Here is a 129,663-nt window from a genome sequence, read left to right as displayed (position 1 = left end):
CACTCTTCAGTGTTGGTGCTGATAAGTGGACTTTGTTGGGCCTTGGGCAGTGTGGGGTTGGCCCACTAGCGTGGGAGGATTTTTTTCCCTTCCACGTCAATTGTATTCACCCGTCTCCATCCTTTTACGTGTGCGCATACATATTTGTGGCTACCCAACTTAATTTGAGCAAACTCCTTTATTAAAGAGTCGTCAAACTTGGTCGGTTTGAGTCTTTGGCATTTCTTGAGAAAATTCAAGAAAAAATATTCTTAAAAAAACATTTATTTACTATCAATTATTAATTTATTTGTAACGAGAATAATTATTTAGAAAATAAATTTATTCTAACTTATTATAAATAGTCCTTTTTATTATCAATTTTTATTTTCTGTGGGCTAACAGGTTTATAAATAATTTGTCTTTTTGAATTGATTTTTCTGACTGTCCATCCTTATTATTGATCTTCGGAAGGATTAGTCTGTGTCTTTATTATTTTATTATTATTTTTTATTATTATTAAATATTTTATCATTTTTTTTATATTTTATTATTATTATTTATATATCATTTATCATCATCCCACTATCCAAACGTAGCGAAAATGCGCGGTAATTGTGTGAAATTAATATGTTAACATTGTTAAGTTAGAGAACGCATCTACCATTATTAATTTATTTCTAACAAAAATGCTTAGTACACGGGTCCGACAGGTGAGAGTCCCTATAGACCAAAGCTTTACGTGAAATCATTGCCGGAGCTTACTGTACATTTTTAGTCTAACATAAAAAATTAAAGAAATGTGAAATGTTACGGTCATAAAAGAGAGATATTGATGACCTGTTTGGAATTGTAACAAGAGTCTTAAAAAAGTGTTTAAATAATTTTAAAATTTCTTTAATGAAAAATATAAGTTGTTTGATTTTTACATATTAAAGTACTTTTAATCTCAACTAACCTAAAAGGTAAGTTTGAGAAAAAGTATCATTTTTTATGTTTTTTTCTCAAACGTGTTTTCTCAAATAATACAAAATATAATTTGAATTTTATAAAGATTATCAATAGATAAAAATATTCATATAACTTTAAGATAATTACAACTTTTAAACTTTTAATGATACGGTCATAATTTTTAAAAATTCAAATAATTATCGTTTCTATATCAAAAATTACTTTTTTAATTTGTTTCTAAATAAATGTACCCTATTTGAAAATACTTTAAACATGGTTATCAAATAATAAATAACTTTTTAATAGTATAAATTTTTTCTTAAATTATAAATAATAAATCTTAAAACTATAAGGTATATTTTTCATTACAATTCCTAATATGCATTAAGAGTGCTATAGTCTCTAGAGATTTTATTGAACGCTTCACCTTCCAACACTTGCAAAACAAATGGACCCAACAGGATAAAGAGTGGCCTCGACTAAGCCCATGGGCCCACTCGAACAACAAGATCCGAGAATAAAAGGGATTCGTCAATTTATGAGATTTGGGTGCGCATCTAGGATTTTTTTTAATAATTTTGTTATGTATAAATAAGTTTGAGTACTAATCTGCATATTAATATTGTTACTTTCATATTTTAAATTTAAATTAGCATTGTTTTCAATAAAATTTACTTTCTAACCAATCATATTGAATAGGTGCGCGTATTAGTGTGCAAAATCTCTTACAATTAAATTTTTTCTTATTTGAATTTACCACCCTGACTCTACTTAACAGTAGGGCGAACAACGCGAGATGGTAACATATGTTGGGAAGTATTCATCTCATAGAGGAGCACCTTAAGGGGAACTTAAATGCTGATGGCCACGTACGAAGTGCTATAGAGGATTACCAGATTAAGATTATGATCATACCGACCAAGGTAAGCACCTAAAAGATTAAAGCTAATGCACCATTGGAGGTACTAAATTCATAACAACGGGGTACATTATATTATGATAAATACAAGTTCCTCTACAATTTTATAACTCAAACATTTTTTACAATTTAGATAAAGATGCGCACAATCTATAATCTCCACAACATTAAGGGTCTATTTGAGATTGCGTTATAAGTCTTAAAAAATATTTAAATAAATTTAAAGGCTCTTAAATGAAAAATTAGATTGTTTATATCTATAAAAAATCAAATGATCGTCCTTTATATCTTAGATATTATTTTTCTTAATTTGTTTCCAAACAAATATAATATATATATTTTTTTTAGGAATAACAAATATAATATGTTTGAAAGTGTTTTAAACATATGATTACTAAACATGAGAACTTATTACTTAATCTATAATTTATAAGTCTTAAAATTATAAGTTATATTTCTCACTACAATTTCAAACATTTACTAAATATTATTTGTAGACAATATAGACTCTAACATGATGTTTACGTAATCCATGACATTCAAATAATGAGAAATGTTATAAGGAAGCATTACACCACATACTTTTATCCAATTAACGGGTGATTTATTATTTTTTTATTCTATTTAAATATATATATTTAAATATTAAGATAGAATGACAAAAATAAAAAATTATATATTGATTAAGTAGAGTGTGTAGTATAGAATTTCTCTAAAATAAATATAAAAAAATACTACCGACTCTAAAAATATGGTACAAGGTGATAAGTTGGACAGGTGAAATAATTAAGTTAGTGTATTATTTTCACCTAACTTTGTAGCGACTGCATAATATACTCCGAATGCTGCAGGTTTATTAGCGGGCTTTTGAAAGAGAGAGTAGATATTCCTAACTTCCAAGAGGAAAGAAAACTGGGCCTCTCTTGTTGTATTAAGACAGAGATTCACTGTACAATTTGTAGTGGACAGGGGCAGTTGGGCTTATTAAGACAACCGACGTCATCTTGCCGTGCTTACTGGCCATGTCATTTTACGCATCGTACGTATGGTATGATTTAGGAATCGTTTAAATGATGTAATGAGTTGAATAAAATATTATTAAAATATTATATTAAACAATATCTTATCTTATGTCATACTCCAATTTGTAGGTCAATGAGTTTATTTATAGAGGGTCAAATGATGTGAATAATTTTCTGTAATATGTTCCGAAATGGTAAATATTTATACCTATTATCAAATGACACAATTGTTTGACTGGGGTCTAACGGTCATGTTGCTTCTTTTTCAAAGAGACTGCACGATTTCGATCTTAATTCTACAATTTTTTCACTTTATTTTCTAACGACAGTTCTTGCGCGCCATATACCTTCGGCCGGCCGGTTGGCTGCACACCCCAGGCCCGTGTGGCGGCACTGGAGGGCCATCCCTCAATAAAGGAGTTTTTAGTATGGGTTTTACCAATCCGATTTGGTTCAGTTTTGGACAAAAATTAGAACCGATCTGATATACACCAGTTTTGCATTTTCAAGAATCGATTTCGCACCGCTTAACCTCATAAATCGGTACTTTCAATTTTACCCGTTTAGGTTCAGTTCGGTTCGGTTTTTCGGTTTTAATATATTATATTATATATTATATAATATATATAATAGTATATTATAGTATATAATACTATAGTGATAATATATTGTAATATATTATAATATATATTATAATTGTATTATAGACTATAGTGATTATAAGATTTTAAAATTTAAAATTATATTAATTAGTAATTTATCATCTAATATAAAATTATTTTATATATAATTATATATTATATATAAAAAATTATATACAATATAAAAAATTATAATATATATATGAACTGGTCCGGTTTGGTTCAATCCGATTTTAGAAAAAGAAAAACAGGAACTATACCGATTTTGAGCAGTTTTAAGAAAAATAAAATCGATACCGGACTAAACCAAACTCGATATCAGACCAAACGTACCGGTTCAGTCTGGTTTGGTCTGATTTGATTCATCGGTTTTTTTTACACTCCTAATTTTGAGGGTGTGATTGGAACTCCTACCACCATTCAATACCACTCGACCTAAATTATTATAAACATTCCTTAATTTATCTCTAATATTAATAATATATCTATTATTTTGAAAAGATTTCCAACACAAAAATTCGTACAACGGGGTACATTATATTATGACAAATACAAGTTCCTCTACAATTTTATAACTCAACATTTTTTACAATTTAGATAAAGATGCGAATAATCTATGATGTCCACGACATTAAAGGTATGTTTAATATTTAAATAATTTAAAAGACTCTTTAATAAAAAAATTAAGTTGTTTGAGTATTTTTCATTTTAAAATATTTTTTAATCTCAAGTAAGATACGTTTGAGGAAAAGTATCATATCGATGTGTTTTCTTAAACATACTTTTTCAGATAATTTGAAATATAGTTCAAATTTTAAAAAAATTATCAATTGGTAAAAATACTCATACAACTTTTAAATTTTTAAAGATATGATCATAATCTATAAAAAATCAAATTATCTTTATTTCTATCTTAGAAATCATTTTTTTAATTTGTTTCTAACCAAATATAATATTTTTTTTAGGAATAACAAATATAATATATTTAAAAGTGTTTTAAATATATAATTACTAAACATTAGAACTTATTATTTAAGCTATAATTTATAAGCGTTAAAGCTATAAGCTATATTCTTAATTGCAATTTTAAACACACATATTTAAGTATTAAGATAGAATGATAAAAATAAAAAATTATATGTTGATCAGATAGAAATGTGTAGTATAAAATTTCTCTAAAATAAATATAAAAAAATACTACCGACTCTAAAAATATGGTACAAGGTGATAAGTTGGACAGGTGAAATAATTAAGTTAGTGTATTATTTTCACCTAACTTTGTACCAACTGCATAATATACTCTTAAGGCTGCAGGTTTATTAGCGGGCTTTTGAAAGAGAGCGTAGATATTCCTAACTTCCAAGAGGAAAGAAAATAAAACTGGGCCTCTCTTGTTGTTTTAGGACAGAGCAATTTGTACTGGACAGGGGGCAGTTGGCCTTATTAAGACAACCGACGTCGTCTTGCCCTGCTTACTGGCCATTTCGTAACTCATCGTACATATGGTATGATTTAAATGCGTGTAAACTGTATGATTTGTTGCGCCAGAGCTTTCTTATAATAAACTAATTTGTAAATAATAGTGTAAAGATTTGAGTTAAAATATTTTATAAAATTTTGAAAAAAGAGAGAGAAAAAAATTAAATAATATTATTTTTATTTGAAAATTTTGATTTTTTTAATTTTGAAAAATTATTAATTAGATAATTATTAGATAAAAAAATTGAATATTTAAAATTAAAAGTGTTTAAATTTATAATATTTAAATATTAAAATAAAATGAGATGAAATACGAGATCTTATAATTTCTCGAATCATATTAAGTTACCATGTTACAATAAGACAAAAAATATTTACTTTTTTTAATGTAAAACTTTACAGCTGTAAGAACGGTAGATAGAGAGTATTTATTCGGTAAGATGATAAAATTAATGGACGCCACATGGCATGTAAGGGAGGTTCATAACTGGGTCTGAATTCTTAACCATCATGACTTTGCCTACCACTCTAGTATTTTGTATTTTTTTTGAAAAATTTTATACATCACACTACTATCTTATTTTTATTTTATTATATATAATATAATATATTTATTATTATTAAATAATTATTTATTAAATAATTCTTTATCATTATAATAAAAATATCACATCTTATATAGTAGAATAAAAATAAAATTATGATATAATGTATATTATTACTCATAATTTTTTATTTAAAATTATGGTATAGTATGATGCGATATATTTATCGCTATTAAATAATTATTTATTATATATTTTTTTATCATTTAATAATAATAAATATATCATATATTATTTAATATAATTAAAATATGATGAAAATATAATATATATCATTCATCATTTTACTATTAATCCTTAAATTCGGGAGTGGATTCTAGAGAGGGTGGGTGGGGACTGCATTTAGATGTGGTTGCTGGGCTTGAATCGCATGGATTGAGTTCAAACATAAAGGCTTTGGTCCATCAATCAGTCATTGTCTGGGAAACCCCATAATTTCCGCAATAAATTAAAAAATGACAAACCCTTAATTAATGATAAGGTACTCGTGCACTTACCCCATCCGCCAATTAAGGTAGGCCATTTATTTTATTTGGAAAATGATAAAAGTTACAATTAAATAACAACGTGTATAAGCTATGTAATAAAGTATTATTATTTTAAATTTGATTTTGACTTTTATTTTAAATTTGATGTGTTTAAATATAATAAAAATATTATTATATTTAAAATTATCTATAAATTATGAATGATTTGTTAGCCTATTCTATTTATTTTAGAGTAATATTATATATAATTATGAGTTGTATAAATTTTATATATTTTTTTAAAAAATGAATTTTATTATTAAAAAATGAATTTTTTATATTAAATTTTTTTTTTTAAATATACGACTTTTATGCCATCTATAACTATAAATTAACATTTATGAGAAATGATATATATATATATGAGAAATAATAATTTATTATATTTTATATAAAAAAATGTAATAATTATCCGAAATAGTTACACTTTCAATCAATGATCAATCGTACTGCCATAGATATTACTACCTGTGCTATTAGAACAAAGAAAAGAACAAAAATGCATGGAAGGTTTACAAGTCTTGTCACAATAGTTGAAACTTTCAATCAATGATCAATCGTACTGCCATGTATTAGAGCAGCACTTTATCTATAGAAAGAAGAAATATATTTATTATTTTTATTTTTATCATCTCCTCATTATTTTATAATATAATATTAAATAATATATTTTAAATGAATGTCTCGTAAAGCAAATTTTATTTTATTTTATTTATTTATTTTTATATATTTTTTAATCATCATAAATATTTTTAAAAAATAACAAAATTTATATTATTATTAAAAAATAATTTTTTAATCACTAAATAATAAAAAAAATATTCAGGATACTTTTCAATCTCGAATTGGAGACTCAAAACATTTCTATTACTACCTTTGCTATTTAAAAAATAAATAAATAAAGTTTTTTTTGACTTTTGACGAGTCGCTGGCATATGCGTGGTAGATAAATGATAAAAAACTTCTAATTGTATAACTTTTAGTTATAGCGTTTTATTAAAAAAATTGTTATAAAAAACTTGTCTGTTGTTTGGTCAATAAGGCAAGTTTGAAGTAGGAAAATTCTATTTACAATTTTTAAATAGAGATTGTATGTGTAAATTTTTTATTAAATATAAAAAAATACTATTTTGATAAGAATATTATTGTAATTTTAAAAAAATTCAAAAATAAAATTAACTAGATTTGTACATGCAATCTTCAGGTAAAGACTGTATGTAGCATAACTCTTTGGAGGTATGGGATGAGACATAAAATTTTATCTAATCTTATTTTATCTTATTCTATTTTATTCTCAAACACAATTTAAATATAAAATTTTTAAATTAATTATTACAATTCTAATTTTTTCAAATTTCAAATTTCAAACAATATTATAAAAATATATTCTTATAATATTTTTTATTCAACTTTTTCTTTTTCTTTTTCTTTTTTCAAAATTTAAAAAAACATTAATTTAAATTATTTCACTATTATTCATAAAATATTTTATTATTATTTATAAAACTATCATCTTATCTACTTTCCAAACATGCCCTAAATGTTTACAACGTTTTTAAAGTTAATATATTTCTAATATTTTTATCTCTACCATGAGTCATAATTAAATTAAGTTAGAAGTCAAATGTGTTGAAATGGACGGACAAAGGAGACAACACGTGGGAGTAAAAGCTGGATGGATTGAATTAGGTTTATACCATTTTTAGACTGTGAGAGTGATACATCTTATTTTATTATTATAATTTTTTAAAATTTATTTATAAAATATGATAAATAATTTAATATTTTAAAATAATAATAATATTAAAAAAAATATTTTAATAATATTTTATTTATTTTTTATTTTTTATTTAAAATCATCTCATTTTATCTCATCATTTAAATTGAATCTTAAGAAAGTTAGAAAAAAGAAAAGAAAAAAAAAAAGGGATTAAGTTCATAATAATAGAGGGAGGAGGAAGGGTTTTTCTTCCCCTCTTGAAAGCGACATGAACCTTGAAAATAGAAAAATCTAAGAAAAACAAAATTGAAAAGAACTAAGTTATAGTATCAAAAGCCTATTTCCTATGCCAATTCAGAGAGTGATGGATATTTGAAAAGTTATATTATGAAGTAGACAAGTGTAATTCACATCATTTAAATATTAAGATTTGATTTATAAATATAAATTTAAAATTCATCTTATAACGAATAATTTTTTTATACCTTTTAAAAGTGGAGTGTACTTTTTTATAAGGATTTGTATGAAATTATCTATTTGAGATTTGTATAAATTATTTCTTTTTACTAAAAGATGTATGGCATAAAAAAAAAAAAGGGTAAGCTTTTCACATTTGTCAGTGTGATCAGTTTTTTTGCAAAAGATAAATTTGTATATTTTAAACTTGTAGATAATTATCATCAAAATGAGTGGCACTACAGTTACCGTTGGAAGCTATCGTTAGTAGTTTTGAGATTTTTATTTTTATTTTATTTTTTTCACGTATTTTTTAACATATTTAAATATTTAAAAAAAATTAAAAAATTCATAATATTATTAAAAAATACTTACTTAATTATTAAATAAAAAATAATAATAAAAAAATAAAAAAAGCACAACGGTAAAAACCATTAGGTTTCGTTTGGTTCATAAAGTCATCTCAACTCATTATTATAATTTTTTTAAATTTTAACATAAAATATAACAAATAATTTAACTTTTTTAAATCTTAAAATAATAATAATAATATTAAAAATAATATTTTATAATTTTAACTCATATTTAAACACAATCTAAATAGAAATCATTAGTAAGAGTGGTCTTACTCCATCAAAATATTTATTACTTTTGAATTGAAAACTACAGTAAAGCCGGAAAAAGTTACAGTAGCTGGTAGCTAAAAATGGGAAGATAGACAATGTGGTGGAAACCGTCCTTGGCGGTGGCTCGTGGCGCCAACGCCGACAAGCATAGCTGTTTCTTCACAAGGGTGAGCGCCGAAACTCACCAATCTTCATAGGATGGAAGACCAAACTATAATATTTAAAGCCAAAACTGGGACCCTCCATCAATCAATGCCGTTGTTTCTAACTTTCTACCCCTCCCATGACTGTTCGACACGTAACAAACAGTGACTACGATCATCTCTCTCTGTGGAACTATGTGCCCAACTGAGCGAACGAAGGACTGCCTTTGCACATTACATGTGCCATCTCCGTAGTCCCTTCCTATAAGTAGGTTTCTACTTTCCTGGTCTTCGCACCATCCACTTCAAACCCGTACCCTTCATCGCTTTCTACTGCACTGCGGATATACTCGGAATCTCTCTCTCTCGCTTCTGGCACGTTTGTATTGTCCGTTTGAGTTTGCGGAGGAAGAAAACGAATTTGAACGCGGGCAATGTCGGAGGAGGGATCTAGTGAACTTACTGGCCCTGTTCGTCGAGTTCTTCTCATCTCTGCTGGTGCTAGTCACTCCATCGCGCTTCTCTGTAAGCTCCTAATTTCTCCCCTTTCCACGATTCTGGGTCTTCTTGTTTCCAAGTCATTGGCTTTAGTGGTCCAGTGATCGTTGTTCCTGTTTCTTACGTCCTGATTAATCTGAAGATAGTTCCCGCCTTAGTGGCGAAAATGGAATGCAATCTAGAGTTTTACATGGGTTGAGTGCAAGTTATTGTTTCTTGGACTTTTAAGTGACGAAAAATCTATAGTTCTAGTAGATAATTCTCCAAACGGGTATTATTCCTTGTAACCACTGGGCATATCTTTCTGTGTATCATTTTGCTTTTTATGTTCTCGATTTGTACAACATTGTGAAACTCATTTTCTAAGTTCTTTATATTTGTACTTGAAATGTCATTCTGGAAACAACGTTCAAAACGTTTGTGCACACATATGTATGTACGTACGTAAATATGTATGTATGTATGTATGTATGTATTCTAGATCTTGTTCACGAGTCTCCTGATTAACTATTATTCTCTTTCTTGTTCATTTTTTCCCTCAATTTGGATGTAATTATTCGTTATTACTTTTTACCTTGAAGAGAGGGTCCCTAGAGATCGTTGTCTAAAGACACTGAACATGCATGGGTTTGGCCCTATTTTTAATCGCTTTGTACAGCATTATATTCAATTAGTCAATAGATTGATTAATACTTGGTTTGGTTATGAAATTGGAATTAGTTTTGTGTGTGCTATTTTCATTTGGTATCCCAACTTCATTACTTATTTATTTTGGTAAATAGTGGTCTCTCCTTATTATTTTCTTGGCTTTTGCCATGATTGGGTTTACTTCTAGCGTGATCATATGAATTTTCTCTTGACATTGCCTTTAACTCCTAACACAAGCGCCAAATGTGAAGTCTGTCATCTAGAATTTTGGTTTCTTTTCTAGCATGAGTTTCTTCATTTCGCTCTCGGGGCTCTTATTGCTGATCTGTGGCTACATGGGACCATCTACAATTCTACTCATACACAAAAATATCATTTTTGTTTCCAGCAACTATTTTCTCAATTATATGCATCAGTGTGCGCCAATCAAATAACACCCAACTGATATAGCGTAGGTTTGGTTGTCCCTTGAAACTGAAGGACTCGGGTGTATTCCGCTTATCAGTCAAGGATTTAAACTATATAACTAGAGCTATAATCACTGCTGTTTTCTATTTGATAATCTAGGATTTTAAGAGACTTACCTGTCCCAACTGTTCTACTGATTGTACCATTGGCTATCATTTCTGTGAAACCCTGTTAGAGGGATGAATTTCTACACAGAAACACGACAAATTAATTCCTTTCCGATTTCCCAAGTCAGCCCTGGCGTTGGTTCCATTTCACCTTGACACCATACTCTTGAGCTATCCTTAATCTTTGAGTATAATATCAGATTGGTGTCAATTGCCTTTTCTAAAGAGATATAATAAGGCTAGCTAAGCTTAGGAGATTAACAGAAGAAAAGTAATTATACTAATGAAACACATTAAATCATGGGAGAACAAATCCACCTTTTAGGACCTATACTAACCAAATTTGCTTTCCAAGTTCATATGAACTATATGTGGTTTTCTTGAAGGGGAAAAATTGTATTACTGAGTTTTCTCTTCTGATGATAGACAATGGAAGAGCAGTTGCTTCAATTTGCTTATTTACTGAATAACAAAGTTCTTTTGAGAAAAAGATTTGGCTTGGTTTACCTTAAAACTTGTTTTGGGTGTTTTTCCATTGAATGACTTCTATGCCCATTATGCCACTATGACTATCCTCCTTTATTCTTATGTTAATGGATGGCTTTTTGGTTGCCTCAGCTGGCTGTTTATATTCAGTTGGTAGTTGGCCTTTGAAAACATCTTCAGCTTCATTCTCTTTCCTACATTCTAACGTAAGTGAATTGGTTTTGTGGGGCTTTTGTTGATGCATTACAGCTGGAAGCATTGTTTGTTCTTGGGGACGAGGAGAAGATGGACAGTTAGGTCATGGGGATGCTGAAGATAGATTTTCGCCTACTCAATTGAGTGCATTGGATGACCGTGAAATAGAATCTGTTACTTGTGGAGCTGATCATACAATTGCATATTCTCTGTCACATCTGGAAGTTTATAGTTGGGGATGGTCTGTAGATCATCCTTTAATTTTGTCTTTTGAAAGTTCTTTCTAGGTTTATTTATTTCTTAAATTTTATTAGAGATGTGCATTTTGCAGTATTGCTGCATTGATTTCAGTTTAAAAACTCAACTTGATATAGAAGTTGACTAAGACAAATAATTTAGCCTGCATGAAAGGAAAAAAAAAATAAGGAGAAATTGTTGGCCTCAAGAAATGGAGAAGATATTCTCCATCAGATGAGGGAACTTCAATGAATCGAGATATAGGTTCTCATCTTCGATAATATGTAATCCCCTCCCTTCCCCTCCTAAAGGAGAGTTTTATTGCCCGTCATACTGTCTCACTGCTGGAAGCTTTTCTTTTCCAGAACGGTTTCCATTTCACTTCAATTATTTTGCATTTCATCCTTCTGTTTTACTTTAAAGCTTTGAGAAGCACATTGGCAACCACTTAGTCTTTGAAGAAGCATGTGAACATCGGGCTTGAAAAACATTTAGTATGCATGCATATGTATATTTACCTTTTTGCTTAGAAAAATATTTAGTATTTAATAATTTCGTGCTTATTTTACTTTCCTGCTGACTGCCATATATGATCAGTTCTGTAAGCAGCATGGCATTTAATCCCATGTGCAGAAATTATTTATTAATTTTCTGTTCTAGGTGGGTCTGCATGATATATGTCTTATCCGTATGTGGTAAAATATTAAAATCAAGATTTATTGATTTTTGGAGGATTTGTCTAGGTTTCATGTAGCTTGTAAATACCTTGTGCTCTTACCTATTTTCTCAGGGGTGACTTTGGGAGGTTGGGCCATGGAAACTCCAGTGACTTGTTCACTCCTCAGCCAATCAAAGCATTAAATGGTATAAAAATAAAGCAAATCGCTTGTGGTGACAGCCATTGCTTGGCAGTGACTATGGAAGGCGAGGTGCAGAGGTTGGCAGTCTTTTCTAATCTCTCCCTTTCTCTCTCCGTTTTATAACTGATGAATGATTCAAATTTAATTTTTTTCATTATTGCTAGAGGAATGGCCCAACCAAAGGTGGTATCTTTTCCTCTTTGGCCACCCTCCCTTCTTCCCCTCACATGTGAATGAAAAAAATCAAGTGCAGAAGAAAAATACAGAGAAAATTGTAACTGAAAATGTTTGTGGTAAAAAAGTACATCTTGAACCCTGAGCCGTATAAATTGGACATTTTGGGTTCGAAACTCCGCATTCACACTTTTTGGGGCCATCAAACAGGGGAAATTTTCTCTTGAATTGCCTGAAATGCACTTGTAGGAAACTCTTTGTAGATGGCATATGCATCCCCGGGATTAGTCAGGACTTTGTTTTTGGATGTCTGGAGCCAATAAAAAAAGAGTAATGCTATATATAGTCATGAGTTGTGCAAGCGCCATGCAATCATTTTGAAAAATAGTGGGGTCCACTATTAAAAAATTAATTTTTTCATGTGAATCCCATATTTACTTTTTTTTTTTTTTTCAAAAGGAGTGCGTGACGCTTGTGCACTATATGACTGCAAATATCATATCTCATAAAAAAAAGTGCATCATGACACACAAGGTACTTTTGTATAGTAGTCACAATGCCCATGCAAGCATCCACCTGCAGTCCCTGTTTACAGGGAGAAGATTGGGTACTTCACTTGACCTTAGTAAAAATGGTACGATCCAATAACAAAATGGGATCAAGTTTCCACTCTATAAATGTCATGTTTGTGCTCCTGGATCCCTCTAGGAAGGTAAAATCATGAAGATTTTGGAATCATTCTTCCAAACACTCTGAACAGTTGTTTAATAGCATGCTCCTTTATACCAAGCTTTATATTTGGTTGTATGTTTCTGCACCGAATTAATGCTGATTGCAACTATCTTGAGCATACTTATGTTGATATACCAATGCATCTATTTCCAGTTTCTAAGTCATTGCTTGTTTTGTTTGCATTGTTGACTTCTGTTGTGAGTTACTGCTTGTGCATATCTGCGCTAACTCTTGGGAAAATGCTTTACTGTTTCACTGAAGTTGGGGACGGAACCAAAATGGTCAACTTGGTCTAGGCACCACAGAAGACTCTCTTGTCCCGCAGAAAATTCAAGCATTCCAGGTACAGAGTAATTTAGTTATTTACGATAGACATATATTGGATGCTCTATATCACCTACATCACTTTTGATTCACAATATTCAAAGTTAAGGATGGTAGGTACAGCTAGCTGTGAATCCTCGTAAGAAAATAAAAAACCAATAGATAGGATTTTTATGGAACGGAAATCTCACCACCAAGTGTCAGGTCCATACATGGATATATTCTTTTATGCTTGTTGCTGTATTATAAATGAACCATGGGCACTACCATGCTACCAACTATTTGGCCAACACCATCTATGTGATAATTAGTGATTTCATCAAGAAAAAGGAAAGATGGAAGCTAATGAATTTATCAACATAAAGGCTTATCCAACAATATTGTTGCGATTATCACATTCTGGTATCAAGCAACAATGGAACTTGTGAAATATACTGACACAATTTTCAATCAGGTTCTCATACATACTCTTTTATGAAACAATTCACGTGTCTAATTTTCTTTTTTATTTTGTTAGGGAGTCTCAATCAAAATGGTTGCTGCTGGTGCTGAACATACTGCAGCTGTTACAGAAGCTGGAGAGCTATATGGATGGGGCTGGGGCCGATATGGAAACTTGGGCTTAGGTGATAGAAATGATCGCTTGGTTCCTGAGAAAGCTTCTGCGGTTGATGTATGTCCCAAATATATTATGATTTATTTCTTTTTAGAAGATAACAATTCAAATGATCATCTAAGTTTTAGGAGTCTTTCAAAATTATGTTGGGCATCTTCAAAGTTGTAGGTTTGTGTCAGTTGTGGGGATCAAGAAGATGGGTTGTGGTCCTGTGGATTCCTTTGCATAACTCCTGTTCCTTAGAAGGTGGACTTTAAATAAATATATATATTTTTGGGCTTCACCAATATTGCTTGATATGAGTGACCGTAGAGGATGATATGGCATGCAGGTGAATGATCCCACAATATGGCTTTAGTGTTAATCCCTTTTCAGTTCTTGTACTGTATATGAGAAGCTTTTATTTGACGAAATTTATTTTATTTATGAAAGCAAGACCATAATGGGTCCAAATCATTTATCAGAATTTTAAACTTCAGAACAAGGAGCATATAAAGTTATATTAAGTTAGAGGGTCTGACCAAACCTCCGGTAATGTTCCACAGTTCATTGTCTTCAAATGAAAATTAGTCCAGTTACCAGATTGAGGCATTAGTGATATTGTTGCTGACTTGCCTCAGTTGTGTTATAGGCATGTTGTGAGGCTTGAATATTTCCTGCTTAAAGTCTCGGCCATTACAGCCAATTTACAAATTCATGGCAGAATAAATCATGTGGTATGTTGTTCAGTTTTTCTGGATCCTGCTAGAAAACAAAAACTGCACCCTAATTACTTGTGAGCGGTTCTGTGACCAAGATGATTATGTCAAGTGACTTTGGTGCACCATGTTTCATGCTCATATCTGGAACCACACTTTGAATGGAAGGTCTGTTCGGGAGAGCTATATCAAATTGTATGTACACGTGATATGGTATGTCTTTCATGGCAGTATAAATCATGTGGTATGTCGTTCACTTTTTCTGGATCCTGCTAGAAACCAAAAACTGCACCCTAATTACTTGTGAGTGGTTTTGTGACGAAGATGATTATGTTAAGTGACTATGGTGCACCATGTTTCATGCTCATATCTGAAACCGCACTTTGAATGGAAGATCTGTACAGGAGAGCTATGTCAAATTGTATGTACAAGTGAACTAAACTGCAGACGTCTATATGATTGGAGTCTTCTAATTCAGTCACTGTTCTTCACAGTCTATGATAAGATATAATGGAAGTATGCATGTGGTGTTTTCATGTTATCTCCTTGTATGTTAAACCTGAAAGGAAAGAAAGATAATTTTTGTATAAAATTAAATTACAGGGTGAGAAGATGGTTATGGTAGCTTGTGGATGGCGGCATACAATATCTGTTTCCTCATTGGGTAAATTATACACTTATGGCTGGAGCAAATATGGTCAACTAGGACATGGGATTATGAAGATCATCTTGTTCCTCACAAGCTAGAAGCCTTGCGCGATACTTATATTTCTCAGGTGATCTTTTATTCCCATTGTGCTGGTATGGTTCTTAATTGTGTGTAGAAATGATTTTTTATCCTACAACTTTCTGCGTTTGGAATGCTACTTTTGAGATTCAAGCTGTTTAGCACCCTCCATGTAACTGAATTTGCGATTGGCATGAGATTGATCATGTTTATCAAATTGTTTCTGGTTAATGGAGCATTATCTCTTCTCAGAAAAATTTATTACAGTAGCTTGGGAGTACTTCACTTTTTATTTGGATCGTAAAGTTGCGTCCCTTTGTTTTCTTCTTGAATGTGCAGAGGATGTAAGCTTAATATTATGAAAGGCTAACATTTAACCCTGTTGTCTGTTCAAGAATTAACTTAGATCAAATTTTAATCCTTACTGAATGTGTGTTTTGTGTGTGAGAGAGAGAGAGAGCAGCAGTAGCAGCTGCTATTGGTAGGTCATGGAGGGAGCAGTGTAGTACAGCAGAGTAGGCCTACGTGGTCTTAAATGCGGTCTGTGGAAGTAGGCTCTGGATTAAGTCATTCCTCAATGTCTTGGAGACTATAAACTATAGATGCATTGGGTTGTGGAAATTTCTGCTGTAGAATACGAGCTTTGCTTGAAAACTCGCTAGTAGTTTGGAGAAATTAGTGCTTTTAATCCATTTTGTCTGTACTTTTCTTGTATTGGTGCTTTTTAGGTATCGGGTGGTTGGAGGCATTCTATGGCACTTGCATCTGATGGAAAACTTTACGGCTGGGGTTGGAATAAGGTTAGCAATCTACATCTTTAGTTTTCAGATTGAAAATATTTTGTTGTGTTCTCTTGTTCATGAATATTTAATAGATGAGAAGAATGTTGGCTCAAGAAATATATGGATAGACGGAATAATTACTAGTTTTCACTTATTATAAGTTGATCCTCTGTGTGTGTGAACACAATGCCCGAGAGTCTAGATGCTTCTAACTTACTAATATTTCTACCATCTTTAGAGTTTCATTAGCATATCCTTACTCTTAAATTTTACATCACTTGAACCTGATATATATGTACTTCATCTGCATTAGCTTATTTATTGTCTTATGCCTTTTTTCTTTTCTTTTCTTTTTTTATACAGTTTGGACAGGTTGGAGTTGGTGACAATGTTGATCATTTCTCTCCTGTGCAAGTAAAATTTCCCCATGAACAGGCACATTCTTATCCCAAGATTGGTTAAGATAGGCCGTGGCATTGATGTTCAGTTCCATGGAGATTTCTTCTGAATTTTCTTCTTTCCAAAAAATTATTAGCCTATTTCTTAGTTTTATTTGGCACTTGGCAGAGAGTAATTCAAATCTCTTGTGGATGGAGGCATACACTTGCTCTTACTGAAAGGCAAAATGTATTTTCTTGGGGAAGAGGTACCAATGGACAGCTTGGGCACCAGGAATCTGTTGACCGGTAAAGGCATTTAAATCTAAAATTAATACCTGGATGTCCATGCATACATTAATATCATCAGTCTATTTGCTCTGAACAAAACTGGTCAATGATCCCTGTCAAATATATTTTTAGAATCCAGGTGGGGTGTGGGGAGTAAAGGGAAGTGAAACGAATTGCTGGTTCTGACCAAAACTGGTTCTGACCCATCAAATATCTATGGTATATAGTGCTAGGTTTATCTTACTGTTAGGATTTAGTCTTGATGAGCTTAAGAAGAATGCTAGTCCATTAAAAACTTGCTTTCTTTATTGGGTTGTACTTGATTACATGCTATTGAGTCCACTGTGTTAGCAGAGCTGTTTTGTGCCGGATTGTTGTGGCAGACACCTAAGGCCAATTTCTTTAAAACTAATAGCATTGGCTATACCCATCGTTTGATAACTGTTATGCATAATTGAAAAGTATACTTAATGCTATATCTGATAAGGAAATACTTAAAACTCAAACTTTTAACCAAGAGATAATTTTGTGAAGGTGGATATCCCACAAATTCTAATCCTAGAAATATATCCATTATTGAAATAAGATATACCAGCTATGATCTGGTGCATCTCACCCAATAAGTATACTCTATCACAGCCCCTCAAACATTGGTAATTTGCCAAAATCATCATGTGTTTGCTTAACAAAAGATATGGTGTCTGTGAGTATTTGTTGTACAATTTCTAGGACAATAAAATTTGGTAGTTTGAATACTAATGCTACAATGCCACTGACATTGAGGAAGATCTGCCACTTTAGATGGTGCATGAGGATCTGATATTTTATATGATAAAAGATGTGACATGTCTTCTTGAGAGCCACCCTGGTTCATCCGTTCACTGGATACCCAGGAGACCATTAAGCCATGCACGTAGAATTGCTAAATGGGCTGCAACTGAACATTTTTGGATGTATTTGTGGGACTCAACTTCCCTCCCATGTTAATTGGGATGACTGATGAGATCTTAGATCCCCCATGAACGTGATAATTAGTGAATGATGGCATTTGCTTAGGGAAAAAAGATCAAAGCTAAACCTAGGGATAATTGTGGACATGTTTTCTCATCAATCCTTATCAAATCCTTGAGATATTATCCTGCTAACTAAATCTCTGTTGATTGAAATGTGATGAATATATATAGGATCTGGTGCTTATCACCTTACACCACAACCTACATTGAAAAGATTGTATACTTAATAAGAATTGATGGCATTGATCTAATAGTGTAAACCTTTGTTAGTTGTGACCCGATAATTATGAAAATTTGGGTGCTTTTTGGTTGTTCCTTGCTTGTGAATATTGAATCCTGCCAAGACCAGTTAGAATCTCACACCATAAAAAGCGTATCATAAAAGTGAGCGGCTTTGGCGAGTTGGGTTTTTTGAGCTTGATTAATTATTTTTCCTTAGTACTTTCTCTCTTTTCTGGTTGTGGAACTGAAAAACTAACTAGTTAAAGCTTCTTGAGATCTCTATATTATATGCTCAAACTCATGGCTTTGTCTCATGTAATCCATAGGAACCTTCCAAAGATCGTAGAGGCTTTAAGTGTTGATGGATCTAGTGGACAACATATAGAATCCTCCAAAGCTGATCCATCATCAGGTGCTATATTCACCCAAATAATTCTTTTTGGCTCATAACTCAACAATCATGCTTTTACTGATTTTTTAATATGTTCAAATGTTTCTTTGGATAGGCAAAACATGGATCTCCCCATCAGTAAGATATGCAGTTGTTCCTGGTGAAACTGTAAGATTTTGTTTCATAGATGTTGACATGAAGAACACAAAACCAAAAATATAAATCTCATGACTTGAAAAAACTCAATTGAAAACCAAACCAATTTCAGTGCATTTCCTTAATTTCTCTTTGAGCCAACTCAATCGGTCAATCCATATCGATTTTCGTTGATTTCAAACCAATTTGAGCTAATTCAAAACTGTATCTTTTTTGAATTGTGTTGGAGAAATGAAATCTTTTTTTTTTTTTTTCTTGTACGAAAATATGATAGTATCAAATATATTTACTTTTTCATCCTTGTGTTCAATAAGAAGGGTGGTAGAAAAATTAAAGATAAAACATAGATCTCTTTATTTTGATTAGTTGGCAAGAACAAATTAGGAGAAAAATGAGTATTTTGTATTAAATTTATAATCATATATAAAGCACTACTATTGCCTTGGCTTTATAACAAAGGATTTATTTTCTTTGTAGACGAGAATATTTGAAGCAAAAAAAAGGACCCTTGAGTTCAAATATATGAATTGTATTCTTTCCTGCCTATTTACTGGGAATGAAATTTCTTATTACCTATAAATATATATATGAATTGTATTATTATTGAAACTATTTAGATTCTTATTGGAGCTAGTCAATGATTTCATTTTCTAAAACTCTTTTATACATGATTTTAAATGTTTTGAGTTGCAATATATATTATCTATACTTTTTATTAGCGCTAAAATACAGGATTCAAAATTGTCATGAATTATCGATTCAACAAATTGAATTCTCAATTCATTAAATCAGTCCTTCCCCAATTCTGGCCTAGTTTGGGTATTGAGAATTCAGAATATCTCATTGTTATTCATTATTTTATTATTACTTTTTACTTACTATTCACTATTATTTAATATTTTATTATTATTTTTTATTATTATTCACGCAGTACTTGAGAATACCTCATTATTCAAACGCAACTGGGCAACTGGCCTGTGGTAGTTTTTAAAATATTTTGGTACCCTTAACTCTTCTCCAGAATTTCCATTTTTTTTTTTTTTTATGAGTTTTAAAGGATGCTTTCACTGCCATACTAGATGCCCTTTGCTTCCGAGGAAGATAGAAATAGGCATCCTCTGTGTCTCTGGCTGGTATATGAGTCTTTTATATTGTGGAAACTCCTTATCCTTTGCTTCTGCAGGTCCAAATGGAAACAGCCGTTCCAGTCCGGGGTAATGGGAGTGATGCAAATGTTCCTGAAAAACTGATGTGAAACGGAAATTCACCATATTGTGCACGAGACCATGTGTTATGCACGAGACAAGAAATCCTAGTCTTTAGGGATGTCTGAAGATGAAGTGCTGGGTCAGCAGATAATGGGCCTTGCAGTTGTTTAGTTTGTTATTTCAGTCAAGTTTGTTTAGTGTAGTGGGCCACGTCCAGTGTAGTATTAGTTGTTATGGGTCATGCACGTTTATTATGGTTGGTTATTAAAATAGAGTCCTGTAATCCGTTGAGTCTGTGGGTCATTGTTGACCAAGTCTATCCGTAGTGTTTATAAATGCTTTGCAGTTATCAGTAATGAAATTAATTCAGTTTCTATAATCAAAGTGTTACAAGTTGGAGGTCCAGGCCCCTCGAAGTGCCTATAAAATTTACGTTGTATTTTCAGCTTCTATAATAGTGGTATCACAGCTGTGTTCCTGCGCCATGACTGAGGGTACATGCTACGCGCAACTGGCAGAAGCAGTTTCCATATTGAAAGGTTAAATCGTGCACCTGCGAGAAGAACAAGACAAGCACAAACACATGCTGGAAGCCGTATTGTAACAGCTCAACAATTTAGCAACTAGTTATGAACAATTGGTAGTAAAAGGTAATAATCAACCAATGGGAAAATGATATTCTAATACAATAGGTCAGTTTAACCATAATCCTTTGTTTGAGGGGAATGAGGGGATTCATGCTAGAGACACTTAGATTAAATTTTCTCAAGTTTGACGGGATAAAACCCATGAAATGGATTCTTAAGGCTCAACAGTTTTTTACTTACTTTAAGACACCTAAGGACGAAAAATTACAAATTGCTTTCTTTCACATGGAAGGCAAGGCATTGTCTTGGTATTGTTGGTTAATGGAATCAGGGTCTATTGGTGGATGGGATGAATTCATTTCAGCACTTAAGGTACATTTTGGACCCAATGTCCCCTCTACATTCCAAGAGTTGATGAATGAAGTGTTTTAACCTTATTTGAGAATGTTTATTTTGGTTTTCTTTGACAATATATTGATTTATAGCAAGTCAGTAGAGCATCATTTATAGCATTGGCAAATTGTTCAGGAAACATTAAAGTCTCATCAGTTGTTTGCAAAACAGTCTAAGTGTGTATTTGGTTGTAGTGAGGTGGAGTATCTAGGCCACATAATTTCAAAAAATGGTGTTAAAGCTGACCCCCGCAAGATTACAGCTATGCAAAGTTGGCCCACTGCCCAAAAATTTGAAGGCCTTAAGGGGTTTTCTAGGTCTCATTGGATATTACCGAAAGTTTGTGCAAGGTTACGGTGCTATAGCAGCACCCTTAATAGCTCTACTTAGGAAAAATGCTTTTGTGTGGTTTGATAAGGCTTAGGCAACCTTTGACAGATTAAAAGAAGTCATGGAAGGCAGACTTATTGCCTATCTAAGTCAGAGGCTGAAGGGTAGAAGTCTCAGCTCTCTATTTATGAGAAGGAACTGTTTGCCTTGGTGATAGCCATAAGGAAATGGAGACATTATTTGGCAGGACAACATTTCAAGGTCCGCACTGATCAACATGCCTTGAAATACCTATTGGAGCAAAGGGTCGGTACCCCTGCCCAACAAAAATGGGTATCCAAACTGTTAGGTTATGATTTATTGGTAGACTATAAAAGTAGAAGAACCAACAAAGTGGCAGGTGCCCTATCTAGACTACCTTATATAGAAAAACCAAAACCAACAGCCAACCCAAACACCATATCAAAATCCAACCCTTCCACCCATATAGAACACAAACAACCCATCCTTCACACAAATCAAACCATCCATTCACAATTAGAAGCCATTAGTATCATTCAAACCCAATGGACAAAAGAGTTAAGAAAGACTTACCCCCAAGATTCCCAGTTGCAGAAGCTATTGAGCAACTACCATAAGGGAATCTTAGACCAAACTCAATACCAAGTCCGCAATGACCTCCTCTTTTATAAGGGCAGGCTACATCTTGGGAAATTTGTGCCATTCCAACAAGAGATCTTGCAGCAGTTCTATAGCAGTCCATTAGAGGGCCACACAAGAGTATACAAAACATATGCTCGAATAAAAAAAGAGATTTACTAGCCTAGTATGAGGAAGGATGCTTGAGCCTTCATCAGAGCTTGTGACACATGCTAAAGAAACAAGATGTAAACAATTCAGCCTACAGGCCTGCCCATGCCTTTGCCAATTCCCACAAAAAATTGGCAAGACATAAGCATGAATTTTATTGAGGGGTTACACCCTTAAGAGGGCGTACAGTGATCATGGTAGTAATAGACAGATTGAGCAAATATGCTCATTTCATGTCTCTTACTCACCCATACACAACAGTAACAGTGGCACGAGTATTTCTTGATAATGTGTTTAAATTACATGATTTTTCACTAACCATTGTCAGTGATAGGGATCCAATATTTACTAGCCAGTTCTAGAAGGAACTGTTTAGAATCAGTGGCATAGAGCTATTACTTAGCTCAGCATACCACCCACAAACTGACAGCCAAACAGAGGCAATGAATAAAGGACTAGAAGGTTACCTACGGTGCTTCTCGTGAGACAGGCCACGAGGCTGGGCAAAGTGTTAACTCTAGCTAAGTATGCTAACAACACATTGGAGCATACCTCAACTAGGGTTTTCACCATATGAGGTAGTATATGGACAACCACCCCCAAGGATGCTGCCATATGAACCATGTTCCGCAAGGGTGCAACTAGTGAAGGAGGAACTCAGAAGCAGAGAACTAATTTACAAATTGGTTCAAGAAAATTTGAAAGATGCACATGAAATGATGAAGATGTATGCCGATTGTAAGCAAACTGAAAGGGAGTTCCAAGTAGGGGTCAGAGTTTACCTACGCCTTTGATTTTATCGACAGATGTTTGTCATGATGAGGAGAAACCTTAAGCTATCACCGAGGCATTATGGTTCCTCCAAGACTGTGTTTCAAAAAAATAAAGCATTCGTAGTTAGAAAATGTGTATGTGTCTATATATATATAGAGAGAGAGAGAGCTTTCCTTTTTTTTTTTTAAAGAAAAAAAAAACTAAAGTGAGACGGTGGATGAGTTAATTGATATAAAATAAAGGATCAAGATTTACTTATATTAATATTTATTGCTTTAACCAACTAAGGTCTCGTTTGGTTAAGTAGAAGAGATGAAAGTTAAAAAATTGAATAAAATATTAGTAAAATATAATTTTTTAATATAATTTTTATTTTAAAATTTTAAAAAGTTGAATTATTTTTTATATTTTATTTGAGAGTTTAAAAAATTATAATAATAAAATGGGATGGTTAATAATCAGGCTTAAATCTTTCAAAAATGATAGGCATGGATATGGTAAAAGTTCTAATAACATAAATCGGAGAAAAGTACACTTTCTATCATCCAACTACTGGTAATTTTATACTTTGCACCCCAAAAGTTGGAACTATCAAAATTGACACATTGTTCATTTATGAAAATATATTTGCAAGTTCATTTATGAATTATTTTCCACCTTGCCGATGTAAAAATATTTCATACAAGCTAGTATAAATAGAATATTAATGTTTCAACTTTTTCCGATTTGAGTTTTGTTATACATTAGTCACTATTTATTTCTATATTTTAAATCTGACATTTATTTTTTATAATGAAGTATTTTTTATAGAGTATGAGGTGTAGAGTAGTGAATAGTAACTGATAAAAATAATTATTCTTACAATTTTTATGGTCTTACAATTAGTGGTATATTTACACACTAATTTGTAAGCAGTAGAACTTCATTAAAGATATATATACACGTGTAAAATAGTATAGACAACACATTAGTTTGTGAATTGTGTGACATTTGTTTTATGTCACTGTTATTTGAGAAATAGAGTTTAGGCCACATTTGGTATTGCTATTTTTTCACAAAAGAGTTAAAAAAAAAAAAAAAATTCAATTTCAATCCATACATCTTTAAATCTCAAAAAATGTTTTTTTTTTTTTTCCTTAAAACAGAATTTTATCAAGTCATTGCCAAGATTTTCTTGAAAACAAAAAATACAAAAACAAAAACAACTTCCTTAAAATTCAACACTACAACTTTCACAAAAGTTATATCTAGACAACTCATTATAAAAAAAAAAAAAAAAAACTCTAATACAAAACATATATATATATATAAAATAATTTAAATAAATATTTTTCCACCTACTTTTATAAAACCCTATAAAATACATATCAAATTTTCTTTGTAAGGAAATATAATTTTTTTTTCTTTAAACCCCAAAAGAAAAGGAAATAAGACATGTCTAGAGAAGAGGAAATAAGACATCTGTAGCATCCTCTTCTCTCCCTTGGACATTTATCGTTGCCACGAAAGGAAGGCCGGGCAAGGTCAGGGAAGTAGCATACAAGAAAGACCCAAAGAAAAAAAAGAAAAAGGAAAAAGAAAAACGAAAAAGAAAAATAAAGAATGGGAGAAAAGAGAGCCAATTCTTGAACAGAAGAAAACAATGGAGTTGGAGTTCTGATTCTCCTACACCATCTCCACCGTACCAATCCTCTCTCTCATTTTTTTCTCTACCGCATGCCCCAACTGATCCTCGCTGCCCTTTAATTTTTATCCTCTGATCTTGTTTCCTGTTTCTGTTTTTTTCCACTTCCGAATTCGGCAGTTTTCCGATATGAACGACTTCGAGGACCTCTTACCCACTGATTTGGGCTTCAAATCACAGGGCCAATCCGCCCCAATGGCCTCCTCCAAACCCTCTTCCTCCTTCTCATCTAATTTTGGATCGTCGCGCCCTCGCTCCTCCTCCTCTTCCAATTCTTTTGACGATCGTGATTCGGTGTTTACATCCACCGGCCCACCACACAGATCCCAAAACTTCGGCTCCGGATACGGCGATCTCTTCGGTTCCTCACGGTACCCCACCAAATCGGAGAGCGCCGCGGCCACCACGTCGTTCAATTTCGAAACCTTTCGCGATCCCGGTGCCACGAAGGCTTCGACGCCGCCGGTATATGATAAGCCGGTGTATGACGACGACATTTTCGACGGTGTGCCTGGGCTGAAGAGCTCGTCGTCGAGGTCGAAGTATGATGACGTTTTTGCCTCAGGTTCCGCGTCGTCACCGAAGGGGAGTGATGCGCTTGATGATCTTCTAGCAGGGTTTGGGAAGGCGGAGCGTGAGTCAAAGGGTTCAGGCGTCAAGGGATCAGAAAGAGAGGAGAAGGGTGTGCCGGTGGGTTTCGATGATTTGATACCCGGTTTTGGTGTTACTAGTGTCCCTAGTGAAAGGTAACTATTATCGTTGGTGATCGCATCCGTTGCCTAATTAAGTTTAGTGAGCTTAACTTTTAAGCAATTCGCGTATCGAATTTTTGTGTTGGATTCACTACCCATTTAGCCGTCTTGTGGGTAAAATACGTTTTAAAGCTCGTTTTGATATGTAATTGGATTAACTTTTTGTGGTAGTGATCATTTCGGTTTTAGCAGATTGGCTGATTTTATTGCATACTTAAGTCTGGTGAACTTTGTTACGAGCTTTTCAGGTTCTGACTTCTGATCTTTTCGTTTAAGAAATGCTATTTGCATCCTATTATCTGTTTGTTGTTAAAATTCAGGCTAGCTAAGTTTATTGCATTATAAGTTTTGGTGAATTTTAAATTTCTAAAGATAAATCCTGATTAGTTGGGACTTTGTTCTCGGACTGTCGAACACCCGGGGTGCCAATAAAAAAAAAAAAAAATCTATTTTATAGTTTACAGTCGAGATGAATTTTTATATTGATTTCATGTACAATTGGATTGACATTTTATGCCAATAGTTATTTGGCTTCAGGTTCTTAGATTATAAGCAGCTTCTGATTTGGCTTTTGAATTGTGGGTGGATGTTGGATTTGCTTTTGTGCACAGGAAATCTTGGAACACAAATACTTAAGCAGTAAGAGTAAGAAGTGACGTAGTACCTTTATTTTATTGAAAATGAAGTATGTAAATAGGAAACAAATTGATCCTAAATCATGAAATTATTACATGAACTAAGAGGGAAGAAATCTGGGCATGTGCACATAAGAAAAAGTTCATTGTCTAAAATTTTCAGCTGATGTGCTTGCTTGTATTGGTAAACTGAAGAAACATTGTGTCTTTCTCTTTATCTTTCATAAATTCATTGGGGGTCTTAGAAATGGGTTTGGGATTTTCCTTCTTTCATCAGTCAATAATGCTAAGTGTCTCAATTAATTGTGATGCTAAAACTATGAAAGAAATGAATGCATTTCATTTGCAAAACACAACTATACATTCGGTTCATGGCATTTTGTTGCTTTTGGTTATAAAGTATAAATTCTTTGCAAAGGAAGTGTCTTGTATATGTCATCCCATGAAAAATATTTATGAGTTGACTTTATACATGGACTGACCTTATCTTTGACCTTAACCTGCCACTTGCGTGCCTCATCTCTGCAGTCCTGGAAATATTGAAAATGAAAAAAAGCTGAGATTGTCTAGAATATATACAGTAACATTCATCAATCTTGTTCCAATTGCCGTTATTAAATATTTATAAACTAAAGAAAGAAAAATTTGTTGAGTCAACTGTATTATGTTTTGTAACTTTTGCTCTATTGGTTTCGTCAGTCATGTTACGTCTTGTGTGACTATGCCAAATACTCATTTTTATATTCAGTCTAATATGCTGGTTAAAATTATGTATCAGAACCATATTGCTTTATTTTTTTGTACAGGCCAACTTCAGAGGCCAAATGGTCCTCTGAACCAACTGTAAACCCAGCTAGATCAGCCTCCAATGTGATGGAAGACCCCTTTAAAATATTAGAATCAACTTCGCGTCCTGTGGTTTCATCTCCTGAGCATTTTGCTGACCCATTGGAAGAAATCAGTAAGTTCAGCAATTCACAAAGCATAAAAAATGAGGGGACATCTGCTGCTAATAGTGGGGAAGTTTATGATGATATGGATCCCTTTAATGGCCTTGGGAATCTACCGGCTTTTTCATCAGAGAGGAATAACAGGGTGAAAGAGAAGAGCCCTTTTATGACAGATATGAACACGGGTTGGAATAGAACTTCCAATAGTAAAAACCCAATTGAGAAAAATTCTGTGAGAAGTCCTCAAAGCCACTTGCAGAAGAATATGCCAGTTGAAAGTGATCAGGAGTCTCATCAGACCATGTTTGACATGCCAACATTTTCAACAGATTCTCATAAATCTTTTGGTCAAACAATTTCCCCCCCTTCCTATTCTAGTACCAATGAGGCAAATGCTCAGGTGGATATGTCTCCTAGAGCTGAAGAGAAATTGGAATCATTTGATGATGTATGGCTGACTGTGTTGGAGATTCCTCTTTTCACACAACCCACAAGTGCTCCACCACCTTCGAGACCCCCTCCTCCAAGACCCGTACAGGTTTCAAATTCAAGAAAGAAGATGAATGAGCACACTTCGTTCCCAACTTCAGCACAGTACACTCAAGGTCCCAAGTCAGCTCCTGCTACAGCGAAGGACTCAGTTAAATCTTCCTTCGATGAGCTTGAAGATTTTGCCATGGCCAGGAGTCAAGATAATGTTGATGAACATGCAAATGGTCTTTTCAACGAAGAATTGGGGATGAACTCGGCTGCTGCTGCCATGAAGGAGGCTATGGATAGAGCTGAGGCTAAATTCAAGCATGCAAGGGAAGTTAGGGAGAGAGAGAGTACAAAAGCTGCCAGAAGTAAAGATGGTGTGCAGCTGGAAAAAGATGAGAGAACTGCACAAGATGAGCGAGCAGTAAGAGAAAAACAAGAGAGGTTAGACCGTGATTGGTTTCAGGGGGATAGGGAAGAGGAAGAAAGGGAACAAAGAAGAATTGAGAAAGAGAGGGAGAGAGCTAGGGAAATTGAGAGGGAAGAGGAGGAGAAGGAAAAAGAACAGAGGAGACTTGAGAAGGAAAGGAGAGAGCGAGGGAGATTGAGAGGGAAAGGGAAAAGGCAAGACAAGCTGTGGAAAGGGCTACAAGAGAAGCACGCGAAAGAGCAGCTGCTGGAGCTCGCCTAAGAGCTGAAAAAGCTGCTGTGGAGAAGGCAAATGCCGAAGCTCGAGAACGTGCTGGAAGGGCTGCCGTCCAGAGAGTCCAAGCTGAAGCTCGTGAAAGGGCAGCAGCAGAGGCAAAGGAAAGAGCTGAAAAGGCTGCTGCAGAAGCCAGGGAAAGGGCTAATACAGAAGTCCGGGACAGAGCTGCAGTAGCAAGGGCTGAGGCTGAAGCACGACTGAGAGCAGAACGAGCTGCTGTAGAAAGGGCTGCCACAGAGGCTCGAGAAAGAGCTGCAGCTGCTGCAAGGATGAACCAACAGAAGAACGAAAATGATCTTGAATCCTTCTTTAGCATGGGCCGAGCTAGCAGTGCACCAAGGCCTAGGGCTAACTCTTCGGTGAGCTCCTGTAATTGAAACATATTTTTACTCTCTTTTGTGATTTTGGGTTGTTGATTTCATGATTGTATATTTCAGGACCCGTTGTTTGATACCCAGTCTCAGAACAGGCAAGATCCTGAAGTGGCGAGGAGAGCTGCCACGACTTCCTCTAATATTAGGAAAGCAAATTCGACAACAAATATTGTTGATGATCTTTCTTCAATTTTTGGAGGTAGTTTGAATGCAGCATTATTAATAACACAGTAATAGTCTTTTGTGGCACTCTATCTCATGTTGTGGCTGGATTATTGAATATTAATTATGCTTTTTTTTGGGGGTGAAAGCTGCTCCGTCATCAGGAGAGTTCCAGGAAGTTGAAGGGGAAAGTGAAGAAAGACGAAGAGCTAGGTTGGAACGCCACCAGAGGACCCATGAGCGTGCGGTATGTGCTCTATCAATGAACTAATCTATTCTCTGTTCCCTTGAAGGAAGAGTGGGGTTAAATGCATATCCCCCTTGGACCGTATGGTCTGTTTATCAACAATGCAGTTTGTTTCTCTGAAGTTTGTATTGTTGAATTTTGTATTAGGCAAAAGCATTGGCTGAGAAGAATCAGAGGGACCTTCAAACTCAGAGGGAACAAGCTGAGAGACATGTAAGCACTTGTAGTTTCCATCAAATGTACTAGTGTTCTCATCTGTTTATATTTGGTCTCCTCTTCCAACCGACTAAGTGGTTTGGACATCAACTGAGGTAGTGATTAAGTTTTGTTTAGTTCAGGTTGACACTCGTATAGAATTAGACGGATCTAAGTTGGTCATGATTTTTACCATTATTGTACATTGCTCAAGTAGCACCAGTTCTATTCCCCCTTTCCGTCTGATTGGAATTTAGTTAGAGAGGTTGGTCCTCTTCAAAATAAATGAATAAAATGAATGAAAAGAAAGAAAAAGTTGATGACTTTCATGCCTAGAGGCATAATTTCCTCTGAGGCTAGATTTGGATAGTGAGTTAAGTTGAGATGAGATGAAAGTTGAATAAAATATTGTTAGAATATTAATTTTGGTTTGGGATTTAAAAAAGTTGAATTGTTTATTGTATTTTGTTTGGAAATTTGGGAAAGTTGTAAAGATGAGATGAGTTGAGATGGTTTCACTATCCAAACCAGGCTTGAGTCTATTAATGGACAGGTCTAGTTATGTGAGACTTGAACTTGGGTTCATAATTTATTTTCTACCTATAAAAAATTCATTTTGTTATTTTTTGATTGGTAACAAGATTAGAAGATAACTATATATTGTTTTTACATGTAAGTGGCTTAACAGGCAGACCTGCACTAAAAAATGGGACAGGCTAGTTTAGCTTAAAATTGTTGTAGAGATTGATGTGTTACGTTATCTTTGTTTAACGGATTTTGTGTGCGTTAGATTTTTATATATAATATTTTGTTCTTTTGCATGTCTTAGATTCTATGATATGCTGAAATTCTCATGAAATTACTGGAGTAATTATTAACTGTGTGATCCTGATGTGCACTGATTTCAGAGGATTGCTGAAACCCTGGATGTTGAGATCAAGCGATGGGCTGCAGGGAAAGAGGGCAATTTGCGTGCTTTACTCTCAACTCTGCAATATGTATGCTTTCGTAGTCGAAATCTTGCGTATTCTTTTATGCTTCTCATTTAACCTCATTTTGAGGCCTAAAGGTATTTTATCCTGCATTCACTTTGCACATTATAATGTGTATATGTTTGGGGGTGTACGGTGTTGCACTTTTTTGTCTTTTTAAAATCTCTTTACCATGTTCTAGCCAATGAGCTCCAGTTGAAGAAGCTTGTCCTCCTTCTGTAGGAATGGGATGAAGGTGGGCTCTTGGGTTCAAGAACCACTACGTCATTGTATTATTTCCATTGAAATGATCAAGTTTGATCATTTTTTTTATCGGTATTTGGTTTGAGTATGCAAAATTGCGATTGGTTTTCGTTGTGTTGTGTTGGGGAATCGGAGACACTGATATCATTAACAGCTTGTTGCGGCTTTTATATGTAACAGAGTACTTACTAGCAGCCTATAGTAGTCACCAGTCACCCTTACATAATTTTAGGTTTTTATTGGCTCTGAAAGTTTTGTTCTTGATTACTTGCAATGACCTGCCCATGGCATTCAATAGTTGTTGTATCAATGAGACTGATATTAGGCCTGCTGGGCGGGCCCCCATATCTGGCTTGCCAGGCCCATCTGTCTGCACCCGGCTGGTACCAAGCAGGCAATCCGATTGGTATTATTGGGCTGACGGGTGGACAATTATATTAAAAAAAGTGGGGGGGGGGGTTGTGTAGGGTACCCGCCCACCCGGTAGTAGTATATAAACAAAAAACCCTAAGTTCTTCAGCCATCTCTTTTCCTCTTCTTCTTTTCTTCTTCATCCCTTCTTCATCTCTTCCTCTGATTTTTTTTTTTTAATTCTCCATGACCCACAACCACGCTACTCAGAAACCCATGACCATGCCTAGCATCCGGATGGGGCCATCTGCATATGCTAGACAGGTGGGAAAAGGGGACCCCCACCCAGGTGGGGGTGGGATGCCTGGCTGCCCCATAGGGCAGGTAGCATGCCTAACTGATATTGAAATGGAGATGGAATTTACAAGGAGATTTAGTCCTTGTGAATGGTTATGCTCGTCTCCTTTGGTAGTTCCAACTCTTTGATAGGGGATCTTCTTCTTCTTTTACTTCTTGTGACTGGGAGATTCAATCCTAATGAATGATGTCTCTCTCTCTCTCTCTCTCTCTCTCTCATTACATTGTTCTGTTGTATAGTGCAGAAACTTGAATTCTTTGACAAGAAGGTAGTTGAGAGCTAGTTATTTTTTAGTTCTTGTACGCTCAGGCGATGCTCTTGTATATGTCCCGTATCCTTGGGCTTATGCTTATTTTTACGATTAATAAAATTTTGTTAACGGATAAAAAAAAATTATTTAGTTCTTAGCCAAAGCCATTGTGAATATGTGATACCCTATATGATATGGATAAGGGTGAGTGGTGTATGGGGTCCCACATTGCTTGGGAAGGAAAAATTTTTGCTCTTTATAAGGTTCCAATGAGGCTCCAATTGTATCATTGACTAGTCCTTTTGAAGTATACGCTATGTGGTTTGGGCCTTCTATTGGGGCGTTACAAATGGTATCAGAGCCTATCTCAACCAGAAATGTGGGACTTGAGCCATGCCACCTACAATGGACATGCCCGACGAGGATTTCGGGAATTTAAGGGTTAGATTGTGATATTCCATATGATATGGATAAGGGTGGGTGGTATGTAATCCCACATTGCTTAGGAAAGAAAATTCTTGCTCTTTATAAGATTTTAATAGGGCTCCAGTTGTATCATTGACTAGTCATTTTGGAGTATAGGCCATGAGGTTTGGGCCTTCCATTGGGGTGTTGCAACCATTGATATACTTGGGTTGCATCTAGAGCAACTTGATATTCAAGTATTGTTTATTTATTTCAAGTTCTGTTGGTCTAAATATCTGTTTACGAAAGCATGAGTTGGTATTGGTTGCAGTGGTTCTAGGTTTTTGGGAGATTGCTGATACATTGTGTTGTAAGGTTGGCTCTCTCAAACAACTTTTGTGGGCTTCCCTTTGGGCTTTATTATGAATCTATTTCAATTTAAAATTTTGAGGTTAGAGGATGGATAGAAGATTGGTAGGCTGAACCAAAATCTACTATTGATTGTAAGTTTTTACATTACCTAAACCTACTTGCCTACTTGTTTCTTGGAGTTTTTGTTACCATGCCTTAAATCCTCCACATGAACTTGTATACTGTAGAGGACTTTTTTTTGGAGGCTTTAGTAATGATTTCAACCATCAATTGGTTGGATTTGGCATTGTTTATTTTCCTATCAGGTAGGAGGTTTAGGAGTCAGGAAGGTTAGTACCCTGTAACAACCTAAGGAAAAGTCTAGCCAGATATATGCCTGTCCTCCAAAAGATCCTAGATCTGTCTTGGACTTTCCTTTGGTCATTACAAATGAAATCAAAGCTGACTGGTGACACCATGTGGCATTGGATACTCAATGTGACATAGACCCACATTGGTAACAACAAGGGTTTGAGAGAGGAAATCGTGATGCCATACTAAGTCCCACATTGGGTGAGAGAAATATGGTAGAAGTGAATAAGAAGGATAAAAGTGCACTAAGTGTCAAGATTACAATTGAAGCTCGTTGGAATCATTATAAAGCCCAGTTCAACCAAATAAGGAACCAATGTGGGAATTCACACTCAATGCATCTTTGTCATACTCATTCATCTTTATCATAGCATCAAATACTCTTAAATCTAACATATTTTGGAGAAATCATTACGATTATTATTTGAAGTCAAGGGTGGTTGATATTCTACTGCAGAAGCTCAATGCCATCCTTTTTATTAATCTCTCAGGCTTTTTGGAAAATAGAACTTCCAAATGTAGTTTTCCTCTCCTTTTTTAGGTAATTCATCAACTTGAGTAAATGGGTGGAGCATATCACACTCTTCAATAAAATTTTCGGAAATGGGCAAGTTGTTTATGACCTACTAATAGGATGTTGCCTCCAGAAGGAAATGCCAAATATTCTTAAAGATAATTTTAGTCCTAAGAACTAAGAGCCATTATCCAAAAATCTCTCTATGCCTGGATGTCAACTCATAATAGTTCTAGCTTTGCCAATTATTTACAACTTATTTTTTATTGCTTTACTTTTCCCTAAGTTTGTGTTTTTCCTGCATTCCTCCTGTGTAAATTGGGTTGCCTCCCTTTGCCACTTGATAAAATTGCTATTTCCAGTTATGTGCTTATAGTTGGAAGAATTATCTCAAAAATTAAGAAGGGGGAATAGCAAGAATAAGAACTGTATAAGGTCCAGTTGCTAATAGGAAGCACAGTGCGGATATTTGCTGAAATAATTGCAGACTTGGTTTTTTTTCAAGAGCCCTTAATGAGGAGATGCTTCATTTGGCCCTTGGGGAAGAGGGGGAATGAAAGAAAGAAAGGGTGCCATCGACTACAGCTATTATCTTTGACAAGATAATTTATGCCAAAAGACCTACACTGTTATATTATTATTTTTTTATGAGCACCTATAATGTTGTATCAGCTACTTGCACTATATCTCCTTACACCTGAATGTCTTTCCAAGTTGAACATCCCTCCCATATCCTTGTCTTCACATAAACTCAATTCTAAATTTGTACTAGCAGCACTTACAAGGTACTGCTGCTCAGTTCTCCATGAAAATTAGGCTTGATGGAGTTTACAAATTTACGTTGCATGTGAAATATGTCTTTTCTTTATGTCAGTAACTTGTAAGATTCGATAGTTGTTTCTTGTGCTCCATAGCATAAGGAAGTGATAATTTGCTGTTTATGAGTTCTTGCTATCCTAGTGGATGACTTTTACGAGGTAAGTTATGAGTTTAACGTAATTGTCCCTTGATGGTGTTGACAATGGTAAGGTGAAATTCTTTGTGGAAGTTGTGTCGACAGAAGGCGAGAAGGTGCTTTCAGGAGACCTTTGATGAGGATACCTCCAGGGTTTTGTGTACTCTGGTGGTCGATGATTATATATGGAGGGAGAACCAGAGGAGGTTCCTGATTTGCAGTTGGTTTGCAAGGAAAGGGATGGCATTGTCTGTTCTAAGAACAGACTAGAGGAGTCTAGGGATGAGTCGAGTCCTATTTATTCGCTACCTCTGGTTTCAAACTGGGCAGGTCTCCATTCGGATTGGGTTTTACAGAAGGTGGATGAAATTCGTGATTGCGTGGGGGGTTTCATGTGAAGGTTTTGAAGATCAATTTAAAACCCTTCTTATTGCTATTGAGGCAGGTCAGCCTCTTCTGGCCAGATCTTCTACCAAAAGAGAAAGGAAACTAAAACGATTTTCTTGTTCTATCAATTATGATGTTAAGAGAAGGAAGCACAAGTAGGGGACAATATAAGGATAGGGTGATTAATTGTGATTTATGAAGCCTAAGATTCTTTCATGGAATGTTCGGGGGCTGAATGATCCGTGTAAGCGCCTCCGTGTTAATAATATGCTTCGGAAGTGGAAGGTTGATATTGTTTGTTTTCAAGAAACTAAGCTGAAGTTTGTAGATCGAAATATAATTAGAAGCTTGTGGGATGTTCTTATGTGGGATGGGTTTCTATGGCATCTAAGGGGGCATTGGGAGATATTATTGTGATGTAGAATAAAAGAGTATTGAGTTTGGTGGAGGAGTATGTTGGGGAGTTTTGGTGGCTTGTTCCTTTAAGGATGTGGAAGATGGTTTTGGTTGGGCGTTCACAGGTGTGTATGGGCCTAATACGGATAGTAAAAGATGTTATCTTTGGGATGAGATTGCCGGTTTGTGTAGTTGGTGGGATGGTCCTTGGTGTATTGGAGGGGATTTTAATATCACTCGGTTTTCGAGTGAAAGTTCAGGGGATTCTCGTATTGGTACTACCATGGCGGATTTTTCAGATCATATTTCTGATATGGATTTGGTTGATTTACCTTTAGTAGGGGCGAATTCATATGGTCAAATGGGAGGGTATGGTCTAGGTTGGACATCTTTCTTGTATCTCCCTCTTGGGAGGTCCATTTTCCTAATGTTTGCCAAAAAAGACTTCCATGGTTATGCTCGGACCATTTCCTCATTTTGTTGGATTGTGGGGGTCTTCAATGGGTGCAGAGGTATTTTAAATTTGAGAATATGTGGTTAAAAGTTGATGGCTTTGGGATAAGGTGAGATTGTGGTGGTCCTCACATTAGTTTTCTGGTACTCCTGGTTTTGTTTTGGCTGGGAAACTTAAAGCACTGAAATCTGATTTGAAAAAATGGAATGAGGAACAATTAGGGAATACTGATGACTAGAGGAAGTCTCTCTTTGATGAGCTTCTAAGTTTTGATGAAAAGGAGGTTTCAGGGCTTCTTTCTATTGAGGAGAAGGAAATAAAAAGTTGTGTTGCAGCTGATCTGGAAAAAATCACACTCATGGAAGAGATTTCTTAGAGACAAAAATGTCGGGCTCTATGGTTGAAGGAAGGGGATAAGTGTACCAGGTTTTTTCACAATGGCTAATTCTCATCGAAGAAATAATGCCATTGAGGTGCTTCATTCCGAAGTTAGTGTTATTTTGGACCATTCTGAAATTAAGGATCATATTGTTCAATTTTATGATAAGTGAGTTTAAATTCCACTTGGTGAAATGGGCCACAATTTGCTCTCCCATTAAAGAAGGAGGTTTGGGAATTTGGAATTTGAAATCTTTTAACAAAGCTTTGCTTGGCAAATGGTTATGGAGCTATCACTATGAACAGAGGGCCTTGTGGCGAACCGTCATTGCTTTGAAGCACGGGGAATCATGGGGGAGGATGGTGTTCTAATAAGGTGAGTGAGTCTCATGGAGTGGGGCTATGGAAACATATAAGAAGAGGTTGGGACACATATGCAACAAATACTTGCTTCAATGTGGAAAACGGATTGAAGGTAAAATTTTGGCATGATGTATGGTGCGACGATCAGGCACTCAAGGAAGTTTTTCCACAAGTTTATGGTTTAGCAAGGAGGAAAAAAGCCTCAATTGTGGATCTATTTATCATCTCCAATGGCCTTCCCCAATGGAATATTACTTTTCTTAGAGATGCACAAGATTGGGAAATTGTTTTTTCACCGTTCTTTGACCTTGTGTACTCCACACATATCTGTTCCCATGGAAGAGATTTGGAAGACAGAAACCTCTAAAAGCAACATTTTTTGTATGGACAGCTTTTTTGGGGAAGATTCTCACTATAGGCAGCTTGAGGAAACGTTGTATTATAGTCATGGACTCGTGCTATATGTGCAAGAAGAGCGGAGAGTCTGTTGGCCACCTACTACTACATTGTGAGATTGCCATGATCTTGTGGAATGAAGCTTTTGCTCGGTTGGGGTTATAGCTTGGGTGATGCCAAGAAGGGTACATGACCTCCTAGCTTCTTGGAGAGGCCTTCGAGGCAACTCTCAAATTGCATCTATATGGAAGATGATACCTCTATGTCTATGGTGTTGCATTTGGAGGGAGTGGAATGCAAGAAGCTTTGAAGACCAAGAGCGATCGATGGATGAGCTTAGAATTTTTTTTTCAATACTTTACTCCATTGGTCAATTGTAATTGATTTTCACGGCATGACATTTCATGAATTCTTTGTATCACTAAATTAGTATGCCTAGATGTCGCTTTTGTATATGTCCTGTATACTTGGACTTTGCCTACTCTGTGATCAATAAAAACTTGTTTACCGATCAAAAATTTTTTTTTATGATAAGCTGCTAATGGAGCAATACTCTTGGAGACCTAAGGTAGATGGGTTGGCTTTTGATTTAATTGATCAGTTGAGTGCTGTTTGGTTGGAGAGAATGTTTGAAGAGGATGAGGTGCTCAATGTAATAAGAGGGATGGACAAAGACAAAGCTCCAGGTTTATATGACTTTTCAATGGATTTTTTAGGCATGCTGGGACATTGTTAGGGAGGATGTCATGAAAGTTTTTCTTGAATTTCACAAGTTTATGAAATTTGAGAAAAGTCTTAATGTGTCGTTCATAGCACTTATCCCTAAGAGGGCTGGGTCAATGGAGGTGAAAGATTTTCATTCTATCAATCTTGTGAGTGGTGTATACACGATCATTTCAAAGGTTCTTGCCAATCGAATGAGTGTGGTAATGAAAAAGATCATTTCAAATGCACAAAAGGCTTTTGTCAAGGGGAGATAAATTATTGATTCGGTACTTATTGCTAATGAATGGTTGGAAAGTAAAATCAGAGTTAGAGCTCCAAGTATTCTTTGTAAGCTGGACATGGAAAAGGCTTATGATTATGTTAATTGGGATTTTTTGTGTATATTCTCGGTAGGTATGGTTTTGGGGAGGCTTTGGACTTGGTGGTATGCTCCCTCCAGGTCTAAGGTTCGAATCTCACTGGGTGCACACAATCTCTAGGGGCCATTGGATTGGAAAATTTTTTCCTTGAATTACCCAAAGTGCACTTGCAGGAAACTCCTTGTTAATGACTTGTGCATCCCTGGGATTAGTTAGGACGATGATCTTGGACACCTGGTGCCAATAAAAAAAAATGTATGGCTTTGAGGAAAGGTGGTGTAAATGGATGAAGCATTGTATGACCATTATAGATTTTTCGGTTTTGGTTAATGGTACTCCTGTGTGCTTTTTTAATAGTTGTGGTTTGAGACAAGGGAATTCTCTTATCTCGTTTTCTTTTAAGAAATACTACAAGGAAGCCTTACACCACATACCTCTACCTAACCAACATGGGATTTGTCATTTTTGCCTTTCTATTTAAACGCACACATATTTAAGGATTAAGATAGAAGGGTAAAAATAAAGAATCACATGTTGATTAGGTGAATGTGTGTGATGTAAGACTTCTATGTAGAACTTCTCTTTCCTATTTGTGCTTATAATGGATGTGCTGAGCAGAATGTTGGAAGCGGCAGTGGGTGGGTGCTTTCTTTCTGGTTTCTCGGTGGGTGGATCTTCGAATGGTAGTGTAAATGTCTCACATCTACTCCTTGTTGATGACGCCGCTAATTTTTTGTGAGCCAGATCTTGATCAGATTCGTTCATTACGGGCCTTCTTGCTTTGTTTTGAAGCTGTTCAGGCCAAGGTGAATTTGTTGAAGTTTGAAATGGTACCTGTTGGTTTGGTACATAATATAGGGGAATTGGCTGATATTTTGGGTTGTAATGTGCCGTCTTTGCCAATGAAGTACCTTGATTTTCCCTTGGGGGCTCCTCACAAATCCAAGGCAATGTGGGATGGTGTTTTTGATAGGCTTGGTATTGCCTGGGTGATGCCTAGAGGGTGGTGGATCCATTGGTTTGTTGGAGAGGAATTCAGGGTAATCGTCAAATTGTGGCTATTTGGAAGATGGTGCCATTATGTCTTATGTGGTGTATATGGAATGAGAGGAATGGACGTTGTTTTGAAAATAAAGTACGTTTGTTTGGGGGGGGGGGGGGGAGGATTAAAGATTTCTTTTTCCTTACATTGCTGCTTTGGGCATTGGCAATTTTATTGGATGGGATTAGCTTTCGTGATTTCTTTGCTGCTCTTTCTAGTTCCTAGCTTGTAATTAGGTGTTTTCTATTGTATGCTCCCTGTGTTACTTGGGCTATGCCTACTTTCGTGGTTTAATAAAATATCTTCTTACTTATTAAAAAAAAGAAGTATGAATTTTATGATTGTTATTTGTTATAAGTTAGCATTGGTTATATTTATGGTTTTGTAATTGTTATCTGCATTATTTATACTGACTGCACTCCATTTTTTGGATGATCAGGTCCTCTGGCCTGAATGTGGTTGGCAGCCAGTTTCTTTGACTGATATGCTTACAGCGCCTGCAGTTAAAAAAATTTATAGGAAGGCAACTTTGTGCATTCATCCTGATAAGGTGCAACAAAAAGGTGCCACTCTCCAGCAGAAATATGTTGCAGAGAAGGTGTTTGATCTCCTAAAGGTATTCAATCATTATAAAATCCATCTAAATAGTTTCAGAGTAATGTTAGATACAAGCTCAGAGCAAGTTAGCCCTTTGAAAAAAGTGGGATCCACTTGAAAAAATCCACCTTTTTATGGTGGGTCCTATGTTTTTTTTAAAGGCTTGCACAGGACTTGCACGCCTGCCCTAGGCTTGTATCTAGCATTAATTATAGTTTTATTGCCCATTTCTAGTTAGTCTTCCGGGGTAAAAAATAGAAGAGAGAAAAAAGTATGAAGGCTTGCCATGGTCGTGTCTTTGCAGTTGGTAGAGTTACGAAGTAACTCTGTGGGTGCTTGAAATGACTCTGGAAAATCTCTGGCCACAATATTGTAAAAAAAACTACTCAATTCGAAGCTTCTCTATAATCACTTATAAAGCCCGGTTTCACCTAGTAAGTAGTCACAGTGGGACTTGGCACTTATGACCACCTTTATAACTTGATCACCATATTAATCATTCATTTTCTGAATGTGGGACTGGGGTGTTACAAACTTGCTTGCTTTTCAGTTGTAGATGTACATATGGGTAGTGATAGGGTTACTACTCTATTACTACCCATTTACTACTCATAATTCATTTCAAGTTTTTTATTTTTTATCATTTTTTTTAAGTATTTTTTTAACATCCTTAACCATTAAGAAAAAAAATTAAAAAAATATATAATTTTACTAATAGTCACTTCCTTAACCATTAAGTAAAATAAAAAATTAAAAAAAATTCAAATATAAAATGAGTAGTAAATGAGTAGTAATCCTATCATTGTACGGAAAATGATAAACCTACAACTAGTCTACAACTATTTTACAACTCTATTTAAAACGAAGGGTAATTATGTAAAATTGAAAATATTTTTTAATGAAGTGGCACAATTACATTAGTTGATTTGAAGTGAGTAGTAAAATAGTTGTAAAAGAGTTGTAGGTGTATCATTATCCATTAGTTGATATTCAACTCGAATCCTCAAGTCAACTTCCAAATGTGCATTTTCTAGAATAAGGATCCTCTCCATTCTACTTGAAATGGATGTCATCCATTTCAAAATATGCAAAGTATTGAATATTTTGGTTGTCATGTTGCTAAGAAGGATTAAATTGACAAGTGAAATGGATGGCATCCTGTTTGCATTTTGTAAAGGCGTGGATTTCCATTTTTTATTATATTTACTATTGATAAGCTAATGGTGCTGTGGTTTTATTTTGTTGGGCTTGTTCTGATTAAAAGTTTGCTTATATTGTCACAGGAAGCTTGGAACAAGTTCAATTCAGAGGAGCTTTTTTAAGTTCTTTTGTGCAGGATTTTCACTTGAGTTTAATCTGTTGGTAACTGCGCCACTTGCTGGAGAGGGGACGTTGTTTGGGGAATTCTCCCTCTGGTGTTACTGAGTTTTGATTGAAGTTGAAATGTATCTACTGCTAAAGGAGGCTTCATTTTATATAGCAACCTAGATGCCCGATTGGTATTCTATTTTTCTACTGCCATACTTGGTGTTCCTTCAGGGGTTATTGCAGCTCCAAAGATCTGTGAATGAAATTCAGAATGCTTGTGAATGTAGAATAGCATTTTCTGGGCATCATGCCCCATGTCAATTTCATTCTGTCATCTTCTCACTTCCTTTGGTGAGCCTGTCATCTCACTTCAGTGAGGTCTTTAGTTCTTTTTTGTTAGTTATTATTGTTTTGATGATTTTTTTAACTTTTGTGATATAGTACAAATCATGCTATGTAACGTTGACAAGCCAGTGTGCCATTGAAATGAGAATTTGATTATGATAATGATCTTCCTTGTGAATTTCTTTTGTGAATGCAGCTGTGCTTGATTTTGGTATTGTGTTTTTTTTTGTGTCAGCAGACCACAATCCATTAAAGCTTGAACCTTAGTGTGGTTTTGTTCTACTTTTTACTCCAATATTGGCACCTAAATTGTTGTCAAGAAGAGGAGCTAAAGTTACCTTCATAGTCTTGAGTCTTGACTTCAAGTCTACTGATGAACTGGGTAGAAGGCATTCGGCATTTATGCTTATCTTGAATCCAGACAGACTGGATACAATCCTGCATCTCTTGTGCATAAGTTTTTGGTTCAGTCAACCATGCCAATTGGTTACAGCCAGTACCTCTTGTGCACAACTAAGGAAGATATCAAACTTAAAGCTGCATCAACGCACTTAACTGTATTTGATTTCTGAAAGAAAAACTGTCGGTACTGTAACGACAGTACGTAGTAGGGAATGTCAATATTTGCGCAGACTAGTTTGTCTACTTGTCAATATACATATAATATTCATTGTGTGTCTATGTGTATATATTTATACATAGGCATATATACATGTATGCATACATTCATTCTACCAATTTCCAAGTACGTACCTCGTGGCATGCATTGTTAAGGGCGCAGTTTGTTTATAAAGGCAGACGTACGTACATGCAGACCCGTATAAAGACGTTCGATAATACTATAGGAGTAGTGTTAGGCTACCCCCCCAGCACAAATCTGTATTTTTATTTTTTCATATTTTTTTAACATTTAAATATTTTTAAAAAAATAAAAAAATACACTAATACATTAAAAGTCACTTCCTTAATCATTAAGTAAAAAATAAATAAATAAATAAAATACATGAATGGTCAAAGTGAGGGGGCAAACTAAGGCGGCATAGTAGCATTTCTCATAATATAGCCAACGCTCGGCCATGCAGCTCGATGAGTCATGAAACCTTTAGGTTAGGTTTGGATAGTAAGTCGAGATCAAATTTAAATAAAATATTATTAGAATATTATTTTTTAATATTATTATTGTTTTGAGATTTAAAAAAGTTAAATTTTTTATTGTATTTTATATGAAAATTTATTAAAGTTGTAATGATGAGATGAGATGAGTTGAGAGTGTTTCTCAATTCAAATTTTAGTCTTTCTAGGTGCAGCGTTATACGTGCTACTTCAATTGCTATGTGGTGGCCGGTTACGGCGCCTGGCCTTGGCTTTAATTTGTTATGAGGTCGACGCTCAGCTAGCTCCCCCGTCCGTTAATCTAAATATTTTTTGTTATTAGATTTCTTAAAGGAGTAAATACTACTACGTAAGTATCATTTTCTCGTATCACTTTCACTTTCACTATCACTTAATTTGTCATGTGTCATTTTTATCACTATTAAATTATTATCTTTAATTATATTTTTTAATTAAAAGTTGATGAACAGTATCATCTCTTCGGTATAGTATATATGATGAAAGTGCATGGTACAAGAGTTATATATAAGATCATTTTTCATCTAAATTTTCCTGGACTGATCGGATCATGAACTAGAAGAAGCGGATGCACATTTTTTCGATTTCACATAAATAAATTACATACAAAGTACGTACATTCCTCTCTTTGATTTTTGATTTCTGATTTTTGAAACCAGAAGCCTTTAAATGAAAGACTGATATAAAACTACATAAATCAAACCACACCAACACCAACCACATTAATTAGGTTGTTTCATTTACATGGAAGTTGGAACTGAAATATAAATGATTTTTTTTTTTTTTTTTTTTTTTTTTTTGTCTTTTTGTTCAATGGTAAGTTGATCCAAAAAAGACACCCAGAGAATGAGATCATGATCAGTAGCTGGTTTTGAATGGTCTGTAGGCCTTGAGGTCGAGCATGACACCCGCAATTGAACCGGCAGCCGCAGCAACTGATATTACAAGGCATGAAATGCTCAAGATTTGTAGGCATATCCATCTAGTGCTCCACTTTGGTATATTCTTCTGTGCAATATACATCTCCACAGGAAAATAGACAGTTAAAGGCCAAAACCCAAGTGCCCCAATAATTCCCACGACATCATTGAAGAAGGGAAGCAACATTGATATAACGGTGGTTAAGACCACAAACATCGTTCTCGAAACCAAACGGAAGATGTTTAGGCTATATTGGCCACAACCTGGGATTTGGATTGCAAATTCCTTGGTGATGAATCCGCTTTCAGGCCATTTTTGTTTAGCCCTTTTCTCGATGAAAGCATAGATAGGTTGGCAGAAAACTTGATATGCTCCCACCAGATGGATTACTATAGCAGCATTAGCAATATCAAGAAGCCAAAAAGGGTTGTAGAAACCAAAACCAGTGAGGAGATTTCCTGGTGCAAGGTCGCCAAAAGCTGCATAACCCATGCTGCCACAAAGCATGTAAAATACGGTCGTCACAGAAACGCTGAGTAACGTGGCCTTCTTCATTGTCTTTGCTTCTGATGGTGGAGATTTGATTGTGTCCTGCAGAAAGGTCGATGGATTAGTACACATACATACACACACACATATATATATATAATCATATTTATATAGGTTTTAAGCCTTAGATATTATATATATTCATTGTTTCTAATCCCAAGATTCCCAAGGAAAAAAATATACCTGAATTTCAATAAGGATGGCAGAAAAAGAGTAAGCAAAGGCTATGTCGCCTAGAGCCTGGAAACTCCTCAACAGCTTTTGGGTTTGTGACACAGTATTAATGCTTATTCCGGTGAGACTGCCCCCTAAAGTTCCCGTAGCTGCTCATCAGTTAAGAAAAAAGTTTAAGAGTCAGTTCACACACACACACACACACACATGCATATTAGAATCATTGAATTTCAACAGACTTATTTCAGAAAAGTTGAAGCGGTTTTCAACCTGCAACTTTGGCAATTCCAAGTCCTAGACCAATTGAAGAATAAGTAAAAGACATCACAGCGGCGACAATTGATAGCCACCATATTTGATCGAAGTCCGGGATTTGAGAAAACAAGATTTCAGTTACACCAAACAAGATCATGTATGGATTGCTCGACATTTGACATGCGTTTTCCCCGCCACTCTCATGAAAACAATTAGAACGCTTGATTGCCCTGTGTCAGTCAATTAAAATTATTCAAAATCCTTAACAAACATTTCCAATTAGTAATTAGAACGCAATATTAATTGTATCGAGAAAGAAATTAGAAAATAAAAATACACTAGTTCTTCTTGGATAATATTCGACTCACATCATGCTTATAGATGCTGCGATAGTGTATCCAATTGCTATTCCAAAAAGATTCATATACTGAATAAATCCACAAGCCTTGACCTTAGCTTCACCTGACAAAGATAATGCACGGACGTCGTATATTAGAACATTGAAATTAGATCCTCACGATCCGTACGTAGTTATTGGTTTAAATAACCCTACTGATCAGGTTCTCAAGTTTATACCAAGAATGGACCGGACTGCTTCCATGTAAGTATAGTTTCTCTTGCCGGAGACGGGGTCTCCGGCACGGTAACAGTCTGCAAGCAGTGATGAAGTGTAGAAACCGACAAAGGAGAACAGGAGCATCACAGCTGGGCCAGCAATCCATCCTAGCTGAGCTATGGCCCAGGCTAAGGATAGCACCCCGGATCCAATCACAGCTGTTATTATGTGAGCACTTGCAGTCCAAAGAGTCCCTGGTTGATATCAGATAATATGACCATAAGAAAGATGTTAAGCGGCAAAAGACTCAAGATTTTAAGGACAGTGCAGGAACAGAGTATAGATTTGAACGTGGAGCAGGCTAGCTAGGTTGGATGTATATTTACCGGTTCGTTTGAGACGACCATCGTCGTCAAAGCATTTGGAGCCACTCTGCGGAAGCACATCTATGGAGATGTCAAAAACCTGGTGGTGGTGGTTCTTTGTGGCAGCGTTCTCACCCATCTTAATTTGATTGAATCGAAACCAAGATCAGAGGATATTTGTGAGAATTAAACAAAGAAACTGGAAAAGTGTTTTTTTTTTTTTTTTCCAAAGGAAAGCTTAGTACGTAGGAGGTTGGCAGCCAAGATGGGTAAGTTTGAGATGCATTCAAAACCTAACCCGAAGAGAGAGGCTGCAGTAGTTGATAATTTGCATGCACAACCTAACCCCGAAGAACAAGGAGAAGATCAAGGACAGAGAGAGAATGAGAACAGTTTTGATCGAAGAGGAAATTAAGGATGGAGTAGTGAGAGATAGCAGTGGAGGTAAACAAGGGACGGAACGCGGGTATAATATAGCAGCTTTCATGAATATTAAAACAATAATAATAATGTAAAGAAAGTGAAACCCATGACAGGCCACATGGACCTAAGAGTCTAAGACCCAATATGACTGGGTAGTCAACGATCCAGTACCAGAAATTCCACTCTTTTCAACCATCCCATCAAACCCATTAAAAAACATTTTTGGGTCAAATCTCTCTACTTTCTTATTTTGCTATCTTCTAGTGATCAATGCATATACACACATATATATATATATATATATATATATATATATACAGCTCTTCTATATACCACCGGCTTATGCAACAGTTGGGTAATTGGCTGACGTGGCATTATACCACGTCAGTCGATATATTTAAAAAAAAAAAAAGAAGAAAAGTATACAAGAAATGAGAGGGAAGAATTCATTTCAATACAACAATAGAAAATGTGAAGCTCTGTTTTCTCGCTGCATCGTCGTCGTCTTTGGGTTTCCTGTGTGTGAATCATAGTTTCGTTTCCTTCCTCACTGCATCGTCTCTGTGTGTGAGTCATAGGGTACCGGTTTGGCTAGTTTTACACATTTTTTTTTGTGGTCCATCTCTGTTTGACCAGTTTGACGGAGAAGAAGGTAGGTCTCGTCGTGAGTAAGAACTGGTAGATTGATCTTGTCGTTTTTGTAGCTTCGTGTTGTCTCCGTGGCTAGCTTCAGGTAATACCCAAATGATCAACCCCTCATATTTTGTTTGATGTTCAATTTATATTTTGGCTGTATTTGGACATTTGAAGGGGAGATTTCCTTGTGGATTTGTCTGTTGAGGTTATATTTTGGCTTAGTTGTATTTGGGTATTTGAAGGGGAGGTTTATCGTCTTCCGGAAGTGATGGATAGTCAAATATCAACCCAGTTTTTTATTGCTAATTTGCTTGCATCTGCTGAAGGGGCTTAATGTCTGACAACAATGCATTTATAGTGTTCTTTACTTCAAAGCTGCCATTTTTTTTTTTTTATGGAAATAATGCTTCATTGGGTCTGGGAAGAAAAACTCAATCTCGATCTCGATCTCGGGTTTGGGAAGATAAACTATGCTCGATCTCAGGTCTGGCAGAAGGAGAGATCGTCGCCGCCGCCATCGTCTTTGTGTTTGGAAAAGAAAAGCCTACTCGATCTAGGGGCTGGTTTCTTTATGGTTTCTGCAAACTCAACCTTAACCTTCTCTTTTTTTTTTTGTTGGTTTTGTTTGCACAGTGCATCCCATCAAAATAGAACAAAAATTTAGAAAAATCATGGAACATTCTTTTTCCTATTTTTGGGTATTTTTGGTTTTAGGATTTTGAAAAGGACTGTCTAGTTTGAAGTGAAGCATGGTGGTAATTTAGATTTAGATTTGTTGTGTGAAGATTTCATTAAGATGGGTATATGAGCAAGGGGTTAGTGTTGTTGTGAAAAGTTTCAACAAAGAGAGGATGAAAAAAAACTTAGACATATTTCATTGGAAACTGAGCCCTGATGAGTTGCAGAAGATAAGTGGAATTCCACAGCGTAGAGGAGGTATTCCAAGTGAATTAATCTCTAATGAAGGCCTTACAAGTCTCTTTCGGAGGAGATTGGCATCGTTCTTAATGGGGGCTAGAACGGCTTCATTTATGGGGTTTTACATTCTTCACAGGGATTATAGGGTTGCCCAGGAGGCCATTTCGGAATAGGTTAAAGGAATCTCTAACTCACTTGATAGAAGAATTTTGGCTTTGGAAAAGTTAAAAGAAAATGAAATGTCGGAACCTGTGGGGACAACAGAGTAGGTAGGTGTATTAAGGCACGCAATTGTAATTTGATAATGTGGATGTAGGTCCAAGATGAAACTTACTGAACCCTTTCTTTTTAAGGAATAATTACAGCTTATCTTTGCTGCATTACTCAAAACTGTTGATGAAAATAGCAACTTGAATTTGAATATTAGTAGCTGGAGCAAAAAAAAAAAAAGTCTCTTTTGGAGCTTTGGGATGGAGAGATCTAAAAGCAAGACTTGGGAGAGACCTAGAAGCAAGAAATCTTCTTATTCATTTTAAATGTTATCAATTAAATTTTTTGTTTGATGGTTTACCAGTTGTATTCTATTTCACAATATCTTATATTTAAGTACCAATTGTATCTCCTTTATTATACAGGCTTTGTTATAAGACATAGAACTATTAAAATCAATTAGAAAATACATCAACATGACTATATGGGATGCTTGAATTTTTCACAATGAAGTGAATGGTTTCATTTTGTGTTTTGTTTCATTTTGTGTTCATTTTACTGCACTGAACTGAACCTCCCTATTGCATTATCTGGTTTGGGTGTTGGACTTGCTGTTTGGAGGCATTGATTGCACTAGATATGTTAAGCTAGCTCAATAATAAAAGGCTTTCTTGGCTTTTCAATATTCTCTCAAAAATAAAATCAATAAAAGGCTTGAGTAATGTGACATGACTCAAAACAATGATTGTGAGTCAAGAAAGTGTAAGTTCGCAAAAAATTTAAAGTATTTGAATAGTAATATCGATATTACATTAATATTTGAATATTATTTGTTACACATGCAATTTGGGTTGGATGAATTACAACCGGTGCAACTTGCTTGCATGGATCACAACCGGCAAGAAAATGAAGTGGTTTATATATTGAATGTAATTCATGGACACATGACAATGCACCATTTTTGTGTATTTGAACTGTGTAATGTGTATTGGAACCAATGGCTATATTATATTGGACAATCATTTGTATTTTTGGATGGATAGCTTTTTATTTGTAGTTATTTTTGGATGGTATGAAACTTTATATGTTGCAATATGATGTTGGTTCCAGGTGTTTTATCTTAATACCTTGAGTGTTTTAGACGATAGTAAAAAATTCTCTTATATTTATGGTCATTCAAGCATCCATGATTCCAACATAATCAAATTTCTGCACAGGTTCCCAATTAATCAGAAAATTCACCAAAGCAATGTTCACCATGAGTCACATTGATTTGTGCACAGGTTCCTTTTTGTGTGGTTTTGGAATAATAAGATCACCACCTATTATTTCATGATTAAGTACTAAAAGAAACTCCTGAGGAAATCTTGAATGTAATTTTAGGGACTTTTGGTAAATATTGAAAATGCATTTTAGAGACATTTTGGCCTTATTGAATATTTTTTGAAGTATTTAATGTGTTCCAGTGACTTTTTTGTGTATTGAATGTATTTTAGGGACTTTTGCAGTTCAAGCTAGGAAAATTGTATGGCATGCCCTCTGCACATTCCAACTGGTTGGACTTGGCTGCTCTAGTGCTGCTTCTTATCGCATACAGCATCTTGATAAGAGGCCATCATTCAGAAAACAAAAGTGCCTAAAGCGCAGTGTCCTTTCTAATGCATAGTGATAATAATGTTGTTTATAAGAGACTAGGAAGTTGTGCAGACTCACTATCATTCATTATTCTTTCTACCCACGCGGCAAACAACCCATTATTCATATTGCAAGTATTTCAGATCACATTCAGTAGGCAAAGAACTCAAAGTTTGAAACAGCCAAGTTTTTGCAACCAGAATTGTGGATCAAGAGATGCAAGATGCTTGACCTATAAAAATAATTACAAAAAATTATATTTCAAAAGGCCAAATTCATCAACCGTGGGGTTCTTATATCCCAAAGAACTTACACATTCTGTATTAAATTGAGACCCTGTCATAATCATATATGAATCGGAATCGGAATCAGAATCAGAATCACAACTCATATGAATTAGAATCACAAAATTTAATCCAAGGCCATACAAACACTGACAGTTTAATAATAATGGTATTTAATTACAAACAGTTGCAGTATGGTAACTACCTAATTATCACAACATGTCCGAAATCACCTAGCTAATACCAAGTAACATGAAACAATAACTGCAAAAGCCCAATACACTCAGAGCAGTGTTAAATAATGTCTTATTTCAGCTTGTTGCTCAAGAAGCTCTTTCTCCTTCTTTGAAACCTCCTCATTTCTATTGTATAGCATCGTCTCTCTCTTCTTCATCTCATCCGTTCTCATTCGGAGCTCAATCTCGCTCCTTTCGATTTCGTCGAGTATCTTCTCTAGCTCTTTCTCATTCTTTAACAAAACTCAAGTTACAAGTTAAAAGCTTTGAAACAGGTCAACCTGCAATTGTGACAAAACTCAAGTTAAGAGTTGAGAAATTAGTTCAACCACTATAAGGAAACCTGAACTAATAAGTAACAACTAAAAAATAAATATCTAGCTAATTTCTAAAACAAGTATCGTAACCAACTTTATCTTATACATATATAAAGGTTTAGGCAAATGGGATATACCATACAAACAAGCACCAACGCAAAGGTAACCAAAAAACTACTTTACAAACAGCAAATGCTTCCAATAGTAATAAGTGTACAATTCAAACACCAAATGCAATTGCAGATTACTTGACTTAGTTGTTGGACAGGTAATAATGCAACTCAAAACCGTTTGCAGCAGTACAACCAATCTTCAAGTTCCATCATGCTAAACACCAAAGTACTAGATTACCCAGTACTAGATTGATAACTATCAAAGTAGAAAGTTAACAATTTAACAAACAAAGTTCATAGACAAGACATGTAATTTGCAGCCAACACCATGTAGTTTTCAGGGTTGACTGATTAGAGTACATAGACAGGACAGGGAAACAATTAACTTCTTATCTCAACAAAACTTACTCATGCAAATAGGGTAATTTACATCACATACTTGCAGGAGAAAGAACATACCAATCTTTTTCAGACAACTGAAACTCAGCAAACCGTTTGCTCCTAAATGAAAACAACTACACCAATTTCAACTATTACTATTTCCTTACTAAATATAATATTTATAACAGATATGATAATCGAGAAACATACAACATATGATAATCGCGATAAATACAACAGATATGGTAATCGGGGTTAGGATTAGTGTTTCGGGATTTAGGGTTAGGGTTAGAGTTTCAGGAATTAGGGTTAGGGTTTTGGTATTTAGGGTTAGGGGTTTCGGGATTTAGGGTTAGCGTTTTGGGATTTAGGGTTAGGGTTTTAGAAGAGGACTTCGTGCCTCGGAAGATGTGGGGAAGACGAGGGGAGAGGCAGAGATTCTAATTTGATGGAAGACGAAGGGGTGACTGGTGTGTCTGTGTTGTCTATGTAAGCTTGAAGGGGAGACGAAGTGGTTGCAGAGATGAAGGGGAGAGATGCCGTCGAGCTAAAGGGATTGAAATGGTTGAAGACCAAAAATCGCTGGAGTGAACCAAAGCTTCTTGAAATGGAATGGAAGGTACGAACAGCAGACTGGAGCGAAATCACTAGAGGGAAAATTGTTAAAGACGAAGGGGAGAGGCAGAGTAGACGAAGGAAGACGAAGAGAAGAAGAAGAGAGATGAAGAGACGAAATCTGGAAGAGTGAGTTTCGAAACTTTCAAAAAGCGTCGTTTCACTTGCCACGGGGGCAAGGGTTACCCCGCGGTTACCCAAGGCGGTTGCAAGTAGACTTTTTGATATATATATATATATACATATATATAAAAGAGATTTGCTATTTATCATTCTATACATCACATTTTTTTTTACTAAACTAATTAAATTCTTCTACTTATCAATTCTTACATCACATACTTGTTAAAAAAAAATTGTGTAGTGTGTAATTATGATAAAGAGATGATGATTAGAATTTCACACACACATATGTATGTATGTGTATCATGTACGTTTAGAATCTTATCGTGGATGACAGCCAGCTTGTTAATTTCCATCCTATCACAGTACTATCACAAAATGTTTCATTATTATATATATATATATATATATAATTGTTAATATAAATATTAATTTTGAATGATATAACAAAATAAAAGTACCGCATGTCGATTCTCTAATAATTCGTTAATTATATGTGTGTGTGTGTGTGTTTGAATTGTAACATGGAAGATTTATTAGAGAAAAAAGGTGATAGTACAGGCATGAACTTTGAGTTGCAAGCTAGCCCTAGTCGTGCTAATTAGTAGGATATATATATATATATATATATATATATATATATATATATATATATATATATAAGACAAACCAGTAAAAAAAAGTAGAAGATCAAGAATGCTTCCTACGTGTGCCCTTGAAAGCTAGGTTTAACTTATAAGTCCATGAACAATAATAGATGAAAAAGGAAGAGGACCCAAAAAAAAAAAAGAAAAAAATAGAGTACCACCAACCGATCGACATCATAATTCTCATAAAAGAGTGTCTAAGTTCATGGGATTGTGCTAAGGTTGCTTTGAGCTGTCATGAGGATCATTATATATTTGACCTAACTTTATGTCAAAGGTGGAAATTAATGTAATAGTACTCAAATCATTGTGGTCTCCACTTGACCCCAAGGCTTGCTGCATCCATACTACTTAATATGATTATCGGTCGGTCCTATAATTAACTTTAAGTGTCTTTGTGGTAAAACAAAAAAGAGATGGGTGAAGGAGCCTATATATATATATATATATATTGCTGCAATTTCTTTTGGTTTGGTCTTTCAAGATTATATATAGTACTCAGAGACATTGATAATGGGTAGTACTGTTGGAAACCACTTTAAGAAGAATATTGTATTCTAATTCATATATAACGGAAGATCATGATCAGTACTTTTGTATTGACTTGTCACGTGTATTGCCTCCCTCCATCCTTATAATTAAAGGAGAAGAATTTATGCTTTTCCTCCTCCTCCGTGCCTTTGTTTTTCAATGCATCTTTATGTGTTTGATTGGATTCGCTAGTGCATGCAATTGCAATTATATATATATATATATATATCTATATATATATATATATATATAATACACACACACACACACAAACATACATATATGCAGCTAGCTAGGTACTGCAAGAATAAAAATGTACCCTGATGACCATGATGGAATATTTGTTTGTCATGTGGAGTGTAGTGTGAGTTGGTCCCCTTTCCTTGTTATAGTATATATACACTATATTGGGGACTGCCAATCACGGAAAAACAAACTACTGTTAAGCTCGATCGTGATCTCAGAACTCCGTGGATTCTCTAATAAATAGTAGTACTATATATATACTACACTCAAAATTATTTGTCTGTTAATGTATATATGTTCTCATGAATGTGAGGTTACGCATGCATGCATGCATGATCCATGTTAATTGGTTTCCAGTATTACTATATATATCATCACTTGCTTGAATATTATAGGTGATCTAAGCAGTAACAGTTGGGATCTCTCGAACCCTGCATGCAATATGTATGAATGGATGAAGATCAAAACGATCCAGCTGGGTTCAAAGAACGTTCTACAAACACACAGTTTCTTAATCGAATAAATAAATAAATCATGAGTAAGAAAGAAATCATGTGTGTTTAATTTACTGCAGGCCGTTGAAGCCTGATGAAGGACTACTCAAATTAGGTCCATAAAACTTTCCTTTAAAAGAGTCGAAACATTATGAGGACCGTTCAATATTATATTGGAAAGAAAAACTCATTATGGAAACAAACAGTATCTGATGCTCATTGGCACTTGGTGCCCAAAAACTGAGGAAATATATATATATATATATAGTAATTGGAGAACCGATCATGAAATGCTCCTATATATCACTACTCAAGTGCCCAAAAACTGAGGAAATATATATATATATATATATATAGTAATTGGAGAACCGATCATGAAATGCTCCTATATATCACTACTAGCTAGCTAGGGATCAAGTATGTTTGAAGTTTGAATTCTCCTTTTCAATTACTTAATAATTAATTGGTTTATTAATTATATAGATCTATATCGACGTTTGACATCTGATCAACACGAGGATATTTTAGTATATATGATCGATGGGCGGGACAGTGCAGATCAGTGGGAAGGCATCAATATTTCATGAAGTGATGTTAACTCGAAAGAACTACCATTGAAAGTGGAGGTTTAAGAGATTGACCACAAAATTAAGTGCATGGCGGGTCCACTGCAGCTTGAGTCATGTTAGGTCTTAGATCGTCAAGTTGGCATTTGTGGCGCGCTGGAGATGATTGAGCTATACGTACGTACAGCTAGCTAGCTTTCTATCCTTCCACAGTTCCACTGCATAGCTACCTAGCTAGTAGCTAGCTAGACGATCCGGTGGACCAGCAAGCAATATTGCACAACCTGTGCCATATATTAATGCTCCTCTAATTGATACTTGTAACAAAGGCGCTATATATATTTACATATATTCTGAATTAAGTCCACAGAATCTAATAATTGGAGGCCACTGGCCCTGGTGGAAGGGTGACCAAGCATTTTAATTAGCATGGGATTTCAAGGTCATATAATTGGATAGGTACCCCACTACATGATGAGCTCGGAGTACTCTCAACGGTGGGTATGATCTTTGGTTACTTTCGGTTTATTTGTTTATTTGATTTTTCCTCCTGGGTTTGGGGTTCATGTGGTCTCTGCACCCAATTATATATTTTGATTTATCTGCAGATCGAGCTAGTAGTGCCATAGCTATATAATATATATGCTTTTACTCAGTGGGTTACTGCAGTTTATGAAGTACGTATATACGTGTTTCTTCACTCCCACTGGCCAGTACGTATACCCATTATGGGATCGATGATTACAAAGCGAATTCCCAAGTCATCTGTTCTTGACGTTAAAAGGAACATGAAATTTTAGTACTGTATGAATACTGTTGTCATACTTATCAAACCTCGTAAACTAGACTTAAATTCTCATAAAGTCTGCGAGCTTGCTATTGTTGGCACTTCGAGCTTGAGTCGATCGAAGTAGTAGTACTCCTCATCATCATCATCATCATCATAGTTTTTGAGCTCAAAACTTGGTTATCTGAAAACCCTTAACCATGTTAGAGTAATTACTTAAGATAACAATTCGAAAGCTATTTGAAGCTAGACCCTATTATTATTATAAGCAGAAGATGGGAAAATATGTCCAATTAGAAACTGTTCCGACACAGTTTATAAATCATATTGTTGCAGCGCCCCGGCCCCCATGAGACACACACACACATATATAATGGTTCTGGCGTGGCCGGCCACTTGCAAAGTTAGTTAATGATTTTTCTTTGGCCTCCAGCTTGTTGACAATTGTTTCTCGGCCGCCGGCCATGTAAATCATTAGATCAGCAGTCAGCTAGCTAGCTGATCTGATCGTACTATTAATTTTGTATAATTACTTGCTTAGCTTTGAGATTAAGATATTAGAAAGTTGGAGGTATTAATTTAATTAGTGACCAAATTAAGTGTACAACGTACGTAACCCAAGAAGCAAGATCAGTAGTTGTCCAATTCCAAAGATCTTCCAAACACGCTAACGAATATCGTCAAGATATAGTTGAAATGTTCCAATATCTTTGGCTCTGTTCTTATATATATATGTATATATATTGAAAACTACGCAAGTGAATTCTCTCTCTCTCTCTCTCTCTCTCTCTCTCTCACTCAGATCCATGTGGGGGGGGGGGGGGGGGGGGGGGGGGGGGGGGGGGGGGGGGGGGGGGGGGGGGGGGGGGGGGGGGGGGGGGGTGGTCTTTAATTTTAGTGGTTAGGTTCTAAGAAACAAAAAACAATCACTCGCTTTTGCCGACCTTATATCGTTAGATTCTTGTTGTCTGTGAGAAAAGGCGCTTGAAATGTGATGATCTTAAATGCATGCATGGCGACTTTTCGAAGTAGTCCATACCTTGCTGTCTATATCGATCCTTTCATGCATGTCTCCATTAATGTCCATATATATCCAGTACTACTGTGCATCTAATAAAATAATCATATCGTTTTTATTTTCTGAAAATGCTGTATATATGCTTGATTGAGGATGGCAGTGTTCGATCTGGCATCAAAACACGTGGGATTTAGCTGAGTTTTGGTCCCATTCTCCAATTATTTCAACTTTCTATCTTGATCTTCTCGATCGATGATCTTTAATTAGCTCCCACAATATGAAACATATATACTAATCACATCATTTGATTCATCATTGATATCTCCATACAGTATTAATTCTGAATTATCTGTTTGGTGTCATGATTCATTTGAATTTGAATTGTTTGGCAAAACCTTTTCCTCTATAGAACAAACTGTTTGATTTTCCATTATTTGCAGATCATTGACTTCATATATATATAGTCTAAGAGTTTATATGCCAGAAAAGTCTTTTTCCATTATTAAATTAGATACTTCACCCTGATAAATCACTCTTTTTCCTTCCCCTCCCCCCCCCCCCCCCCCCCCCCCCCCCCCCCGGATGAAATTTCATAGTAGACTATACAACAGTAACCCCACGTCCCCACCCTTGATCTCCAAATCCATCTTTGTTCTCTATATATATAAAGCTGATGGTAAACTGGAATATGGATCTCTTATATATGCTTTCAATCTTCTTGTTTTAGAATTTTTCAGTTAAAAATTTTATGATTTTTCTTTGTCCCACCTCATAGAAAGAAAGACCCACAAGCTCTGTTTCACCATAAAAAATTTCAGTACTGCCTCACAGGGATTTAATAAATTTCTATTGGGGGAGCTCGAAACGAAGTAAAATAAATATCAAAAGGCCGTGAAATTTAACCTACGGATAAAGTACAATTGAAATATGTTGCTGTCTCCGATTATAACTTGTAATTGAGTGTCAACAGAGGTTAGGATCTTATTTCTAGATCGAGGAAGTGGATGATGAGCCTTGCAGATGAAAATTGCAAAGTCAGTTTCCACGGGTTAAGGTTTACAGGGGAAAAACAGAGTATGGAGAAGGCCTGTTTCACGGCAAAAAAGCCAATATTTTCTTCTTTTTTTTGAACAGAACTGACAGAAATGGGCAACAGCAGCTCCTGGAATGAACTTAACATGGCCACAGCAGCTGGGGAAGGTAAATAAACTTGGATTGTTTGCTATGTACAAAGTTAGAATAGTAAACAGGGCATCTTGCCTTTAAACATCTCATCAACAGGGCGTTTTCTTCCTTCATTTCTTTCTTTCATCGTTTCATATTTTTTATGCTTCCACAGGATAGTAACAACAGTCAAGGAATTAGCTGTGAGTTTCTGTAATGTGTATCATGTTACTTTATACATAGTTCTGAGTTCCAGATTTCGCCACCACCATTCACAATGACGGAAAGAATTCCATCGATAATGATCCTACCAGAAACATAGGAGATTTCATCCTCCTAGGAAAAAAAGCCATCTACGTCAACATTCTTACAAAATTTTTATCGTCCAGTCGTCTGCAATTCGGATACCAGGCTTGCGGACAGTTACAACAGCAGAGCCACGTCCCCACTGAAGCCATAGGGGCCCCAGTCCAATGTCGACCTTTTGATTTGTTGCCTCAATTAGGGCACTCTTGGGGCTGTGAGTATGTCCTAGCAGTATAATTCTCTCAATAACAGTTTCTGAAGAAAATCGGGATTTACCAGAGGAAGCGGGTGCCAGGTTCACAGACGTCAGTTTGCCATCTGATAACACAAAGCGGCGATGAATGTAGGCCCCATGCTCAAATTCAAAGCTTTTGCCATCATCAACATAGAGTTCACCTTCAGCTGCTTGAGAGCTATTAAGAACAATCACCTAAAGAAGACAGGAGAGATAAGCACAAACACCATTTGTTTTGCTCGTTAAGGAGATTAGCACTAACAGTTACTAGTGCTATTTATAATGGAGTGATTAATGACATGGCGATTTTTTTATTGGCATTGGGTGTCCGAGATCAGCATTATGACTAATTCTGGAGGTGCACAAGCCCTCAACAAAGAGTTTCCCGCTCGGGTAATTCAAGGAGAAAATCCTCCAGTCCGATGGCCCCTAAGAATTGTTTGCGCGCAAGAGGATTTGAACCTTAGACTTGGAGGGAGCATACCACCAAGACCAAGACTTTTGCCACTTGAACCAACCCTTAGGGGTTAATGACAGAGTTAGCAATAACAACTGTTGTTACTAGCAGAATCATAAAGAAAATAGCGATGCTTCATTGAGAAGGGTCCTCCTAGACCCAAATTTGCAAGTGTCGCAATTTCATGACTAAATGGTTATTGCAATGCATTTTAAGACCAAGGGACTCAATATCAAATGCACAACTCTATAGCAAATCTACAAGTTAATCAATCTTTCCCAGATCTCAATGTAGAAGATGTGTCTACCACAAGAACATGATAATAAAAAAGATGTGTAAAGTGATGCAAGGGACTAGTTCTACAATCTAATAGGTCTTCATGATCTTAATCCAAAATACAAACCGTGATGCTCAAATGAAGTACTATTCTACCAAAATGTATAACACTCTAAATAGCACAAACTTAATGTGGTGCTTGGAAAAACGAAATAACTTCAACTTCTAGGTCGCATGTCAGCTTGGGTACTAAACGTGTTCCCCCACTTCCAAGTAAAAATATGAATCAGTCACATGACAGAAAGCATAGATAGCACTTTGTTTCCAAAATTTCAAAGCAACCTGCTGATTTTTCTTTTTTTCTTTTTTTGGATGAGTAAAGCAACCTGCTGATTATGATTAGCTACCCAAAGGACACAGTGGGAACCAACACAAATAGTGTTGGTGCCTAAAGCCAACAGCTAAGCATTTGCAAAGTCAGAAGTGTATGACTCTGATGCACGAGGACTTGAGAATTAGATTGATAGCCTATATGAGTCATATCAATGTCAAATACATACCAGTGTAAAAGGATCGTTCACCATCTGTGTGGAGCTTCGCCGAAACCGGTCTTTCCTTGGTATGATGGTTCCAGCCCTTTGAAAGGCAGGAATGGTGTCTTCAGAGACCTTCAGCTTGTGGGTCATGCCTCCCCTATATGAAGTTCCAGTTCTCAGGTCATACCAAGATTGACTACCAGGTAAATACACTGATGCAACTTTAGCTCGCTGAGAAGATATCCGATAGTTTAGTTTGGGATATCATTAAAAATAAAAAAAAATAAAAAAAAATGGAACAAGGAGATTAGTACAGATAATTGTCCAGACAGATATAGCGCTAAGTATATGGTCACTGCAGTACCTCAGTATAAATCCCTTGCACCAGAATACTGTTTCCAACCATGAAAGCCTCATCATTGCTGAAAGTAGCTTCCTCGGAAGGGAATTCCATCCACAGTGGACGCACAACAGGAACACCACTTGTGTTTGCCTCTCTAAATAATGTGTAGAAATATGGTATCAACATGTAACGGACATGTATGGCATCTCTGATAAGTTCTGTATTTCGCTCTCTGCAGTGATGTGACCATGGGTAGATCATATATCAGTAAATACACTAGGCTAGCAGGGACTATGAAAGATGCACGCAAGGTGAGAATATGACTGGAAGTTGTTATAAACGGATGCCCATGTTGAGATATTTACAGCATAAGCAACTGCAAACATTTAAAATCAGGTTTTGATGTCTTTCAATGACTTCCATTCAACACAAGTCTGCTTGACTCCATTCAATGAGTTCCATTCTACACAAGTCTGCCTACCTCCATTTGAGCGTGCATGATGACCCTAAGAGCCCATGAAGATGATTTCTCCAGGTATTAAACATTCTAAGTAACACCTTATTTGAAAACGTTATCTCCCTGCAGTCTTTCTGTTCAATTAAATTCATTCTCCCAGATAAAGCAAAGCATATTATCTCATCAAACTGGTCTGCCTTTTTAAGGCTTAATACTCTATGTACAAATGACTTTCAAGGAACAAGTTTCTAAAAGACCAAATACCGTGGCACATAGAATACTACACTGCCATCATAGTACATGGAAAAGGCAATCTATTGGGTATGGCAAAAGGCAATCCATTGGGTGTGGTGCATACTTTTGATTCTCACCATGTTCTGGCAAGATATATATACTGCTAACACTAATTTGGTAGGAAAATTGGGTTACCTGAATTCTCAAAAAGAATGGCAGGAAAAAAATAACAAGAAAATAAAATTCTTTTCCCTTTTCATTTGTTCTATATACGTTAAAAAAAGGAAGTGTACTTGGACAGAAGATGACATCCTACCCAAATAACCATGGTTCACGTCTTTTCGTATCATGATGAGCATGAGCCCTAAAGAAAGGATAGTAGGCACCAAGTTGATACCAGCGAACTAATAATTCAGGTTCAGGATTGCCAAAAAACCCACCAACATCGGCACCTGCAGAAAAGCATACCAACAATCACCGTCTGTAAGAAAATTCAGTCTTTTTTTTTCAAGTTATGGATATATAAAACACACACCCAATGGGTCTCAAATCCATCAGATCACCATCCACCTTGCTCTAACAGGTGAGGTGGCATTTAAGCAAGAGCTTGTTGTGTTTCTGTTAGATTAATTAATAAGGTTACCAGAAAATGGCAGTCCAGTAAGACCCAGTGTCAAAACCATCGGGACTGAAACCCTGAGATGATCCCATTCCGCTGAATTATCTCCCGTCCAAACTGCACCATACCTTTGACTTCCAGCAAATAATGCTCTTGACAAAACAAAAGGCCTATCCTTCCCTTCCCCACGTTTTACAAGCCCATTGGCTGTTGCCATGTGGAAGTAGTACCCATAGGCATTATGTAGCTCCCGATGTTCAACATCTCCATAATGTAAAGCATCTCTTGGCATTGTGAGCTGGTCATAATAAATAGTTAAGAAATTAGGCTCAGAATTTTTTGGAAAACCACAGTTATCTCAGCCACCAATGTTCCAACGTCATCCCTAACAAATATGGGACATGTTCATGGAAATCCATTAAAATATCTCCTAGAAATAGCATGGTCATGCCATCTTCTTTATTTTTATAAGTAAGATAATTTTAAATATGAGCCAAAAAGGTACAATCTATGCCCACAAAACACCAGTGATTTCATCTTTACTGGGACAAAAGCTCTACATAACAACTCAAACAGCATCATATCAAACACTGCCAAGAGGATTAAGATTTTCTTTTCATAATTTTGCATTCTAAAGAAACTGATTAATTAAGGTCCTATCCATAAGCTTCTCATGCAAACGAGCCACTTTGAAAAAAATTACTCCAACCCTATGCTTTATATTATTATATAAGATAAAAAGCTATTATTTCAAAGAAAGAATATGAAAATCATTTTAGGGAAGAATATGAAAATCATTTTAGGGAACCCATGCACATCTCTGCTGCACCGCATCCAATCCTTCCACGAGCAAAAAGAATATCAAGCCACAATAGACATACATGGGCTTCGCCTATACATTCATTTCTAATAAAACTTCTTACTTTTAAAAAAAAAAAAAAAAAAAAAAAAAAAAAAAAAAAAAAAAAAAGAAGGAGAGAGAGAGAGAGAGAGAGATACAGGAGCGCACACCCACATGTATTTTTAAAAACAATGAAAAATAAATGAGATTTAATAACTGAAAGAAACAAATATAGCGTCAAAATGCAATAACCTAATTCCATCTTGTCTGTGCAAGGCTCATGAAGAATAGAATAAAAGGATACAGCTATATAACTTACATTACTACTTTTTCCTTTTGATGAGTAACCTATGTTACTAAATTAAAACTCAAGTGGTCAAGCAACCATGATCTAGCTTATTAGTTGCATATATATTGGCCCCGGAGAATATTTGTTAAGTATTTCACTAATGGAGATATAATGAACAAAATCATCTCAAGGATTTCATTTATCTTGTCGAATAACAGAACGAACTTTGAGAGGCATTCATAAGGAAGCTACCATCTTGTCAATATCAACAAAAGCACGGAATCGGCAGAAAGACACAAACTGAAGTGAGTATCTTACCTCTGGACCATTAAAAACAGAAGGCTCGTTCATGTCATTCCAGATGTATAGCGAAGGAGTTGAACCAACATAATGCTCAAAAGAGAATCTGTCAGCCCACCATGACCTTATCTGCGGATTCAACATATCCGGGTACGACGAAGAACCAGACCAACACCACCCATTGAAGTCATTCCCACTCGCATCCTTAACATAATACCCCTTTTTCGTGGCCTCCTTGTGCACATTATACGAGTCATCCCTCTTAATATGAGGATCCACAATCGTAACCATATGTCTCCCCTTGGCGGCCAACTTCCTCTGCATCTCCTCCGGATGCGGGAAGAGCATCCTGTCCCAAGTAAAATATCTCTTTCCGTCCGTGTGCTCAATATCGAGCCACAACACATCGTACGGAATGTTGTGCTCGTCAAATTTGGAATCCACATCCTCAACATCCTCCTCGTCCCTATAATTCCATCTACATTGGTGATACGCCGTGGCGAACAACTGCGGCATCGCAGGCATTCCAGTCACACTCATGTACTGTCTAACAACATCCTTAGGTCCTGGACCAACAAAAAAGAAGGCGTCTACGATTCCTGCCTCGCTCATCCAAAACGTATCGATCCTAGTCTTTTCAGATGGCAACGAAATCCCCGAGTCGGCATCCCACCCGGCCCCCATCACATCAATCTGCATCTCCGCCGCATTCAACCAGAAAAACCCGGAAGTTCCTCTAGACTTCCCGTGCGAAATCATGAACGGAATAGACCCGTAAATCCCAAAAGGCGAATCGTGAATGTACTCGAACACATCTAAGTTAAACAACCTGTAGGGTTCGGAATACTCCACTCCGGGGCCTCTGGTGGGCTTGAGAGCGAGGCTTGTAGCATGCTCAGGAATCCCGTATACAAAATCCGCGGCGTAAAACGACACGTCGAAGCTAATCGACTGCGGGCCGTACGGCCTCGTGTCTGTGTTTTCTCGAAAACTCTCTTCCCACTCCTCACCTTCTCCCTTGGCAGTCAATTGCTCGAAGTCAAACAAGCCATGTGAGTTCAGGGATATCACGCGATTACCACTGCCCTTCTCTCGCACGTAAACCTCAAAAGGATCGTGCCGGAGAACAGCCTCGTAGCCGTCCGCTAAGTGCACGATCGAAGATGGCCTCGTATCGCCGTCAATGGTCTCCGTGGAGATCCTCTGGAGCCAGAGTTTGTTGTTTGAGAATTCGGGGACGATCACATCGGGGACCTCAAAACGCTTCTTGGGTGGACCGAGGGAGGGGTCCTCGTCAATCTTGAGACGCAGGACGCCGTCCTGGTACAGGGAGAGAGTGAGAAGCAAGGGGTTGATTTCGTGGTGGTCTTCCGAGGTTTCATGATTCTTGGGGAGGAGTTTGGCAGTGACGTCACCATCGGAGATGATGACGTGACGGGCGAGGAGGGAGCAGTAGCCAGGCTTGCGGGCCCTGGCGCGTTTGCAGAAGGGGGTCTGGTTGCAGTTTCTGAATTCTTCTTTCTTCCAGGAGAGGACTGAGATGAAGTGAAGAGATAAGAGGAGGAAGAGAAAGAGATTAAGGTTTCTCATCTGGGGTTTCATGTGTGGAGTGGGTTGGCACTTGGCATGGAACGCCAGAAACGGAGGAAGAAAGAGAAATGGAAGCCCAGAAATGGAGGAAGTAGATGAAGCGTGCATCAGCAGCCAGCAATCAGCAGTAGACTAGCAGACTTGCGAGTCGATAAATAAAAACAAAAAAAGGGAAAATTAACTAACTGGGTCATGGAAAGCTTTGTCTTTTAACATTGCTATTTATAGTTAATAACTTTTATTTGCGTAACAATACAAATGTAAGTCCGATCCTAAAATTTAAGAAAAATTATATTCATTATTTCCACACATCATATATCACACATCACATTTTTTTTATTTATTTTTTCTCTTACTAAATATATGATATATAGATCAAAGTAGGAGGTGACTTGCAATCAAACAGTCGAGGTTCTTTGAATCAATCAAATTCTTCTCTCAAGCGTCTCCCATAGGCGAGGGAGGTGAAGCAGGTTACCCTACTACTACTCTTGCGGAAGTAGGGAAGAGGACATTCCGATCACCACGGTGGTCGGGAGTGGGAGGAAATGGAGGGAGTGTCAGAGAGGTGGGAGCGATTGAAGCGTAATGAGGAAGAGAAGAGCCCTGTAGTGATTAACTCAGAAGAAGTGAAAGAACTCAAAACAAAAGGAGAAAGAAGTCTGGTAGGGAATATCTGCTCTGAGAGGATGATTGGAAAGGAACTTGTTAGATCGATGATGGATAAGGTGTGGCAGGTGAGGAAAACAGTAGAATTCCATGAGATTGGAAGGAACTGTTTTGTGATAACTTTTGCAAGCAGAAGAGATAGAGATGGAGTACTAGAGGGAGGTCCCTGGCTTTTTGATAATTCTCTCTTGGTACTGAAGTTGTTCAATGGAAGGACGCAATCACATATGCTGGATTTTGATAGTGAGAGTTTCTAGATCCAGATGTTTAATATTCCACTGGGAGGAATGAATCGCAGAATAGCTGAGCAGATTGGTAATTCGATAGGGAGAGTTGTGGAGGTGGACGCAAATGAGAGTAATGTAGCATGGGGAAGATGTCTTAGGGTGAAAGTGGAATGTGATCTGAGGAAGCCTATTGCGAGGGGAAGAACAATCAATTTTGATGGCAAGAGCATATGGATTCCTTTTAAATATGAAAAACTACCCAAGATTTGCTTTAAATGTGGCTGCATCTCACATGATAAGGAGGGATGCGACAAACAGGAATCTGATGGTGTGGATGAAACTTTTCAGTTTGGTTCCTAGTTGAGAGCACAAGGAGGTATTCGAAGGAATTTTGAGAGGAAAGGGGAATCAAAAACTCAAACTAGTGAAGAGGAATAAGGGGAAATTCCAAGAGGTGGTACAAGTGTGGATGGTGATGGTGAGGGCTATGGAGAGGGAAAGAAAATGAAAAATGAGGTGAGAGAGGGTGGTGGTGAGGTTTGCAGAAATGAGAATTTAGTCTTGAAGATAGTGTAGGGAGGAGAGGGAAGAGGGGTAGAGGAAGTGAATGAGGGATCAAACCTGTTTTCTATGGTGGTACATGAGGTGGATGGTTCAATGAGGGAGTTGCCTGTAAAACAAACTGGAGCAAAAAATCAAAAGGGGGGTAGTTGGAAAAGAAAGGCACGGGGTGTAAAATCTCAATGTGAAGTTATTGTGTCTACTACTCCTATAAAAAGAAATGTGGAGTGTTTAGGGAAGGGAGATCTAAGGGGTGAAATGGAGAAGAAGGTTAGGAGGGAGGGGGAAGAGGTGGACGAATGGATGGTAACTTCAATCGCGGAGGCTGTTAAGCAGCCTCGCCAAGAATTATGAGTCTATTAAGTTGGAACTGCCGGGGGCTTAAGAACCCTCGGACAGTTCAAGATCTTAGCCTTTTGGTTAAGGAAAAGAAACCCAAGCTTGTATTTCTCATTGAGACTATGAGCAAAGTTAGGAGAATGGAGGCATTGAAGAAAAAGTTGGGCATGGAGGGATGTTTTGCAACTGACCCGATAGGAAGGAAAGAGGGTTTAGCTCTTTTCTGGAAAGATGAAGAGGCTATTGAAATTAAATCTTTTTCTCATTGGCATGTTAGTGCTAAAGTTAGGGAGGATGACAAAAGAGAATAGTTGTTCACTGGATTTTATGGGCATCCGGATACTTCAAAAAGAAGATTCTCTTGGGAGTTGTTGGCAAGAGTGAATCCAGGGAGAGGAATTGCATGGTGTGTTGCTGGTGATTTTAATGAGATCTTGACTCAAAGTGAAAAAGTTGGTGGAAAAATGAGGGTAGAATACCAAATGGCACAATTTAGAGGAGCCTTGGAGAGTAATGAGTTGTATGATGTAGGCTATGTGGGGAATCTTTTCACTTGGAGTAACAGACACTCAGATCACACATTCACAAAGGAAAGGCTGGATCGTTACTTGATGAGTGCAAAATGGGAGGGTATGTTTAGAGAGGTGGTGGTGGAAGGCTTAGTTGCAAGAAGTTCTGACCATAAGCCAATGTTGCTGTCTTTTGTGGAAGGTGAAAGAAGGCTAAATAAGAGAGGTTTTGTCTTCAGGTTTGAAGCTAGCTGGTTGAAAGATGAGGAGTGCAAGAGCTTGGTTGAAGGGGCCTGGTCTAAAAAGGTGCAGTCAAGTAAACCAATAGAAAAAGGTGCAAAAGTTATTGAGGATATGCGGTGAAGCACTTGGTCGAGGTTTTAGGAAAAAAGATAGAGAAAGATGTGGACACATAAACCAGATTACTGCCAGAATTAAGGAATTGCAGGAGGATGAAGGGCCTCACAACAGTAGTGAAATTATTAAGCTGCAACATGAGGTAGGCAAACTTTTGGAGCAGGAGGATTTAAAGTGGAGACAAAGGGCCAAGAGAAATTGGTATAACATGGGTGATAAGAACACAAAATTTTTTCATGCTTGTGCCAATCAAAGGAAAAAGAGAAATCAGATTTTTTCTGTTGAAGATGGCCAATCAATATCGAGAGAGGATCAAAAGGGTGTTGTTGAAGCTTTTAAGAATCATTTTGAGGGAGTTTATAAAACTGCAAACCCTCCCAGCTTATTAATAGAAAAGTGTTTAAGGCAGCTTGACTCTCTAGTTACTAGTAGCATGAATGATGCATTGCTGAAACCTTTTGTGAGAGAAGAGGTGGAGATAGCTTTGAAGCAGATGGGGCCATATAAGTCTCCGGGCCCTGTTGGTTACAGTGCCTGTTTTTATCAAGGTTGTTGGAACACGGTAGGTGCTGATATATGTGAAGCAGCTCTAGATTTCCTGAATGGGGGTAAGATGGTCCCTGAATTGAATTTTACTTATGTAGCATTAATTCCAAAGTGTGCTGAGCCAAAAATGGTAGGGGATTATAGGCCCATAAGTCTATGTAACGTGCTATACAAAATAATGGCAAAAGCTCTTGCAAATAGACTGAAGTTGGTGCTTGATGAGATTATATTAAAAAATCAAAGTGCTTTCATTCCTGGGAGGTTGATTTCGGATAACATCATAGCTGCTTATGTGGCTTTGCACTCAATGAGGACTAGACTGAAGGGGAGAGTGGGATACATGGTTGTAAAACTGGACATTTCCAAGGCCTATGATAGGGTTGAGTGGCCTTTTCTAGAGGTAGTGATGAAGAAGCTTGGATTTGGTGCTAGATGGGTTGAGTTGATAATGACATGCATAAACTCAGTTTCATATGTTGTTCTTGTAAATGCAGCCCTGGAAGTGTAATCAAGTCTACAAGGGGCTTAAGACAAGGGGACCCTTTGTCCCCATATCTCTTTCTATTGTGTGCTGAAGGGTTAAGCAACCTCATAAATATGGCTGAGATAAGGAGGGAAATAAGGGGTGTGGCTTTGGCTAGAGGTGGAATTAGATTGACACATCTACTCTTTGCAGATGACTGTATCATCTTTGGGAGGGCAAACTGGACTGAATGGCAGAAGATCAACTCCCTCTTGAAATTATATGAACAAGCATCGGGGCAATGTTTGAATAAGCAAAAGTCTACAATCCTTTTTAGCAAAAATGGAAGAAAGGAAGAGTGGGACCAGATTTCACAAGACTTGGGAGCAAGGGTACAAAACAACTATGAGAGATACTTAGGCTTGCCTACTATGGTAGGTAGGTCAAAATACAATACTTTTAGAGGTATAAAGGACAGGATATGGTTGAAGATTAGTAATTGGAAGAACCAGTTTCTATCACCCACTGGAAAGGAAGTCCTGTTAAAGGCTGTTATCCAAGCTATACCAACCTATCATATGAGTGTCTTTGCTCTTCCTAAGAGGCTATGCAAAGAAATAGCTGCTTTAATATCAAGGTTTTGGTGGAGTCATGGGGTAAATGAAAAGAAGATACAATGGAGGAGTTGGAAGAAGATGGGGTTGGCAAAAACTAGTGGTGGGTTGGGCTTCAGAGAGCTGGAGAGTTTCAACAGAGCTCTTTTAGCAAAACAATGTCGGAGAATTTTCACAAATCCCAACTCAATTGCAGCCAAAGTCTTAAAAGATAAGTACCATAGAAAAACTGAGGTGTTGGAGGCAAGTTTAGGCAGAGGACCTTATCTGATCTGGCAAAGTTTGATGGGATCTATGGAATTGTTAAAGGAGGGGCTTGTTTGGAGGGTTGGTAATGGGCAAAATATTCAGATATGGAGGGACAAATGGATACCCAAGCAGTCTTCTTACATGATTAAATCACCAAGTCAGATTCTGAATAAGGATGCAAAAGTGGTAGAGTTAATTGATGAAGGAAAAAGGGGATGGAATGAGGATCTGGTTAGAAAAGTCCTTTGTGAAGAAGAAGCAGATTTGGTTTGTAGTATCCCAATCAGCCAATCAGGTTTACCTGACAAACGGATATGGGCTCCATCAAAGAAAGGGCTTTTTAGTGTAAAGTCTGCCTACCACCTGAAACTTAGTAGAAAAAGAAAGTTGGTTGGGGAAACTTCATATGGAACAAAAGGTATAGAGGGATGGAAAACTCTATGGGAGCTAACAGTGCCAGGGGTAGTAAAAGTCTTTATGTGGAAAGTTTTAAATAATTGTCTTTCGACAAGTAGGAATCTGTTCCAAAGAAGAGTGCTTCAAAAGCCTTGCTGCCCAATATATGTGAGGGAAAAAGAAACTATAAGCCATGCTATATGGGGTTGTCCAGCTGCTACAGATGTGTGGGCTGAGATAGGAAGCCCTGTACAAAAATGGAACTATGGTGAAGAAGACATGGGTTTAGTTTGGATCAAGATGGTGGAAAGACTAAAAAAGGAAGATATGGAGTTAACTGCAACAATCATGAGATCTATCTGGCTGAGGAGAAATAAGTATGTCTTTGAAAATGTTTTCCTCAGCTCGGGTAAGGTTTTCAATCAGACAAAAGCTAGTTTGGAGGAGTTTAGACAAGCACAAACTACCCTACAGGTCTGGCCAGGAAGAGAACAGTTTGACAGAGGTCGGGTGAGGTGGATTGCACCTAGGAAAGGTGAGGTGAAGATAAATTGGGATGCAGCTTTTGATCCAAAAGAGAAGAGCATGGGGGCTGGTGTGATAATTCGAGATGTTGAAGGGGAAGTCCTTGCAACTTTGAGTATGCCAAGATCGAATATATCTTCACCAGGTATGGCTGAAGTTAATGCTTTGTGTAGAGCATTGCAATTGAGTGCTGAGCTAGGAATAGAGCATGCTATTTTTGAAGGGGATGCTTTGGAAATAATAAGGGCAATAAATAGTACAGATGAGAACTGGAAATGGAATGGCCAGAAGGTGGAGGACATCAAAACAGTCATTGAAAACAGAACTTTTTGGAAGGTCCAATACACTTATAGGGAAGGAAACAAGGTAGCTGATTTTTTTATCAAAATTTACTTATTCTGTAGATGAAGAAAAGGTTTGGATAGAAGATGGCCCTGAGGGCCTTTACAGCTTTGTAATACAGGACAAAATTGTAATGTCTGAGTTTGAATGACATACAGATACTGAGGTTGTTTTTCAAAAAAACAACAGTCGAGGTTCATCGATCGATCAAACAAATGTTTGTGTTAGTAATTAGTTGGATCAAGATGACCCAATTTTAATTGAATCCAATATTTTGGACCATGGCTGAACGCATGCACTTAATTATTGTCTCGATCGTTTCATTTCTTTGTGTAAATGGTAAAAATAAATGAATTATGATCCTACTAAAATGCCATTTTAGTTAAAAATGCATTATGAACAATCATAATGATCCTATATATCCACCAAGTATCCAGAACTCTTTAAAGAAATTTATGAAAATCCAAAAAAAAAAAAAATCTTTAATAAACCAAACCCGACAATGCAGACACGTCCTACAAGCTTCAGCACATTAAACATGCAGACTAAACTTGTAATATATTTACACAAGGAAAACAACCACAAGACTTTCTACAAAACTTCTGACATGACTTGATACATCTGGTCATTCTTCCCCTAATTTCAATGACTCAAGAAGAGCCGCCTCTTCCTCCTGCAAAACATGATAAACAAGCCAAAACAACCATTTAGCCCAGTAAAATTATGAAAACAATGATATTTACTGCAAGAGAGGCCGTGACATACCACCAACGCATTAAATTCCGTCTCCTCGTCTACTGCACTTATGATGGGAGGGTCCTCAAGGAGATCCTGTTTCAAAGAATATGATCAGCATGTATGTAAGAGCCAACGCCAACTAATTCCCAGTTCTTCAAGACCTTGTGTGAATACTTAAAAATCAGCTATAGCTCAGAGACAAGCGCAAATGGTACTTTTTCTCCCACAAGAATGGGATGGAGGTGAGGTTATAGGTTCATCAACCACTAGGTGCGTTTTTAACTAATCGATAAAAAAAAAAAAAAAAGCATTAACACAAACATGTACTTTACAAATGTTTACTGGGACCAAACAACAGAACATCCAAAGTAATCAAAGATACACAAACACCCATGTGCATAGATACGGTGTCATCCACAGATCTCCAGAACTCAGTTAGTCAAACCCTGAAGATCCAAAACCTTCTCTTCAGATAGTTGATCTGGGGGCCAAGAATGTTACACATACACTATCACAAGCAATATGAAGGCCCAAATCCAAAATAAAATCTAGAAATGAGCTAACCCATTTTAGTCTTACTAGGCCAACAAACATCAGACGTCAAAATATCTGCAGACGTCTGAGTGACCAGAATGATTACCTTATGCATTCCTTTAAGTGGACTGTGATAACTATCACCTGCCATAACTAATCTCTTTAATGCTGATAAATGTGTAAAAGCTTCTTCAATTCAAATTCATTGATTTTACGTTAGCGACCTCTAGTTATTATGATCTCAAAATTTTAATTAATCTAGAAGGGAAACCAGGGCATGCCCAAAATCCCTATGGTAACAACATAAAGGGTACAGACGTAATATTTTGGAGGACCAAGAATAGAAAAAGAATTATATTATCAGAAGTGATAATATGATGAATAATATAACTACTATAATCCCTATGCAAGTGACAATGGTTAAACTCTAACAGAAAAGCTCTACTGCAGCTAAACAATGTTCCTCACGAAATGAATGACATTGCTTATTACTAGCTGAAGAAAAAAGAATGAGAATGCTTACATCATCCACAATTTGCAATACTCCATTGTGATTCTGCACAAAGAAAATTCAACATGTTTTAATTTTGTTTCAACTCATGCACCTCCCCCCCACCCCACGTTCAAAATTTTGGCAGAGTATATTTCCAAGTTTTTTCCTCTCTCTCTCTCTCTAGGAAAATAAGAGACACAATCAGATCAATCAAATTTGATTGGAGGTTCATCTTGTGTAGGTCAACAGCACTATTCCATTGACAGGCATAATAAAATCTAGAAAGTACCTTTACAGCAACAAAAAGAAGCGGATCAGATGGTGTGTAAATCATGTATTGCGCACCATCCTGCAACAAAAGAACTATAGATTAAAAGCAGAAGTGGAATAACCAGTTTTTTTTATATATTTTAATTTTTGATACATAAGCAGTGGAATAACCAGTTAAGCTTGTAACAACAGATTGACAAGCATCACATACAAGTAAAAATATAAATGAAACACCCATACTAGCATGGTTATGAGTACAATAAGACACAAATACAGTGATATGAAAAATCTTCAAAAATCAAGATAAGTTAAAAAATCAACTAATTGAAATATACTCCCGCTACCCCACAATAGATTGTGTTTTCTATCTACTGTCTCAAAATAGATTAAAGTTTTCAAAAAAATGAATATATTACATATTTGTCTAGTTAAACTTTTTGTTCACTCTTAATTTGAACCACATTTTCAAATATGATCTCACCTTTCTTTGCAATCTAGGGAATTTTTACAAAGAATGTTTATGTCGTTGAAGTGTATGCAATTAATAAACTTTTATTTGTTGTGGGAAATGGGAAAAAGTATGAAAACATTTAAAAAAAAAAAAATTTTGGTTGGTACCAGGTGTTTGGAACAAAGTCTCAACTAATCTCAGAGGTGTACAAGGAAGCCGCTTTGCAACGGTCCATCCGAAAGTAAGCCTTTAACAGCCTCCAATAATATTTCGCCACGTCAGGAATTCTACACAAATCACAATAGGCTCATTACACTGTATAATGAACACATCTTCACATCGCCCCTCATTTAGAAATCGATTGAAAGTTGGCCCCTCATTCAGAATTTCACCATCCAAGAACACCATGTCCCATTCGCACCACTTTTACCAGCTTCTTTGTTCTTCTACTTTTCACCGAAATCCATAGATAACTTTCTCTTTCTTCCACAGTTCCCTTCTGAGGAGGTTCCATTGAAGAAATGAGAGCAGGTTTCTATCTATCTATCTAGACATCTGCTTCAGAAATGAGGATCATCACATGAAAGTTCCCTCCTGAGGAGATTCCCCACAATTATTATTGGACACCGCCTGCTGTAAAAAATTGAATTTTTCGATTTTGGGGTTGGGGTCATAGTTTTAAAGTAAATACAAGAAAGAAAGAAAATTGACTCTCGATTTTGGGTGTTGTGGTTTGTATTCTGGATTTGTTAGTGAGTTTCTCGGTCTTTGTTCATCGTCCTGAAACATACGTAATCGACAGAAGAATAAACAAAAAATTCATGAATAGTAAGCTTTTTCTGGGCTTCAGATCTCTAAATTTATGAGCAGAAACAAATCATTCGCATTATAAACATTTTACCTAAAATATCTACCGAAACCATGACAACTTTCATGTTACCCATTTAATTGAAGCAAATTCCTAGAGTCTTATACACTAGAACACAACTGAATACAAGGCTACATGCCTGCTACAGCTATGATAAATAGCAAGATCATCAAGAGCACTCAGAGCGACACCACCTGTTACAGTAAACAAAACAAAAGACACAGCCTTTCGAGCCAATGACTTGCTGTTATCTTCATAGGTGGGTTTGCAGAGTTGCAGCAGAAAGTCGTTTGGGACTCTGAATCAAAGGGTGTTTCCGGTTCAGGAGAATGGGGTGCAGATGCCTCCATTCATTGGCTCACAAAGATGAGGGGTTTGCGAACGAAGGAGATGACTCAGATGAGGGTTTGCGACGCAAACTGGGAGGGATGCAAGACTATCTCCTACAATGCAGTCACATTGGTGTTCCAATGGACCGCTTACGTGACCCTCACTTATTGGTGGGCTGTTTTTAAGTAGAGGACAGACGGACCGGTTTAAAGATTATCTCAGTGTACAAACTCTCAACAAGGAGTTTCCTGCAGGAGCACCTAGGGTAATTCAGGGAAATTCCCCCAATCCGATGACCTCTATTAATTACTTGCACCTAAAGGTTCAAACCTTAGACCTGGAGGGGGCATACCACTAAAACCAAAGCTCTTACCACTTGAGCCAACCCCAAGGGGTTAAAAAAAATTAAAATCATTCCTAAGAATAATTAAAATGCAATAACAGATAGCAAAGACTCAATCCCATTACCAATTACCCATGAGTGATAATGGGGTAATAAATAAAAACTGTTTTTTGGGTAAGCAAAAAGAGAAACAAAAGAAACAGAGAGCATGGGAAATATCTTTTTTTCTTTTTACTTTTTTCTCCACTTTAATTAGTAACTGTAACTCGTGTAGCGACCGTATCCAAACCATGTATCAAATTTGAGTTCTTGTAAGTTGTCAAACACTGATCTGGCCATGTCTGATAAGTCTCAAACACTGAGAGTCCAGAGTTTTTAAGTATCATGATTCATAGAAATTTATATAAAAGCATTCCTGTCTACGAGATTCTCAAACCATCCCTTTTTTTGGTGACATGGAACTCCAAAAACCGTGCAAATGCAACATGTCTTTTACTCGGTTAAACTCCAGACCCGTGTAATGCGCCCCCATTATAGACATTGCAAACCCTTTAAATAGAATGGTATCAAAATGCTATAAAACTACGTAATATATGACTATCAAAAGTATCACTGCCGAGAAAGCAAAAATTTTATTTTAAAGAATCATAGCTCTTAATCTTTGGAATAGATTGATCCCTTTTGACACCAAAATGCAGATGCGGGACAGATTTAGGAGCTGCCAACTGTTGATATGGTTTTAGGTTCTGAAAACATGTGATTGTATGGTTGGGAACAGTGGATGAAAGAAATTAAAGCTTGTAGACTGAGTAAGGGTAGTAGTCGATGTATCAAGCTTAAAGAATGTTGAAACTTGAAGAATGCTGATTGCTGGAATTGCTACTTGAAGTTATCCAAGTGTTTTAGATTAAGACATTAATGGTATCTAAGCTCCAATCCAGAACAAGAATTACTTCACTGTCCAATTATGTAATTTTTTTATCGGTTCCTTCATCAATCATTTATGTATATTTTATTGAAGAAGATAACTGTTAGATATGAAAGAATTTGATATGGTAACAATTAGGTCTTTCTATAAAGGTACATGCACATTTACAAGTCAGTTTGCAGCAACTTTCATATTTTCCACATACCATAAATACATCAATTTCGTATGATATTAATTGTTCAAAGAATAGGTGGCTATGACATTACCAAATGGAAGCATGTGATTTCTACACCTTCAGTTGGCAAGCCATCCACATCTTGTCCATCATCTGCAAAATAGTAAGCAACCTATGGTCAAAGTTTGCCACACGAAGAGACCTTTACTTGGGTAGGAGATGATCTTACACAGACAGATGGGGAGTGGGCTGGGGGTTGATAAATAAACAAAGAAAAAAGCCCACTTATATGATTCAAGAAGCATGAATTAGTTTAGAAAGAGAGGGCTATTGCCTGTACGGAAATCAAATATGTCATCTTCGGAGTAGCAAAACCCTCCTCGTGCTGTATAACAAAATCTGATAGGATAAAAAATAAAGAACTAAATGACGCCAACACATTTAGGATAAACAAAACAAACTGATATCATTAAAGTCCCAAATAAGCAAATCTCTACCACCATACCCACTATGTACAAGATGCATGTGTATCTTGGAAAGAGCATAAGCAGCAGATGGAAGAATGGACTCAACTTCTTCATCATTGACCTAAAATGCAGAAGATAGTGATTATAAGGATGTGGAATGTGAAGCTTACTAATGGAGAAGTCAATGAAGGATTACTTAATAGACCTTAATTCTAAACAACAAGGGAAAAATTTGGGTTGATTAGCGATATAAGTAAAGAAACTTTTGATAGAGAACCAATGCATAGAAATGAAAAAAAATGGTATAGTTGCTCAGAAAAAATGGTCTAGTTTATTATAGAAAAAAAATTGCAATCATCTGATTTCCTCATCATACAGTGCCCCCTTTATTTATCACCTACATCTTCACTATCCATCAATTTTTAATTATTTAACCATTTTCAATGCCAAACTTAACTGCCCCTTAATCCCAATTAAATTGGAGTGCACTGTAAATTCTTATCAGCTAATCAGGGTTAGTCACAAGTATTCTTTGCAGTCATTTTATCATCTCGGAATTCACATTTTCTTTTCCCCCTCCCTGATTTTATATATCTTTATTCATTACTCCCGATAGTGTTAATTTATGCTCAAATTACTCATTTTAGTTTAGCATCTCTCCACTACATCTTTTCCGCAACAGGAGCATCCCAAAATATACATATTTTAAGGTAGAAGATCAATCATCAGATCAAGTCTGGATAAATCAGAACCGAACTAAAAAATTTTAAGGTAGAAGAATAAACATACAGCTGACCACCCATCAATGTTCGTGCTCTTCAATATCTGTACAGGCCTGCAGAAAGCATCCATCTATTAAATTTCAAAGATATAACTTGGGATATACTGGGGGACATATTACACACACAGAAGCAGCATTTCTTACGTGTCAACTGGGCAGAGCAGCATGCATTCATCCCCTTGAGAACTTTTGAACACTCTCCTCACAACGCACTCTAATGGAAGATTATTCATTGGATCAACCTGTCCATGAATTCTTTAGAAACTTCACATTTTTTTTTATCCAAAGACCAACAGAGCCATGGTAGTCCATCTATTGAACTAAGAGGGGGGAAACCAATGCTTCTAATTACTAGTTGGAACCCCTTTGGTAAAAAAAGTAACTTCAATTTATAACCAGTTTTTCCCTTTTTATTGATTGAAACAAGAACAACATTGGGAAAAAATTTCAGTTTTGTATCAATTTTCAAATGTTCACCTAGCCCGTCTTTACGAAGCAAGGAGAAACTCACAATGGTGGCAATTCGCTTCGCTGGAGCCGAAGCCATCACAAGTCTCCCATGATCATCGACCACAAACCCAGCTGGCGGTTTCGGCAAAGGCATCTGTTGAAACGGCAAAGACCGCTCATCAGAGCCCAAATATTCCTCGACGTCTTCACCAGCATCACCATTATCGCCACCCAAATCGTGGACGACTTCAACTTCTCCGAAATTCGAAGCCTCGGAACCACTGCCACCGCCCTTACTCTTTTTCTTCTTCTTATTGGCCGGTGGTTTCTTGAGCGGTCCGGTCTGGGACTTGGCGGCGCGGCAGAGAGTGAGGCGTAGTGTGGCGGTGGAGCTTGGATTTGGGATGGGAAAAGAGGTTGATGTTGGGAAAGGAGGGAGTGATGGGTGGTGGAAGGAGAAGAAGGAGAAGTTTGAGGAGGGTGCTGATGGCGTTGTGGAGATTGAGCAGGACATGGCTGACTAATGCGGAGATGCTTCAGTGTGCGAGTGTTGGCTGCTTTGGAATGTCTCTCTTTTACCCCACGAGTTGGTGGCTCGGAATCTCGGGTTGGTTTATATGTATATATTAGTTTTTATTACAGCTAAATAACTGGTCTTAATGATATTAATTTATAATTAATATGTATATTTTCCCCACGAATGGGATAAATTTATGATAAAAAAATGTATAATTAATATTAATTTATTTTTTCTTATTTTGTTCCTAATTTTATATGCTTGTGAACCTTTTTTTTAAGTACTTGTATGCTTGTGAACTTTGATGGGGTGATATTGTCTATCATCGGTTTAACATTTTTTTCTTGAAAAGATGAGAGCTAATCCAAAATTTATGAATAGTACCATATCAATAAAATAAAATAGAAGTTGGATGGAAAACTTTATAAGCACTTCAAGGATTTTGAAATCACAACTTAAATAGGAGTATTTTTTAATACTCCTCCTCAATAAGTTAACTCACGTGGAATATCTAATTAAATAAGTAAAGTGTAAAGTAAAGATACGAACTTAAGATCTCTACTCTGATACTATGTAAAATCATCATTTATCTCAAAAATTGAAACTAATAGAAAGATATAGATTTAATTATTTAAGAATACCTTAAAAATCTCTCGAAAATATTATTAAATACTTTTTATATTGCTAGAAACTTGGCTTAAACACCTGTCTTGACAGATGAACAAAAATAATGAAAGGCCAGTGTCTTTTCTACTACAGTTTTCAAACAATGGTGAAAGGGAAAAAAAATTACAAAAATAAATATAAAAGCCTCACTGGTAATGTAGGCAAAAACAATATCACGTATTTGAATCTCTCCACTAGAATGAATTGTTAGTTTCAGCTGCACACTGCTTCCACCGCGAGTTTCTTAGTTGCATCAGGACAAAAACCTTTACTGAAATTCTCCTCTATTAGTTCTATGGCACATTCGTTTTTGTTCAGGCACATCTGCAATCACGTTGAAGCATATTAGGGAATCATAGTGATAAATTGAGATCCTTATGAAGACGATACGACTAATAAATATTTCTCAGATGCATACATGTCGATTCTATTTATGATAATAGGGCTGAAATTTATTCGTGCAATTTTCTAAATTGATTCTTGATGCTGAGAAACATCGTGGGATGAAAACAGTTTTGTCTAAGATGTAATAAAAATGGAAAATCACATTTTACATCGCAAACTACTACAATTTTTACTTCGATTTGAACCTTAAACCGCTAAAATTGTCAATTTTCACACTAGACTTCTAAAGTTCAGCAATTTATACTCTTGGTTAAGATTTTGAAGTAACCTATGATACAATATTGACAGTTATTGTCAAAAGTTGATAGTTTAGCATGTTAATCGGCAAGTGGTAGTTTAGAGTTCGTATTACAGAAGGAATGGTGTTCGGGGATGCAAAATGCGATTTCCTTAAATAGGCATACTTCCGAATACATGTTTAAGTTCCTATATATATATTATATACATTGAGATGTAAAATATATTTCATCTACGATGGGACTTGTGAATTGGGACATACTGTTGTGAGAAATTCGTTTGCAGAGACAATAGGAGTATCATGAACTTGTCCCGGCAAGATGATCACCAGACAAAAAGTACAAAGAAAAGGATGACTAATTTTTGCGCCAACTACTGAAATTGAAACACAAGATGAGACAGAAATAGTTACCTTTTCAACAACAGAAATGGATTTAGGATCATGGCACTCTCCTCTACTGTAAGACCCACAAGTTCCAGTAGGAGTTCCAAAGCTGGCAAATTTTACAGTGGATATTCGAGTATTCTTGGGGCAATTCAAAAAGATGGCCGCGTTGTTTTTGGTGCTTACATTTCCATTTTCATGCTCGGGTTCGAGTTCAAAGGAAGGGTAATCCTCAGCAACAACAGCACATACACCTGAGGTTTTCCGTCTCGAGAAACTGATTTTTGTTGGATCTCCACCTTTCTCCTCAAAGATCACCAGAATGTTTCCAGATGGCTTGAACCAAGAGCGTGGAATGTGGTACCTGCTCATACATTATGTATTCCACGACAACAGGGTAAGCTTTTCCCTCCTATCACAATTTATTTCTAGTGAAAACAGATGCATGGAATGCTATCATTGCCACCCTCAACGGGGCCTCAAGTAAAACCTATAATCGATCAAGTTTTACATGAAGATAATGATGTAGTAAGTCCTCAAATAAGTACCAAGAAACTGATGAAACAAAAAGTACTTTCAAGATGAATAGCCAGTGCATATTCCCATAAAAAAATTAAGGTATATATTATTAGTGATCATACTGAAAAATCAAAGTATCCATCACACCGAGAAACTTAATTTTCAGGTTTTCTGAAGAACCATGGGAGAAAGAAAAATCATGAACTTCATAGAGCTCATATAAAGAGCCAAATAAGTAACCTCAGTATCCATGGCAGGTAATAAAGTTTTTAAGGTCTTGAAATATCACTTTGGACATGCAGGAAGGGCCTTCAAAGCCAAACGGCAAGCCCAAGTGCTAACCGGTTTAGTATTTTTTTTGTTTGCCTTTTCAAAATCTGTGATAATTTATTAAAGAAGCATCTCTCTCCACAAAAGCATATTTTTTTAACTGCCACATAAATTATTTTGTTGCGAATGAACAAGACATTGAGGAATTGTCCATACATAAAATCATAACTGTTGACTCAGAAGCCTTTTCCACAAAATTGGAATCTTGATTTCTTGATTCTTTGCAAATGTAGAACGCGTGAATGATCTAAATTTCACTATAATAATTAAGTGATCATTAGCAATAAGTTTATATGCATAACTTTTTTTCTTTTGATAGGTAGATTTATATGCATAATGTCAGTGCGGTACGAGCATTTCTCTACAAACTATGCTAGCCAGTCAAGCACGTTCACACAAATCCATAGAGATTGTAGTTAGGCTGCAGTGGAAAGGAAAGAAGAAAGATCACGCAGATTCATAACTCCTTTTTTGTGGCAAATCAATTTTTCCTTACCATCTTTGTGTTGGTTCTCCGCATCCAGTGAAGCACTTGTCCGGCATAAATTTACCCCTGTAATCACATTCTTTAACACACTTATCATGTACAGAGCTTTTCCAAGGCCAGTATCTTCCAATTTCTTCTCCATTCAACCAAGCTAGACCTTTCCCCATATGTATCATATCCAGCCCAATAGGTTCATCCCCCGGTGGAGCATCCACAATAGCCTGCACAGATGAGGAATCCCAAAAGATAAATATGATTTGTCCATCATATACTGGTATCCAAATAAAAAAAGATGTGTGCTTCCTACAGATGCACAGATGGAAATGATTTCTCCAAGTTTTTACCTTGTACCATGTCAAAGGCTGTTCTTTTGGTGGTTCTGGTGTTGATAACCAATTTATATTATCCATACCATCAGACTTGTATAATCCCAAGTGTTCTCCTTGCAATCCAATCTGGGAAAAGAAGAAAAAGGAAGTAAACCTTTCAAAAACTTTTTAAAAATAAATTCTATGACAGATTATTGTCATTCAATCTATCTTATCTGATTATGTAGCCCCACTAAAGTTTCAGGCACTGCTTGACTTCTAGCTAGCAGGGGAGAAAACAAGCCAAACTAATGTGAGCATCTATTTTTGAAGTTAGGTCAGCTGATGAAAACAAATGGTTGAGCTTGAACTCAGCAGAGAATCTTCCGAGCTTTTTGGCTGGGTCTTTTGTCTTAATTAAAAACCACGTTAGCACATAGAATTCTGGAACAGTAAAGGGGAGCATCTTTAGTTGATTGGCTCCACAAAGAACACATGCAATACTTAATATGCTCTTTATAGCCAGGGAAGATATTGAAGTTAAATGAGACCAAATACTCAGATCAATTTGACTAGGGTCTTGAAATTATGTATGAGGTTGGCTCAATTCAGTTCGTGATTGAACCAAAACAAGCTTTTAGAGCGGAAAGTCAAGTAGCTTGTTCAATCTACAGTACTGGCAATTAAACTCATTTTCTTCTAAATAAATTTAATTTTCCTATACATTATGGCTCAATCAATCGCAGTGCCTTCAGTTGTTTCTCGTGTTACAGAAAAGCATTGGGATCAATATCTGCAAGGCATAAATCTTTGAAACACAAGAAGCACTGTGAAGAGAGATCAGCACGTCAAATGAGAAAGAGGTTCATTGCTGTGGGATGGCTGTCATTTGGCTATGTGAGTTTCTTCACGAAATGATGATTTTATCTCTCAACTGCTTTGTTTATCAAATGATGTTTCAGTCAACTAACAATAGTTAGCTCTTGGCCTTCCGGTTGATAAACAACGTCAATGAAGACGTGTAGGTGCATGTGGAGGGGAAGATCTGTTTATGATACAGTTCAAGAAAGAGTCGTCATTTTTCATGCTAGAATGGTGTTTCAAATAGCCAAGTGATACAAAATGGCTGTTCCTGTTCCAACAAGTGTGAGACACCTGAAACTAGAGTTTCATGTAAAGTATTTGTTTCTGCACCAGGGTAACAAACCCGTTCTAACACATGTAAAGAAGCCCTAGGACAAGTGGACTATGGAGGAGAGAAAACACAGCTGCTGTAACTTGTTTCTAATTCAGAGATTTTATTTAATTAGAAATCAGTATTGTTATACTAAAAAAATGTCTCTTTTTTAAGGTTTCTTTTTACACAAACCCCTTGGTTTTTCAGTTGAGTTGTGTACGTCCAAATGGGCCAGCTGATCTAGAATTCATTCTACCGCAGATATAATTCTATAACACTTATCAAACCAAGTCCTAATTTGCTGCTAATTATTTATTTTTTGAGGCTCTTTACTACCACATGCTTGCACAGGTTTAGCTTCTTATTCAAGCTCTTTCCTAATTGTTGCCCATTACTAAGTGCAGGCCAGTTATTGATGTGGGCAAGGGTGGGAATTTAACAACCCACCTGCAAGCTAGGAGGCCAGGTTTAGCCTCCGAGCTTTATCGCAGGATGCTCACAAGTTACCCTTTGACAAATGACATTATAATTGGTTTCCAAGTTCATAAGATCAAGTCAGAACTGCTTTCTCAGCCCTCAACTTCAGCTAGCTGAAACCCACTTGTTTAGACCCTCATAGGGACAATACAAGGTTTGGTAGTGATTAACTCTTAACATAAAAGTAGCTTTGTTTCGTCATCCTTTCTATGATTAATGAACAAATAGAGCTATAAAAATCGTTTTTTTTTTCGGTAAAAAAAATTCTTTCTTAATAATTAAAAAAAAAAGACTATGGGATGATGTCTTTAGAATATTGGAGGTAGCTTGGGTTATGCCTGCTATGGTGGTTGAGTTCCTGGCCAGTTGGAAGAATTTGGGCGAAATTCCACAAATCACAGCTGTATGGAAGATGGTGCCTATATGCATTCTTTGGTGCCTATGGAAGGAACAAAATGATCGGACTTTTGAAGATAAGGAGCGAACATTGGAGGAGATTAGATTGTTCTTTGTTAAAACTTTGTTCCTATGGGCGAATGTTGTAGATTGCAATAGTCTAGATTTTCATGATTTTCTTTTTTCTATCCCTTCCTCTTAACTAGGTGTAAACTCTTGTATACTCCATGTGTACTTGGGCTATGCCTATTCTCATTAATAAAATTTGTTGCTTATATATATTAAAAAAAAATAGTTAAAATGACCCTCTAATTATTTCTTAAGTAATATATATACAAACGCAACATCTTGCGGGAAATTAGAGGTGAGGAACTAGTTCAAATGGTCAAAAAGGCTCTACCCAAGAATATAAAGGCTATACATTAGATACACCTAGCCTCCCATCCGCCTATGGCAAAGCTTCCATCCGCTGGCCACCCTACACTGATTCTGCCCAAAGAAACTAACCTCATCATCCCTCTGCTTCTCTCGAGGATTCTAAGAACAGATACACCTGCCTCTGCTGACAGCTCAAAGGCCTTACACAGTTACACTCCACAAAAAAAAAACATTTGTGCAAAGAAAATTGAAGAAATGATACATAAATGTAGGAAATCACCAGTAAGAATTAACTCAGGCCCGATGAACGGAAACATTCAGACATGGTGAAGGGAGGGGGAGGGAGAGAGAGAACACAAAAGTACAACACTTTAGAAAGCATAAACAAGGAAAATTATATTGCTATATTATGTCAGAGTTGACAGCCTTGCAATAAGAAGCTACAAAACAGTACAAGAAACTCGTAGGCAAAAAAATGAAGAAAAGTACCTTGTAGGTCCAAGCATTTGATGACAAGTCAACTGTCCCATTATTGAACCCCTCAATCTTGACACTTGTTAGTCCTGCTCCTACCCATTCATAAAATGATCCTGCATTCTAATCACAATAACAAAAACAATAAGGGGTTTCTAGTATAAAGACAGATTGCAAGGATCAAGGCAATGATTAAACAGAGCACATCTAGCCTACAAGCAAGCAAGATCATTCAAAATCAATTTTGTATATTCTTGTAACTGCTGCATTGACTTTAACAAATCTGTAACTGCAGCATAGTTTTAGGCAAATTGATGTACATTGCCGTAAATAGTTTTTCCTAGCTATGTATATAAGTCAGCTCTTATTGCATCAATAAAGTGTGGGAAAAATTCATTGAAAACAGCAGTGTTATTTCTTCTAAAACAAGTACTAAAGGAAACCAAACAAAAAGGAATTGAGAAAAATATGATACATTATATGATTCCATAACATCACCAACAAAATTTTAATTGATGCATCATCATGACTCTAGATATGCTTTCTGACTTATTTGAAAACTAACGACAGAATGAAATATTGTCTTGAAACAATCAAGGATCACAGGCTATAAAAGAAAATCCTGTCACCCACTATTTTTTCCAATGTGAAGATGAATATAGGGACAATCCATACGAGAGATAAGACCCTAGATAGATGGATAGAAATTAAAAAGCAAATATCTGCCAGGATTCCTTGATTCCAACAAGTGTGTGAAAAACAACAAACAACTACATTTACTTGCTAATGGACTAAAGCAAAACACAAAGAAACCTTCTACTTGTAAATCAGCAAACTAATGAAGCTCATATTGTGACTGAAAACTAAGCCCTTGAGCCAGATTGTGGATAAACATCATCTAACAGTTTATTTTCCCATTGCACCACCAGACAAAATTAGTGTCTTACAGTCAGAACAATCAGCACTTCCAAAAGAAGAGAAACTCACTTGTAGACCAACAGTCATGCTTAACAGAGCAATTTCATTTTTCCCCGCCTTAAGAGAAACAGGTTTCTTAAATTTGAAAGGTGGATTTGTGCCATTTCCAGATGCGCTAGCTGAAGATCACCAAGCATAAACAAAACCAAGACAACTCAAGTTTTTAAAGTAGATATATCACAATACTGTTTTTAATATAGATATGATGACAACAGTCTGGATCAATAACAAACTTTATGCACTTACAAGAATGCATGTAAAATGATGGTTGAATCAATAGAATAATATTCGATAACAAGAAGGGGAAAATTGAGGAAATAAAAGTCTAGTAGATAAGCAGCATGTACTAAAAGAACAGTAACGGAGATAGCAAACTTGACTGAAGTAGTAAAACACTTGCATTCAAAAATTTGCAGTGATGTACCAAAAACAGAAAATAAACATGAGACACACACACATGCTATGTATCTTTTCTAATGATACATCCTCTTTGAAAGAAACCTTCACTTAGCATTCAAGAGAAATCATGAATTGAGATTAATTTCAAATGTAGCATCACAGTCTAGAATGCTATCCAAACATTCAAAATTTACATAAGCAGCAAGCATAATTTATACCAAGCTAAGGGTTCATAATGAATTCATTCCACTCTAGCTCAGATTAGAGAACTCAACTGCCTGGGTGGACAATTGCAGCTGATTTTGCTAAACTTCTCATCGTTAGTTCTTACACACGGAGCCATTTCTCCCTCAAGTTTTTCTCTCCGTACACAATATTTCCTTCAGTAAGTTCATGTAGTCCATGGTGGTTGTGGGCTCTTGAAGGTGGGGTGTCTATTGCAACCTTGGAAACATATGTCTTCCATGAGAAGTTTAGCAATCGAATCGAAGGTGTTCGAGATACGGGCAAAGGGGCGTGAAGTGCTTATCACTGAGAGGGGTTGGAAAGGATCGCAAACTTTGAGGTTGGGTTGGGACACAGCACACTGGGTCTTAAGGGCTCTGGAGGAATGTTCTAAGCATGGGAGAAAGAAGTATTACTTTGCTTATAGGGATGGAAACAGAGGGTACATCGCGCAGAAGGGCTCCAACTTACGTGGCAGTTTCTTGGCCTGGTGGAGTATAGTGGAGGAGGGCATTGGAGTTTCATCTCTATCCCTAGGGAAAGGGATGGAATGGGGTGGAGGAAGCTTGGGGTGGCCGTGAGGGAGGTGGGTAACAAAGGTGCTCAGTGGAGAGGTCTACACCATCTTCGTCGACAGTAACACTCCCGTTGGCTCGATCATACATGGAGGTTGTGCAGACACCTCGAGACATGAGAAATTTTGCTTCGGCAGACCTGAATAGAGCAAGTGAAGTTCCTATTTTGGTAGGTGTACAGAGGCGTGTCTGGGCAAAATGATGTAACTGTTTTGAAGGATTTGCGGGATATGCAGGCTGCTTTGGAAGAGATGGCCGTTAAAGTCAAAGGGATGATATGGTGCGTATTGGGTAAAGAAGCCATGGGGTCGAGTTTAGGCCTGGGGAGTGGGCCGGAGTCTAATCTTATGAAGAGGGGGATTGAGGCATCGGGTGTGGGCCAGGAACGGGGGCTTAAAGGAAAGGCCCAGTCTAAACAGAATATCGAGCCCAAGCTCAATCAGCTGAAAGGTTTGGCGTGGAGGAAGAAGTCGCAGTTCGGGGCAGACTCAGAGGCGGGTGGGTCAGTGCCACCGTCATCGGCGAAGCCTCAGACGGTGACATCGAAGGCCCTCGAAGCTTCGACGGAAGCACAGCCGCTGGAAGCAGGGTTTGTGAAGCTTGGAGGGGTGAACTTAAGCAGATTTGCCGTTAGCTCAGCTCCCATCGTCTCGGCTCCTGTACAGACGAATTTCTTGCGAGCAAAGGCAAGGCAGCTTCGACTCAGTCCAGCGACAATGTAACGGAGCCAATAATAGCATAGGTGCTTCCACCACTGGCACAGAAAGAGTCGATAGACATAGATGAAGCCTCGGGTGAGTTAGTGTTGGTCCACCATGTTCTGGAAATGGAGGTAGGGGAAATTGTTGAGGCTACTGAGGGACAAAATGAGGTTTTGACCTCTATGGTCACTCACACGAGGATGGTGGAAGGGGGTAATTGTTTACTGAAACAGTTTTTGAATTTAGAAGGAAGCAGGCAGGTTGAGTTTGAACGGCCTGAAATGGTAGAGCAGGATAGGATGGTCTCGGACCCACAGCTCGAAGTAGCTGTTTATGAGGAGGAGGTGGGTAGTTCATCTCCGTTACAGATGACTCCTCTTCAGATTATGTCCGAGGAAACCTCAGATTGGGTTTTTAAACAAGTGGAGAAGATTCAAAGCTGTGTGGGTTTCTTTTATGATGGTTATGAAGAATAATTGAGGGCACTTTTAGTTGCTATTGAAGCTGGTCAATCCACGGTTGAGAAGTCATCTGTGAGAAAGAAGTGGGAGTTGAAAAGATTACATTGTTCTATTAATTATGACAATAAGGAGGGTACTTCGGGGAGGAACAGATCTAAGGGGAGGGAAGCTATTTTAGTTAATGAAGCCTAAAATAATGTCTTGGAATGTAAGGGGGATTAATAATGTTAATAAACGCCTCCGCATTAGATCCATTATTCATAGTTGGAAGATCGTTATTGTATGCCTCCAAGAAACAAAATTGGAAAGTCTTGACAGGAATGTAATTAGTAGCTTGTGGAGAGGTTCGTTTGTAGGCTGGACTAATTTAGCCTCTTCGGGTGCTTCTGGTGGAGTACTAGTCATGTGGGATAGTAGAGTTGTCAAGATGGTAGGAGAGTGCATTGGAGATTACTTGTTACTTCGTGGCATGTGTATTAAGAAACGTGGAGGATGGGTGGTCTTGGGCATTAGCAAGTGTATATGGTCCCAATAGGGATCGGGATAGGAACTTGCTGTGGGATGAAATATCAGGGTTGTATTCTGTGTGGGATCTTCCTTGGTGCATATGTGGGGATTTCAATATAGTTCGATTCCCAAGTGAGCGGGAGGGTCTATCTTCGATGACTACAGCTATGGAGGTTTTCTCACAGCTGATTTTTGACTTGGAACTGCTGGATTTGCCGTTGGTGGGGGCTGAGTATACGTGGTCCAATTCTAGAGGCGATTCAAGATTGGACAGATTTTTAGTATCATCGTCGTGGGAAGCTCATTATCTGAAGTTGTGCCAAAAACAATTTCCAAGGGTAGGATCGGACCACTTTCCCATTATTCTTGAGTGTGGGGGTATTCATGAGGGCAAAAGGTACTTTAAGTTTGAGAATATATGGCTAGAAGTGGAGGGCTTCGTTGATAAGGTAAAAAGTTGGTGGTTGTCATACTAGTTTGAGGGGACTCCTAGTTTTGTTTTGGCAAGTAAACTCAAAGCTTTAAAAGCTGATTTGAAGATATGGAATAAGGAGGTTTTTGGGAATGTTGAGCAGCAGAAAAAAGCCCTTTGGGAAGAGCTTCAATCCTTGGAAGCTGATGGGGATAGTGAGGGGAGTTTGTCTAGGAAGAACGAAGTAAAAATAGAACTTGAGAGGGTTCTTTTGAGGGAAGAAATATCATGGAGGCAAAAGTCAAGAGTTTTTTGGCTTAAAGAGGGAGATATGGGCACTAGCTTCTTCCATAAAATGGCTAATTCTCATAGACGTAACAATGCTATTGAGATGTTAAAAACTGAAAATAATATGCTATCCTTACTTGAAAAATTGGGGAACAAATTCAAGTTTTGAGGGCTATCCTGCTGTGTTTTCAAGCCATCTCGGGATTAAAAGTGAATTTAAGTAAATCGGAGTTGGTACCGGTGGGAGAGGTCCATAACATTCATCACTTGGCAGAATTTCTGGGGTGCAAAGTTGCTTTTCTGCCCATAAAATATTTGGGACTACCGCTAGGGGCATCTTTTAAGGCCAAACACATTTGGGATGGGGTGGTATAGAAGATAGAGAGGAAGTTGGCAGCTTGGAAAATGACATACTTATCTAAAGGAGGTAGGATTACTCTTATAAAGAGTACTCTCATTAATATCCCTACCTACTTCCTTTCTTTATTCCCTTTACCAGTTGGTGTGGCCAACCGTATTGAAAAATTGTATAGAGATTTTTTATGGGGAGGCCTGGGAGAGGAGACTAAAACTCCCTTAGTGAGTTGGAAAAAAGTTTGTTGCCCGATTGCTGATGGAGGTTTGGGTATTCATAGTTTATGTAGTTTTAATAAGGCGTTGGGGAAGTGGCTATGGAGATACCATGGGGAAGAGGAAGCATTGTGAAGGGGGGTGATCGATCGAAAGTATGGTAGTGATTGGGGAGGATGGTGTACCAAGGAGTGTAGGATTCATATGGAGTGAGTCTATGAAAGTTTATTAGGAAAGGTTGGGGTTGCTTCCTGAAACAACTTCTCAGTTGGTGATGGTTCAAAAATCAGATTTTGGTCTGATGTTTGGTGTGGGGATATTGAATTGTCTAGAGCATTTCCGGTTGTTTTCAGATTGGCGACTAATAAGCAAGCTTCAGTTTCTGAGGTGATGGGTTTTTCCAATGGAGTGGTGCTTTGGGATGTAGGCTTATCCAGATCTACCCAGGATTGGGAAGTAGAGGAGGTTACTGATTTTTTTAGACTGTTGTATTCAGTGGAGATAAGAAGACAGGGCAGGGACCAACTATGCTGGAGACAAACAGCCTCTAAAAAGTTTACAGTTCGGTCTTATTATAAGGTGATACTAAATCAGCACCATATTGGCTTTCCTTGGAAGAGGATTTGGAAGGCTCATGTTCCGTCAAGGGTGGCTTTTTTCGTATGGACATCAGCAATAGGGAATATTCAGACTATAGATAACTTGAGGAAGCGCAGAATGATTGTTTTGGATTGGTGCTTTATGTGCAAGAAAGAAGCGGAATCAGTGAACCATCTACTACTCTATTGTGAAATGGTTAAAGTGCTGTGGGATGGAGTGTTTGGAAGGGTTGGGCTGAGCTGGGTTATGCCAGAAGCAGCAGCATGGAAAATGATGCCTCTGTGTATTATGTGGTGTATTTGGTTGGAGAGAAATGAGAGGTACTTTAATGATCGGGAACGCAATAGAGATGCATTTTGGAAGTTTTTTATAAGCACTCTACTTAGCTGGTTCTCTGCTATTGTACTCAAGGGTGGGGCTGTAAACGAGTTCTTGTCTTCATTTTTCTAGTTTTAAAATGTAACTGGGTGTTTCTTTTGTATACTTCATGTGTACTTGGACTTCACCGATTACATTATGCTTAATAAAATTTTCAACTTATCAAAAAATAATAATTTATACTAACTAGGAACTTGAATAGTTAAAAACAAAGCTTAGAAATTGTGAATTGAGATTAATTTCAAATGTAGCATCAAAGTCTCAAAATGCTATCCAAACATTCAAAAATTACATAAGCAGCAAGCATAATGTGGAATACCTTAACAGAGAACAAATCCTCAAGCAAAATCCCTACATTTTTTTTTTGGGGGGGGGGGGGGGGGGGGGGGGGGGGGGGGGGGGAGCAGCAAATTCCCGAGCTTCATCTCAAAACAGCCAATGTTTCACTTAAATCATAGGTTGAGTTGTTTTTAGCAATTTCAGTTAAATCATTTTAAACTAGCACTACGCATCATATGCAAATGAAAGTAATGGGACGTAAAATGGGAATTTTAAATTTGCATACTGCTTTGCTCTGCAAACGACATCAATTGAGTCACAGGTTAAGGTATGCTGCTAAAAATAAAACGTTTGACAAAATGGATACTAACCTTCAAGTTTCTGATTCACAAAAGCATGTAGGGCATGACCCTTTGATTCAATAAAAAGAACTGGCTGGCTTCCCTTCTTTAAGAAGGCTTCATTTTCACTAACAAATATGCTGCCATGAAGAATAGTACAACTCAAAATCTACTTCAACTCCAGTTCTATCTCAAATGATTCATTACCTTGCATGTCAACTACGTTATGTATGATCATATGCTTATAACATATAGAAGCAATTTAGCAAAAAAAAATATAGAAGCAAGTAGAACAGACCCAGTAAAGTACATAAGTTCCATAAAGAAACCATTTTTTTAAACCCATAAAGGAAACACGAGGTAGAAGCACAGGAAACCCATGCCTGGCTCTCTTGTGAAAATTCAATCTGATTCATGCACTGCTATTCACCACTAGTGCTCCCAAGTGATTTGGAGGTGATTTATTCTTACAACAGCCTATCAACCATATGCCTTTGAAGGTTTTTATTGGAAAACCCCTCTCAATTACTCAGGCCACTAATCTTAATCAATTTGCTCCTCGAAATGTTGTTGGCCTCAACAAGTATATTACCACCAATGTGCACCCCAAGTCTGGTGCATTCTCTAATATCTTCTCCATCATCTGATGGTGAGTCTTCTGGTATTTGTAATCCTTCTATGTGATGGTGCTAATACTCCAATTGCTCTTGAAAATGAGTTTGGGCTTTTACCGAACATCGTATATCCAAATTTGTTTCATATGACTGTATGCTTCCAATTTCTCTTTGAAAAGAAGCTAAAGAAAGGAAGAGTTGATATGCATGCCTTTTATTGACATCAAAGGAACATTGGACCAATTTGTTCACTAAAGGTCATACCAGTAGGTGTCCTCATTATATTGTACGCAAGTTGGGCATGAAAGATATCTATGCACCAACTTGAGAGCACGTGTTGCTCATTAAAAAAAATGGAGAGCGAATGTTAGCATATGGAATCTTCTTTCTTCTTCTTCTTCTTCTTCTTCTTCTTCTTCTTTTTTTTTTTTTTTTTTTTTTTTTGCAATTTTAAACTATTTAGTAATAAAAAAACATATAGGTGAAGAGAGATAAGTAACATTCTCGAACTGTTTGTATGAATTTCTTCTTTCTTCTTTTAGAAGTCATTGAAACTCATAAGTTTGGATGATGGTCCCTCCGTGCCTAATATAGTGCATTTGGCAAGAACACAATGCCCAAAATTTTGAAGACCATGACAGAATTGTGACAAAGTTAAAAAGCCCTAATATTCAGCACCCTCTATCTTCGAATGGCTGCTCACAACAGTTCTTAACTCTCCAATTTTCTAGCACTTACAGATTTTTTTCTCCTTTTCTTCTCTTTGCTAGTTGGGTGTATCCTTTTGTATACTTCCTATGTACTTGGTTGCACCCTCTGCACTTTTAATAGAATTGCATTACCAATCAAAAATAGTTGTTCTCTCTTCTTTCCCTTCATCTTTTTATCCAAACCCTAGATACAAATTCCAACTCACAAGATGCTTTTGCTTTCCTAATGCAAAAAAAACTTAAAAAAGAGAAAAACAAGAAGTTGTGACAAAAACAACATTTTCACGAATTAAGATATGATTTGATCTTTTTTAGCAAGACAAACCTTGTTGTATACCAGAGGTAATCAGTGACGTCTTTTGTGGTATTGATGTGATCTACAAAGCCATTTTTAATGAAATCAGCTTCTCCCCAAACCCCAACTTTCTCCACAAATATTTCCCACTTAAGAGCTTTCACGCCTTTATCTGGTGATGCCACTGATGGTTGCAAATCCTCTGCTACCATTTCCACTACAGTGGTCTGAGCTCTAACCTGTTAAAATTTCACGTTGAAGTGCAAAGACTTGTTCAGTGAATGAGATCCTTAAGACCTACTTCATCACCATTATTTTAGCAGTTTGTTTTGATATTAACTGTCAAAACAACATAATCTGAAATGAAGTGCACTTGTTACTTGTATTCAGTCAAAGAAGTGAGCAGAATAGATGCATAAATCCAGATAGTACAAATAATATAATTGGGGATAAATACACTTTGAACCCTTAAATTACTAAGGATTTTGCATTTTGCCCCCAACTACCAAAAGCTAACACTTCTCACCCTCCATTAAGATCTGACCATCAAAATTGTGCCACATCACCTATATTTCATTCATTTCAATGGTCATAATTGAATTAGGGTGCAAAGAGCCAGTTTTTAGTGGTTTGGGAATGCAATATATCAGTTTTTGTAGTTTGGGGTGAAAATGTAAAACCAATGGTAGTTTGAGAGTGCAAAGTGTATTTTTTCCATATAATTGACTTGTGCATAAATGTATCTACAAAAGTTGGGTTTCAGTTGTTAGCTGTAAATTCTGCAAGCCTATGAGTACAAATTCATATTATCACTAGTAAAGATGCTAAGACCTTTTGCATTTTTAATGAAGCTTCATTACTTTTAAAAAAAAAAAAAAAAACATTGTTGGCACTTGGCGCACGTTTATACCATTCCAGAAATTGAATAGAAACCTTTTCACAAACACATTACATTCATCTAGATTGGTTTCATTAGCAAGATGCCTAGTAGAATTTGGGGATGAAAAATTATTATTAGTTACCTTTGCAGTGTTAAACACTACATTCTTGCAGTCAGGAAGAATGCTAACAGACCATGCGGGCAGGTGATATGATGCATTCTGAAATTCAACTGTCTTGTCATTTTTTTCATCTATGTTAGAGATGAAGGCAGCGCATGCTCCTGAAGAGTCAGTGTAGACATCGGCCTACAATGTAGTTTATTCAGTAGACAAGTGCAATTGTAAAGAAAAGATTAATTATAAAAAAAATTGTAAAGAACGGATTAAAGGCACACTGCAGTGTGCAATCATAGACAACAGATAATATGAAAATAAAAATTACAAGCATAAAGAAACTATTAGTAATGCCCACCAAATAATTCTTCTATTGTAATGACTCAAGTGCTAAAGGTGAAAAAGATTCTTCATTTTAAAGCTTGTGCAATTTCCTAATTATACAGCCAATATGGCTTAAGATAGATTATCTCCAGCTCAGAATCCAAACTCAGCCTGCATAGCGCAACATGGGTCCCCTCAATGAAAGTTAGAGAAAGTGGGGAAGATTGTAATACACCTCCATGGCAAAGAATGAGAAGAATTGCATAAATCTTAATTGTACGGGCATTATGAGGGTGTGTGTTGAATTCCACATCAGGCATGTGCTGAGTAGATATAGCACAATATAAGTAATGACACGGATGCTGACTATGATTAGCGCTTTGGAATCTCACACCAATGTGCCTAGCATTCTCAAATCTTGACACCATCAACCTCCCCCTCCAATCTTCATGCATCTTTTCTTTTTCTTTCTTCCTTCTTCTTTCTTTTTTCCCAACAACTCAATGATTTCTGCTGAGTTTATTGAATGCTTATTCAATATAGCAATTACAATTAGCTCATGCAGTTAGTACCTTGATACAATATAGCTAATAAAGTGACATAACCTCTCATTCCTTTTCAAATATTCAGTTACCAAGAAGAATTCTGATCTCTACAGACTACAAAGATTGGACAAGAACACAAATGTTGTTACTGCAGAACTGATGCTGCCAAAAGGAGTTATATATATATATATATATATATATATATATATCTCTTTTTTTTATTGGCACCAATTGTCCAGGAACAGCGTCCCGACTAATCCCAAAGGTGCACAAGCCCTCGGCAAGGAGTTTTCCGCAAGTGCACCTCAGGTAATTCAAGGGAAAAACCCCACAGTTCGATGGCCACTAGAGGCTGTTTGCTCCCAAGGAGATTTGAACCTTAGACTTGGGGGAGCATACCCCCAAGTCCAAGGCCTTTACCACTTGAGCCAACCCCTAAGGGTTTATATATATATATATATATATATATATATATAAGTAAGTAACATAGCCAATGACATTATTCCTTGCCAAATAACTCCTTACGATTTCAGCACACTGTGTAGCTAAAATTCTGTTATCCTACTTTAACCAACTCATCCAGCAAATTTTGCGAAAGGAATATGATGTAGGTCAGGCATTCTTTGCATGGCGGCATGTCTAAATTTGTATGTATGCTGAAAGGAAACTTTTACCACCATTATGCTTACTACATAAACAAGAATCTATGTATACCAAAAGCATAATTAAAATCACATCTAATATTTGGATACCTCATTTTCTATATAATAAAAATTCTCTCAAGTCTCAACCCCATCACTTGAAGACTGGGTGCATAAGATGCCTTAAATTTCCAATTTTGGTAAACATGTCGCATCTTTTTTTTATAAGTAAACGATTGTATTAATAGAATAGGCATAGCCCAAGTACACAAGATGGTATACAAGAGAAAACACCTATTTAGGATGGAGAAAAGGAAACAAGAAAATCATGAAGGTCTAAACCATTAAAATCTATAGCTATGGCCCATAGGAATAACATTCTAACAAAAAAAGATCTAAGATCCTCAAATGATCGTTCCTCGTCTTCGAACATCTATCATTTAGCTCATGCCATAAGCACCATAGAGTACAAATGGGAACCATCTTCCACACGGCTTTGATTTGTAGAATACCTCGATTTGTCCAACAAGCCACGAGCGCCTCCACTTTGGCGGGCATAACCCACGCTAACTATAATCTGCTGAACACCCCAACCCATAACGCTCTAGCAACATCACAATGCAATAGAAGATGATCCACAGTTTCACCGTCTTCTTGCACATGCAGCACCAGTCTATTATGATCACCCCACGTCTTTGCAAATTCTCCATCATCAAGATCTTACCCAGTGAAGCTATCCATGCAAAGAAAGTCGCTTTGGGAGGCACCTTATTATGCTAGATCCTCTTCCATGGAAACTGAGTGTTCTACACCTGTGAGAGACTTATAGAACAATCGAACCGAGCATGTGCCTTTACCTACAAGTACCCACCACATCTTATCATTTCCTTAGATGCTCGGTCTCACAGAATACAGAAGTTGAAAGAACTCCTCAAAACTACCAACTTCTCAGTCCTGGGCCGCCCTACTAAAGATGATGTTCCACTGTATTTGATCCCCAACTATCACCATAAAATCAACCACTAAAACTTCTTTCTCACATGTAATTCTGAATACTAAGTGGAATAATCTTTTAGTGTATTATTTCCACATCATATATCGCTCCAGAATTTTATTCTAGAACCATCTCCCAACACAATTCTAGTATGATGATAGAACACCTCCCATCCTCAACCAACATGCTTCCAGATCCCCACTCCCTGAGGCCCATTTACCTCCCTACTAAAGATGATGTTCCACTATATTTGATCCCTAACTATCACCATAAAATCAGCCACTGAAGCTTCTTTCTCACATGTAATCCTAAATAATGAGTGCAATAAATCTTTTAGTGTATTATTTCCACACCATATATCACTCCAGAATTTTATTCTAGAACCATCTCCCAACACAAGTCTAGTATGATGATAGAACACCTCCCATCCCCGACTAACATGCTTCTAGATCCCCACTCCCTGAGGCCCATTTACCCATTTACCTCTCTACTACACCAACCCCCCCAACACACTTACATATTTACAATCAATCACCAACTTGCATAGAGCTTCTGGTTCCGTATTATATCGCCAGAACCATTTCTCAAGTAATGCCTTATTGAAAATCTTTAGATTTCTAATACCCAACCCTCCCAAGGGAAGTGGGGCACATACCTTAGGCCATTTGACTAGATGGAATTTAAAGTCCTCCCTCATGCCACTCCAAACGAAGTCCCTGTACAGTTTCTCAATTTAGAGCGCCACACTTGCTAGAATTAGGAATAGAGATAAAAAAAAAATACGTTGGTAGATGAGAGAGTACTTTTGATTAAAGTGATCCTACCCCCTTTCGACAAATATAGTTTCTTTCAACCAGCCAATCTACGTTCGGTCTTCTCAATCATTGTATCCCATATTGTTACAGTCCTTGGGCAGCCCCCAACAGTAAACCCGGGTAATTCATAGGTAGGGCAGACACCTTGCATCCTAGAGTGTTAGCCAGTTATTGGTTATTACGAACATTACCAACTAGCACCAATTCTGATTTTTCAAAGTTCACTTTCAAACCCGATCCCGCTTCAAAGTAGAGTAGAAGCACCCTTGGTGCCCACAATTGGTTTTGTTCTGTCTCACAAAATATAAGCGTATTATCTGCAAATAACAAATGAAAAATGTTAATAATACCCCTAGTGGGGTCACCAACCGAAAATCCAGCCATGAAACCACTGCAAACCAACGTCGAAGTCATTCTGCTCAATACCTCCATAACAATGACAAATAGGAGTGGGGACAATGGATCCCCTTGTCTCAAACCACGATAACTGTTGAACAAGCCAATTAGACTTCCATTTACTAGCATAGAGAATCTCGCTGTTGATATGCACCATCTAATCCACGAGCACCATCCCTCCCCAAAAACGCACCTCCCAAGCAAGTAGAGTAGGAAATCCCAATTAACATGATCATATGCATTCTCCATATCTAACTTACATAGGATCCCCGGGTTACTAGATTTTTGTCTGCTATATAGACACTCATTGGCAATGAGGACTGAATCTAGAATTTGTCTTCATCGTACAAATGCGTTTTGGGGTTTTGTTATAATCTTCCCCAACACCTCCCTTAATCGGTTTGCAAGCACCTTAGACATGATCTTATACATCCCACTCACAAGACTAATGGGCCAAAATTTTTTTACCTTTGATGCTCCAATCTTCTTAGGAATTAGTGCTATACATGTGGTGTTAAGGCTCTTTTCAAATTTTCCAGCCATGAACAACTCCTGAAACACCTTCATTAAATCCCCCTTCACCACTTCCCAACAAGTTTGGAAGAATCCCATAGAAAATCCATCTGGCCTAGGTGCTTTTTCTTTGGCCATTTTCCTCACCACATCATGAACCTCCATCTCCTCGAAGAGCCTCTCCAACCTCGAGACATCTTGTGGGTCGATAGAATCAAAAGCTAAACCATGAGTTTTGGCCACCACCCCATTTGTTCTATAAGCAAGTGTTCAAAGAAACCAACAACATGATCTCTAATCACAGGGGCCTCAGTACATGTTGCACCCTCTATATTCAAAATCTCTAAAGTGTTGGTTCTCCTGTGAGAATTGGTCACTCTATAAAAGAATCTTGTACTTCGATCCCCTTCTTTTAGCCACAAAGCTCTAGATTTTTTGCGCCACGAAATCTCTTCTAGCAAAATAACCCTCTTTAATGCAGTAACCACATCTGACTTTTGAGATATTTCTTCCAAGGAAAGAGCCCGGCCTTCCTGTGTCCTCTCTAGCTCCTGAAACTCTTCCAATATGGACTTCTTTTGTTCCCCTATATTGCCAAAAGATTGTGTTCTGTTCCAAATCTTCAAGTCATTTTTTAAAACTTTTAGTTTACCTGCAAAAATGAAACTAAAGGTTCCAGCAAACTGATGAGGACCACTATTGCCGAACCTGTCCACAAAACCTTCAGGCCTCATTTGGATAGTGAGATTAGATGAGATGGTTTTAGTTGAAAGTTGAATAAAATATTATTGGAGTATTATTTTTTTATATTATTATTGTTTTGGGATTTGAAAAAATTGAAATATTTATTATATTTTGTGGGAATTTGGAAAAATTGTAATGATGAGATGAAACACTTTCACTATCCAAATGGGGCCTCAGTTTTCAGCCACATATTTTCAAATTTAAATACCGACGCTCCTTGGATACCACCACAATCAAGCAAAATAAGAAAATGACCCGAGCACAGACGAGACAGCCTCCTTTGACATACTTCCGAAGACTGCGCTTCCCAATCTGAGGATACTAGAAATATATCCAATCTAGACTACGTATGATTATTAGGCCACGTGAATGCCCCTCCCATGAAAGGGATGTCCACCAGATTCAAGTCGAAAATAAATTCTGAAAATTCTATCTTTGTTGGTCGCATTCTACTATCTCTTGAGCGTTCACTTAGAAATCTTACAACATTAAAGTCACCACCTATACACGATGGTAGTTCCCACCAGCTATGTACTCCAACTAATTCTTCCCATAACATACTTCTATTATTGTCCAAGTTTGGCCAGTAAATATCAGCAAAGGCCCACATAAAGTTATCTTCCACACTTCTAAAAGAACATGCCACTGTATACTCCCCTATAAAGTCCTTCATTTTCTCCACCACTCTTCTATCCCACATCACTAATACGCCTCTTGAAGCCCCATCAGCTGCAAGATAAGCCCAATCCACATATGTACAGCTCCAAACACTTCAAACAATTATTCTTGTAACATATTTCAATTTGGTTTCCAGCATATGATGTCTGCCCTCCACTCCCGAAGCAAATTTTTTTATACGAATATGTTCATTTGCCTCGTTAAGCCCTCGGACATTCCAAGAAACAATTTTAGCTTCATAAAACAGGTGTTATTCCCTTCCCTTTAGATCTTTCTCGACTTGCACCGCCCTCATAACTAAGAGACCACGTTAGCCTCTTTTTAGTATCACATTAGCCTCTTTAGCTCCCTTTGTTTTTTAGAAATTGATTTTTTAAGATCAACGTGACCAACTTCAATGGTTGTAAGCAATGCCATAAATTGCTCCTCAAAACCTTCACACTCCATCCCTACACAATATTGAATTTTCTTTACCTTCTGCAGAACCCAATCCGAAACATTAGATTGATTTGGAAGCATACAGTTAAGAGGTATGGGTTCCCCTTCCCTGTTAGCCCACTGCAAAACCAGCGGTGTGCTTAGCTCACCCTCCTCAAAAAAATTATCATACTCCCAGGCTGAAGGACCCAGTAACGGTATAAAGCTCCCATTCTGTTAGCCCACTGCACCCATGTCCCTTGTTTCCTCCAAAAATAGGTCTCGAGTATCATCCATTTGTTGCGTAGCCTTCACCGGAGAGGATAAGGTCAAAGGAGCGGTGGCAACGTCCTCCTTGTCACTTGTCGGCGTTATCTGGCTCAAATGCGCCTGAGATCCAGCACGCAGGTACTCGTCGGCGTTATCTAGCTCGGATGAGCCGTCAAGTATTGTTGCAGAGGCCTCTGTCATCACCTTTCCCACCGTCGCCTTCACCCTCTGTGGCTCTATCGAAGACTCCTCAGCCTGTCTCACAGTTGACGGAGTTTTTACCGGCAAGGATACCAAACTCCAGCCAGTTGAAGGCCCATGGTCATCCCTTGGCCTAATTCGCCACACAGGCTAAGTTCCGATAATGTCTTTCCCTGAATATTGCTTCACGGGCTGAGGCCCAACCTTACGGCCCACCTACAGTAAGTTGTTCTGCCCAATTGGTAAAACACTGTTGGGTCCAGCAGAGAGCGAGCCCAGGCCTACGTTTCCACCTTTCTCCTCTTCATGTTGTAATAACATCTCCACGTTCTCCTGCAATTCGATCAATTGTGTCCTCAAGTCCATAAGCGTATTGTGTACTTCCCCCACTGTCGTGCCTTTGTCAAAACCTACCTACCAACTCCACTTTTCCACAGTGTATTGGTTGTACCCGCACTACAAGGAGCTCTACCTACCCCATGCTCGTTGTCTTGTCTTGCCTAGGTTCCACTCCCAGCGTCCCTACCAGCTGCCATGGCACCCCTGTCTCCGCCCTGCGCCCCTTCTCAAGGTTTCGTCATCACCAACGCCTCCCTATACGAGCGTTGTTTAGGTTGACCCACCGCCACCACCTGCCTCATAGATGCTCCTCCATTGTTCTGATTAAAACCTCTCCCTTCAGACACAGCCTCCCACATTGCCTCCGCCAAGCTCCTCCATCCTTGACCCTCCTTCTCCTCAGGTATAAATATAAAACTACACCTGCTGCCACCACCATACTCCACAATCGCCATGTAACTATCGCGAATATTTGAACATCTATGTGCGATGAAGCTACAATGTCCTTCCCTTGCCGTGCTGTAAAAGTCCTTTCTTCCTTCCTTTTGACAATGTTCCAGGGATTTAGCAACCCATTGCACCATGGGCAGCCCAAACCTCAACTCATTCACCACCTTCCAGCCTTTCTCAATAATACACAGAGAACTCCCTACCTTTGATACTGAAAAAACCTTGGATTCTAATCACCACATGTTTAAGGAATCCCATCCTAACCGCCTATAAACTCTTAACAACAATCACACTCTCACCAATGTAATCACCAGATCGTCACCGGAAAAAGAATTGTCATTTTTCAAACTCAGTTTTTTTGTTGTACGGAGAGAAAATCACAACACTCATCTATGGAAAACTCAACTTCTCCCACGTGTCGCATCTACCATTGCATATCTAGAACTGGAAAATCTCTCAGTGCAGCTAAATCTTCCAGTTAAATTAACAAACCTGTGCTTTGATAAGATTTCTCCTGCTATCATTATCAGGTCATTGCTATACAATTCTATACATTAAAGGGGGTTCCTTTTTCATGAGTTATTTTCATTCACATAAGTAACACCGATATAATGGTGGACTGAAGGAGCTAGTTCATTTAGTGAGTATAAATATATCCACAGTTGTTTGGTGAGACTAACGTATAACATCATGGTTACAATATCATTATCATATCTATTCCAGAACATAAACCAATTCCTAACAAGCTCAACTACCCCAAAATACACACGTTAGTTGATCTTGCAGTTGCTTAAACCAATAAACATGAAAAAATTAATGAAACAAAGATTTAAAAAAAAAAAAGAAGAAGAAAGGAAACCGAGACAAGTGGTGGCATTCAGGATACGAAAACAGTACCTATTAGGCCAATAATCTCATAATATGTGGGTGAACCATCAACTCCAAAATCACAGGCCATTAAATTTTGAGCAAGCAATGAAATATCAAGCACGCTATATGTTATTGTAGGAATGAAGTTGTTAAAATACTGATTGCATGTATGGACAAGTCTGGATTTGTTCAACAACGAGAGAAAAAATAAATCATTTTAACAATATAGCACTGATAAATGTAAACAGCTAAAATTAGAGAAAATTACCTCTTGAGAAGGACCTAGGGACATATGAGTTGGCTCACCATTGAGCAATGCATGTTCACATAGCTTTATAGCCCCATGAAGTTCTTTAAGGTGCCCCCATTTTGGAAACCTTGGTAATCCTACAAGCCATATGAAACTAATGCTCAATATTGCATTTAATCGAAGTAAATTAACTATCTTTCCATATTACAGATATTAAGCATAAATAATTAGAACGAGGTATGAGGATTGCATACCATATTCATCAATTGGTGCATCATAGTCATAACTTGTGGTGATGAATGGTCCACCTGAAGTGCGACCAAAATTTGTCCCGCCATGATACTAAAATGAAAATAGCAATAAGATTATGATCATGATGAAAATTTGTCCCACCATGATACTAAAATGAAAATAGCAATAAGATTATGATCACGATCATGATGATATAATATGTCCGTTTTGAACATCCTAATGATTTAGATTTTATCAATGTGGTACTATGAGCTAAATCCCAAATAAAACATCTAATTAATGACAACATTATACTAAATGTACCCAACAATTCAAGATGGATAGAAAATTAATTAAAATACCATGTAGTAGTTTTGGACGCTACCACCTTTCTGGAAAAAGCGGGCTACAGAAAAAGCAACATCTTCAGGTGGCCTATGAGGATCTCTGGACCCAAATGTTTTAAACCTGAGAATGGAAAAAGACTAACTGCAAAGTAAAGACATGAAAGATGGTTCACAATAGCAAGGGACAAAGTCAGCCTAAAGCAAGAAAGTTCAAACATCGCCAGATCAAAAACGTTTGGCAGAAAATTTTAACATCATTTAGGAGCCAGCTAAATGCACTTAAAAAATAGCTTAACAATAGATCACTTGAGAAAGCCAGAAAGAACTAGGACATGCAAGAAATCTAAATGCAGGGGCACAGTGGCAGCAGATGAGGGAAAACTTTTTATGATGTATAACCACAGCAAGGTCTCTTCAGACCCACCCATGGGGAGTAAACCCCAGATACACAACCCTAGATACTAGAACCATGTATTGGGTACTCCAGGGCAAAATTAGATGAGGCAACTATTTAAACTAAGAACAAGCCCAACATACTATAACTTATGGTGATAATTCTATCATACACTTCTATTAATATTAAAAGAAATGAATGTGAAATGGAAGGTCTAACAGACTTATAGACCCTCTTTACAACAATATAATACACATACACAAGCAATTCCACAAATAGATACATGCAAGTACAGAAAAACGTATTTATAAAAGTACATATGCATACACAAACGCCTAGGCTGAAGCTTTCATCACTACATTAACTAGTTGCTTTTAGTTCCTTTTCTCTCACTTATATGTGTTAATAGGAAACACAAAGGAGCTGCTTGACACAAACTTGCCTAAAAGAAGTACTAGATATTACTATACTGCACATTTAGGGAAAGTAACAAAACCAATTAGATCAGAAAAACAAAGTAAACTGAAGTACAACATTACCAGCCAGGCCAATTTTCAGTCCAGATTTTGGGCTTGTTGGGAGAAAGAGGTTTGAATTGGTCACAGTAGAAGGAGTTACAAGTATCAATCTGCAAAGTTAATATGAAATGCCATGCTTTACTCATTTGGTCCAAATGTTACCGAATTGAATTTCATAAAAAGGAAAATCTAGTGAGCATAAAAAATCACAGAATTGCTATGTTCAACAAAGATTTGTGATTTGTGAGCATATAGTGTCGCTGGGACTTTTTGAAGTCACATACAAGTACAATAACGATAACCAACTGGAACAAGAATTAACTAAAACTCCAAATTGACAATTCATTTGACATGTGGGTAAGAAGACAAGCACATGACAGAATATATGTGCATCTGTATGGGCGCATGCATGTCTGTGAGTGCGCGTGCACATGCACATACACAGAGATCATAAAGAGCAAGGTTAGTGAGGTAGAAGAAGATAAAAATAAGTGGTCTTCAAATCAAAACTGTTGACATTTTGGAGTATTTACAGTGAGAATGGTTATTAATGTTTTGACAGGTGTAAGAGAAATAGAAACTGTAAGAACAAATGTGTTCTGCCTTAATAACTCGAAAACAAAAATGTACTTTTGAATCTGAAATGTATACTAGAACCTCCAAAAGCCTAAAGTAATGAAGTTAAAAAGATGTTCACTCTTACATTAAAATTAGGTTATTCCATTTAAGAAAAACAAGTACACAACGCAAAACATGTAGTAAATCAAAAGTACTGAATCAATGTTACTCATACTAAGGACAATAGGTATGCATGATATCACGCATTTACACAGCCAAGTACATGATTTCATGTCCCATTTAACCATGGTTCATGATATTAAGATCTGCAGTGCTCTGAATATTATTTGCGAATGAAGATAAATACTGCTTCATTTAAAAAAAAAAGCTCATACCACAGTATCAGGAGCATCAAATTGCTGGCACATTATCCAAGGGACACCTATATTTTGAGAAACAGCCATGCTAGCAGCCCACATCGCATATCGCTTCCCCCCTCTCCATAAGCACTCTCATAGTATCCATATTCATTTTCTACCTGAAAGAAAAGAAAAATAAATGATTGATGTCTATATTCATGAACAAAATAAGCAGGAGAAACACATCAAACCAGATGAAAAAAAGTGACTTTCTATTCACAGGATCAGAATCGAAACTTCCCAGCCTGGCCAACGCCCGGGGTCAAATGAGCTGACAGGCAGTTGAAAACATGATATAACGTATACAAAGGAAAACATATTAATCAACATAATTTTGGCTTTCACTCCCTAGTAAAACAACAGTAATTTGGAAGTCAAATAGAAATGAGAAAAATTTTTTTCTAGAAAGAAGTTCCCAGCGATGCCTCCAAATTCTAACAGCCAAGATAATTGGTTGATTTTAAAGATTAATATATTTTTTGTAACTAAGCTTACATTAATATTAGATCAACATACCATTAATATATCAACAAAATATTGGATATATTCTACTTCCGAAATGAGCATTAGTTCCAATCACACACTGACGGATGGAGAAGTGAGAAGAACAGATCAATCTATTACACCAACTTTCCCTGCATCAAATTTCTATATTCATCATGAAATCATACACACAAGTTCAGTAGGATCTTCGATATTTCCCTTTAGAAATTTCCAATCGTCATTTTAAGTTGTACACCAACTGATGATGGAGTTCAAGCTAAGAAGTGGATAATTTCAAGAAGCTGCCAATACCATATCTTCTGCGAGTCCACGCTGCATACATCACAGATATGGTGGGAAGTAGTGTGCTACTAATAGAACCTCTAGTACTAAAACATCAACATCTTATCATGCTATAAGCAGGATAGAGTTGTGCTTTTTGAAAGACTATTTGCCGAATTTACTATAGGCCAAAACCCAATACAGCCTTGACAAATAAAAATATGAAACACTAAGGTTCATGAGCCACAATGCCCACAACTTTCCCAACTAAATAACGCAGAAACGATCTGGGAGCAGATAAGACAAAGTTCACAAGTTGACTTGCTTTGATAATAACCCCATCCCGTTCACCGGTAATAGGGTGCAACATAAAAATAAAAAATTAGAACTGAAAAAAGAAACCAACAAACTACTTCAGGATTAAAGTTTGACTTGCCTGGGCCAAAATGATGGGACCTCCTTGTGATGCAAAAAGCTTCTCTTGTTTCATTAGGTTCACTATGAATGTTGTAAACTTCTCCATGTAATGCTAAACCCCAACATGTAGCAGAATCAGTTAGAAAAGCCCTACTAATTTTCTATAGTAAGAGTCTAAGACGTTTCACAAGTAATTAAAACATAATGTTCTTGAAATGATATGATGAAACACTATATTAAGAAAAAATAGTCCCTTCTCATACCTTAAAGGGCTCATTGTCAGTTCGGAATACAGTGCCAGGCACGTAATGCAACCAAACAGGAACACCACTGCATCACAAAACTGTATTTTAGTAATTCCCAGGCAATAATTCAAGTTTAAAAGTGTCTGAATATTAATGTGTCATACTCCATTAAACATCCTAGCATATTTAAAATGTTTTTCTTCTAAAGAAAAAATATTGTGATCTATGGCAAGAACGTACCCGAAGTTCCATTCTGCGGCCACAAATGGACCAATTCGAAGAATTAAATACAACCCTGCCTCTCGAACAATCTTCACAAACTTGACCAGATCGTATCTCCCCCCAAAATAGTACTAGGATTCCCAATTCAAAGGGAAGAAGAAGCAAACAGAATCAATATGATTAGGCAAAAATGACCAATGTATCTACTGAAGAGATGCAAACTAAAAAAAAAAAAAAAGTAAAAACATATGATAAGTGACATGGCCGTTTATGAGTCTTTTTCACTTTCTGGAAAAATATGAAGGTAATATAGGAAAATGAAGATCTACGAACTTCCACTTTTGGAAAAAGATTTCGATATATAGACAACTCAAAAAAGCAAGGCTACCTATTTTGATACAGAAAGAGTCTTATTCTCACTCACATTGCCCGGGGATAGTTCATGACCATTCCAAAATACATACGTTTCGATCACATCGACCCCTCCCTCCTTCGCTGTTTGAACCAACCCGGGCCACATCTACCACATAACAGACGCACATAAGTAGAGAGAGTTACCTTCCATCAGAAACAGCAAAAAGAAAAAAAGTACTCAAAATGAAATGATAGAGAAAACAATCAGATAGATGATCCAAATTGCACATTACAAAGAGAATGTAAAGGAACTAGATAATGTTAAATTAAACAAGCTAACGAATCAGTATGCTACCTTTTGTTATAGAACAAAATGAATGAAATAAAAATAGCAATAATCTCTTTCCTTTCCCTCTCTTTTCGTTTATTTTCCAACAGATTATTAGAAACCAAAGCAGAAGAGAGAAAAGACAAACGAATCGGAAATTATAATTAGTCGAAAAATCGGATAACTCCTCCCCGGCGTACTCATTCTGCACTCGGGTTCTCTCAAAAGTGAGCTTATCTCAGTACTGGACATCATCATTTAAGGTCATTTAATAATCCTTTCTCTGAGCAACCAAACAGGGGGGATTAGGCAAGAAACGCGGAGAAGAGAACAGAGTGGTCTCTCACCGCGGGAACGCTGCGAGGGTAGTGAATGGCGGCGGAGATGAGGAGCTTGTGCTGGCCATTGATGATGAGAGAGCGATGGTCGTAGGTCACATTGCCAGCATTCGCAAGAGAGAGAGCGAAGCAGGAGAGCACGAACACTGTAAACTGGAGCAGAAAAGAGAAGGAGAGCTTCATATTGGGCCGGGAGCTGAAAGTGAAGCCCTGCACTGTAACCATGAATGGGGGAAGTGGGAGGAGAGGCACAGAGCATGTGTATTTATTTATATAAAGCAATGCATCGAGTAATTGTTGAGTGAGATCAGCACGGGGAAGCGAGTCCACGACCGGAGTCAGGACAGACAGCTATATTGTCTTGTCTAATACGCTGTCCAACCAGTGATATTACTGTTTTGGTTAAACTTACGTAATTCTCGTCAGAGTTTAAGGTGTGGTTTGGATTCGACTATGAGTTAAAATGAATTATGAATAATAACGAAATAAGTTATGAATAGTAATGAGATTTATAAATTAAAATTAATAAATAATAGTGAGATAAATTGAGATGAGTTACGAATATAAACTAGACCTAATTGAGCTGAATTGAAAATTTTATAAATAATAGTTAGTTAAGATAGTAGAGTAAATTTTGTGAGATTTATTTAAGATGAATTTAAATATATTTAAATATTAATATGAGTTTAGATATATTTATAGAAAATTAAAAAAAATTATGAATCTTACGTATAAAGAAATATTAATTTGAAAAATGTTATAGATTATATGTGTAAAAAGATTTTGAATTAAGATGAATTTAATAATTTAAAAATTGAGTTTTTAAATATTAAATTTAATTTAAAATTAGGCTGATGAGAGATTTGTATTTGTAACTCATCTCAACTCATTTCAATTCATTTCAACTCATCTCACTACTATTCATTATTATTCATCAATTTTAACTCACAAATCTCACTACTATTTATAATCTATCTCATTAATATTTATAATTTATCTCAATTCATCTAAATTTATCTTCGAATCCAAACGGCACCTAAATTTAACAGCCAAACTCGCCAAAATAAACCCTGAAATCGCGACAATTCCACGTGCCACCGCCCCTCTGGCAAGTGGCAGCATAGTCTTACGTCAAGGTTAATGCAAAGGGTTCCGTTCAAGCATGCAGTGTTGAATCCTCGCATATTATTATTATTATTATTAGATATATTTTTGAATAGGTAAGTTTAAGAAAATTATAATAATTAAATAACGATTAGATAAAAAAATTAAAAATATAAAAATATTTATATTTTTAATATTTGAATATTAAGATGAGATAAAATAAAATGAGATGAAACTATTTCTCTATCCAAACTACAATAGAAAGAACTTATTGTTAAAATAATCGTAACTTTTCTTAAAAAGTAAAAAGATGATTCATTAACAATATTTTTTTTATTGAAGTTGAAATATTTTAGAAAAACTGAAATTGGCAAGAGGAATCGTGAGGAAACTGCATCTCACGTGACAACATGTAAATGACACCAATTTTCAGATTTTTTCATTTCATTTCAGAGTTTTTTTCCATCTTTCCTCAGTCTTCCACCTTTCCACTTGAAATCTCCATTTCCATCGGATCATTTTCTTGCAACAATTAAATTCGACCGAAGGCAAGAGAAAAATGGAAAACTCCAAGAATTCTCTTCTCGTTTTCACACCTCCCTCTCCCCCAAAAGATTAGCTCACTTCTCAGATACTTCATTGTTGTTCCAAATTTGATATTCTATCAACACCAAATTTTTTACACACTAATTGGAAAAATGTAAGTGCTGTGTTATTCCAATCTTAGCCTAAGTCCTTTTTTAAGTCCCTTCGAATATCGTCAATTAAAATGACCTTATTTTTCTTAATTATTTCTCATCTCCCGAATTTCATTTGAGGTTTCACATTATGAGTTGTAGAGACTTTTCTACGTTGCTCAACATGTGGCGATCGCTTATTCACTTTTGATCTAAATGTTATTTGAGGGGCATAAAGAAATTTTGAGAGTTTCAGTTTGATTAAGAAAAATTCTTGATTTTCTTCTTATTCCGGATTCAACAATGAACATTTATTCAATAAATTTTGTCTGTGTTATTTTGAGAGTCTTGATTTGATTAGTATTATTTGTCTGTGTTATTGTCGATCGCAAGTCTATATTTTTAGTTCTTTCTTCCATACCCAAAATCGCAGAGTTTTTCTTTTAGACCTAGACGCAATCTCTTCTTATCTCTAAAATCTGGATTTTCCAGTCAGATGGTACCTCGAATTTTCCAGTCGAAATGCTGCAATCTTCTTCTCGGTTTACAGATGGATTTTGAAATGGATTTGGGTTTGGACATATCTCTATTCTCAGGTGTTTCTTCCTACTCAGTCGTCTTCCCGATCTTTATTTTTTATTTTTTATTTTGACCGATGTGGCAAACTTGGTTACCCAACGGTTGTGCATACCGGTTGTATGTAAAATAATTGAGGAGTGGTTTGGATTTAGAAATAAGTTGAGATGGGTTGAGATGGTTTGTAAATAATAGAATGAAAGTTGAATTATTTGTTATATTTTGTGTAGGTTGTGAATCCAAACAGCACTTGAATATTTTATGCTCCTTTCTGATGGAGCAATGTAAACGTCTCTAACACCTATTCATCAATCGCAACTATTTTAACATTCATTGGCCAAATCTAATTGGGTACTCAACAGTCAGTCTTATTTGAGAATGAGATAAGATAGAAAATCCATTAACAATAGTAAAATGATTGGACTTATTATCTTTTATTACATTTTAGAAAATAGAGAAAAAGTTAAAATAAAATTAAGTTAAAATATTGTTAGAATATAAATTTTTTAATATAAATTTTATTTAAAAATTTAAAAAATTTGAATTATTTTTGTGTTATATTTATAAGTTTTTAAAAATTAAAAAGTATTTGTGCTTAAATGATATTTGAAAAAAAGATGAGATGAGATAAAATAATTTTCAAACCATATCTCGCCTCACTTGATATATAAAAAGTATTAAAATCCTTATTCTTTTAGGAAGTATTGCATTGGATCACATGTGCTTCTTAGTAATTTCATTCATCATGAACAGAAATGTCTATGACATCTTAAACGTTATGGATTGGTTCATTAAGTCTACAAAAATACTCATGGAACACAAAAGTGCATGAGCAATTATGAAAAAAATTCTAGAGGAAAGGTAGAACGCATGATCCCTTAAAATCTTTGAGCTCAATTTTGAAGTCGCAAATTGATTTTATTTATTCTACTAAAATAAGAAGAGTAATTCTCGATGTCTTTCTTTTCAATTTTTATATTAAATTGTCATTCTAAATAAATTTTTCATTTACATTATCAAGATTCTATTTCTCTTGAACTATCTTTTATGCGGTTTGGATAATGAGATGAGATGAGATGGTTTTAGATGATAGTTAAAAATTAAATTAAATATTATTAGAATATTATTTTTTAATATTATTATTGTTTTGAAATTTAAAAAAGTTGAATTGTTTATTATATTTTATATAGAAAATTAAAAAAATTAGAATAATAAAATAAAATAAGATGAAATATTTTTACCATCTAAACGTGGTTAAGGTTATAACAAGTGTTTTCAAACGTAAATATATTCATGACAGAATACTAGAAATAGATAACCAAATAAGAGTTTTTTTGTTTTTTTGTTTTTTTTGGTGAGTGAGCACAAATAATTTTGCAAGCTGATGTGGGTTATGGAACATTGTAGGCCAGTGGAAGCCCAGTCACAGAAACAAGACCAGAGGCTTGCAAGAAAGGACATGTCGATAGCGCATTACCTAGAATGCCGACATCAAGTCATCAAGTAGCATGTGACAGCTTGAAAATGGGATCTGTTTAGGACACAGGATGGTGGATGATCCATCCAGCTATGCATGAGATATTTTCCAATATTTGGTAGAATGTGTAATTATTGTATAATTTTTTTTTAAAAGAATAAGTAAATATTTTATTTATATGAAAAATAATAATTTTTTAATAAAAATAAAATTATATATTACATTTTGATTATATTAAATAATATATATTACATTCATGACTATTAGATAATAAAAAAATATACAATAAATAATTATTTAATAGTGATAAATATATCACATTATACTTAATAGAATGATAATATAGTATATAAAATTTTCCTTTTAATAATAAATTTTATTATTTTTTAAAACGATTATATGAATACTTACGCTTTACTACTATACTAACATTATTCTCTTTATTTTTAGTTCTTAAACTTTTGGTAATTAGATTGGGAACATCCGCAATCAACATTCTCGGAATTGTCACCTAATCAGTGGAAGACAGTTGACCCAAAAAGGAAAAATAAAAAGCTCTGATTTTGAGTAAGATATTAATTAGGATGCCAATTATCACGTGATCTCAAGATTAATTAGGAAGAGTGATTAATTTGACTAAACATTAATATATCTTCATATAATAATGTAAGTATAGATTCGAACAGTGTAACGCGGAAACATGGTTCCCACACAATATTTGACTGACTTTTCGAATCAAACATTTTGGGTCCTACAAAATCTGTAAAAGCTTGTTAACTATTCACAAGTATTTATAAAATGTTATTATAAATTTGAAAAATGATTTAACTATAAAAAGATCTCAAAAAAATAAATTTATAAATTAACATATAGTATGTTAAATTGTAAATTTATTTTTATTCTAAAATAGATTTAACGTATTATATGAAATTATATCAGTTTGTAGATTTATGATTGTAGCATTCATTTATAAATTTAGAAATAAAGTGATTTTTAAATTGTCAAGTTACACATCTCTTTATTAATATTATACCACATAATATATAATAATGTTATATACAATTATAAGATGTCCAAGCCTTACACACTCCCGTTCTTAAAAGTTAGATAAATTTAAAATTTACATGAAAATAATTATTTTTTAACAGCGAGGCCTACTTTTTTTAATAGAAATGTGCAAAATTTGTTCTTTGAGACTCTATCTAATATCAATCTATAATATATAACTTGCAAAAATAGAAACTCAATGATATTATAAAGTTTGAAACTCTAACCATTTTTTTAATAACGGATTAATTAGGGTACAAGCATTGGATCCTGGAGACAATATTATCGTAAGAGATGAGGCTGATCAAATTTTTAAATCAAGTTGTTTGTACCCTGTCACGTGTTTTTAGAATATGATAAAAATCCGAAATATTTGATACATGCTAATTAAATGATAAAATAAGGATACAAATTAATTTTAAACAAATAATGGTCGAGGAAGATTTTGATTCCAAGCTGGAAGATGCCACCGACATATATATGTATTTAGTTTATGAGTGTAAACATTTGTGTTAATTAATAATGACGGAGATTTAAGCACCGTTTGAATAGTGAGAGTGTTTCATCTTATCTTATTATTATAATTTTTTTTAAATTCTCACACAAAATATAATAAACAATTCAATTTTTTCAAATTTTAAAACAAAAAAAATTAAAAAAATAATATTATAACAATATCTTATTTAACTTTTATCGTAAGGCATCTCATCTTAATTTACTATCCAAATCTCATTTTAATATTTACTCAGAACTATGTCTTAAATTTTCACTTTTAGGCCTTGTTTGTTTTCATATAGGAGACAAGATGAAATGAGTTGAAATTAAAGTTAAAAATTGAATAAAATGGTGTTAGAATCTATTTTTTTTAAATTATTTTTATTTTAAAATTTTAAAAAATTGAATTATTTATTTTATTTTGTGTAAATATTTTTAAAAAATTATAATAATTAGATAAGATAAAATGAGTTGTAAAAAATAGACGAGACTTTAGTTAACCATACGTGTCATGTTTTGAAAACGGTGACATATTTTTAAGGGAATAATTTTTTTCATAAGCTGTTATTGAGAGAATTAATAATTGAAGGGTGTATTATTTTTGTTTATGGAAGGAGTGGGTAACCCATTCAATTCATTTAAGAATGTCACGTTTTCTTGTTTGCATGTGTGGCCCTGAGCCAACACTCACGATTACAGCAAATTAAGGAGATATGTTTTTGTTTCATACAATGTATGGGATCAGCGTTGATGCAGCTGGACGACTCTGGTGCTGTTGCTAATTTAAAAATAACTGGTAATATGTCGTCTTCTTTCTTTCCTGTTTTTTTTTTTTTTTTAGAAAAGTTGTTTTTGTCACAAAAAAATATTATAAAAATAAATCCATAAATTAACATAATTTGATTTAGTACGTTAAATTGTAAAGTTACTTTTATTGTAAAATAGATAAAATATATCACATTAAATAATGTCAATTTAAAAGTTTATTTTTATGAATTTTTGTAGCTGTAACAATTTTTTTTTTTTAAATACATAGGAAGATTAAGTTGAAAATAATAAATATATGTCAATACAGTCTATAGATGTGTTATTCATTATCTATTTTAATTATTATCTTCTGATGTGATATCAAATGATTAGAAAGTCTTATATTATTTTTTATTTATTTTCTAATTATTTGATATTACATAAAAAGATAAGATGACGTTGACAATGAGATTGTTCATATACAATACATCATTTTTCTATCTAATTATTGAGAAAGGTGATAATAAGTGACATCTTCACGTACATTGATAATCGAGACGGTATTCAAGAAAATTTGAAAAGGGTTTCCACCAATTTCTTCGAGCAAAACCAAAAGATTTCCAGAAGTTCTGAGAAACGATCGAGGAATATGATACCTAGAAAAGCATAAAAGTATAGACAAGAAATTATATAGATGTAGGTTTAGAGATGTTTGAGGTTAGCAACCTCAACTCAGCCTATCGAAAATATAATTCAGGATTTTTATCGAGAGAAAATTTATATGAAAGTCTTACATTACATATTTCTATTTAATAAATAAGTAATTTGTCATTTTAGACCTTTAATATGAATATTTAAATACGTGTATTTAAATAAAATGATAAAAAATTACATATTAATTAGATAAAAATATATGGTATAAAACTTTCTAATCTTCTCGTAAACATAGCTTAAAAATGTTTGAAATTATCTTATATGTTTTTTTTAGGCTTTAAGCAACTGTAGGCCCAAAAGCATAGACCCAACAAAGCCCATTGCCGGAATAGAGTAGTGAGACATATATAACCTGAAGCATAAACTCAGAATTTAACGACTTGGATATTCTATAGTTTCGGAGTCATTTACTTCAAATATTCTCAAATATATAAAAATATCAACTTACAACTAATTTCTAAAATTTTCACAATCTTATATATATATATATATATATTTATTATAAAATAGATTGTAAAATAATTAAAAAAATAAAGAAAGAAAAGAAAACTAGTGTAGAGCGTTGTGAAGGGCTACTTACACTGTTTGTGATGGGTTGCCATTAGAGTCGAGGAAAGAAACCCAATAACGACCAATGCTTCGGCCATTAACCCAAGCCTCACCTTTCCCCATTGTGCTAAGGTTCAAGGCCACGGGGTCATTTCCCATTGGTGCATCGAAAAATGTCTGCAAATTTGGATAAAATTTCTTATAAGTGGTATTACTTTTCATTAACTTTCATTTTAGAGTTATTTATAAATAGTAATGAGTTGAGATGGTGGAGTAAGTTTTATGGAACCTACTTAAAATGAGTTTAAATGTGTTTAGATATTAATATAAATTTAGATATATTTATGAAAAGTTAAAAAAGATTGTAGGTTCTGTTTGTAAAAATGTATTGAATTAAAAAAGATGGTAGGTTTTACGTGTAAAGAGGTTTTGAGTTAAGATGAATTTAGTTATTTGAAAGTTGAGTGTTTAAATATTAGAATCAGTTTAAAATTAGATTGAACTAAATTAATCTTAATTTAATGCAAATTCCAAACGGGACCTAAATTACATGATTGAAATATAAAGTTACGTACGTACGTACCTTGTACCATGAAAATGTTCGATTGATCGAGGTTTCACTTTGTTTCCACTCAACATTATCCAGATTTTCTTCCCTATAAATCTGTAACTTCTCTCCGAGCAGTCCAACCTATATAAATTAATTAGGAACAAAACATTAATTAATGTTCAGTACTATATATAAATCGATGATTCCCATGAAAAAAAAATTGTTGAAAACAGAGAAAAAAGAGAACCTGATATCCCCACGTGAAGTTTTTAAAGTTATAGAACTCTTTTTCAGTGCATTGAATTTCTACTTTTCTTAAGCCAGTAAACTTGCGTTCTAGGAAAGCTCCTGAATCCTTCACGTACACAAGAAGCATGAGAATTAACTTAGTTTTTGTAAAAGATAACGTGTTAAAGAAAATGGTCAATCACTACGTAGATCAAATGACATTTCTAAAATAAATAAATAAGAGTTATTCTATTCTCAAGAATCATGCGTATAGAACACATCATCGATCCATATCACAGCTTGAATAATAAAATTTAATTATCTTTCAAATCAAATTATGTCATATAAGCACTTCATTAAATTATGTATTATTTTATAAATAAAAATTTTTAATAAATAATTACCGGTAGCCCGACCATAACGCTCGCTATAGAAATATTGTTGATCCCATCATTTAACATTATAGGAATGTCCATTGTGAATCCCTTCACGTTATGATTTCCATGTGCAGCTCCTGATCATCATCAATTACAATTAATACAATCGAACGAAATAGGTGATCGAGTTTTAGCACTAATATTATATGCATGCATGGCTACTTATCTTTTGCACAAAAAAATAAATTAACAAAGAAATGAAAAAAAGTCTTGATCTCTTTCCAATTACTTAGAAGATTAATGAATTTATTAAGTAGTGTACGTATATATGCGGTAATATACGTACGTACGTACGTACCTATATAAATGTTGTTCAAAAAGGCATGTGCAACGTGCCCAAAAGATTCGACATGAAGTACTGGCTTAGTGCAAGACAAGTTGTGTTCAAACCTGAAATTCAACATGATTAATTAATTAATTGAAGCAAAGGCCAGAGAGACAAGGCACGTACGTACGACTGCGATACGCGATTATTTATGAATAAAAATTTACATAGATTAGAAGATTAATATAATCAATTGTATATATATATACGTACCTAAGAGTATACCAGAGATAATCGGATTTATCTTTGGTTGTATTCATTTGCTCTAGAAATGTATTCGATTCTAGTGATGTATCTTCGATCTTGGGGAGGACATCGTTGAATTCTTCCCAGCTATCACTTGAATCAAACTTTTGGGTACGTTTTAAGATTCTCTTATTATGTTGTTCTGTATTCACCTTATAATTTCCAAATATAAATTAATAAAGAGATCAATAATAAGAACTTCAGCACACAACATTAACTCATGATATATATATATATATATATATATATATTTAGCATATCAAGATTATAAAGAGATCGATCAATAAAGCACTATAAAAAAATTGTTTATTTATTGTCAGTTATTTACTATTAAAATGACTTTCTTATCAAAATGAGTTTATTCTCATCACAAATAGTTATTTTCATCGCAAATAACTCATCATAAATACTCATTTTCTTTGTAGTGGCCGAGATTAGCAATTAAGAACACTCGGAGTCTTCTGAATAGGCATACGTACACTAATTTGACAGTTTTGGAGGAAGATTATAGACTAATTAATTATCATATGCAAAAAAAAAATTATAACCAAGCTGGAGATCATACGACCAACAAATTAGAGATCAAGTACTAGTGTGCATGGTTTTGTAATTAACAAAACTCGAAAGTAGTATGGCTATTGCTCGATCTCCGATCGACCACCGGCTAAGAAGTGTGGATTTTTATTTATTTTCTTGTCCCAACAGTAGTGCGTGATCAGAAGGCGGGATTACAAACATGTATGCATGATAGAAATTAAACAGGAAAACATGAGCAAATTACATGATCAATGTTCCATTTATAACTCACCTTTGCCGTGTTAAAGATTACAGTTTCACAGTCTCGTAGAATACTGATTGATTTTGGAAGCAATTCAAATGATGTATTTTGAAATTGCACAGTAACATTATGGCCATCAGAATTTGTAAGAAATGCCACGCAACCTCCTCCAGTCTCTTCTTGGAAAACATAGGCCTGATCATGATCAGTTAATATATATATATATAGACGATTAAATAATTATGAATATATATATATATATATATATATATATATATGCATGCACAAAACTTTGAGACATGATCATGATCATCACCTCTTGATATTGACCTAAAGAGAAATTTGTTCGCACTCCTTGCAGCAAAGTTGCAGAGCATTGTTTCATTGCAGCGTGTAACTCCTTAAGATGCCCCCACTTAGGTTGCCTTATTAGTCCTAAATTAAATAAAACTTAATTAAAAAGTGGTAGAATTATTTTACCGTACGTAATATCATTAATTTGTAGTTACTAATGATAAATGATATTTGCAGTCATATATATTGAGTGTGCAAGCGTCAATATCATGACTGTATTTAACATTACATGAGCACGTTACTAATTTATACCATATTCATCTAGTGGAGCTTGATCATAATAACTTGTGGTGACATATGCGGCCCCTGTTCTCCCAAGATTAGTTCCACCATGGTACTGCATATGAGTGTAGTATTAGACGAGATATAATTATATATAACAGAGGCTAAGAAAATTAAAATTGTAGACAATACAATATCGATAAATACTATAACCTATTGATCTATACCCTAAAGTTCAGATATAAGGAAGTAGTCTAGGCGCTCGCTACAGAATTTCAATCCAATGATTTTGTAATAATAATAATATATGTATAGCAAAGAGGTGATTAATTTGATGATCAGGTGAAAATAGGAAAATACATTAATTATCAGCATAATTTGGGATGATTTAAAAATTAAATACAATAATATATAGTACCATGTAATAATTTATATAGCTTCCGTTAATTCTTGCAATAAAAAGTGCCACGTGAAATGCGATGTCTTCAGCAGATCTTATGTATGGCTTCCCACCGTATACCTGGAAGCTTCAAATTAAAAAAAAAAAAATACACTCAGTTGACTGATCTACGTACTCTCAAATATAAATATAAATATAAATATATATATATATATATATATATATATATACAGTACGTACAAAGATGTCCAATTCTCTGTCCATAATGATGGCTTATTTGGTGAGTTGGGTCCACTGAAAGTTTCTCCACACATCATCCCGTTGCAAGTGTTAATCTGCATACACATATATATAAATATATATATATATATATTATATATATAATATGCAATCAGTCGTAGAATATTAAAAAGGAAGAAATTAATTAATAAGCTGATCTAATTCTATATTACTAGATCGTGATCATCTAGAGCTAAAAGCTGCATGCAGGAGTACTAATATATATATTATATTAGCTAGTCTATTATTAATTTGGCTGAGAATATTATATATATATAAATTAGCTGCGAAGGATGGAATTACTAACAAGTGGATCAGGAGCATCAATTTGCTTGCACATAAGCCATGGTACACCAGTTTGGAGCTCAACCGCCATTTTAGCCGCCCAACGAACATAAGAGGCTCCTTTTTTCTTAAATGCTGCTTCAATGTTTCCATATTCATTCTCGATCTATATCTCATCATATATACGTACATGATAGCAGGAAGTCCATGTCAGATATATATATATATATATATATATATACATATTGTATCATGAAGTAAATTAATTAACATGAATAATATTAATTCCTTAATTAATTTCAAAGTATTAACTCAAAAGATATATAGATCGATAGAAATGTATTATACGTAAATATAATATATATACCTGTGACAGTATAATTGGACCTCCTTGTGAAGCAAATAGACTCTCTGACTTCATCATCTTCACTATTTTTGTTGTAAAATTTTGCATGTAAAACTAGCACACATATCATGTGAAATCACAAAGAAATTTATAAAGAAAAGGAAGTAATCAATCATAATATATAATTTATAATTCATATCAAGTATATTAATTTACTAATACATGATCAAACTAACTAGCTAGCACTTTATATATATATATATATATATATATATGCACGTAGTTAATTTAGCATGACAAGAATAATATTGTAATTAGCGCTGCATATATATATATGCAGCTAATAATTAACAGAATGGATTGAACCCTTTTATCTATCAATCATCGATCGATTGCATACTAAAGAGGGAGAGAGCATATATAAGATTAATAATAAGCTGGGGAAAAAATTATATAGAACCCTTTGATGCATCATGCATGCAGGCATGGGTGTTCGTACCTTGAAGGGTTCATTGTCCGATCGATAAACAATGCCAGGAATATCATGCAACCAAAATGGAAACCCCCTATATTTTGAGAAAAAGTTCCAAACGTGCATTAATTAAACACCATGCACAGAAGATCAGTCACATGATCTCATGAAGGAGCTCGATCGCTCGAATGGGCCAGCAGTATATAAAAATATTGGGGTAAAGACGCGGTCACGGAAAGGGAATATATATATATATATATATATATATATATGAGTAATGATATACACACAATACATTACACAATATATTGTACAATAATATTATAAAATGAGAGTATTTTTGTAAAATGATGTTATTTTTATAAGATGTTTTACACAAATACTTCTCATTTAAAACATAGTTGTGTAAAGTGTTGTGAAAAATATTGTGCGTAAATTATTTTCCATATATATATATATATATATGCACACATACCCATAAGTCCATTCACCCTCTATGAAAGGACCAATCCTAAGGCAAGCATATAGCCCTTGAGCCTCGATTTCCTTTATGAATCCCACCAGATCGTTTCTTCCACTGAAGTCATACTGTTCAATTACACGAAATGCATGCATATATATATGCATGCTCTAATATCAGACAGACAGAGAGAGAGAGAGAGAGAGAGAGAGAGAGTTTGAGTTTATGAACTAAGTACCTGACCAAGTTGGGGCTCGTGGAGGTTCCAAAACACATAGGTTTGAATGACGTCCAATCCTCCTTCCTTGGCTTTTGATATCAAAGATGGCCACATCTGCATGAGCCCGATTTATTTATTTTTCCTTTTTTAAATATTAGTTTGTGCAAATCTCATGTACCAGTAATTAAGACGGCTAGCTAAAATTGTTGTCACATATATATAATGTTCAGCTTTGTGCTTAATTTATTTCTGACAAAAAAAAAAAAAATGTTTTTGTCCTCTTTACAGAGAAAATGGCTGCCGAAACTGTATATGTCAAAGTTGAAGATGATGAATTGGCCGGACACATCAGCTAGCCTAGAACAAGTTGAAAATAATGAACTAGATCGTCGACGATCTGTCTGCCGGGCATGATATACGAATATACTGCTAAAAATCAGATTTTGAGCAAATGTGTTACAATTCTTTGTGCTTAGAAGAAATATTGATGGCTTCTCGATCAGAAAAGAAAAATAAATTTATAAATTATGTTGATGAATAATGTCGATCGACATTTAAATGATGATAGTTTACCTCAGGAGTGCTACGAGGATAGTGAATAGAACCAGAAAAGAGAAGTTTTCTCTGCCCATCAATGATGAGAGATCTTCCATCGTATGTCACTTCTCCTCCTTCAACGTGGCCACCTTCTATCATTATTATGATCAGTATCACCACAGCCCCCCAATACAGCCACCGCCGCCCCCCCATCTCAAGTCGATCGAACCGCGTCCTTATACGTACTTTCAAGCTCTCTCGTATAGCTTAATCAAACGTTGCAGTGGAATTTGAAGAAGTTGGGACGTTGAAAAACAGGAGAAGAAAGGGTTATATCGAGAGTAGGTGAACAGACATGAGGTGAGTGGTCGTGCGGTACGTACTACTCCATCGGGCTCCCCACTATAGTAGGAAGGGTACGTATATATATACGTGGCCGTGCTTTAATATATTCAGTACTTACGACGGAAAGATGACATGAGGATTTAGCATATGCTAACATAACATTTTGCACAATAATGGGGAAAAAACTAGAGCTACTATATATAATGGTAATTCCAACATTCTTCATCCATATGCCGTATGCGTCTAATTATTGTGATGTTTTTTTAAATTATAATAGATGTTAAATAATATATATACAAGGTAGTATGGGATATTTTAGGAAAAAATAAATTTATCACCCTCTAACTCCATATGTTTTGATTTAATTTATATTATGAATTATTCAAAATGAAATATTAATTATACCATCCATGTCTTCGATTAGGCTTCAATTATACAAAAGGAAAATGATAAATGTACTTAAGAAAAACTTATAAAAAAATTTAATTATCTACGTGTCAATTATTGATATGCTGAAAATAATAAAATTTAAAATTTAAAATCTAAATTTCAAAAAAAAATTAATAAAATAAATCTTATAAGTAAAAGTATAAGTATATGTAGTATTATTTGAAATACGCGAAAACATCGGACATAATTAAAAAAAAAAAAAATTATTATATTTTTTATGCGTTTTTTAGTATTAAAATGGACCCCACTTCCCAAAATAAGTCTTGCACGTCAATTAAGCTGGTGGCGTGCATGCGTGGCGTGCATGAGGTTCCAAGTTTCATAAAATTAACGCGTGAGGTCGACCGCGACCTCGAGGGACCAGATTCCTACCACGATTGACAAGTCAACAACGTACACGAGTTAACGGTATTATCTATGGATAAGTAGTGGCAGCATTGACATTGGTCTTATTAAAATTATTTTTAAAATTTAATACAAAATACATATTTTTTTATAAATTTAAAATTTTTCTAGTCATAACTCTACATTGAATTAGTTATTAAATTTATCAAAATAATAATATTTTTATTTTTTTTTCATATTTTACAATTAGACTAATCATATATTAATTAATAATTTAATTTAATTCTTACATTATTATTACAAGATGGTTGAAGATTTAAACGTGAATAAAAAAGACCGTTGAAGATTAAAAGTGAATAAAAAATAGATTTGATGAGTGAACAGTATCCCTTCAAATTTGAAGAAACCCATCATTTACTATAACTCAAAGTTTCTCATTTATCTCTTTGACTAATTCAATGCAACTCTATTTTGATGAAATTCATCATATTTTACATTTGATTAGACTTTTGATGAAGCGAATATCAATACTCTGAATGAACTATATATATCCCTTGAATCTTAAAATGGTATCTGAGTTGAACATAAATGAATAGTAATTTATGTTTGATTTCTCCCTTTTTTCCATTTATGCCCCTATTTTGCTTTGTCTTATTACGTTTTTGTTCATCTGGTTTTGAAAAATTTCAGACCACACATAAATCCTCTCTCTCATTATTGGCTCTCTCCCTCCTGAGTTCTCTCTTTTGACTAAGACCCTTTGTCTTTTCTCTCTCTTCACCTTGCATTGGTTGTCGCCGTCAGCAGTCGCGGAGCAAGCTGGACAATAACCATCCTTCAAGCAGCAGCAGCAGCTCTCTCTCGATCTCTCCTGCATTTCCTTCTCGCAGCCACCGTGTAGTCACAGTAAGGAAGGCCCATTGAGCTGCCTACTGTCGTCTAGGGCAGATCCAGCCTCCTGTTCTGCCTCAAACCACCACAGACAGTGCCGACGTCACCCACACAGCGAGCTCCATTGTGAGATCTAGCCCCTAATGCCCTTCTCTCTCCCTCTTTGTTTCTCCATTTCTCCAATCTCTCGGCCGCTGCCCACGCCACCAGCATCAAGTCTAGCTTCGTCGCTACCCACACCACCAACAATGGTAGTTGTACATTGTGTAATGCCTAGCTGTTAAAATCTTAGTTATGCGTTCTTTGAGTGTGGTGGTAGTATTTATTGTGGTGGAAATGATGCTATTTTAGTTTTATGCAACTCCAGTCGACTACTGGGTGGCAAGCATCATTCATAGCAACCTTGATTTTTATGAATTGTAGGATAGAGATCAAGCGCTAAAAGCATGCTACAGTGGAACTATTTCTATTTTTTTTTCTTCCTCACCTTCACATTCTTGTAGAATTTTTTAATATCAATTAAAACTGCACAAGTCTCATAATTATATTACAATGTCCTGTTACTTAAGTGAATACCCTGAATAGTCGATTGTTGGCCAGACAATTCTGAAATGCAAATTTAGTTTAAATCTTGTGCTTGAATTTTGTGAGAATGGTTTAAGCACCTTGGAGGAAGGATTTTTTTTTTTTTTTTTGGTAAGAATAGAAATATAGTCTATTGGAGGGATAGGAGAAATCAATATATTATGTCTCTGATATACTTCTTTTATTAGAAGGTCACAAAACTACTAGTTTTAGTGTATGGTTCATATATTTGTTTTCTTTATGGGTAAAAGTGTATGGTTCATATGTTAGGGACAAGCCTTATATATATATATATATATATATATATATATATATATATATAAAGTGTTATAAAGTGTATGGTTAAGCCCATCATGGAATTCAAGGGGTATTGAAGAAAGGTAGGACATAGTAGAAGAGGTTGTAAAAACTGACACTACCTGATACAATTGAGTTCTTGTTTTGATTGTGACCCAACTTTCATGAACCTATTTAATATATATTTTAAGATTGTTTGGCTTATAATTTCTTCATAGAACTTAAAAAGTGAGAATCAAGATTTTGAGAAGGAATGAACTTTCTTTTTCTACAGGGGAGTTTCTCATTTTGATTCCTCTACCTTTGATGAAATGGCCTCAAATTTTAAATAAATAAAATCTTTCTATTTTAGAGGCTGTTGTTGCAAAATTCTTACTTCGTTTCTGGACCAATTGATACACAACTTACGAGTGAAAATAAGAAAAAAAAGATAAAAGGAGACAACTCAACAAATGAATTTTTCTCGAGGCTCATTAATTTAAGGGTGGATGGCTTGCTTTTTGTTATCATCTAAAATCCCCTGTGCCTTCTTAAGTCTTCTGTACAACAATTAGAAAAAGATGTTGATGGTTTATTTTGTGATGACAAGCTTGATTTGTAGTATGTGCTAGATTAAGGCTTGGTTTGGGTAGTAATAATATCTGAGAAGTGTTGAGAATGTTTGCGAATAGTAGTGAAAAAGTGATGAAAAAGTAATGATAAAATATTAAAAAGTATGTGAAAAGTAATGAATAGTAGAAAAATAGGTAAAAAGTAATAATAAAGTAAAGAATAGTAGTGAGAGTACTTCAAATACTCTCACTTGCCAAACACATCCTAGAATGTGATAGCAACATAGGAATAAAAGACTGTATTTTTTCAGTGCTCCATAGGTCATTGAATAGTGTGGTTGAATTTTTATTAATCGTGAGATGATTTTTTTGTTCATGCGATCAGATTTTGGAAAGTATCTTCTCTTGCTATCTTTATGACAATGATGTTGAGAAATATTTGAAGATTAATTAATTTCAAATTTCATCTGGGTTCTCATATATATATATATGAAGGTTAAGATAGATAGTTCAAAAGATCTTAATTATAGTGGCATTGCCACATTTCAAAGGGTGGATGGCCTTTCTCAATGACTAGATTGTATAAGATTATATATGAAAAGGTAGGTAATTACCTTAGAACAAACAGTCCTCGACTAAAAATAACATTAGCTTAAAAAATTATAACTCAACAGTAAAAGTTCAAATATATCCTTTATATTAATTGTCTAAATGATACGATTTAGTACTTTACTGTAAATATAAGTACTATAGTTATCACGAGACATTAAAAATCATTAATTTGTAGGCAACACTCTTGTTTTCAAGCATGCCATCTCATACAGTTCGAAATTTATTATTTTTTTAATCTAAAATATTAAAGAATTTAATTAATTTGGGTATATTTTCTTATTATTGAAAATGCAGAAACAAAAAGGGTGAATTTGCTTCATACGACCTCACTACATCTTCTGCATGGTTGGAGGTAACATCACATGCATGCATTGATCTCTACCGTCAAATATGGTTAATTTGTAGAGCTGAAACTTCCATAGAAAGCTTTAACACGTGATCGTGATTGATTTTTCACATATAGATGATCAATCCAAAGGAAATATTTGGAGATACTGCGGTTTGAAGAAACTCTTCCCGTTAAAGTAGAGAAAAATGAAAATCTATAAATACTTGCTTATATTAGATTTTATGCTCCTCTGTATTAGACTATTTACTAATCAATCTTATTTATTCTTTCAATTATATTGGTCGTGAACTAACAACTAACTCAATTACTAAAAATTTTGTACCACATGTAAGGAGTCACACTTTATTTACTATTTGGAGATATTATTTTCAGAAATTTTATTTTTTCTTCCAACTAGGCAAATGCGGCAAATGTGCAAAAATTACTGCTAGTGTGTGTGTATATATATATATATATATATATATATATTTGTTTTTCCCCAAGGTTTTTTTTTGGCTACTAGTAATTATAACGATAATTTTATACCCTAGCTCTCTTCACCCATTACTGATTACCGATCGATGTATATAAATAAATAAATAATTCCAGGAAATTAATTAGACCAGCCAAGCACTGATCTGAAAATATTGATCGTGCATATATATCTAATAACATTAAATTAATACCCGACCATCCTGGTATTATCATATCATGTTCACAAAATTAATTAGGTCAGCCCAATATTATTAAATCCTAGATCATCATGTCTATAGATGAAATTAATTAGTTGAGCGTTTTCAGGTCTGAGTTTTGTCTCAAAAGTCAATTTTACGTATAACGCTCTCTGTTCCATCTAGAAGCTGCAGCCTGCTGTATTTATGTCTTTTAAATTTATTGTTGATGATGAGGTTCTCCATCACGAGACCTACCTTGTAACCTTTGCAAGGCCAACGTGCGTGCGTGTGTCTGTACGTGTGTGTTTGTGTGTGTGCAGGTGAGAGAGAGAGAGAGAGAGAGAGAGGTGATTTTGTCCACAAATTTCATGGGTATGTTTGTATACAGTACTGTACTTGTATACAGAAACAACAAAGCATTAATTCTGCCAAATAAACAGATCAGAACGTGCACCAAATATCTTTTCCTATCCATTCCCAACTTGCCTCAGTTTTTATGTTATAAAATCAAAAGAAATGATATTTGTAGTTGCAAGTGCATAATTACTATACAATCACTTTAAAAAATATAAATAAATATAAGATTTATATAAAAAAATTATTTTTTAATAATAAATTTTATTCTTTTTAAAATAATTATACGACACTTATACATTTTATAATTATATAAAACATTACTCTAAAATCAAACATTTTCTAGCTGATCTGTGCAAGGGCTTGTTCCTTATTCTTAGCCCATCAACTTAACTGGATATATATTTTCCAGTAAACAAAAAAAAACCTGGATTTCAAGGCCGTGGACCTCGACCCAAAAGGCCCAACCACAGTCCACTCACTGTCATTATTACAAATCACTTTGACAATATGTATAATATCATGTTGAATATATATCCTCTGAATAATGCTATTATTCATCTTCAATTTGTCTTTTCATTTTGATTTTTTATATATTTAATTATTTTAATGATTAAAAAAATGATTATTAGTATATTTATATTTTTTTATTTTTTAAAAATATTTAAAAAATATTTAAAAAAAAAGTTACAATTTGATATAAGAGAAAAGCGGACTCCTGTAACGGCAGAGTATCACCGCTCATATCCTTTTGAACGAGACTTGGGAACGAAGGAATTGGTCAATGTTAACAGCTTGTCTCAACTCGAAAGAGCCTTCGCCGAAACCTGCTAAAACAACAGTGACCTCTCGTGTTCATTTCACCTAGACCCCTTAATTTCTTTTACCCCACTGCTGATACCAACTGACACTGATATTTTTGTCTCGCAAACTTTAAAAAAATTGAAACTGCTTTGAATTCTGAGAAAAATCTCAACAAAACGGCGGCGATTATTGGACTGATCATCCATCCACCCATCAGCTTTTAACAACCCAGAATTGAAATTTATACCAATATTATAATTATTATATACCGTGTCGATATATATCAGTTTCAAAGATAACGATCGAGGACAAGAAAAACACCCTTTAGCTATATAATTAATTAATAATACTCATGTTTAAGACCGAACCATGAAACCCGTTAACGTGTGCAGCAAACGAAATAAAATTATAATTAATACAGGAGTGATGTAGTGACAGAAATAAAGTCAGTAGTCCAAGTTGGCCAAATTGCCCATAATAAAGAGAGAGACAAGAAAGGATTTGCCAAGTTGGGCAATTTGTAAAACAGATTAGAGAAAAAGATAGATCCCCACAACATAGGGTTCTGAAAAAGGTCATATATTTGGCCTCGTTTATATTTGAAGCTGACTTCAATTAATATTAATTCATCTCATCTTATCATTATAATTTTTTTTAAAAATTTTATATAAAATATAATAAATAATATAATTTTTTTAAATTTTAAAATAATTTTTTTAAATTTTTACATAAAATATAATAAATAATTTAATTTTTATTCTATTATTTATAAACTATATCAATTCATCTCAATTTATTTCTGAATCGAATCCGCTCTACAGATAAAAAAGGGTTATAAGCAGTGAATGAGCATGGAGTATAGGTCGGTCGGCAATGTCCAAGAAGCTTCCAACTACAACATCCTTAATCCTTATCTACTTAGAGATGTCATGGACCACGTCACATGCAACCTACGAAGACCAGAAGAATCACATCTGCATCCACATGATCTGCCCCGGCCCCTATTATATGAGGAATGTTCTGCAGTCTCCTTAACCGGTCAATGTGACCTTTTGTTTCTCGAGGGGATGGTCAAAATGACCCTCTTTTCCTTTTTTATATTTTTTTATTTTTTTTGAGGTCAAAATGAGTTTAATCAAGCTACGTACTTCATCGATAAAATACAAAAGAAAATGAGAAAACCTATAAATTATTCCATAAAAAACAACGATCTCGTATTAAACGTTGATCGTTCTGTATTTTTTTAAGATCAAAGTTGAAAAAAACAAAACAATTTCTATAATGACAGGGGCTATTAATTATTTGGCAATAAAAAAGACCAATTTATAGCATGTGGGAACTGGTGGGGGAACATGGAAGGGACAAGAAGAGGCATGAAACTTGCATTCACATAGTATACATGGACCACGTTATAATAAAGACCAAAGTTTCATGCCATGCATATTTGCATATGCAGCACCTGAATTATATCACATTTTCTTTATTCCGGATTTTAAAAGCTTGAGAATTTCAATTGTTTTTTCCAAATAAGGAAAAGTATATGAAAAAGACTTTTGAAATTCCGGTGTGGACTTAAAATCCAGCTGGCAGCTGGCTGATGATGTTCGCTTGCCAACGTGGGAATCATGGAAGCTGACGTGTAATTCAATTACAACTCCAACTAGTTGAATTGATTTGGATCCTCTAGGTGGTAATATATGACATGATCCGTTACTCAAATACGAACACGACATGATAATAACGAGTTTGAATTTAATTTTAAAAGGTTCGGATCAAAACGGATTGACGACCTATTAAGACACGATTATTTAACGGGTTGATAATGGATCAACCTTTTTTGACTCGTTAAGAAAGTTAAAATTATAATTATACTTTTATACCTAAAATAAAATTGTTAGGATTTTTATTTCGATATTCTTGTTATTTAGATTGTAATTTTAGACTTGTAGTTAATTTTATATTTTTTTTTTATAAATATTGTGATTTTAACATTTATATAAAGTTATGGTAAATTTAATCAAGTCAAACAGGTTAATTTCGAATCTATAATTTATTTATATAAATAAGTTAAAACGAGTCGGATTCTATCATTTTATCTTATTTTATAATATTCATTAACAGGTTAAAATAATCTTATCGTGTCACCTCGTTAAGTTAATAGATGGTATCAAGATTTAAAATTTTGATACCATAAATTTAACGAGTTATATTCAAATTATTTTATATGATATGATATACATATCGACACAACATGAATAGATTTGATACCCTTAAAATTTTATAGAGGCACAGGGGCTCTGCACATCTTGTTCCGAGAAAGCACCGAGCTGACCGACTCATAAACTAGCGTTTACGTCAACTGTCAACCCGTCATTTACGCGAAGGTACGAAACTGACCCTAATTCTGAGACGTGGTAGAGAGTGCACGAGCGGGAGATTGAACGCCCCGGGGCGCATTGGTGACCGATGAGAGACCAGTGGCAGTCAAGCAGTTCTGGTTGAGCCGACTTTTGGAAACGGACAAGGTAGGTGACGGAAGCAATGACAGAATCACAGAAGAGTGGGACATGCACACGCGTCGGAGTTTGATTTGCCTGTCGACGCGTGCCTCTGTGCGGCCCAGGCTGCGGTCAGCACGTTTTTGTAGCACTAGCTATGACCGGCACCCCGTCCCCCTCGAGACGTCGTATACCTCTATATAAAAGACCTCAGCTTCCTCGACTTAGCTCTGCAATTGCGAGTTATCCAGAAGAAAAATAATCCACAAAGAAAACTTGAGAAGGAGAGAAGGAGAGAGAGGAAAAGGCTTAGAGATATTAATTTCTTCTCCCAGAAGAAAAAGAAACAGAGAAGGGACGTTGGTGAATGACGAGTGAGCTACAGTTACCACCAGGGTTCAGATTTCACCCCACCGACGAGGAGTTGGTAAATCATTATTTGTGTAGGAAATGCGCGTCGCTGCCTCTTGCTGTTCCTATTATTAAGGAGATTGACCTGTACAAGTTCGATCCATGGCAGCTCCCAGGTAAAATCCTTAATTTCCTACTTTCTATTTTTACTGATTACAGAAGATCATGTGTTATTGGATTTTGACTTGCGGTCCACTTTTGCGAATTGGGGTCAGCTTAATATCACTTAAATTTGCTTTGGGTTGTTTAGTTTCTTCCTAAAACTATGGGCTTCTGGTTTCCCCCTTTTCAGTTTCTGAAATCGAGAAAACAGGGTAACCTTTCTTCTTCCTTCTGGTGAATTTCCCAATCCAATCACGGAAGAATTGTATTTAGTTTTCGGTTTGGGTAAACGGGTTTGCTGGATTTTAAAAGAATTTGCTTCGCTTTCTTCAGAAATGCATCGAATTTCACGGATGAGTTTTAAACTTTACACCAGTTTATTCGTTTTAATTTGAGATAATATCATAAACTTTCTTCTCCAAAAAATAAAATATATATTACATATGGGTTGGAAAGGAAGTCGCTGAATCATAACTTGAATGATTGTGTATTTCTCTCTCTATTTTCATTTTTGTTTAATTTCTTTGTTTACGTTGATTTGTGTAGACATGGCTCTGTACGGTGAAAAGGAGTGGTATTTCTTCTCCCCAAGAGACAGGAAATATCCAAACGGTTCCCGGCCCAACCGAGCGGCCGGAACCGGCTACTGGAAGGCTACCGGAGCCGACAAGCCCATCGGCAAGCCCAAGCCACTGGGAATCAAGAAAGCACTTGTTTTCTATGCTGGCAAAGCTCCCAAAGGAGTCAAAACCAATTGGATCATGCACGAATACCGCCTTGCAAATGTCGATAGGTCTGCCGGCAAGAAAAACAACTTGAGGGTTCGTACAACTTCTCCTCTCATTCTTCTATAAATATATACATAAAAAAAAAAAAAAAAATCTAGAAAAACACTTGAGAAATATAAGATTTTGATGCCCAAATTTGGTCTAATTTATTGGGTTTTGGTTTCCATTGCAGCTTGATGATTGGGTCTTATGTCGACTTTACAACAAGAGAGGTACGGTAGAGAAAAACTACGCCATGACGGAGCAAAAGATGGCAAACTCGCCAGAAATCGAGGAGCAGAAACCAAAAATTATGGCGTCCGGACAGTACAACATAGCACCGTCATCAATGATCACCGGCGACCAATTACACATGGATACTTCAGAGTCGGTTCCAAGGTTGCATACCGACACGAGCAGCTCAGAGCAAGTGGTGTCGCCCGACGTCACCAGCTGGGAGAAGGAGGTCCAAAGTGAAGCCAAGTGGGAGGAGATACAGAATGCATTCAATTTGTTCGATTCTTTTCAGTGTTATAATTACATGGATGGGTTCGCAGAGGACCCTTTTGCCTCTCAAGTTCAGTACCAAATGAACCAGATCTCACCTCTTCAGGACATGTTCATGTAACAGCAGAGGCCACTTTGATCAGATCAACGGCTCAGATCATCTTACATCGGGACTAAATATTATTTTTAATTCATTGTAGGTCAGTAAGGTCATATATATATATATATATATATATATAGTGGTGATGATTTGGATTTGAATTATGATCGATAAAAGATGAAGGTGTAGACGTGTAGGTGATCCAACGGGACTTGTTAGATTTTCCTGATCGTGTTAATATGTAGTACTCTGTGGGAAAATTCTTTGAAATTGTAGCTGGATTCTTTCCATACGTACAATTAATGAAAAAAGCTTATTTTATAAGTTTATTTATTATACACCAACTTTCTTCTTGATATTAAATAATAATTAGTTATATTTTAATTCTTCTTATAATTATTTTTAATTTTACTATTAGGTGATGATTTATTTAGTGATGATTTGAATGCAAGAGGACTTATATTTAAATTGGAATTTCATATTATATTCTATGGTTAAGCGGTTGGGAAATGAGGTTGGTGAACGCGGAGAAAAACAGAGTCTAGAGCGCA

General features: G+C 35.7%; 9 protein-coding genes and 1 long non-coding RNA gene across 11 annotated transcripts; 4 read left to right on the top strand and 6 right to left on the bottom strand.

Moving 5' to 3' along the window:
* Positions 1-6,913: 6,913 nt before the first annotated feature.
* LOC121250067 lies at positions 6,914-20,254 on the bottom strand. Its single transcript, XR_005937699.1, has 3 exons — positions 20,042-20,254; positions 10,607-10,612; positions 6,914-6,925 (listed from the first exon to the last, which is right to left on the bottom strand). It is a non-coding gene; the product is annotated as an uncharacterized LOC121250067 (long non-coding RNA).
* Positions 9,300-20,654, top strand: LOC121250066 (ultraviolet-B receptor UVR8-like). The gene is given in 13 exon segments (XM_041148988.1): positions 9,300-9,593; positions 11,525-11,711; positions 12,498-12,644; positions 13,735-13,816; positions 14,315-14,470; positions 15,715-15,820; positions 15,823-15,887; positions 16,567-16,638; positions 16,984-17,055; positions 17,188-17,306; positions 18,850-18,935; positions 19,030-19,082; positions 20,254-20,654. Coding segments are annotated over 13 exon segments (1,308 nt in total). The 5' UTR covers positions 9,300-9,502; the 3' UTR covers positions 20,326-20,654.
* A 4,021-nt stretch (positions 20,655-24,675) lies between these two features.
* On the top strand, positions 24,676-41,058 carry LOC121248730 (auxilin-related protein 2-like). The gene is given in 9 exon segments (XM_041147289.1): positions 24,676-25,602; positions 27,050-28,254; positions 28,257-28,735; positions 28,814-28,949; positions 29,062-29,159; positions 29,307-29,372; positions 30,263-30,352; positions 39,086-39,262; positions 40,527-41,058. Coding segments are annotated over 9 exon segments (2,907 nt in total). The 5' UTR covers positions 24,676-24,985; the 3' UTR covers positions 40,566-41,058.
* A 1,525-nt stretch (positions 41,059-42,583) lies between these two features.
* On the bottom strand, positions 42,584-45,305 carry LOC121248731 (amino acid permease 2-like). The gene is made up of 6 exons (XM_041147290.1): positions 44,869-45,305; positions 44,503-44,736; positions 44,295-44,388; positions 43,942-44,156; positions 43,681-43,820; positions 42,584-43,539 (listed from the first exon to the last, which is right to left on the bottom strand). The coding sequence occupies exons 1-6, from the start codon at positions 44,984-44,986 to the stop codon at positions 42,886-42,888; spliced, it is 1,455 nt and encodes a 484-aa protein (XP_041003224.1). The 5' UTR covers positions 44,987-45,305; the 3' UTR covers positions 42,584-42,885.
* Positions 45,306-56,195: 10,890 nt separating this feature from the next.
* LOC121249410 (probable glucan 1,3-alpha-glucosidase) lies at positions 56,196-62,888 on the bottom strand. Of its 2 annotated transcripts, none has more exons than XM_041148118.1 (6): positions 61,103-62,883; positions 59,679-59,952; positions 59,352-59,487; positions 58,366-58,576; positions 58,026-58,232; positions 56,196-56,927 (listed from the first exon to the last, which is right to left on the bottom strand). In XM_041148118.1, exons 1-6 carry the CDS (start codon positions 62,780-62,782, stop codon positions 56,559-56,561), a joined length of 2,877 nt encoding a protein of 958 aa, XP_041004052.1. In that variant the 5' UTR covers positions 62,783-62,883; the 3' UTR covers positions 56,196-56,558. The 2 variants fall into 2 exon arrangements, 1 of the variants encoding a protein (XP_041004052.1); XR_005937615.1 differs by having other exon boundaries at positions 56,788-56,927; positions 58,026-58,158; positions 61,103-62,888.
* A 2,064-nt stretch (positions 62,889-64,952) lies between these two features.
* Positions 64,953-65,342, top strand: LOC121249253. The gene has a single exon (XM_041147966.1). It carries the CDS (start codon positions 64,953-64,955, stop codon positions 65,340-65,342), a length of 390 nt encoding a protein of 129 aa, XP_041003900.1.
* A 3,505-nt stretch (positions 65,343-68,847) lies between these two features.
* LOC121248114 lies at positions 68,848-75,914 on the bottom strand. Its single transcript, XM_041146472.1, has 10 exons — positions 75,361-75,914; positions 74,994-75,091; positions 74,858-74,903; positions 74,107-74,189; positions 73,936-74,000; positions 73,693-73,754; positions 70,526-70,585; positions 70,267-70,299; positions 69,237-69,302; positions 68,848-69,144 (listed from the first exon to the last, which is right to left on the bottom strand). The coding sequence occupies exons 1-10, from the start codon at positions 75,811-75,813 to the stop codon at positions 69,097-69,099; spliced, it is 1,014 nt and encodes a 337-aa protein (XP_041002406.1). The 5' UTR covers positions 75,814-75,914; the 3' UTR covers positions 68,848-69,096.
* Positions 75,915-76,476: 562 nt separating this feature from the next.
* On the bottom strand, positions 76,477-105,290 carry LOC121248112 (beta-galactosidase 10-like). Its single transcript, XM_041146470.1, is given in 20 exon segments — positions 76,477-76,806; positions 77,537-77,873; positions 78,855-79,066; positions 79,190-79,300; positions 82,071-82,178; positions 83,043-83,152; positions 88,800-88,909; positions 90,419-90,627; positions 91,411-91,575; positions 99,849-99,967; positions 100,085-100,172; positions 100,424-100,529; positions 101,342-101,430; positions 102,274-102,377; positions 102,380-102,416; positions 103,499-103,591; positions 103,743-103,809; positions 103,965-104,077; positions 104,371-104,466; positions 104,976-105,290. Coding segments are annotated over 20 exon segments (2,601 nt in total). The 5' UTR covers positions 105,192-105,290; the 3' UTR covers positions 76,477-76,695.
* Positions 105,291-111,475: 6,185 nt separating this feature from the next.
* LOC121248113 (beta-galactosidase 6-like) lies at positions 111,476-118,873 on the bottom strand. The gene is made up of 18 exons (XM_041146471.1): positions 118,528-118,873; positions 117,973-118,068; positions 117,750-117,862; positions 117,302-117,368; positions 116,824-116,916; positions 116,479-116,622; positions 116,133-116,227; positions 115,911-116,019; positions 115,523-115,607; positions 115,233-115,351; positions 114,947-115,111; positions 114,106-114,290; positions 113,866-113,957; positions 113,535-113,644; positions 113,150-113,257; positions 112,936-113,043; positions 112,384-112,529; positions 111,476-111,745 (listed from the first exon to the last, which is right to left on the bottom strand). Exons 1-18 carry the CDS (start codon positions 118,702-118,704, stop codon positions 111,595-111,597), a joined length of 2,163 nt encoding a protein of 720 aa, XP_041002405.1. The 5' UTR covers positions 118,705-118,873; the 3' UTR covers positions 111,476-111,594.
* Positions 118,874-127,429: 8,556 nt separating this feature from the next.
* On the top strand, positions 127,430-129,450 carry LOC121249971 (NAC domain-containing protein 2-like). The gene is made up of 3 exons (XM_041148858.1): positions 127,430-127,752; positions 128,285-128,559; positions 128,699-129,450. Exons 1-3 carry the CDS (start codon positions 127,593-127,595, stop codon positions 129,131-129,133), a joined length of 870 nt encoding a protein of 289 aa, XP_041004792.1. The 5' UTR covers positions 127,430-127,592; the 3' UTR covers positions 129,134-129,450.
* Positions 129,451-129,663: the final 213 nt, after the last annotated feature.

This window comes from Juglans microcarpa x Juglans regia, chromosome 2D, assembly GCF_004785595.1.
Source record: "Juglans microcarpa x Juglans regia isolate MS1-56 chromosome 2D, Jm3101_v1.0, whole genome shotgun sequence".
Lineage (NCBI taxonomy): Eukaryota > Viridiplantae > Streptophyta > Magnoliopsida > Fagales > Juglandaceae > Juglans > Juglans microcarpa x Juglans regia.
This window is presented reverse-complemented; position numbering and strand designations above follow the sequence as displayed.

Excerpts from the sequence above, each read along its gene's own strand:
- LOC121248731 (XM_041147290.1), bottom strand. The coding sequence starts at position 44,986 with ATGGGTGAGAACGCTGCCACAAAGAACCACCACCACCAGGTTTTTGAC. Across the intron at positions 44,737-44,868 it reads TGGTCGTCTCAAACGAACCG|GGACTCTTTGGACTGCAAGT; the intron begins GTAAATATACAT and ends GATATCAACCAG. Across the intron at positions 43,540-43,680 it reads CCATCCTTATTGAAATTCAG|GACACAATCAAATCTCCACC; the intron begins GTATATTTTTTT and ends ACCTTTCTGCAG.
- LOC121249410 (XM_041148118.1), bottom strand. The coding sequence starts at position 62,782 with ATGCACGCTTCATCTACTTCCTCCATTTCTGGGCTTCCATTTCTCTTT. Across the intron at positions 58,233-58,365 it reads TGCAAGGGATTTATACTGAG|CGAGCTAAAGTTGCATCAGT; the intron begins GTACTGCAGTGA and ends ATATCTTCTCAG. Across the intron at positions 56,928-58,025 it reads TGAACGATCCTTTTACACTG|GTGATTGTTCTTAATAGCTC; the intron begins GTATGTATTTGA and ends TGTCTTCTTTAG.
- LOC121249253 (XM_041147966.1), top strand. The coding sequence starts at position 64,953 with ATGGCACAATTTAGAGGAGCCTTGGAGAGTAATGAGTTGTATGATGTA.
- LOC121248114 (XM_041146472.1), bottom strand. The coding sequence starts at position 75,813 with ATGTCCTGCTCAATCTCCACAACGCCATCAGCACCCTCCTCAAACTTC. Across the intron at positions 73,755-73,935 it reads CATATTTGATTTCCGTACAG|ATGATGGACAAGATGTGGAT; the intron begins GCAATAGCCCTC and ends ACTATTTTGCAG. Across the intron at positions 70,300-70,525 it reads TTCTTTTTGTTGCTGTAAAG|AATCACAATGGAGTATTGCA; the intron begins GTACTTTCTAGA and ends TTCTTTGTGCAG.
- LOC121248113 (XM_041146471.1), bottom strand. The coding sequence starts at position 118,704 with ATGGGGGGGCGGCGGTGGCTGTATTGGGGGGCTGTGGTGATACTGATC. Across the intron at positions 116,917-117,301 it reads CGGACAATGAACCCTTCAAG|TTTTACATGCAAAATTTTAC; the intron begins GTACGAACACCC and ends TATGTGTGCTAG. Across the intron at positions 111,746-112,383 it reads GGCAACCCATCACAAACAGT|GTATCATATTCCTCGATCGT; the intron begins GTAAGTAGCCCT and ends ATGCTTTTCTAG.
- LOC121249971 (XM_041148858.1), top strand. The coding sequence starts at position 127,593 with ATGACGAGTGAGCTACAGTTACCACCAGGGTTCAGATTTCACCCCACC. Across the intron at positions 127,753-128,284 it reads CGATCCATGGCAGCTCCCAG|ACATGGCTCTGTACGGTGAA; the intron begins GTAAAATCCTTA and ends TGATTTGTGTAG. Across the intron at positions 128,560-128,698 it reads GCAAGAAAAACAACTTGAGG|CTTGATGATTGGGTCTTATG; the intron begins GTTCGTACAACT and ends TTTCCATTGCAG.